Here is a 112,261-nt window from a genome sequence, read left to right as displayed (position 1 = left end):
TTCCTCAGTGCGCAGACTGGTGCTGCGCAAAGCGCAGAGTGTACGCACAAACACGAGCGCAGAGGGGTTGCTTTTGGGTGCGCTGAGCTGTGCGTTAATAGTCAAGTCATTCAACCAGCCGCGGTTTGGGGGAGCGTGTGGCCATGGCTACACAGTCATTTGCTTTGCTTTATTTACGCGTGCTATTTGCTGTCAGGTCGCAGGAGTGACGTCGGCCGCGGCTCGCAAATGTGTCCATAAAAAGCACCCGAGCTTGCCTAAAGGCTGCGCTCTTTACACATGGTGCTCATGTTGACAGGAGGACCAAGACTATTCTAGGGGAAGGTGATACTCAAAAGAATCAACACAAGCACGTGGTGGACATTTTGTGTGTGTGTGTGTGTGTGTGTGTGTGTGTGTGTGTGTGTGTGTGTGTGTGTGTGTGTGTGTGTGTGTGTGTGTGTGTGTGTGTGTGTGTGTGTGTGTGTGTGTGTGTGCTTGTGTGGTTGTTTTCTGGGATGTGTGTTTGTGTTGGGGGGGGTTACTCTCAAACTCCAGGAACTTAAATAGTAAATATGTTTGTATTTACTTAATTAAAGACGAAAGACAAGTTTTATCAGCCCGTAGGAAGTCAGGTCATTTCGGAGAACCTTTGTTAAATTAATGTTCGTCCAAAAACTCGAGGAGCATTTCACGTTTATCTCTCTTGTTGATTTTCTCATGCAGGTTTGAACCTAATCACCAAAATATCAAGTAAAACTATAAGAGGCATGGCCACTTGGCGCCACATCCACCAAACTTTCCCATAGTATGATTGGCCGCGTCGCTCGAGCATTTGTAGAACACGAGATGCTCCAGAAAAGGACGCTGCGGCGCTTTGTGACTGTAACGCGGTGTTGTTGCGCTCCAACATTCACGTGTGCTCATGCAGCTCCACCGCGAGTTTCTCTTCCCTCCTCCGGAACTGGCTTACAGCCTCGGGTTGGAGCCGCTGGACATGCCTGAGAGTCTCTGCTCGGACCGAGTTCAGCCTGCAACCAGAATGGAGCTTTCCGTCCAATGGGGCATTTCCGAGGCAGTTGCTCTGCAATAGGGCAATATTCAGCAAGTGAGCGCGCAGGGTATTTGCATGCGTGGGCTGATTAGTGGGTTGGGAAGACTCTCTCTCTCTCTCTCTCTCTCTCTCTCTCTCTCTCTCTCTCTCTCTCTCTCTCTCTCTCTCTCTCTCTCTCTCTCTCTCTCTCTCTCTCTCTCTCTCAGTGGCTCGGCCCCGTTTCCCGCTTTGGCTGTGTGGTGCAGGGGGAAGTGTTTATATGGGGGATGATGACAGAGGTCGGGTCGCGCTAATGGGCCAGTGAAGAGCGGTGGAGGGAGGCGAGATGAGGAGAGGAGAGGCGAGGCGAGGCGCACACAGCAGACCAGGAACACATACATTAATACACTTGTTCCATCACCAATCAGCATAGGTGTGCTCATTCTCTCTCTCCCCCCCACCTCCTTCTACCATTGCTTTCTCCCCCTCCTCCCACCTCCTCCCCCCCCCTCTCTCTCTTTCTCTTCCCCACTCTCTCTCTTCCCGACTCTCTCATTCGCTCTCTCACACGCCAGCGCACATCCTCGCCAAACTCCGTGCGTCCTGACATCTGAGTTCACTGTCAATCTCTGTCTCCTTCGCAGGGATATCCCCTCCGTCTCCGCCGAGAACCACTGGAAACTAATTTTTCCTCATCTAAAACTTCCTGAGAGAGACTGATTCTGGCCGGCTTTTTTTTTTTCTTCTTCTCCTTTTTTTCTGTGGCGTGGAGAACTGGGCTGTAGCCTGTAGTTTAAGAAGGACTTTGACACCGAAGCAGGATGCCCCAAAAAGGTGAGATTCACACTGAAGTTTGTCCGCGCGCTTCAATGAATAATGTATTGCTTGGAACATGGAATGAAAATTATTTATTATTATTATTATTATTATTATTATTATTATTATTATTATTATTATTATTATTATTATTATTATTATTATTATTATTATTATTATTATTATTATTATTATTATTATTATTATTATTATTGTTGCTGAGTGAGGGGCATGGGTGAGGTTATGGGTGTCTGATCGTTTGGACTGTGCAGCCTGTCTTCTGACTGGACTCTCCCTAAAAAGTGCGAACAGCCTCTGGCGTCTTTGGCGGTTTTATCTGCTCGGTTTTGTTGTTGTGTTTAGGGCCTACGGATAGCTTACCGCTTATTTATGACAGCGAGGAGTAAAAAGTCACGTTGGGCCAGGACAGTGATCGTCGTGGAGAATGGGGCGCAATGACCCGTTGAGGAAAGGTGTCAGATTGATGCATGCAGGCGAGTCACCCAAGCGCCTTCTTTAAAAAAAAAAAGAAAAGAAAAGAAAAAGAAAGACGAGAGAAAAGCTCAATAAAGCATTAGCAGGAGGAGAGAGAGGCCAGTTTTAGCGTGTTTGTTTGTGTGCCACGGACAATGCAACTTTCCTTCTTGTTTCTGAACTGTTTAGGTCTCCCTTTAACGACAGTCACATAAAAACCCCTTTTACATTTTAGCAGCCAGGTCGTAAAATGTTTTAAAACAGTGGCCTCGGCTGACTCACCACACTACAACAGTAAAATACCTTTCTAATGTGTGAGCTATTTCATAAAATATTTAAACAAACTGCTGGTGCTGCCTTGTGATAGTTTTTAACACGTCATTTTTTCCTCAATACAGATGTCTAGTTATTTTAATTGAACAAATATATATAGAATTCAAATTGTATTTTCTGTGTCCTCTTTTTGCACAATTCAAAAAATAAATATGAAATTATAATAATTACAAAATGGCTGAATTTCATATCTCCAAAAAAGCTACTTGGATATGAATCACTCAGTGTTATTCTAAAATGTGAGATAATTAAAAACTAAATTAAGCCTGTGCATATTTCTTCTTTTAGCCTAAAACGTGCACAAACCGGGAGCACTGTAGCCAAGGCCTACACCAATTACTGCAAGTGAATGTTTGTGAGCGCAGGATGCAGCATGTTGAATCAAGACATTGTTGTTCCGGATTACTAAAGGAAAAGAAATGCAGATTAGATCGCAGTTAACCTCAGGAACAACAACGTTTGAGCTTTCGACCTTAAATAAATGATTAACCACTTGAACCACACGGAGCTACAAAACCACACTGACTGGATTTTATATATTTTTTTAAATCCAAACATGCTGACATTAGACCAAAAAAATGTAAATGAATAAAATGTGAAGTTTATATTCAGGTGAGCTGTTGATTTTGTTTTTTTGTCTATTTTAATTGAGATTTTTATTTTTTTTACGTTGATATATTTTCTTGGTAAATGAGCTCAGACTATTGGAGGTGGTGTGGAGGAATCCGAATGTGATTAATGACCGCAGCCTGTTTGTTAAAACGTGCAAGAAAGCTGCAATCTAAAAGTGATGGTGGCCCTCTATCTCACAAACTAACCTGGTACTAAAACACAGCCATGCAGGCCATTTTACTCTGCACACAACAACACAAGTTTTTTAAGCACGGAGGGAGAAAATGAAAACTTCAGACTTCTCCCTCTCTGGCCCCCTTTTTATCTGTTCCCCCATTCAACAGCTTCTTTAATGCATTTGTCTTTTCCAATTGAGCGCCCCACTGCGCTGTTGTGTTTTTAAACCCGCTTTACAACCCTCACCAGCAGCACAAAATAACCACCAAATATTTATAACATATTTATAACAAGAAATTACTTTTTTTTTTTTTTTTTTTACATTTAGGTTGTTTTTGTTTAACTCCAAACGAAACAAAGCAGGGGGGGGGGGGGGAACTAAACAAAACCCACATTCACACACTCGCGGCACTGGGGTCACGGTCGTGTGTGTGTGTGTGTGTGTGTGTGTGTGTGTGTGTGTGTGTGTGTGTGTGTGTGTGTGTGTGTGTGTGTGTGTGTGTGTGTGTGTGTGTGTGTGTGTGTGTGTGTGTGTGTGTGTGTGAATGGTCCCAGAGGGGGTGGATGCATGCCTCCGGGTCTTTGTATTAAACTGAACTTGTTGGTGTGTTCAGTGGGAGAGCTGCGTGTTTCCAGTCGTGGAGGCCGAGTTTTCATCCCGAGTGTGTGGACTCAGAGGGAATGGGCGGGGGAGGGGGGGGGGGGGGGGGGGGGTGGTATTGTTGGGGTCCAGCAGGCTTTGCACACCAGCTTCGTACCCCCCTCCTGGTCTGGACTTTTGCAGAGCAGTGAGGCGAGCTAGACAACGTGTGTCAACTGTACAGTTTCCCCCACGAGCGCAGGAAGATCCAGTTTAGGAGAGATATAGAGGCGTCTTGCTGGGGTGATGAGGACTGATTTCTTTACACGTGCTTAAAAAAACAACAACAACAAAAAAAAACAACATAGGAAACTTCAGGAGTAAAAAGCCTTGAAAGGAACGCTGCTGTAAAAGAGTTATAGGCCAGGCAGTTAGTTTGAATTTATTTTGACAGGTTCGAAGTAGGCCTAAGAGAGATGTTCAAGTCATGAACGTGAATGTTGTCCCGCGTCAATTTTAATTAGTTTGGTTGGCAGCAACATTTAGGTTAATTGTAAATGTAGGCCAACACAAAAAAAAAAAAAAAAAAGTGAAGCTGCAGTAGGTTTGAGTGCATCAGTATAGCTGTGGCTGTGCTAATGTGTTGTTTTGCTTTGTCCTATAGGGAGACATTAAGTAGTGAAAACGGCAGATGATTGACTAAATTGTTATAGAGTGGACAGTCAACTCTGTTTCCAGGCAAGTTTAATTAAAATCCATACATATACTGAGGATGTTCACGTTTTATTTTTATGCATCTTTTATGTCCGAAAAAAATAAAAAAATAAAATCGAACGAGATGAGAAACTTAATCTATTTTACAAACATGTTTGCAATATTTTTTAAACTTAAAATAAAGCAAATTAAAAAAAATATGTTTACAGTAGATTTATGACTTGATGCTAACCACTTTTTGTTATTTCCTTGTGACGCTTAGAATACCACAACCAAGCCACGTGGGAGTCTGGCGTAGCCTCAATGATGCAGAACAGTAAGTTGTTTTTATTTCTATGTGTGCAATTCATCTGGAAACTTTTGATGACAACCGCAAGCTCCTATGTGGTTGCATGGAAACACCCACTGACACTTTCCTCCACCGCTTATTATAGCACAATTACTTAAATCATGTTTAAGAAACACTTTAGATGCAAAAGGAGGAAGAAAAAAAATGAGATATATATATATGTGCAGGCATTAATTTGCATGACTTTGAGGTGCAGGGCTGAAATATTCAGAAGTTATTTGATGGTTGTTTCATTGCTGTTAATTTATTTATTTATTTATCTTGCTATGATAGATTGGCGAGTTATTATTGAACAAGTTAATCACACGTCGTCCTTCTCCTGAGAGGGGGAGAGAGAATAGGGGAGAATAGAGGGGGTTGGGTTGAGAGGGAGATTTTTTGTTTCTGCTTGAGTTGGTATTAAATAATTGCACAGCCGTCTGCATTAGCGTTAGAGCTGGCTGCCAGGCTGCATACAAGATTAGCTGCGTAGAGAAGAGCCCTGCATGAAACATGAGGAATAGCAATAATGTCTTATGTAGATTAGTCCATATTCTTCACGGACAGACAGCATGAACTAGAAAGAAAATGCTCATATTGTAACCGCAGGCCTTCCTGTTCGGTGCAGCCTGAGCTCAGAGAGGAGGATAAATATTAACGACCACATTGTCGTGGGTGCCAATCAAGTAAATAAATAAATAAATTGATAAATAAATTGATAAATAAAAAGGGTGGATGAAGTTGCTTTTACAGGCCTGTGTGTTTTTATAAGTGGCCCATGAGTTGAATATCTGTCTTCTTCTTGGTGTGTGTCAAAACAAAGAAGGATAAACATGAAACATTTTCTCTCTTGCTGCTGGACAAGAGGTGTATGACATCTGTGATGAAGGTGTGTGGAATAATTTTATTACATTATTCTCCATATACCTTGATGACGTGTCTGTGCTGTAATCTGTGCGCATTAGTCCAAATATTTTTGAATCCACGTGACAGCTGGATTGTTGGATGTGCAGAGGTGTGATTCATGAAGAAAAACACAGATGATTATAAACTGGTGGCACTGCAGTTCTTTTTTTTTTTTTTTTTTTTTTTTTAACAGGCCTCAACGTTGTGCAGGATTTTTTTTTTTTTTTTTTTTTTTTATGCTTGCCAGTTGTCCATTATATAGATGATAGGGTCTTATCAAGGCTGTGTACAATACCCAGTGCTCCTGCTTTGCTGCGGATTGATGTTAATGGGATGCTCCCCTGGCTTGGCGTGTGATGTCTGGTGCGAATTGTCGAGGAGATATCATTGGGCCCTGGTGCGAATTGTCGAGGAGATATCATTGGGCCCGGCCCTTTGGGTTGTCTAAAGGTCGCGACGGCCTCGCTGGCTTTTGTGCTAATAACTCCTGGGTGTATATGGTGGGGAGCGTCCAAATTGACACCATATGTTTTCCTATTAGCCGACTTGCAATAGAATACAAGGCGCATAATCAGCGCCAGCGGGCGAGATCGACTCCGGGTACTTGAGGGAATTGTGCCATGATTAAGACTTAACCTTAGGAGGGTTTGATTTTTATGAGCTGTCGTTATCTGACGGTTTTATCGATCCGGAGGATTTATTTGATAGGTATAAATCAGAGTTGATGGAGCAGCTCCGGAGAACCCGCGGAGCAGGCCATGCTTAATGTGAGTTGGCCAATTTCATCGTAAGAAGTCTATTAATTCCACTTAATCCTGGAATTACCAAAGAGCAGGAGGGATGATAATGGATTTACTATCAATCAGATCCACGCTGGAAGATTATTACACGCAGCGGCCAAAAAGGGGAGATATGTTACGTGAAACAGGTTTAAACAAGTCCCCCTTTTTTTTGTAATTTATATAAAATAAAGTATGTACTTGAGTGCTGTGGCACATCTCGGAGTAGACGCCCACCGATTCCACACAACAGGACTGCAGTGGCTGTGAGCATTTGTTGTCAAATACAAACAAGGGGGGGAAAAACTGCATGTCACTTTTAATATGTTAAGAATCCAGGCGCGCCCTCGTTTGTGTGACCGCGCGTAGCCCCTGGCCACCTTAAAACGAAGTCTCCCTCGGAGGGTAAACGAGTAGCGTCCAATTTTGTCTGAGTGATATCCAAATGCAGACAGAAAGGGTCGTTTTATCATGCTACTATTTGTCGTGACGATGCGATTTTCAAAAGCAGAGCGGTGTCATAAAGTGACATGCCTGCCACAAGTGCTCCAACTGATCTTTTCAATTAGCCTCCCATGCATGATCCGAGGCGACTTCCGCCTATTTCCAGAAATTAAGCTCAAACTTGACGTGCAGCTAGCTTTATTTTAAAGACAAATGTCAGGCAGGCTCATCATATTTTCCCCCTCTTCTATATTTGGAGCTTATTTATTGCTAAGGAGCCTCTGCTCCCGGAGTCAATGTACCGGGCGGCAGCGCAGGGGAAGGGAGCGGAGACACAGAGAGCAGCGAAGGCACTCCGGGGAGTCAGCTTTCCCATTTGGCTTCAGGTTTGCGCCTTTATTTTACGCTTTAGAGGGAATGCCATTGAGCAATTTAGAGATAATTTTTGGCAAAAAGCAATCATTTTTAGACAACAACCGCTTCTCGAAATTGCTACTTTGGCGCTAACGTCTTATTGCTTTCTGTCTTACTCGTGCGTAATTATCGAGTGTTTTTTGGAGGACAACTACAGAGCGTTTGACGATTTAAGCGACTCTTTCCAAACGAGCGGTGGTTTCGAATGAAAGTTAATTTCTCCCTTTATTTCAGTATGTCGTTTTCTCTGACTGTCGCAGTTGTCGGTTATTTGTCGGACGACTGTGGGTCTTGTTGACGCGCAGCAGGATAACGGTGCAGCTGTTTTAATACCGAAGTTTGACCGAAGGCTGGTCGAGTTATTTCTGGGCAGACTGGGCTGTTACTTTATTATAGAAAAATAACATAATGCGATGTTTTTAGTTTGTTTTATGTGCCGCTGTCGTATTTTTATTTTTATTTTTTTAATGTTTTGCATGCTTTTTAATTTTCTGCCTTCAGAATGAAGGTTTACCAGGCGCTATTTACAAATGTATTTCACCTTAACGCTGTGGTTGAAGACTCGTTATTTCCACATTATGGCAGTCAATTTTGAGGTCAAGTTCTCCCCTTCTGCAAACTGTCTGGCTGTATTTTTTACTTCGATTATTCTGAGTTTCCTAACCAGTTCCTCACATCATTACATTTAATAGAAGTACTATTATTATTTTTTTTCTTTCTTCATAAATTAGCCTGGAGTTGTGATGTAATATGATGACTCCCACACTTTTGTCTCCATCTAGGTCACAGTGGCGTAAACCAGCTTGGTGGTGTGTTTGTTAATGGTAGACCGCTGCCGGATTCCACCAGGCAGAAAATAGTTGAACTTGCTCACAGTGGTGCTCGACCCTGCGACATCTCGAGGATACTGCAGGTGACAATTACACTCCTTTCCGAACACAAATCAGCTTGACGAAAACTTTTTTTTTGTTCGGTGGATTCGAACTACCACTTAATTACGAAAATTTTTTAGCGATATACAGCTGACAGGACTTTTTGAATTTTTACATAAAATCAGTGTTTTTGTAACATTAGATTTAATGCAGTGAGCGTGAGGTTTATTATTCCTTTAGTGGAATTTTAATATGGGCACAACAAGGAGATATTGCCTGATATTATTAAAAAAACAAAAAAAACTAAATGCCTAATATACCATTCAAGGCATATTTTTTGTGTTTGTAGACCCATGATGAAGTCCAAGTGCTGGACAGTGAAAAGGTGATAATTATTTGAGCCATATTAGAATTTCCGGTACTAGTCGTAAATAATGTATGTGAATTGTGTCTTTTGTTTTCCATCCAGGTATCCAACGGCTGTGTGAGCAAGATCCTGGGTAGATACTATGAAACTGGCTCCATAAGACCGAGAGCAATTGGCGGCAGCAAGCCCCGGGTCGCCACTCCAGAGGTGGTCGCGAAAATCGCGCAGTACAAGCGGGAGTGTCCGTCTATCTTTGCTTGGGAGATCCGTGACAGACTTCTGTCGGAGGGAGTCTGCACCAACGACAATATACCCAGTGTAAGTGGTATTGACTGTAAGCTGTGTGCATGATTTAATTTGCCACATGAAGTCACTTTTTTTCACATGCAGTGGAGGAAAAGGAGATGGGCACCCAACCATCCAGTCTTATTAAATACACTGCGTTTCAAAGTGCGCTGCGCGCATTGCTGCACATGTGATCACCCAAACATACACTCAATTAGAAGCGGCTCGTTGTCCATTTGTGCGCTTTGCAGGACGCGTTTCCCCGTGCAGATTTATTATGATTATACTGTGCATGCCTCTGTGTGGTGCCGCGAACCCGGCGCCCATCCACATCTTTGGTCCCCACAGGTAGAGACACACTGCGACGCGTAATCCAATCGTAATCCTCATTTTTTTTTATCATATGCAATTTGTCATTCAGGTGTCATCAATAAACAGAGTCCTCCGCAACCTGGCTAGTGAAAAGCAACAGATGGGCGCAGATGGCATGTATGACAAGCTGAGAATGCTCAACGGTCAGACAGGAACTTGGGGGACCCGGCCCGGCTGGTACCCCGGAACATCAGTGCCAGGGCAGCCCAACCAAGGTGAGCCTCATTATCACACCGTGGCAATAAAGACACCTTGACGCATGCACGGCTGTGAGGTTCTATCAAGGAAGGAAACAACTGGACGGTCAATAAAAAGCATTTCAATGTATTTAAGGGTTCAAATTAACTCTGCAGAGGTCGCCATAGATAGTCACGTATGAATATGAATGGATTTATAGCTTACTATTCCAGTGGTTCCGGTCCACGGCTCTGTCTGCAGGAAGGTATTGTAATGGCATGCTTTTGATGCCCTGAACAAGACCCCCAATTAAGACTAGTCGATTAGAGGAAGCCGTAGGCCATACATGCAGTCTGAATGCCTCCACTGTCCCAGACGTGGATGTGCGTGACAGCGGCTCGTCCTTTCAGCAGAGGTGTCCATCCAACAGTCTGCTTTTTCCTCCCTCCTGATGGGGAAGAGGCAGAGCTGGGGAGCTGTGCAGTGCGGGGATATTAGTACAAAGGAATGTTTTCCTTCACACGCAATGATTGGTTATGGGAACGGTCCGCGGTACGTGTAATTGCTCATTAGAGGAGGCTTTGTCTCACATTATGGCAACATGCAGCAGTGAGGAGATGGTAAGGCTGCTGTGGAAATGTTCCACTTCAGAGGATTTCCTGTCGGCCTGTTGCAGGCCCAACACTGAGTCAGGTTTTCTTAGAAAGGTCACTTTATTACGTTTGCTTCGCTTCTGAAACACAGCATTGTCTCATTTGCCGGAATTTAGTGCATCCAAGAAACAATCATTTGCAATTGATGAGCCTTCGACATTCATGGAGCTACTTTCAAGTAGAAAAACAACAATTTTATTTTAAGTATTTTAAGTATTACAACTTTGAAACAATGAATTATTATTATCATTATTACCATTATTATTATTATTATTATTATTATTATTATTATTATTATTATTATTATTATTATTATTATTATTATTAATAATAATAATAATAACAATAATTACATCCTAATTATTATTAACATAATTATATATTTGAAAGTGCACAGGGTGAAATTATCATTATAAATATTATATACTAGTATTATATATAAAGTGATGTCTAACAACAACAACAACAATAATTATAAAATAAAATAAAAAAACACCAACAACAACATTAATAATAATAATAATAATAATAATAATAATAATAATAATAATAACAATAATAATAATAATAATAGGTTGTTTAAGTGAGTGGATGTGTTTCCACGTGGGTGTTGTCTTGCTGGAAGGAGAATATGTTTTCCAGCAGTCGGCCGGGTAAACAGATATAATGGCTACATGGAGAGTGACAGGGCCCCAAAAGAAGACAACTCTATCCAAAGAGGAACGAATAAAAACTCCGCACCGATTGCGTCTTTCATCTCTTTCTCTTTCTCAGTTGCTGGCTATATGGCTCTAAATCCCGTCTATAGGATTTAGTCTCTCACTTTCTCTTTCAGTTTTAAGCGGTTTCTCAAGAGTGTTTTGATCCAGTCTCAGTAGCTGAAAGGTGCCGCAATTGGTTCGGTATCTCTTTTTTGCCGCTTTTCCGCCTCACTGGCTGAGACATCGTGATACCAAAGAATGAGTTTATTTCCCAGCGCTTTTATAAAGAAAACAAATCCCATCCTAGCGTCAGTGGGTCTGGCAGACGGATAATAGCTGCACATTCACTCCTTTTTATGGATTATCCAGAGTGAAGAAACAAATAGGGTGGATACAAACTATTGGCCTATAGAAGAATACTTTGTCTATTATGCAGCAAGGGAAATTGTCAAGAAACGTGTCGCCTCAGGTTTCCATCACCAACATTCGCATATAGAGAAATGTGTTTCCAGGCACACAGGAAGCAATGGAATTTAGTTTGGGGAAAAACCTGCAACTTCAATGCACAAGATTGAAACTTTAGGAAAACTCACACACACGTTAACATATAAACTTATTCAGGCAGGCTGCATATTATGCATTTTAAAGGTTACAGGAAAAAAAAGAGTCACTCGCGTGTTTGCAAGGCTGCACCTGCTTCAACTTTACAGCAAGCAGCGAAAGGCCTGCTGAAGATAAACACAATCTGCATAGGAAAAGCTGGAGTTACACTTCACGAGTTTGACCCGTGGAGTCTGACAGGCATCACGGAGATATTACATAAACCTCCCTCGATCAACGCACCCGCTGCTTAATTTCGCATTAACTTCTCGGTGTGATAATGATGTCCAACAACAAGACAGACATTAGTCGATAAGCCTCGCCCTGCAACTGAAGGGGCCTTTGGGCCCACCGCGGACAAACAGGAGCGGTGAATAGATTGGCCTTATTTTGGTTGTTCAGGGGGTTGCATGCTCTCTCCTCACTCATTTGTTTCCAATTGAAGACAGAAATCCTGACTGGCGTGTAGCTGGCCGGGGGACGTGATTAATGATGGTAGTGGATAAGGGTTAACACACTGGACTCAAAGCTCTGTTGACTGGGATCCTCGTGCGCACAATGCCAAAGTACTATAGCCTGTGCGCCTCCAGAGAGAGAGGATCCTTTTGTCATCTCCTCCAATACCCCCCCTCCCATATATTACACCCACCACCGAGGGCTCACTGCTCGTCCCTGGCTGTGTCCATAGTTTAATGGTTTCCCTTACTCCTGAAGGCATTGTATCATTCTGAAAAGCGTCTTCTTCTATTCAAAAGTTGGTGGTCACCTCAATGGCTATACCAACGCCCATATGGGAACGACTATTGAGGCACGGCTCTGTCCTAAAAAAAAAGAGGGGGCTACAGAGTTTGGAGTTTTAATACATTTCATAGGCCCTGAAAAGAGGCTCGCCACATCTTGTCACATTTCTCTTAACCTTTTGAGAACACACGCCATTGTTGAGACACGATAAGTCCGCGGAACCTTTTCCCTCCACCAGACTGTTTTTCCCACAATATTTTACAAGCACCTTAACCGCGTGGCCTTTTTTTTTTTTTCCCCTTTTTTTTGTAATATTGTTTCTTGTGACGCTGGCTGTCGCATTTCATCTGGTAACATTAGGAAGAAATTACCACGATTCCTCTGATTTTCAATTAAATTAACCATGATGGGGGTTTTAATTAATGATGTCGCAGCGAGGTCTGTACAATTAGCTGTAGGCTGATACAACAGGCGGCCCCGGTAATTAATTATTCAATTAGCTTAAGTGAAAGTATATTTCCATTGAATACATTTTTTTTTCTTTTAATTTGCAGATGGCTGCCAACAACCGGACGGCGCGGGAGAAAACACAAACTCCATCAGCTCAAACGGGGAGGATTCAGAGGAGACGCAGATGCGGCTGCAGCTGAAGAGGAAACTACAGAGAAATCGCACGTCCTTCACACAGGAGCAAATCGAGGCACTCGAAAAAGGTCAAACTATTAACGAGACATTTAAAAAAAAACAACAACAATTAATCCACCTTTAATTAATTGGCAGGAAGTGGATTTACAATGTGAGGTGCAATGCATTTGTAATGGTTTCTGAATAGGTTTTATTCATTAGTGGCAAGAAGACCTGAATGATGGGGTTCACACCAAATAGCTTTTTAAAATAAATGTATCAACCACAATCTATTGTGATGCTTATTATTGACACTTTTGTTTACTTTATTTCTCCCATTCACAGAATTTGAAAGAACTCATTATCCAGATGTTTTTGCGCGAGAAAGACTAGCAGCTAAAATCGACCTCCCCGAGGCGAGAATACAAGTGAGTGATCTCCATTTTGTCACGTGGGCAAAAACAAACAACAGCAACAAAAACAAAAAAGCAATCAAAAGTGATGACAAACGCACAATTAAAAAAATAATGCCGATAACCCGGTGTTTGCAGGTATGGTTCTCAAACAGAAGAGCAAAGTGGAGGCGAGAGGAGAAGCTGCGGAACCAGCGCAGGCAGGCCAACAACTCCTCCAGTCACATTCCCATCAGCAGCAGCTTCAGCACCAGCGTCTACCAGGCCATCCCACAGCCCGCCACGCCGGGTAGGTCCCTCACTGCTGGGGCTCAACGCAGATGTCCCCCCCCCCCCCTCCCCGAAAAAAAAAAATCTATCGCATTTTTATGTTAAATTGCACGTTGCACGCAATCTCCTGCGCACTTGTTACACCGCTCATGCAATTAGTTTATTACTGTGATGATATTCTCAACAACTCACATTCAGTGGGTTTAAGTCTTACTGATCCCATAACAAATATCATTAACCAGCATTAAGCAACAGCCTGCGGATTTATATGAAAAAAAAAAGGGGTGGGGGGGTGGGGGGGGGGGTTGGTGAGGCCTCAGTGGCGGTGCGCTCTGGTTCACATGAAGAAGCGCCGGTGCTTTCTTTTTGATGGATGGTTGAGCAAAACTTCTCAGCTGACTATCTGCGTAATTACCGAATCAGGCAGGCACGAGGGCACACCGGCAGTGCTCGAGCTCATGCTCACAAGTCAATCACCTGAGACACACAAACACACACACTGTACGATATCTGTCCGGGCTTATCAGCCTGTCAAATAAGGCGTCACTTCACGCAGGCACTATTTAACGCTAATGAGACGATCTCTCATGCTGGAGGAGTGTGTGTGTGTGCGTGTGCGTGTGTCTTTTCTGTGGTTTCAATGTCTTTCCCCCCTCTTTTGCACCCACAGTGTCTTTCACCTCGGGGTCAATGCTGGGTAGACCGGACTCTGCACTCACAAACACCTACAGTGCGCTGCCCCCCATGCCCAGCTTCACCATGGCAAATAATCTACCTATGCAAGTAAGTAAAAGAATACTTTCAATGAAAAATAGTAATTTTAAATTGTATTTTGTGATAACTGATGTGAATGTAAGAGTTTCAGTAAGTATAATATGACTTTTGTTAAAAAAAAAAAAAAAAAAAAAAAAAGTGTCCTTGTATTCACAAAAAAAAAAAAAAATCATAATTAAATTTTTTGATGTGGTCTAATGGCTTTCGGACAGTAAAAGAACTGAAGTGATATTAGATTTTTAAAAAAACCTAAGTGACAGCATTACAGTGTACCCAGCTGACAACTATGGTTGGCTAAGCTAATGTAATATTTTCTCCTTATCTATAGCCCAGCCAGACCTCCTCTTATTCCTGCATGCTGCCTACCAGTCCGCCTGTGAATGGGCGGAGCTACGAAACATACACGCCCCCTCATATGCAGGCACATATGAACAGCCAATCAATGACCACTTCTGGTACCACCTCAACAGGTAGGCAGAAAGTTCATTGTTTACCAACATGCTTGGGAATAAGTAACAATCTCAAACAGTGCACTCTCTGAAAGATCTGCCACCTCTCCTGTAATTAAGGGGTACTGCATAGCCATCTTCTGATTCATGACCTGTCGCTCCAACTTTTCCTTTCCTCTCGCCGTTCATTTGAGAAACTCCATGGTTTTTAAATGTCTGAGAATCGATATCTCCACATCCCATATCATTTTCTCTCTGCAGTTGCATGCACAAAGCTCATTTTCATTGCCACTCCAGGCCATCATGTCAATCCCCCGACTCCAGCCCATAGTTTAGTTCCGCCCCATTAGGATGCTGTTACTGAGAGCCATATATACTGGTTATAGTCATGAAGAGTTAATCATGCATAACCACATTTCCTCTGCGCTAAATTGCTAATTAATTTGATTCATTTGCTGTTGTACTCTCTCTGTTTAAATGCCATTGCCAAAGCCTCAATTTATCGCGCTTGCCAGCATTTTACTGAGCAACAATGTGCAGAGCATTGTGACTCATTGCAACCCCTTGCTCGTCCACCTATTTGCCAGTGTTTAAAGCACAATGCTCTGTGCTATGACGCTAACCAGTGTTTAGTTGTCACACTAACAGTGCATGGTGCATCTGCTTATTTAATTTAGCATGTCAGACTTGTGGAGCGTGTTTTGGCGTTTTGTTTTGCCTTTTCACCCACGTTCTTCCCCATTTTCTTTGTTTGTGCAGGACTCATCTCTCCTGGAGTGTCTGTCCCTGTCCAAGTCCCAGGGAGCGAGCCTGACATGTCTCAGTACTGGTCAAGACTACAGTAGGGAGAAGAGCTACTTCACCCTGTAACCACCCACTCCACCATCGCCCTCTGGCAGTGCTCCTCACACATACACGGCACAGGAGAGTAGAGAAGGCGAGAGATGGTTGAGAAGAGGCAACAGACAGGAGAGGAGGAAGGAGAGAGAGAGAGAGAGAGAGAAAAAGAGACACACTCTGGGAGAGCCTTGGGACGTCTGGGCTGTGTTTTTCCAGTGGGACAGTGTGCTGTTATGTAGCTCTAGGCACGTTCAAACGAGGACTTGGAAGAAAGAACAACGATGGAAAGACCGAAAAAAAAAAAAAAAAATGGACCTCTGTAAAGTGCCCGGTGTTAAATTTTTATGGAACAAAAACTTATCTGTTTTTTTTTTTTTTTTTCTATCTCCAACTTCAGTCATTGTTTCCTTTTTTCTCTGGCGTGTTTGTAAATGGCCATTTGTATGTTAATATGAAAATCCAAGATCAAGTACTGATAGATGGACTGCTAGAAAACCATGTTGGTCTTGCGTTTGTTTGAGAGGAGAACCTGAGAGATTCTGCCATGACTATCTTTTTAATCTGCTTATATCGAGACTTTCTACCAGCCTTTGCATGGTCACTGGACGCTGTTGCATATCATTAAAGACAAAAAAAGCTGGAGGGAAGACTCTTACTGTGTCAAAAAAGAAAAAAAAAATATTTATTGGTCCTATTTCTTAAGAATGGATATTGAGCAGAGGATACTCGAGCTCGATCCACCCACTGAGGCCGTGGCCTTGGCTCCTCTGACATGAGCCTGCTTGTGCTAACTTATTAGACACGGATGACTATCAACTGCTCCAAGTGTGCAAAGACAGTGCGACATGCGACACAACTTGGAGCTCTTGCTTTGGTGGTTGGATTGACTCTGGATTACCGCAGAGAACATTAAATGTGGAAAACAGGTGTGAAAGAGAACCTGTAGTCTGTAAATGGTAGACTGCGTCTTCGATATAATCCAGTTTGTTTATGTCAAAATGTAAAGTACTTGTCTTCCCGAGAAATCTTCCAGAAAGATTTCTTCAATAAAAGTTGATTTCATTTAATATCCCTGAGAATATTCTATAAATGTTCCATGCATCATGAAATACATTTCTTTAGGGTCAGGTACAATTTGTCTCTTAGGTATAGTTGTATTATAGTGTCCTATGGTCAAAAAATGTGCAACTAGAAATATTTAATTCCTATAATTATGATTAAACATTGCTTGACAGAGTTTTAAACTTAAGTGTTTGGCAGTTGTTTACAAGTACATATCAGATTTAATCATTGTTGATTGTAAAACAGACCAAAGCCTTTGTATTTCATCTAGTACACAATGTTTTTTTTAAGATATTAGTCTTGTGTTGCAAAATTTTGTAAACACGGTTCTGTTCAATTACATTGGCTTCGAGTTCGGAAGACTGCAGTCGAGCCCCGCAGTCCTTATTTATAATTGAAGACCATGGGAGGGTTTTTCTAGCATCATCTGTCATGCTCTTTTGAGTTTTTGCATTTTTATTTCAGTGTGTACGTAGAACATGGACACGTACTTGGTTTACGTCTGCTTCTGAGATAAAACGTCGACACGCTGTCTCTTAAATATTTCAATTTAATTTTATTTAAAATGGAGCTTTCTAAATGTATTTTGTGAAAACTATAAAACATTTTGTACAGTAAAATTGTGTCTTAAAGAAAGACTTCTTGCCTGGTCAATGCTGTGTCAGTGCGCACGAAGCAAGTAGAAACAACACAAAACGCATTATTGCTGAAAATCCAAATAACTGTAATGTTAACAAGTTACAGTTAAATACAACAAAGCCTGAGATACATATAACAACATGTCTAATTCCCACTGAACAAAGGTGTCCAATATAACAGGCCTGCCTTGATGTATGCGGTCGAACACAGACCACACAGCACAACACCACAAACACAATGGGAAAGGTCAAGCAATTCACCACCAAGGCTCTTGTTTTAGTAGAGTTACGATGGTATGGAAAAAAAACAAAAAAAAAAAACAGAACCAATGAAGAGGAGGAGAGAGAAAAGAATTAAAAAAAAGTCATGGAATAAAGCAGTCAGTGCCTAGAGCGAGGCAGAGGAGCGATTGTGTGGCAGAGTGAGTTATTTTGCTTCACTTGCTGCCTCAGCAGGAGGGGGGGGGGGGGGGATTTGTGTGTGTGTGTGTGTGTGTGCGTGTGGACTTGAAGGGGTATGTAGACCGAGTGAGAGACCATCTAAAAGGAAACGCTGTCCAGGAGAGAGCGAGGTGAGGTAACATTCACACTGCATGCAACGGCATGAGACATCATCCCAAATGAATTAATTGAATTTACACATATCGCTCAGTGTTTAATAGTCCAATCAGAAGTTTGAGGATTGGAGGTTAATCAGATTTTTTTTCTTTTCTTTTTTTTAACCGGAGCTAATGCAATTTCTCTACTCATTTAATCCAGTTTATCACACAAATGGAGGAACACTGTTTCTGGAGGGGGAGACAGACGAGATGATTGCGCCGAGACAGAGGAGGAACATTAATAATTGCAGAGAGCGAATGAGAGAGTGATTCAAAATGCAAGAAAGGCTGCAATTAGTGGAGGTCTAAATAATACACAGCTTTGAGATAAAATGGTTTAAATGTAATTCTCACTCAGAACACAGTCAGGCAACACAAGTTGCTTTTAAAGTTACTGAGAGCTTTTGTACTAGGTGACATCCTTTTAATAGTTTGATTAACCAGCAATTCTGACCTTGAGTAATTTTAAATGTGGATTTTTACAGCACTTTACAAAAGATGACACTCTCATTTTCTGTATCTGTGTGTTCTTTTCACACTGTGATGGAAGAGCTATATTAGTCATTGTGTTATTCTTTTGAGTTTCAATTTGTATTTGAGGTGTGTGATGACCTTTATTACATCATCTGCACTGCAGACATAAAAATCAGGAGGCACTATTTTAAACTCAAACACAGAGGTTTTCCGTTGGTTGTAAAAAATTATTCTTGCGATAACAAAACCTTTAAAATATCACGTTTAACCAGTGCAGCTACGGCTTTAGTTAAAAATCAATAGGTCATAAGCAGCAGCTGCCAGAGACACAATTACACAAGCAGGTTCCCCCCATAGCTGTGTGTGATGTTCTTTCAAGACGTAGGTCCTGCAAAATAAGTCACAAATCCAGAGTGATTTGTTACGGCACCTTACTTCAATGAGTAAAATAGAAAAAAAAAATGTTTTCAACAACTTTAGGCATTTAAGCTGGAAGATTAAAATGAGGTGATACGTTACTGTACTCTTTCCATGGTAGATGGAAATGGTAATTTTGTCCCATTGCTGAATACGTTTGTATAATTGCATTCAGAGGTTTATAATAATTTATGACATTTTAATGACTCCAAAGTTACAAACACTGTTATACTTGCCCTCAAATCGAAAGAAAACAATTTTTTTTAGATACATTATCAACATTAGAAGTTTTGAACCTGGCTTTTCGTGCACTCATTTTCTAAATCAACTTGTGTGGAAATGTGACAACCCTTCCATTTGTGACGTATATAATAGAAACCAGCATTATAAAACTTAGCTAATTTTGAACTTATCGGGACAAAGAGAGAAATGCCGCAGTGTGGTTAAAAACTTAGGATTGAAAAGTAAAAACAAAGAGACACGCCAGAAAAGATGAAAATAAACACATGCCAAAACAATTGGGCTCTATTTTAATGGACCTTAAAACTGTACCCTGAATATGTCAGCTGTTCAAAAACAATACCTCGGAGAAGTGTTTTTATCATGGCAACACAAGCTTTCACTCACCTGTATATCTCTGGCCCTCTCATAAACTTGACATTAGGAGCGCTCCATTCACGTATGAAGCTGTCAGGTAACACTACCTTCTCCGAAAATCTGTTGCAGGCGGTTACCAATCCTGCCAGTTTTTACTGGGGAAATTATTCAAATTGGCATCAGCAGCAGACTGAGGAAAACAAAAATGAAACATTTAATTTTTCATGTATTTTTTTTTTTTTTTTTATGTTTCTCGATGTCACCATTTGACCTAATTTGTTCTTTTGGGCTTGTCATGGCAAAGCAGCTCATCCAGCAAACATGCCTGATGAGGTGTGAAGCCTGCACCCAAGCCCAGCTCTCCTACCCTCTGCCCACATTCCCGCTCTGCGCTGCTTACTGGAGGTAGACGTCGCTCACCGGCACAGTCTCAGGGTCAGATGGAAGCATCCCTATTCCAACATGAAACCAGTCAGGCAGACCAGAGGTCAGTCATTCATGACACACTTGCGCAGTCGCAAGCAGTCAGCTTTCGCCTCAGAGTTTTTTTTTTGTGGTGCAGCAAAGTCAAAACGAAAGAAAGAGCGTGTGTCGGGTTCATCATGTTTATCATTTTTGTTTTAATTCAATTTCATAAATGGACAAGTCATTATTCTACAAATGATGTTTGATCTTTGAGTAATAACACTGTGAGCGGCAAAAAAAGAAAAGCAAAAGTGGCTTACTTTGTAAAGTAAGCCGGGAGCTGAGTTAAATTATTTAATGTTTGCCGAGCTGGAGCCTGTAAAGACTAAAAATATTTCATGATTACACTTTACTTGTAAACAAAATCCCCAGAGAGAGAGAACAACACACAGTGTATCAACCTTAAATAATTCTCCTTCTTGAATTTTAATTGGATGAAACACGAGACACTTTGCCACTCACGGGCCTTCCTATAACATTTCTCAAAACCATAGGGTTTGAAATTCAGAGCAACTTACAGGGAGAAAAGAAAGCCGAGAGCTAAAGACATACGTAAAATACACTTGGAACAAGCCACTGTCTGCCATCAGACTTGGGGAAAGAGTGAAGAGTATGCTCATATAAAAAAAGGTCTAAGATGCATAATGAAATATGTCGGTTAAGGGAACGGCTATTGTTGAACGTTTAGATCTTCCCCCCTGGTTGAGCCAGTTGGCAGGTGGTAATGGCTGGCAGGGTTATCGCGGTTGACGTGACGTGGGCGAGGGAACAACCTGGTCGCCGCAGTGAAGAGGACAACGCTGTGGCGTTCCAGGTGTTGGTTGCCCATGGCGACTGTGTGGGAGCTCTAGAAGTCCAGGTGTTTGTTGCCGGAAGTGCCGGAGCCACAGGCTGCGGCCGTGGTGGCGGCGGCTCCTGCCAGCTCGCCCCTACTCACCCGACTCACGGTCTCAGACAAGTCTGGAGGCAAGTGCAGTCGCTACAGAAAACAGAAGAGGGGAGGAGGGGGCAGAATGTTAGATCACTCATATGGAGCAAAACGCAAGCACTACTGGATCAACATACAGTAGATGGTACACTTCGGTGATGCTTATTCACAGAGAGCCATGTTGGGTTGAAATTGCATTAGATGCTTCAGCACTCCCCTCAGCACTGGCAGCAGCACGGAGTAAACCTGCTAGCGTGCTGCTAAATGCTTCAGAGAGCTTTAGGTCTGTTACAACTCACAGGGAATTTATGTGTGTGTCTGTGTGTTTGGTGAGGTCGGACTGTTTTGGAGAGTAATATATAGCATAGTAAATGACACATTTATGAGGTACAAGACGATTGTGTCTTCAGGCAGTCTGAGGGAAAAAACAAAACAAAACAGGTAAACGTTGTTTGCGCTTGTGTTGACTACTTCACTGTAACACGGATGATTATGTCGGGCTAATACCAGAGTCAATCAAGTCTTTTAGCTGTTTTGCAGTAAAGCTTATCTGTGGAGCAGCCCTGTGCCAAACTCAAAGCACAAAGGCTCTAAGAGGTTAATGAGGGCCACTTATGTAAACCCCCCCCTAACACCAACATACTAACTACTAGAAAGCTTAAGAGGGGCTACACCGCTTTGCGCTCTCCAGAACCGGCTTGAAAGGCCGCCAATGGCCCTCCATGAAATGGTCTTGAAGAGCTTACGAGAGCGTGAGAGGAGGTGAAGTATCTCAGGAGTCAAGTGTGCCACCGACAATGGTGTTGAGTAGCACGTTGCTCGAGTGTCTATCGAGGAAGTTGAATGTGAATACTGCCATTCTGGGTACAAGGGAAGGTAAATCCTGTAATTTGCCAATGAAAGAATCTGCTGTGACATCTGAAACCCGCTGGTCACAGCCTGCAGTCCCAGCCCAGCCCAGCCCAGCCCAGCCCAGCCATCTAAACCCCCCCCGCCACCACATCCTTACCCCCTCCAGACATCCAGCTTTAGAGAAGACCTTCCATTCCCACAGATACTTATCTTTTTCCTAATGACTAGGTGTTTGGGTACAGGGTTTAACAGCATCATTATTGAGAGATAATTCAAGACTACGCAATGCTCTTCACCCCTCTGGGGAAGACCACTTACACCCTTTTCTTAAATCTGCTTTCTGAGAAGCATTGAAACACCTCAGTCTGTTTTTAAATCACTGATGCCCATGTCAGATATAAAGTCCTGCGTTCCTGCTCCCATGGCAGAAAGATCGCGGGCATATCATGGTCACGTGGTCTTTAAAAAAATAAAATAAATAAATAAATGTTTTAATGTTTAACACCTTGCTTTTGTGCTTGTTGGCAAGAAGCCATTTGTGCCACTGTGAAAGATATTGACAGAATACTCACAATACAACAAGAAAATGCTGATATGCACTCAGATAATACATTTGGTCAACTTTTCCGTTTGTTTAACTCTCCCTCTAACTCCTAGTTCACAGACAAACATCTATCCAAACTTGTACAACGGCCTTGCGGGTGCCTCCAGAAGCTCTGCTCTGCTTCCGCCTCTGCCAAACCTCACCTGTGTAACCTTTCGTGTCTTCAGCTCACTCAAGTGTGATTGAAAAAGAAAAACAATGCATTGATCAAGCCTGGACTCAGTCCTGCTTAGCGCACTGCAGCGGAAACATGGCAGAGAGAGGCGTAGAAGAAAAATCAATCACATATACATCATCCTCAGTGGGTGAGTAAAAAAAAAAAAAGACATCACACCGTTGTCTGCCTGTCACGCACCCACGGGCCTGGCTACACCGTGTCTGTTTGGCTCTGGGCTCTGTGAACCTGCTGAGCATGTGCAGAGCGAAGGTCAAAGCAATCCAGAAGTGCAGCTCAGCTCCTCTAACCTTTGAGTTCAGGGGCAGATGAGAACAATCAATGGTAACATCAAAGTTGGGAGGGAGGAGCAGACAAAACCAATCGATCGGTTTGACACACACAGGGAAAAGACAGCCCAGTAACAGCAACCATTGCACACATCACTGACAGCCAATATTTAGAGCTTATAACTGCTACTGGTTAGCACCGCCACAATGACTTCTCTTATTTTCAGTTCCACAACAAAAACCAAACTTCTTGTTATTCTTCAATGAACGAGGACAACTGTAGCCTAAGATGTGAACACGTTTACCCTTGTTTTAGAAATGTAAACCAATTATAATGTAACTGACGTTAGCATGGGCGCCACACCTGCAGTGCTGCCACGATCACTTGCATTGACACGAAATAAATGGAGTTCAGTGCAGGACTCAGACAGTCAGGGAAGCTCTGTCTGCTTCCCTACGACCTGCACACTCTATGATGTAAACAAGGACATCCGGAAAACCCTCAGAGGCATAGTGGGGTGTATGTGTGTGTGAAGTCTTTCTTTGCTGCCTGGCAACCTTCGTGAGGGTGTAGAGGGAGGAAAAAAAAAAAACACACAAGAAGGGGGAAGTGGTGGGATGGGGGTCTTGGATGGGAGTGGACGGCGGGAAAATAGACCATTGGCTACAGTGCAGTGGTGGAGGGGCCGATGTGAAAATGGATGTGTGCCACAATGTTAGCGCGATTGAGTGTGTGTGTGTGTGTGTGTGTGTGTGTGTGTGTGTGTGTGTGTGTGTGTGTGTTTGTGTGTGTGATGTCAGTGTTCCTTCCCTGGTGGCGGGCAGGGGTAAAGGTTTGTGGTTCAGCGCCGCTCCACAGCCAAAGGGGCTGGGGCCATGCTGGCAACAGGGTGAGGGGTGACAAAGCTCCAAACGAGCGCTAAGCACTTGAAATGAGCCCTCGGGGCCGGCCCACAGACTAGCTTTGCCTAAGAGGGTTACTAATATCACCCCACAATGGACAATTCCATTCAGCTTACCGAGAACCCCAAAGACCCGCTTCTTAAAGAATACGGCGTTTCATGCTGCTCGGTGGTTTACAATCTCTACACTTTGTTTCCAGATATGACATTATGGGTCAGCGGAGCAATCAAATCACGGTTTCGAGTGTTTCATTTTCAGTGCGCTGCAGTTCAATGCAACTGTGAGTTAAGAACCGGCGCATACAGAACATACATACACTCTCACAAAGCAGCTCCTTCAAAGGCATTCCACTGGTGGTAACGGCTTGCTAATGACTGGAGTATTAGGTGCTAATTTAACGAGTCATTTCTTCCATAGAGTTTTAGCCACACTTTCAAAAGGCCTGTGTCACTGTACTGCTTAGGACTATGGGAAACCCAACACCTTGTTGGAACACATGACGACTGGTCTGGCTCCTTCAATCAGATTAGCTGATGATGGAAAATGGTCATGGAAGTGACACGATATTTACCATAAACACCTGCTTAACGCAATCATTGTACTAATTTAGTCAGCGTTTGATAAGCACTGCTGAGTAAGTGTAACGGGAGAAAATAAATATTGCATCACTAAGCTGAAGTCATAATCAGAGAAAAAAAAAAAAAGGAGGGCGACATGCTGTTACTGATGCTGAAGAAATTCCAGTTATTGGACTCTGCCAAAGTCAAGCATTTACAGATAGGGGTCATATTAAGGTGATACAGTTTGCCAATTTCATTTTCCTGTGTGTCACGGCTGCAGCGCAGCCACTGTAAACTAATGTTTGAATCTGCCCATGACACTGGGTCAATGTCCTCCATTTCCAGTCCCATTTCTACAACCAGCCAAGGGTCAAAATGGCAGCAGAAAGTTTCTCGGCTGACACTAGCAGATAAATCCCAGACTTTACTGGTCTGCTCAGACACTAAACCAAGCTAAATCAGCTTCCAGTGGCATAATCCCTCGCACCTCTAAAGTTACACCGCATTGTGTGGGAAATCATTTGCTGCACCTATAGGAACTAGTATTGACTCCAGCATGCCAAAAACCCACACAATGAGGTGATGTGCTTTTTCTATTCGAGCAGCAAACTATCATCACATTTACTCTGGCAATTTCAGAGAATACTTCCGCTACCCAGCCAGAAAGAAAAAATGCAGAAACAACTCGGCATAAATCCCATCACTTCGGTAATTTAAGCCCACCTGCACCTAACAAAAGCAAAGAAGAAGGGCTACCTTCCTCTTCTTTCTCGGTAACAATGAGTGTAAGATGATCGCTGGCCTTGCCCTACGAATAACCTGTTGACGAGAGAAGTCTTTCAAATTCAGCTTTAGTTGGGTTTTTTTTTTTTTGGGGGGGGGGTGTTAAAAAAGTATTCTCTGGTTACTTGAGCAAATCTGAAAATACTTTTACTTTTTATTGGCATTCTGGACAATTTTCAAGAAGGCTTTTCATTGGCATTTAAAGTTAATAAAAAAAAAGTGGATTACACTGGAATTGTTACATATTCTCGATTAATATCTTCCTGCTCTATTACATTTTACTTCAATGAATGTTTTATGTATTCTTTTTTTTTTAAAATTGAAAAAGCAGGTCAAAAGGAGAATTGGGGAGGAAAAGAAAGAAACATACAAAATAAACAGGAGCTCTTCTCGAGTTTCTTTTTGGTAATTGGGTGATGGTCACCTGCTCACATGTCACCTGCTGCCTGATCCAGGATAATCTGAGAGGCAGGCATACAGACAGTCAGGCGGACTGACAGATAGACAGATACAGACACAGGCTCCTCATCTCTTCTGCTTCATAGCCTAATGCATCTGACAGAGTAGGCAGCAGGCAGGCAGAAGGATGAGTAAGCATTTTGAATGTAATTATATTCCCAAACACTGGAAGAATGGTAAGGGACTAATAATGGACTGAATTTCATTAAAAGATGAGCATGTCCAAACAGGAAATTGATTAGCTGGCAATATTTCAAGGTTTGTAATACCTAATGGAATGTTTATTCCTGCTCTCTTGAACAGCTAGCTCTTCACTTACCCTTCACGCTCCACAGACTGATAAAAAGCAGCATTTGATAGTTTCTGTCATGTTGCTAAACATGACATGCATGGGAATCAGTTCGCTCTGTGGTACTTCTGAATAACCAAATGGACAAACAAGGGCCAAAGTGCAACTGTTCTATAACACAACAACTTGACTTGTTATCTCCGTCATCATCGTCTCCAACTGAACCCTCCTCTGGGGTCCTTGGCTCGGGCCTGTCAAAAGCTTTGACAAGAGAGGCAGCGTGGGGCCATTTTGTCTCTTTTCAGTTCAGTTTTGTTTCTCTTTGGAGGGCAGTGTTGGTACGGGCCGTGGGCGTTGCAGGGTGAGGGCACGTTGACCTTTGTGGTGGTGGATAGTAAAAACGGGGGTGGGGGTGGGGGGGGTTTAGTTGGTGTTATGGACTTGGGCACAGCCAGGGAGTGCTGGTTTTGCCCCTGGAGTGACATGGTGCCTGGGGAAAAAGGGAGAGGGATAGAGGGCGTAGAGTACAAACATATCTAAGTGCTGCCTTCACTACTAATAGGCCCATAGCAAAGAGTGCGGCTGCATGGGTTATGACAGCATATCTGGGGGACCTCTTATGCCCTCCACCCCTCAAACACACACATTTCACCCCTCAAACTGTGAGTCTGATATATATCTCCTCAGGTTAAAACACGATCGAGAGGTTTGGTGGGACTATGCTTTCTTACACTATAGAGATGCCCTGCTATAATTATTACAGGAAAACATTCAAAATATTTTTGGGAATAATTAAAAAAGCAAACAATTAAACACAGTTAAAGAGTTAATGCTGAGCAATTGTCTTCAGGTCAAATACTGTGTCTTTTCATATTTTGAGCTTAATTATCAACTTTCAGGAGACTTTCAGAGTTTTTACAAACAACAAATATAGAACTGGGTGGGAGAGTATGATACATTCATTGACTTAGACATTATGACACATTAAACATTTGGACAAAATCTTAAATCGGGAGCACTGATACAATTTGTTTTCTGCGACCTTGATATGAATATGGGCCATTCAACTTAGTTTAGCTTGAAGAACTAGTAGAACTAAAGCAAAGGCTAAAAATTCATCCTGCTATCACCTCCAAATCCTATTAAGATTCACACTCTAATAAATAGCAGAACCTCCATTTGTGTTTTTGTGCAAAGTTAAATGTCAAACAGTTCAATACAAAGAAGAAATCAAAGAAATTTAATTCTTCTTACATCTCTGCACTAACTGACTCATTGGTGGGATTTCAGTGACCACAAAAAAAAAAAATTATTAAAAGCCTTAGCATTGCCAAAGATATTTTCTCATGTATAATTAACATACTTTTCAGTATGGCACTCAGTCTACAAGTGCGTACAACCATGTACAAAAACAGACAGACGCACACTGCCACTTTCATATGCATGTGTCACACAGGGGTATTTACAACATGAGGGCACAAAGCAGGCTGGTACATCGAGCGTTTTCCGAACTCCTCCACCACAAAGTCCTATATTTCCCCCGTTATTTGTGCTGTGATAAGAGTTCACACAGTGCACAGGCATAACGTTTGGCAAAGCGCAAGGTCGTCTGGAGGTTACTGTGTCAGCCTGGGTAAGTGGCTGACCCTCTGGGAGGGCTGGATTTGTTGGGTTTGGGTGGGAGGGGATACTCAGACAGGATGCTTGCAAAAGACCAGAGGTGAGTGAGCAAAGGATCTTCTTCCTGATCCAAAACAGTTTCATCTAAGATGTCTCCTGTGTTGTGCACAATCATTTCAACATTGTCTCTGAAGGTTTTTGAAACTCTTTCAGATTTACCACCATCCTGTATGGATGGAGACCTGCCTGACACAGCACTCCGGCTTTGGAAATATGTTCCAATAAAACTTAAGAAGAAAGAACAGGAGAAAACATCCTTTACAGGAAAGGAGATAAATCGAATATTATACTATGCATAGCAATCACTGGTCAGTTCCTCGAACTGGGAATTACCTCAACAAGATTATGGCTTTACCTGTTCCTAATCTTCAGGAAGCAAGTATGCAATTACAAGTTTGAGAGTCAGCAAAAATAAAAAGGGAGGAGAGTCAAGAGTGAGCAAGACACAGAGGGGTGGGGGTTACGGTGAAGCAAGTTGATAATAAAGAAAATATATAATCTGAGTGGGATTTCAGCCACATGACAGAGTGAGGGTCGAAAGAAGCCTGTGACACATTAAAATTGATATGTATACCCATTCACCTTAATATGCTGCTTATGTTTGTGACAGTTTTGATATCTTTGTGACTATACATAAGCCTGAGAGTGCATGTGTACGCTGGTGCACATCCGTGTCTGTTAGTCTGCCTGGATGAATAAAGGGGGGTGGGTGTAATCCATCACTGGTTGATAGTCCTCACAAAAAAGAAGCCCTTTTTGCTGAGAGGACAGCCCTTGTGTGGACAAAGACCACCATACTGGGAACTTCATAGGACCCAGCTGAAAAGGTGTTGCCCAGAGTAACCCCATTCACATTAACAGGCATGCTGGCCAAAGCCAGTCATTACTGCTGACTTGGACCAGCCGGGCCACACATAGACCAGCCTAGAGCCCCTAAGGCCATTCACTCCACATCAGCCCACAGGCAAACGGCCTGAACTCTGCCACTAGGGAGCATCGGGAATTGTTACCATTCTATTGGACTGTCTGTCTTGAGAGCTTCAATATATGCAGGCTTTCAGTAAATTTATAAAAAGCATAAATTACAGTTTAAACGCTCAAAAGTTGAGTTTTTGCCTTTTCATTTGATCCTGGTAATATTTTATCAAAAATAAAGAGACAGTTCATAGTTTAAATTTGTCAAGCATTTGTCAGAGAAAGGGGCAATTTAAGATTTTGACCTTTTGAAATGTGAAAAGAATTTACTGCTATAGATTGTTTTTTTTTTAATCCAATCTGTATATCGACGTTGAAGTGGAAAAAAAATGTAAACATAGCTGCGACAATTACACTCAAATAAACAGCAATCAGTCAAGGAGCAACCATCAGTCGAAGCAGAACATGCTGGTTTAAATTACTACATTCAAATTTCTTCATTTACACCACTCACTTACTTTTCTGAAATACTTTTGGATCAAATATTGTCCTCGGTTATATAATCCACAATAAATTGCTCCAGTTAAAAGACAATTTGATCATTCGTGAAGCAAATGAGATGTTTTTATGAATTAGGAGAACTGCATTTTATGTCAGGCTGAGCTTAGATATTATTCATGTATTCGTTGCATTAATTCAACATCTGACAGCTTTGGTCATTTCGTTCTGAAATGAGTGTCTCAGTTATACAGCGGGATGTGATGAAAGGGATGCCGATGTACTCTTAGTGGATTTATACTCGGAAAGGTGGTAGTTGAAAAATGTAATACAAAGACGGGAATACTGCGATTCGAAATGTATTTTCTACTTTGATTCAAACTTTTAGCTTCACAAACTAAAACAAACTGCATAAAAGAGAGCACCAGAACATGAAAGAAACATGTGAACTATGAACCATCTTGCATTAAAATCTCAAATACGACATGCTTGATTTAAATCACAAATTACGTTCTGCATAGCTACTTATTATACATTATGCAGTGGACTGCTTGGCACACAAACACAATTCAGCTGCCCCAACATCTACTCCCCCTCCTCTCCACTTACCCTCAATCCTCACTCCACCTCCACCTCTGCGCTCCTCTCTAGTACCCTCCCTGTGGGCAGGTGGTTGTGTAAATTTAGCCACAGCTAGGTGAGGTGCTTCCTGGGTAGACTGTTGGCAAAGCCACCTTTAGGGTGTTCAAGATGTCAGACGGAATGAGACATCACCTCGGCTACCCTGTCAGAAAATTCACCACCTTCCATTTTCCCCGCAACCCTTAGGTCCTCAAAGCACCGTGGGTGAGGGGGGAATTCTTGTTTTGTGTTTTATCATTTAGCCTGAAACACCAAACCCAGAGCGCTGGCTGAGTGTTAATTGTGAAGCATTACTGAAGCTATTAAAACAGTGAGCTGGGGCCTGAGGAGAACACAAGCTAAAGTAGAAAATCAGGGAGACAGTGCTAAATGCATGTTGTTCCCTCACTGCAAACGACTCCTATAAGAGGCTGTAGAAATACAGAAAATATTATTCATAATATTACAACAACAACAACAACAACATGTTTTTGTAAATGAGAAGAAATGCTGTCAATCAAATAGAATTATGAAAGGTCATTATTTTCAAATGGTCACAAGATATTACAGAACCTCTTTCACTAAAGCTTTGATTGGCATTACAATATGGTAGACAGTATAACAGTGTTTAGCTTTATTTTGAAGCTTTAACTTATTTCATTCATCCACTTGAAGGAGCATTTCTATACATTTATCCATTTATGCTCGACCAACCAAGCCACAGCAGCCTCGGGGATATGTACGAATAATCATGATACTAGCCAATGCAGACACCGTTCAAGAACTGTGGTAAAATTGTACCAAGCAAAAGCAAAGGAAAACTTTACTAGAGTTATAAGTGATTTTGATACCGAATACTGATGTTGCTACAACATTAACATACTGCATTAATATACATTTGTAACTAAAAATTAAGATTTTTTGGACAATTGGTCAAGTTAGTGTGAAAACAAACTTTTGTGTTGAATGTGCTGTGCCTAAATTTACAGACAATTACAGATCAAGTAATGCAGTAGTTGTACTGTTTTGTTTTAACATAATCATCAAAAGAAATGAAGATAGATCTCAACCTTTACAAGACTATGTCTAAAACTTTGCTGAAATGTTCTCTTCTTGCCGAGGCTTTGATTTCATTGTGGAGTTTTGGGGCACTTGAAAGGAAAGTACTTTCAAAGAAAGTGAAAGCTTATCTGTGGTTAGGGTGGTTAGCTTTATTTGTCAGAAACCTTTGATCAAGAAACCACAAAAGCTTGTTAAAACTAATGAGTAAGAGTATAAGTTTGAGCCATGTAATTAGTGTGCAATTATATTCTACGAAGTTTAGAAGAAAAAAAAATAGATGGACTAAGTGCGGGGATGGATACAGAGCGCTGTTGAGTTGAAAAGAATAACAGAAACTGGAAAGCGGTCCAAATGTGACTATCAGCTTCTTCATTCTCCTGATGCCGAGTTAGGCGTTTTGCTGGGAAATGGGCGGCCTGCCAGATTGGGGCCAAGTCAGAGTTGTCAGGGGATTACAGTTCTGCCTTGCTCACTGCAGGGGGTGCGGAGTGGGCCTCAATTACCCTGGAGCGGCGTGTTTGATTTGGCCCGGCACTTTTGGGGACAGACCAAAAGCTGAATAATGCACCATTAGCAACTCAAAATCCTGCCCTAAAATGAGTCCACTTATGCATCACATACAGTAATTGTGTGTCTATCAAAGGCTGGCAGGTCCACACCAATTACCCTGATAACAACAAAACAATCTATGCATAATATTATCTCCTGAACACCTGTGGGCGCCCGCAAACATCCAAGCTTTTCAGATAGAAAACTTCGACCACTCATTCAAAGTGGGTCACTGAAATTCTGGTGAAATGAAGTGTCAGCGTTTGAAAGACCAAAACATATCAATGCCATTGCATTATGTGGAGAAATGTCTGATGGTAGCCTGGTTTATGTTTGTATTTAGAAATGGGGCGAGACGGCGGACAGAAGAGGAGAGAGCAAATGAAGAGAGACAGAGTGAGAGAGTAAGAGTGCAAGTGAGAGAGAGGGAGATCCCCCTACTCTGGCTGCAGTCAGAGCTGTGCAATTGAATTTCACAGGATATGAGGCAGCAAATGGCATGTAAAGGCTGAAGCGTCAGACAGTTCCTGCCACACGGGCCAGACAGATAAGGGAGGTGTAAGTGAAATCATTAGGTAACTCTGCAGGACATCAGGGGCAGTCTGAGGTTGGCAGGGGGCTACGAGAGCCAAAGGTCCTCCTCGAGCTCCATTGAACACCCACTCAGCCTGATATACATGCACTTACAAACACACAGGGAAAATCACTTATACAAACACAAGCTGCAAGACAAACAAGGACTCAAGACAGAGACAGGCAAACAACCAAGCACTGTTTTGTTCACTCTCTAGACCCACAAGCACATGCACACACGGATATGCACTCATGCACACATACACACACACACACACACACACACACACACACACACACACACACACACACACACACACACACACACACACACACACACACACACACACACACACACACACACACACACACACACACACACACACACACACACACACACACACACACACCACTTCAAACTGCAGACGCCTCATTGAGGTATCAGCCCCAGTGATTGTGTTTGTCCACCTGGGTATGAAAGAGCCATTCTGGCTTGTGTGGCGGAGACAGCAGTGTGGTACAGCTCAAGCCGGAGCCCAGCTAGGCTACGTCTGTCTCAGGCTCTCAGGGAGGGGAGCAGCCAAGTGTGGATGCACCTCATTACCTCACTCATCCACACACCAATTACCCCTAAATAAATACACCCAGCCCACAGGCAGCAACAATGACATCCAGCCTGAAAGAGAAGAAAGGACGCCGTTCAGAAAGCATTTGCACGCACAGAAAAGTGCTGTTGGATAATGATGAAAAAAAGTACAGAGAAAAGAAGCAAAGAGAAGAACATGCAGGGGGCTCAGAGTCTTTTAAAGAGCTCAAAGACGAGACAGAGAAAGAGAAAGAATGAAACAAACACAGAGCAAGCAGAGTGAAGTGATTCAGAAAATGATAATTTCTTGCTAAATTTCACCCAACACATCCGCAAATGATTGTTGTGGTGGGGGGAGGGGCAAAGTTTAATTGTTTTAATGCATGCAGCCATGAGATAGCTCTGCAGTGGACTAAAATGGTGATCGCTGTAGAGCTGACACATATTTGCATGTAAGACGGACAGCTTGGGGATAATGGTAACTGTGGTGTGTCCGATACCCCCCCCCCCAAAAAAAAAAAAACCCAGGCTAAAAAGGGATCCAACCGCCAGCCAAAAAAGCTTGATCCCCAGAAAGTTTGACGAAATATGGCAAGTGGCATGAAATGTGACAAGAAACACTTGTGCCCTCAATATGAGAAAACAGTTTAAGCCGTTAACAGCGAAAAAGTCACCGTTGGTGGAGTGAGAGGGTGAGCGAGGGATGCAGAGAAGGTGTGTGGCAGGGAGGAGAAGACAGATGTGTTTTCAGGGAAGGGAGGTACCAACAAAGATAGTAAGCCAAGAGTTCCTTCATGCCCCCGCTCTCTCCTCCACCCACCTCTCCCACCTCCTTCCATGTGGGATCTTTCTGCATGAGTGACTCTGTCATACCTGGGGGACAAAATGGTCTCTCTCTCCCTCGCTCTCTTTCTCCGTTTGTCCCTTTGTCTCTCTCTGCCCCAGTTGATTCTTACCTCTCCTCCTGTATGCCGATGTGGTGATTATGGTGAACAAAGCCTGGTTTGCTGTATTATAAAAGAGCCTAAAAAATTCATGAATAGAAGAGTATGAAAAGACATGTTTAGAATATAAGAAACAGACTAAAATCATTGGAGTCCCAAAATGGCAAATATTAAAATTTAAGACCGAGAGAAACGTGGGTTTAATGAATCACTTCAGTGTTAACCAAAGGGCAAAACATTGATTTGACTTCCTATTCTATAACTTAAACAATCAGATGATGGGCGGAACTGTGAGGAAACCCCCGGCAGGCTCCTCTCCAATCACCAGAAGGTAAGTGCTCGTCCCAAACTTGCAAATAACCCACATGAACAGACCCGGGTGGTTCACCTGACCAGAGGCAGATTCCTGGTTAACAAGAACAACAACTGGGAACGTGTCAGTTTTCCACACGGTCGGTTTGGTGTAATGAACAAAAGATGATGGATGGAGTGGAAGTGAAAGGAGCAGGTTTATTAGGATTCCTTCCTGATGGAAAGCTAATTGAGGGAGGACAAGCTGCACAGGTCTGGTGCCACAGGTGGGTGCGGTACCATTGACATGCTGTGGCAGCATAGTCAGAATTCCTGATGTACAACTCAACTCTCAGCCTCAAGATTATCGCATGAGAACCCAAGACTCTACTGGCCTCAAATCAAATTGTTTTTTTTTTTTTTTTTTCATTCTCACCTGTGACAGGGCACGGAAGACTCCTTCAAACCAACAGCATTGTGAAAAATGTTGTAACGTGAGAACACTGTCAAGGTGTTGTTACCGGGGTCTGGTGTGACCACCTTTTGCACCCAAAACAGCATCAATTCGTCTGCTTAAACCTAAAAACACTTTTGCAGGAAGGGTGTCTCAAACACATTTCAGGACTAACCACAGATCTTCTGTGGCTTTAATAGGTGAAATTCAGTTGAGATCACGGCCGTGACATACCAGTACCTCCAGGAATTGTAGTTCATCTTTATATGCAAAGACAGTATATGACATTCACTACATACTGAGGTGATTGTATTCTGCTGCAGAGCAAATCTGAAAACAATCTGATGTTTTCTTATTGGTATTGTGCGATAGAATTAAGATTTTTTTTGTTTGTTTCCAAAACACTTTTGAGCACAAATCTGCATCTAGATTCACTTTTATAGCATGACGCGGTCTATGGAGTCCTGTAGGCTTCACAGAAGTGCTTTAAACACATCGCATTGTCCGGAAGCTTCTGTTTTCTGTTTTGACTAGATGCCCATTTGTAGCTTCACACACGTGAACATACTTTCGTGTATCAACACTTCCTCAAATAGCGTGAGAAAAACTGTGGGAATGAAACTTCCAAATGCTGAAGCTCTTTATTGGAAAGGTTTGCATGACCATTGAGATTTCACACACTACCTGGGCTTGAGAGGAATGTACAGAAGATATGCAAGATCCTCAAGGACACACCCAGAAATACTTCATGATCAGTACAGATCATAAACATACAAACAAAAAGAAATCATCCTGCTTTTGTTTCGATTCATCAAAACATGTCTAGTGGGCAGGATTTAACATGTTACGTCAGTTCTATTTTGCAAAACAAGTTATGATTGCACTTATTTTGGTTTATGTAATGTTTTTAGTGCTGTTAAAAAGTAACACGTTAATTAATTAATTTAAAATGTTTAACTCATTAAAAAAACCGAATTATGCAATTTACGCAGTTTTGTTTACTTTAATTTTTTTTGAACTCCCTTGGTACAGCATCCTGACTACAGAGCAGAAGAATAGCGAGCAATGATGCGATAATATTAAGCCAGAAAGTTTAACGTTAAAAAGTTACCTGACGTCTGTTGGGGAACGTGAAAGCAAACATCATTTACATACTGTGTAAAGCTAAATTTAAGGTCCACAGAAGTAATTCTGCACACCAAAAGAGCAGGTTGCCATGTTGACTGACCACTCGCTCAACAAACTGCTAAAACTGGAGGATATTATTAATTTCTCCTCCCCCTCTTTTCCTCCTGTATGTGGCCCTCCCACCACCTGTGTGTGTGTGTGTGTGTGTGTGTGTGTGTGTGTGTGTGTGTGTGTGTGTGTGTGTGTGTGTGTGTGTGTGTGTGTGTGTGCGTGTGTGTATTTCAGTATATTATTGCAACTTTGTGGTCACAACTTTGTTTCCAGATATATTCAAATTCTCAATGAGTTTGAACTTCACTTAACACCTAAATCTGGGTTTTGTTAATATTATTTGTCAGAGGATAAAAGAAAGATGTTTATTCAATTAATTATTCATTGATTTATTTGCTAAACTTGAAAAGAAACAGCATTCACTCAAAGCTAAAAGGAAGTTATAAAAACAGTCTTTTAATTTAAATATAGTTTATGTGTTAAGTCTACATGAATTCCATGATTTGCCATGAATAAATATTCCCTACAAGCTTTAGTCTTAAGTAAAAAAAAAAAGGTGATAAATTGCGATTAATTCCAGAAAATTGTGCGATTAGTAATTTTTTTAATTGATTGATGGCACTAATTATTTTACTTTGACTGTCCAAAACCAAATAGATTTGAGAATAATAGCATCTTTTTAGAAAAATCAATTACTGCCAAAACTAATATTAATATGGATTAATTAATCATGATTAATTTAATTAACAATTTTAACACATTTGCCCAATCTGCTGTGCAGAAATCCCTAAACGGTCTCTGCCAATGCATTTTGGGCAGTTTGTCCAAGTAGACTTGCCGTTTGCGAATGCCGCTGCACATGTGCAGCGGCATGAACATGAACTATTAAAAGTGTTTAATAAACACTTTAAGTGCATACATATTCCCTTATTTCATCAGTTTGCTCATGCAAAATGAAATGCAAATAATATAAATTAAAAATTAATGATATTTAATCATGATTAATTGAGATTATTCCACAGCAACCCTGTGATTAATCTGAAAAAAATGTTGTAATCATTTGACAGCACAACAATTTACTGAATTCACTGTGTATTTAATTCAGTGTTTAGATTGCAACTCCTTTAGCAAGAAAAACAAAACAAGGAAAACTATTTCTCTTCATGTGTTTGCAAAATTCCTACTGCATGCATGTTGTGCAAATGACCTTATATCGGTAAATCTACAAATCCTGATAGTAGCAAACTTTAAACTATGTTTGACACTTAAAACGGATGAGTCAAACCAAAAAGTGCTTATCAGTGTGGTAAATCCTTCCAGTATTAACTGTCAATCAATTACTAACCAATGGTGTCATGAAAAATATAATCGGTATCCTCATAAAAAAAAAAAAAAACCCTTCCTGTTATATCTTGAATAGAATTTAAAAAGCTCCAGCTTTCCTCTCATGTGGAACAAGCTTCCAGTGTCAGCTAGGGAAGCTGGCACGGTCTCAGCTTTGAAAAGTTAGGCTTGAAACTTTTTCATTTGATAAAGTTTAGTTATTAGGGCTGGTTCTGGGCTGTTGTATTTCACACTATATAAATAAAGTTGAATTGAATTGAGGTAATTACTCATGTAAATTATATTTTGCTTGCTCCTGTACGAGAACACCAGGTGTCATATTTTGCTATTATTCTTTGGCACATGGTGATCACTTCAACAACATGACCTGTTCAGACATGTATTAGTAAAGCTTGTTGTGTGAAAATAGGCTTAGTATCCTGCCTGAGGTCCTATGTGTCAGCATTCGTATAAATCAAACATCGTACAAGTTCAAGACTGAGTTATGTGAACTATCTCTAGGGTTATCTCCATTATAAACAATGTCACTTGTTTTTCTATTTCCTCAAAATAGTCTGTTTTGAAGCAATAAAGAAAAGCACAATTGTTATTCAGAAAGTTGAAGTACGGCCCCATTAAAAAAAAAAGGTTAAAACAAACAGATGCAAAGATATGCAAATTTCTCGAACCCATATTTCATTCACGACTGAATATAGTCAACATATGAAAAATAAACCAACAACACAATTAAAAAAAGTTGTGACAGCAGCAGCAAAACAAGGAAATTGTAACTCGTAATATGATTATGACTGGCAACAAGTTAAGACCTTAATATGGCATAACATGAGCAGGGTAGAGTGTATTTTAGGTAAAGGGGGGGGGGGGAATCACTAATAAAGAAAAAAGTCTAAAATGTTCAAAAAAATGGCAAGACTTCATCATTTATAGTACATAACAGTTAAGTGACTGGTAACGTCTGGGGAAATCTTTCCAAGCTTGAGATATGGTTGAAGGTAGATCCTGAATGCTCACAACATTGTTTGCTCTTAAGTGTCAAACACATGCATTAACAACAGGCATGAGTTGGAAACAAATACGTAGGCTCAGGAACACTTTGAGATATAAATGATCTGTGTGTGGCTTTTGTCACTAACGAAACCTCAATCAAGGTATGGGAAGGATCTACTCCCATTTGTGAAGAATAAAACAATCTTCTTCCTAAACTCCAGCTGCTCAGCTTGCTTTCCACACCGTAGCAAACTTCAACTTAAGTTGGGAAGGATGGCACTGTCTCCACTTTGTCGAGACACGTTGCTGCCAGCTAATTACAAATTAGGTCATATTTTCAGTTAAAAATGTCTCACATTTATGATCTTAACATCCTGTCATGATGTCAACGTTCCTTTTGAATAAAATTGAGAGTGTGTGAGATTTACAAATCATTGCCTCTTGTTGTTATTTATGCTGAAATCATTACAAAACCGTGTAATGGAAATAGCGTTAAATTCAACAATAGACATTACTGTAGGTAAATCTGTACCGTTCCTTTGTAAACTCATATTGTGTTACGATCTTTGAATTGGCGGAACAAAAATGACACATCTCTGTTATAGTGTCCATATATATGTTGGCAAACACACTTACTTCATCTGCCAAATCCCTAAATTAACACCTTTTTGGTGAGAAAGCTCAATTTGGAACACATCACACCAACACCACAGCTGGCATTCAAGGGTAAAATTAATTACTTCAGATACATGTGCTTCCTCTCAAAGTGGCAGACTTATTTGCATTGAAGAACATTCAGCAGAAGTAATCGATGCACACACAAAATACGGCCACCCAATGACCCCGGCCCCGTCTCAAAGTCCCCCCCCCCCCATCCCCAAAGCCCTGACGGCTCAGCCATGCATGGAGGAACAAACACAGGTAGCGAGAGCAAATCAGACTGCAACAAAACACCGAAACATGAATGGGAAGCATTACAATGACGGGCTGGATGCAGGACAATGGACCCGCCATTAAACAAACGGCAAATCCCAAGATAGGCTGCGGGAGTATGATACAGATTACGGGCACCTAGTCCCAGCTTGGGGAACAGGGGAGAAGTAGAAAAAAGGACACAATATTGCAATGTGACAGCTGACGTCTTCATATAAATGTATGAATTTACATTCCAATTAGAGGAAATTTACATCTTAATCACGACGAGCAGTGTGTCGGTCCCTCGGTTAGTGTGTTGCTACGGTAATGAGGTGGGATGCTGCTGTGCTCTCTCATCCAGACAGTGATCTGTCAGCAGACGACACCTCCCCGTTATGAGAGAGCTGCACCCTTAAATGCAACCGCCGCCACAATCCGGCAATATTCGTTGAAATCTGTCTTAAATACCAACAAGGTGTGGGGCTGCCACCCGAGAATAATGTGCCAAATATGGAGTTTGAAAAACATCAAACATATCTTAAATACAGTGCACTGAACCAGGAGTGTCTTTAACTGTCACTCAAGTGACAAGCTTTCAGCATTCGGTGGTATTCCATTTCTAATTTCCATACTAATAATGGGTATATTATCTTTAATGGTTTGACTTTGTTTATGGCATTTGAAATGAACGGTGAAAGCTGTCGGTGGAAGTACTCAAACAGATCATGGCATCAGATCACATGCTGCTGTGCTACTAACTAAGGCAAGGAAAGTGGAAGAAAATTGTGAAACCACCGTCGATATCTTGGTCATCATTTATATCAGGAGAGTCAAATATGTAGCCTGTGGGTCGAAACCAGCCCAGCCACTACTGCTACTAGTGTGCCCACAAGGTGTGCACTTCTTTAATAGTAGAGGTCAGTGAAACCTAACTACTACAAAACTTTGCGGGCAAATTAATAAAAAAAAAAAAAAAACTGTGAAAAAGGCTGCAGAATTAGTATGACTCGAACCATTTTGGAAGGTGGGATTATCAGATGATACTTTTTTCAGATTGTTCACCATATATTTGATAAGAAAAAGCAATAAAAAAAACATTTTGTTAATATATTTTTCGGGATTCTTATATTTTTGAGAGTTTGTGTTGTCATTTCACCAGCCCCGCAGAAAGAAAGCTCACAGGGCATCATCCAGTATGGGTAAATGAAGAAACAAGAGTAAAACATAGCAATGGGAATAACATGAAACCCTTTTGAAAGCACAACATCTTGTTGGAATTCTTTCTCGCAAACACAGATTGGTTTTTAAATTTTAGAATAAAAACCAAAAAGACAAATCCGAGGCCTGATCATACTCCTCGTAAAAATCCAGGAACATTTATGGAAGAAGAAGAAGAAGAAGAAGAAGAAGAAGAAGAAGAAGAAGAAGAAGAAGAAGAAGAAGAAGAAGAAGAAGAAGAAGAAGAAGAAGAAGAAGAAGAAGAAGAAGAAGAAGAAGAAGAAGAAGAAGAAGAAGAAGAAGAAGAAGAAGAAGAAGAAGAAGAAGAAGAAGAAGAAGATGATGATGATTTGGAATCCAATTTAGGAGACATTCATTGAAAACTTTGGCATTCAAAACTTTCTTGAAATAACTTAAAATCCGGCAATATCATTCACTTAGTCAGGGTTGCTGATTGCTGACAATGCACTGATTGCTGACAATGCAATGAGGAGGGGCAGATTAACTACCAGCAAGTATGAGGGCACATAAATCAGGTTAACGTAGTCCTTTGCCATCTTCACGCTTGACTTTAATACAGGGATGTGTGAACAAAAAATTGGAGGGAAATGAGGCATGGCTTCTTTATCACCTGCCTCGTAGCCAATCAGACTCCTTCTGCCAGAGACACTGCTCTAATGGCCGATATCTACGGTAGCAGCCTATTACTGGATACTGCCTGTAATTAAGACAAGTCAGATTACACCAGGCCAGTGCATCCCGTCTGATATGTAAGCTGCCATTAAGACCTGAAGTGGCGATACACTTTCAAACCATAGTGAGAGAAGACAGAAAGCTCATGTGGTAGTGGGGGAAAAAAAAACCCAGAGAAATGTTGCGTGTCCAGGCTAAGTGCTAAATGTGTCCCCAAACATTATATGGGGTGATATGTGGGGAGTGGCTGGGATTCCACTTTAGCCTGCAGGGTGTTTAGAGAGGATGCCAGGAAGCTGCACACAACCTCTTTGGCACTTATCTCACATATTCCAACATTGCAGACTGATTCCCACAGCAATACTGCTTGCCCTGTGCACTTCTGTAAGCCATCCAAACTCGATTGCCAGTCCCTTTTTTGTTGGTTGAGGTGGCAAGTTTGGTTTCACAGTGAGCTTGAATGATAACCGTGATTGTAACATCTTAAAGCAAGCATGAGCGCATAAGGTGCCAAGCTGACTTTGTGTCTGGAATCATATGTCGTGGTGACTATTAAACTGGAACTGGGATCCCGCGAGCAGAAAGTGATGCTCCTAAAGAGCTGACTATGACTGTAAAAAGGTGACTGAAGGGAGAGAGCCTCCAACGAGGAAACAGTGAGAAAGAGAAAAGGAGAGAGAAGGAGGGACAGAGAGTGAGTTTGAGATGGGAAAGCACTTTTTTCTGTACAAATTGACCTTGCTAACACTCTGCCTGCTCTAATATTTACTGCGACACATGCTTTTGAACACTGCTCTTCACTCGTCTAAGCACGCAATATATACACTCCTCATTTTTAAATGAATGCGTCTGTTCAGGAGTGAATTGACTGCACTAAAAATAAAAATAAATCTAATTTTGCATTGTGTTACCTTTGCCTTCTCGTCAGTTTTTTTTTTTTTAATGCTGTCCGAGTGTTTTAAAAATGCACAACACACAACCAAATTAGGGTTGTCAACCTATTCAAATGAGCCGAGCTCGATGTTTGTCCTTCCTTAATGTTGAGCAAAGTTCATTCATAAGTTAAAAAAAAATAAACAGTAAGGCATGTCGGTACCGGCATCTGCACACAATGCATACAAGACACAAGCACATGCACGCTCGCACACTTTCACGGTGGGTGATGAAGCAAGCGTACATGCGGTCCCCGTTCAAACATTCTGTGTAAGTGAGCGTACAACATCAGGCCATCAGATCACTTCCCTTCACCAAACATGAAGCCTTTAATAGATGTGAAACTCCAGGCCCTGGATATTTTCACACCACTGAGTCGCAACTCACACAGAAGAACAGAACAGGAGGTAAAGGATGACAGTGCAAAAATAAATAAAACAACAGGAGAGATTCCACTGAGGACAGATATATGTATTTAAGATGAAGGGATCGGGTAGAATTGCGTCACATAAGATTTAATGTTTTGCACAGAAGTCTTTCAAAGCCTCACAGAAAATACACTTGTCTGAGAAAGAAAAAAAAAGAAAAAAAAAAGATTCATAAGAATCCTCAGACTAACATATGGAGTAACCTTTGTGGCCTTCCGGGACTTGGGGGTGGTGGTAGGGTTACGCGGGGGGGTATAACGCTCCGAGGTCTGTAGGCACGCTAGGGAGAGGTGAGCTGTCACCCCCCATTACGATCATTGCCTGAGCTCAGAAAGGGGGAGGGGGAGGATGAGAGTAGGCAAAAAAAAAAAAAAAAAAAAAAACTGGTTCCTCTCTAACCGCCATCTAGCGCCATCCCCGGGCCTCAGAACCCCGAGTCTCCCAATGCCTCTTGGGAAACACTTGCACGCAAGTCCTCCCCGTCCCTAGCTGGCAGTGGGGCATAATGTGCATGGGGGTAAAAGGAGGGGTTTCTGTGTGTTTGGCTGAGCTGTGTAAGCAGAATGTATGGATTTTGTGTAACAAAAGGACAACTGTGCACATTTTTTATTTTTTTTTGCCACAGATTGAGTGCATGGAAAGTCAGCAGGACAAAGTTAAAGAAGGAAGAGGTGAAGATTATTCTGAAGCTACTTTTGTTGTGAATGAATATCAAAACAAGTGGAATGAGACGAAAAAATATTTTTAAGTATTTTAGGAGTTGGTGTTTATAAATAAAAGTGGAAGAAAGTGAACAATGAAAAAGCAGCAATGTTGTTTTGCTGTAAATCTGTATAGAGCTATAATCACTATGACAATTTGGGCAAAGCAAAAAATAAAACAAGAAAAAAACCCCCAAAATGCTGTAATTTTTCATACATAATATGGAGCAATATTATGTGCCAACAGATAAGAAGCCTGCCTCAGATTTGACCTTTTGCTGCCTTTTGTGTACGTTTGGGTGAGCGCTGCTTAACCGCATTCTGTTCCCCAGATCCCACTCCTAACACCCCTGTCACTCATCATCACTCATCATTGTTTGGGACAAAAGGAAAGTTTGGTTAAGCCACACACTGGAGTATTCTCCCACCCACTGCTCCCTCCGCCTCCACCTTCACACATATACGCATGTGTGTGCTAGATAGCGCGCACACACACACTCACGACACGCACGGACGCACGCGCTGCGAAAACCACAAAGCAAAGTGCTGTATTTTTGCTACATGACCACATGGCCGCTGACTCCCACATGCTCCTGAGTTCATGAAGGCGTAGCAAACTTTCCATTGAGGCACCGTCACCTGGTCTGACTTTGCTTTTGAAGTGAAGGCTCGTCCTTCCAAGAGCCCTTGAGACTCATCCACTGCATATAATTAAAGCCTATTCAGAGCTCTATATGTCCTAACTATCCTCCATCATCTGGTAGGGTCTTTCATTGGCCACCTGTGAACTCTGAAGGACACGGACACTTGCCCTCATAAAATTCATGAACACCACTACATTCAGCGGCTATCGAGTTTCCTTCAATGGCCAGCGACACGTTAAACAAGTCTGTGTTGACTGTCGGGTGAATCCTTTTTGAATACAACCATATTCACAGTTGCAAGGGTTAAGTAGCTCCCATGATTAGCTAAAACAAATGTCTTTATGGTGTGCTCATAGTTGACGAGAATGAAAAAGAATCCAGACACCCAATTTGTTTTAACCATTGAGGGATTGTTGACAGAGAAAGTGTTTAGAAAAAGACAACGGGTCCAACCTCATCTGGTATTTCGAGGATTACTTTTTGTAATGCAAACCAAGAAGTCCAGTGCTTAACAATGATTGTCTACAGATCCGAAAAGGCTTTTTAATGACAGTAGTTTAGTAGGAGAGGTGGTAGTTTGATGTGAACAGAAAAGCAATTTGAGGATCACCAACATAGACCGAGAAACTAAGAAACCAACTTTCTTCTTGTGAATCTACCTTTTTCAGCGAGTTTATTTTGATGCTGTTGTGCCTTTGAATGACACAGAGGCATGATGAACGGGTCAATATGTTCACCTCTTTTAGAATAATTTGCTGGCATCGGAGGTACTAACTGAAGGTCAACAGTGTTGAGAAAGTGGCTCTCTGAACAGGTGAGCCAGTAAAACAATACTGCAGACACACAGGATCATGAATTACACTGTGCATCATTGTGTTATCTCTATTGCGGGCTCTTTAAAACATAAACTGTACAGTCTTAGCTTATGTAAATAAATTTTTAAAAAGGCTGTCAAATAGAGGATGACTTGTTGCAGTGCTATTACACAAGGTAGATTCTGTCTGTGATCGTGCTCTCGGAGTTGCGGGTCAGTAAAAGTACTCGTACGGTCAGCACCGATTCTTTAAGAATTCTGTTTAGTGTACCAAAATATAATTTTGTCATTTTCTTTTTACATTCAAATGAATGTACAAAACAGAAAAAAAGCATGTCTCAAGAGACTGTACATAGTGACAGGTAGATCTAGACATTTACCTTTTCAATCCAAACAGGGTATATCCTAATATGTATTTAAAGGAAAGCAAATATCTATTCAACTGCACTCTTCAATAAATGAGAGCACAAATGCAGAATAGTTGCTAAACCACAGCAGAGGAAGGCTAAATCGTCACAAACTTGTTTTTTAAATTAACGTGAAAAGCATCTGATTTCATAAATTCTGATGTCTCTTAACATTTATTCACATTATAAAAGCCTAGAATACATAGACTGAACGAGCACAGGGGGAACACACACACACACACACACACACACACACACACACACACACACACACACACACACACACACACACACACACACACACACACACACACACACACACACACACACACACACACACACACACACACACACACACACACACACACACACCTCTTTCTGACCCCCCCAGGACACTGAGCGGTGAGAGTGTGGGAAAGTTATTTTTAGGACCCACGCAGAGAGCCTTCCTGAGTTTGATGCTCCTGCGCCGGATCAACATTCCACCTTTGAACCACACCGACCATGGAGCTGTTTGTGCTCATGACGGCAATTTTAACTTTCTGGCTGGACCAACAGCGGTGAGGATGCTGTGTCATTTAAAATGAGACAGTCACTCGGTTTTGCCACTATTTTGTGAAGCCTCAGTGATGATACTGATGATGTTTCTGAACACGTTTAGAATGGGGATATTAAATATTGTGTATCATATGTGGATCCCTGAGGGCTGACAGTCTGTACTTTAAATGATCAAAACATAATATGAATAATTGCAAATTCTAAGAAAAAACATTTTGTGCACTCTAATTTAGAGAGTTTCTAAGATTTCAAATGTCACAGAAATTGAGCACTTTTGCAACCAAGTTAAACTATCTATTTACACAATACAGACTAAAACACAAAATGATTTAAGTTTGTTGACTACAAGGATTTTTGAGGAGATTTATACTGACCTCATTTGCAACTCTCACAAACTGTTTTCAGGGATGCACACAAAGGGCATGGACCCAAGGCGAGATTAGACACTATTTCATAAAACAAATGAAACAACAATAAAATGAGGATGAACGAGATATAGCGGAGACCCAGTTTATAAGCACCAGGGGGCCTATGGTTAGCCAGTCACTGCCATTATGCTAATAGGAAACCTTTTACGAACACACACTTACACATACCCTATAGTACCACAAGACCCCGCGAATGTAGGGTGGCGTTTGTGTTGTAGCCCCTTTTCCTATCTCTAATGGGAGCTGAAGACAACTGGGGCTACTTTAATCAGGTCTGAGTCCAATGTGGCCAGTCTAGTCTGATGGGGGCTGAGTGGTGCATGGACCATGTTAAAGGTTCACTGCTCACTGATGAAACAGCTTCACTTCCAGGCCGAGTTCAGGCAGACCCGACTCTTACTCAGTCTGGCAGGAGGAACACATATGCCTTGTTTTGTTTTTCTTTAATATTGTCTCTTTGAAAGAAGTGTTTCGGCATTTTGTTGATATAGTATAGAGGGCAGCACATTTGGCTGTCCCAGATATTCTCTTCCTGAGCTTTGACTTGGCTACAGTAAACACTTCAGCTGTGGCTTTTTCTCCCAAGGCATTTGGCAATAATGAAGAAAAAAATAAAACGCTCATTTGGACTGTTTCAGCAAGTGTCCTTTGAGATTTCTGAACTATGACCTTGTTAGCACAAGCACATTTTCTATATCCAGGTTACAGTGACTTGTCACAATATCTACGACTATGGAGGGGGCCACATTCACAATTACACCCACAACATTTCTGTGGTTCCTTATGTCATTTATCGAGTGCGCTTGGTTTCCTGAATGAATACAAATACCTGCCACAACAAAGCTGAAGCACTTTGACAATTTGAAGGTAATAAAACAACTGCTTCAAAATAATATTAATAATAATGAAAAATAAAGAGTGAAAAAACAGGCACAGATTTGCAGTCACAAACGCCCAGCACAGACAGAGAACTTACGAGATGGGGCCTTTTCAAACACACATGCACATTTGCAGAATAGATAAAATCCCTGTTAAATAATAGATGCAAATCTGATGTATGTTGTGAATATTGTTCAGCTGAGGGCTACGATCGCGTGCTACTGACTGGCCTGTGCTGAGTTCTCGCTCTCTTTTTCATACACGCACAAACCATAAGCACACCTCATTCCCAAATGCGACAGAGGTTGGTGAACACCAGGGGAGGACGTATAAATGATTCAACTGGAATATTATTTCGATGGTCCATTCCCATCTAACTGTGATTCCCAAGGCAGATTTAAGAATCACAAACCGGTATACAGAGGACAAAAAGATTTTGTGACCTGCCACTAAAAGGACACCCAGTAAGATCAATGATTGAATTTAGTTTGATCTCAGTCGGTAAATGGTTAGTACCACAGGGTGTTGAAAGTAAATATTGAAAGACTTGCTTTATTCTATATGAGTTCTTTTACAAATGGGCAAATTTGAGACATTTACCACCAAGCAATATGTGAGACACGAGGAAAGCAGTTATACGATCAGGCAACGGATACAAACATACATATAAACAAATACAAAGACGAGCCCTGGGGATTTGTCTCTGTCATTCTGCATTCTGCAATTCTTTCTTTCCCTCTCTTTTTATTTCTCTCTCAATAAGACGGTTTGGTGCCTCTGAGGAAAAGCCCTCATTTTAATTAGACCTGACCTGAGAATCACTTAACTGCTTCTCTCCGCTTATGCCTTCCCCCTCCTCTCCAAGCCTTCGCTCTGCTCCTCACATAGGTCCATTAACACCCTTCCCTCGGCACCCACAGGCTTCAACGGGGGGTAGACACAGGCGTTGTCTTAAAGACGTTTTGAGGACATGCCAAGAAACATTAACCTACTCCATACACCTCCCTCGGACTCTTTCAGTTTGACTTCCTGTTCCCCTTAAGTCTCCCTCTACTCAGCACTATCATGTTCATTTCCTTCACTGCTCTCTCCTTACTAAGCCTTACTCATCTAGAAACTCTCTCAGCTGGCCGACGCTACGCTCAGGTGGCGTTGGGCCTTGGACATCTCAAGTTGTTTTTGCTGGATTGAGTTTATGTCAAACTTACCAAAACATGCACCCATTGTTCAACATAACAATTCAGTTCAGTCTTGATTTAACACCAGGTTGTGATTAACATGAGATGACTATGGCTGTCTTTGAAGCATTTGTGTTTGAGTATTCAGACAAAAATCTAGGGGACTGTGTTTGAGGAACATGTTGTTAAAGAATGCAATGAAAAAGAAGAGCCATATAAAAAGAAAAAGGTAATTATTTCACAACAGTTCAAACTACCATAAGGAAAACGGAACCTATTTCTTTTTGAGATTGAAGAATAAATGTGAACAAGCCTTAAAGCGCCACTTTCATGAAGTCTGGCTAGCATCTTGGTACCGTTGAAGCTATGGGCGCCCTATTTCCTGAATGATGCTTTGTGTATGTTCCAGTTCAGTCTTCATCAGCACACCCACAGTCTCATTATTACTAGAGGCCAGTAACTTTAATAAAACTCCTTTACTTGATTGAATCTGAGTCTCTTTTGGATTTCAACTTCAACTTCCGTTGATAACATCTTTCTTGGAGAACTTTACTCGAATATACTACAGAGAGAGAGAGAGAGAGAAAAATGGGGTTCTTAAAAATCAGATGTTTTCTGCTTATAGTCTCCGTAGCCACAGTGACATGGCTTGTCAGTAAAACAGACACCTCCCAATAGGCTCTCTAACAGACAACTAATTTGACACAAATCCCTGTCTTATACTGTATTTGACACTGTGACCTGCCCTGGCAGCCCAATACCCCACAGGCACATCGCCTGTCAGTTTAAAGGGTCAAAGAAAGGTAAAGAGAATATAATTGCGTACCATCTGCATTCTTCAGCGCTCCATCCTCAAAGCATCTTGTGTTGTGCAACTAGTGACAGAAGCCTGTGCGAACTGAACATGACTGACTGAGAATTCTCAAACGCGTTGCATGCTTGGAAAAGTTTCGATGACCTATGACGTGCGCGTTTCTCAAAAAGTGTTTGCGTGTGCTGTTGCAGGAACGTCAATATAGTTATGTGTGGGAACAAGCGACGGTATATGCCTATGAGTGTGTGTTAATCCTGGCTAAACACCTTAACACTCCCCTACCTGCTCAGACAAGGCCATGGGTTAATTCTAGCTTCAGGCATCATAGCTAATGAGTGTTCATCAACCGCAGCTTGAACTCCCAGAAAAAGTCAAGTGTTACTATGGTAACCTTAACACAGAATTAGCACAATATTGAAAGAAGTGAACATGGTATGTGAAATGGAATGCGAGTACTTCAACCTATAAGATGAGATAAAACAATAATAAGCACTACAACACACAAAAACTTGTACTTTGTTTGCTGGCACACAATTTCTGCATTTCCTGAGTGATAAACAATAGGTGTGACTTAAGAAATTAGTCACCACTGCAAGTGCAGCTATGATGACATGTCGCTGCCTGACCCATCTGGTGAAGACCAAGCGTTGTCAATCATCTGTCATTCACCACCACAAAGTAATCCTGATAGATGATTCAACAATTTTCAAATATCCCAAAAAAGCCAACGTTAAAGAAGAGCACAGCAGCAGGATGTGTGGATGAAGACTGAAGCAGTAGTGCGGTTGCTGCATTTCGTGGCCCCAGGCGGTGACGCCTTATGGCTGGAGTAAATGAGGTGATTAGCAGGAATGGTGTGGGCTGTCACATGTCAGACACTGGGCTTAGAATCCAATCACCATTGCATGTGTCAATCAGCAGCCCACCGAGGCAGCTGACCAACAGGTCAAACACTGTACACAATAAACCACATAGACAGAGCACAACAGTAGTCCTGCATGCGACCTCATGGACATCAGTGTCTTCGCAACACAAGCTCTGGAGCAAGCATGTGCTCATACCTTCGTGACACTTCCATCTTGGGTGATACGCGTGTTAATGACGGCCAATGACTGTGCCAGCACATGAACATAATAGGGCATTACTATGACTAATGTGCGTTTTAGTTGATTTGATGCATGACTGATGATGTGATCCAAAGTTCTCTGGGAAACTCCCTGACACACAAACATGTGTCATGGCTAAGGATTGTGATTGACATTTCATATTAAGTAGTTGCCTGTGCCAACAATTACAGTCATTTTAGCCTCTTAAAAATGTGGCTATCCTTCTCCTCGAGGCCCGTGTTCAAAAGGCCAATGTTAGAGTATGACTTCAACTGAAGAGAAAAAAACCCCAATAAAGCTCTTTAAACAAGAAGGCAGACAAAGCTTGGCCTGAACAATGTACTGCTGGAATATATGACATGGTATCCAGGCCCCACAGAGCTACAGGGATTCTGTCGGCATCTCTCTCCCTGGCCTGCCCATTACACGGACCAATTAAAAGACCACTGAGGATAACCACCTTGACTTTTACAGACCTTATAAATCTATAGTGGGGTGGCCTATTTGCTGGGTCAGAGAAAGGAGAGGGAGAAGGCTGATGCAGACAGGAGAATGGCTTAGAAGGATGGTGAAGGCAGGCCCAAAAAAAAATGAAAGGATTGACAGTGGGATGCGGGGAAGTTTGGGGGTAGGGTGGGCATTCCTCTCCTCCCCTTCACCTCCTGCCTGAGACAATAGAACTCACTGAGAGCCAAGGACCAGAGGCTGTGATAAGGTAATGATAATGTAATGAGGACCAATCATGAGCCTGAGCTAAGAGGAGGGCCCCTTAATTTGTCTCCGGAGTGGTAGTTCAGTGACAGATTGATTGCCCTGGGTGAGAGTGATGATGTGGCGCATGTAAAATGGATGAAACTCTGATGGAAAAATAAAGATGTCAAACAATAAATCAAAATGAATGAAGAAACACAAACAGCACCATATTAATTATGTGCTAAATATATATGCATTTGTGTATTTATGCAGATACTGCACCAATGAGTCTCTTGGGATATGTGGGTATCACAATGATATTTGACCACAGCTATTGTAGTTCATGCAACTGTATTATCTGCCTCATTTCTGTATATCAAGAGAACTAGGCTTAGTTTATTTTTTTCATAATTCATGCAAGACATGTCCATGGATCAGGATCAAATAAAGCGACAAATTCATTTTTCACACATTAAAACAAAGTTTAACTATACCTTTTTTGATTTCCCATGAGTGTTTCCTCATTACATATTTATAAGGATAGACTTTTCTTACCGAATTGCACACTTGATGGTACACTGTAGTAGACATGGCAGCAACAGTAATCAATAACCACTTTTGTTTTTACCACCCAATACCAGCGAAAAGTAAGCACAGGTTGGTGAAACATTCCTTTTATGAAAGACTTTCCAATCTCTGTTTATGAGCAAAAGTAAGACAAGAAATAATACTGCACACAAACCCCCCCCCCAAACAAAAGTAAATTTGCGTGCTTTGGTTAATGATCAAAAAGTAGCTCATGAAACAAACAAAATAGAAATTAAATTGGGGTGTCAAAGAAAATAAAAAAATGTCACGGAGAGACAGTAAAACAGTAAAAATGTCTTAATCAGAATAAAACCACTGAAATCTCAAATCTGCTGGGTTTTCAACAAACCTCAATGCTGAACTGTTTTCTCTTGAGCTTAAAAGCCAGGTCCTTGTGGTCAGGGAGCTGGTTTGCCAGACAGTTCAGGTGAGGTACCTGGTGTACGTGTAACAGGCCTGTGAAGGACATAGAGAGCAGATTAAATACTGGAAGTGTTTAACAGTGAAGAAAAACTACAACCAAAAACAATGAAAACATTCCCGTCCTGCCCACACAGAGCGTCTATTACATTACACTGTGCCAATAAGAAAACCACTTTCTACTAAAGCAACCAGGTAATGTTGGACTAACTGATATATTATTCACTGATATTATTATTAATTTTGGCAGTTTAATTGACTTTGTTTCAGATGGATATATTATGACAACAGTCATCTAACAAATAAACAACAAAATCTCTCCTAAAGATGTCACCCTATTTCTAACCATAACATGTGCCATTGTTTTTACAGTGATGACAATTATTCAAGGCTTTGTTAAATGACGGAAACATAAAGCCAGTGGAACGAGTACTATTTCTGTGGTTCTATTTTTGCTTGGTTTCTAGTTTTCTTGCTTATATTCACATTTATCAATGTTTTCATTTTGCGACTTAAAATGAAAGCCTTATGCATAAAATTGCCTTGCTTCTCAAATAGTTGTCTATTTTATTTGTTTCTTAGCTGACCATTAGGTGCTTTTATGAGATGTTCAAACTTTCTATTCAAAAATGAAATAGACATATCAAAATGCATTAGAGTTGCAAGATTACTGATGCGATAAGATGGTCTAACAGTCGAGATCAGCAATTGAATAAACTAATAAATAAATAATATTTCACATGTTTTGCATGCTTTCTGCAAATTCCAAGCAGCTGTGGTTGTTACTGACAGTTCAGTGCCGTGATAGCAAAAGTGGAAATTGCAGTTTGTGGTTCATTATAAAACTGGCACACAAAAAGAGGATATATTTTCTGACAGTTAGGCACGAAACATGAAACCTGATGAGAAGTATTACTGTACATGTGATTGCCTTCTTTGTCACCATTACTCCTCTCTTCTTATTTTTTTAACTATGGGCTGAAGCATGGGTGAAAATAAATGTCCAACTATTACAGCGACACATTGGAGCAAAAAGATCCAAAACAGATCAACTAGGAATTTCTACAAAAAGACAAGAACATTTTAACGACTGAAAACAAAACTTTTCCTTCCTCATTTATTTTTGCCTCAGATACATTTTCGTAAACCACCGATACATGTGGTAGAGCCGACGGAGTATACGTAAGTGTTTGAAAGAAAAAGAGATATCGAGGGAGTAATGGAGAAAGGAAGACAGACAGAGAAAGTGGGGGATGGTGGGTTCTCTCCTCTGTGCACTTGGGTGATTTCCCCTTGCCTGATTTGCAGTGACAGGCTTCCCAGCATGCTTTGAGCAGCCCTGAACTGCTGCCGCAAACACGCATGCACGCGCATCCGCACACACTCTCTCTCACATTCGTACCAGATGCGTTTGCACTCATGAACACACATCAAAACAATCATACACATAAATCTATTTCATAACCCAACAATATTTCATATGGCTGGTTAAACCAGGCTGATATTTTTTTGAACAAGCCATTCAAAGAATATTAACGGCAAATTCAAGAGAAGATTTTGTGATACACGAGGATTTAAAAAAAAATGATGCGCTACAACACTCCTTTGTTGACAGTGTTTAAAAGCCACCTGGCTTCACCATGCAGAGGAATGTGATCACTATGGGATGCTCTATCTAAATAAAACATGCTGTTGGATGAAACCAAATTCTTCCATAGAATGTTTTCAATCTCTTTCCTTCATCTGTCACAACCGGGGCTGTCTCACCCGAGGAGGGGAGGGGGTAAGAGAGGAAAAGCGCAAGAGTGAGTCGCAGAGTTGGAGAGGCACTGCTAAAAATACCCCACTCGCTTAAACTGACCTTTATCCATGGAAAGTGTGATAGAGTGATAGAAAAGAAGGAAGTGAGCGGGAGAAAGCGCATATGATAAAACTGTAGAAGAAAAGTGATGGTGAAGAACAGGAGAGCAGAGACAAACTGTGTTGCTCTCCCCTCCTCCCACTTTCTTCCGTTTCCTTCTCCCTGACCGTCCCTTACCGGTGTCCTCTCCTCCATTCTGAAAGCCTTGCCCTCCATTTATTAGTAGAGCATGCTGGCCACGGAGACATTGAGCGAGGGATGGAGAGATAGAGGCAGAGAGGAAGAGAGAGTGATGGTGAGAATATCGATTCCCCAGTGTTGGTCTGCTCTGCTCCAGAGCCTCAGGGGTATGGGACAGGGGATGGAGAGTGGGCGAGGCGAGAGGGAGAGAGGCTCTGCTGGAGGGGGGGGGAGGAAGGGAGGGATGGAGGGGATGAGGGTGCGAGGGAGAGGGGGTACAGCGTGGCAGCTGAATCCCCCCCGGCCTGTCTACTGAGGAGCACGTCTGATTGAGCAGCAACACACTAACGCGCACTGACAGCCTGGCCTGCAAGGGGGCTGCCCTGCCTCCATCCACAGCCCAGACCCAGCCTTAATGCACTGCCTGTGTGTGTATTTGATGGAAAAGAAGCAGAAAGATAAGCGAGAGTGTGTGTTCTTACCATGGTAGTCTTTGTAGAGAGGGTTTGTTTCTCTCTCAGAGCCTTTGAATGATTCCAAGGCTATGGCATTGTCACATAGCCTGGTTATACTGCCCATTAGAGCCCTGTCCTGTAGAATTGAGTGGGATCAAGAATGCGAGAGAGCGAGAGAGCGAGAGAGAGAGAGAGAGAGAGAGAGAGAGAGAGAGAGAGAGAGAGAGAGAGAGAGAGAGAGAGAACATGAGCAGGTAATTAAAAGCCTCCTGACGGGCAATCAGTGTTGCAATTAAATTAGGTCATCATTTCCTGTGGCCAGGTCATTTTTGTCCATGGCTTATGTGAGTGGGATGAAGTATACAGGGGGCAAACAGTGTGAGGGGTTACACAGGTGGTGCTGGGGCCAACTGCTGGACATGCACTGGATACTCATCATTCAGCCATAAAAATATCAATCACTTCGCGACATTCCATGTATGTACTTTCACCAATCTGGCATTCTTCACAAAAAGGACTTGACTTGGTGCACAACCTCAAACTAGCACACATCAGGAAGAGGATGGAGGAGTGGGAAAAGTGACATAGGCTTGATGTGGATAGCTCCCCCTACTGGTTAGGTCAGTGTGTTGACAACAAAGTGGGCAAATTATTGGTGAATATAGTGGATAGAGAGAATGAGGGAGAAATACACAAAAGAGTGGAAGGAAAGGGTAAAAGGAGTGGAGGGGATGGAGAGAGGGACGTTGGGACAGAGGGAGAGAGGGGAGTCTTGCATTATTAATCACCCTGCCTACTGAATCATTCACATCCTTCTCTCTGTGTTGGCTGCCACCGCCTAATGCAGTTTTCATGCCTTCATGTCTTTTCCCTACTCTTTCTTCTTCCTTTTCATTTTTGTCCTACTTTTAAAGTATGCAGCATCTAACTAGTCCGTACCACCAGCACTTACAGGGTATCTGAGGTCACTTTTGTGCGGCAATTAAAGCCCGTGTAACAGTTTGGAGACACGACAAATTATTCAAAACATTAATGGTTCAGTATGACCCATAGCGTCTGTCTGCAGGAGGGAGATAGCCAACTAAAACTTTATCAGGGCTTGTCAGTCTAGGTCATAATGACTTTTCTATGCATACTTAAATACAAATATGAGGATCCTTGGCAAAGAATCAGAAGTTTCAAAGTCAGAGGAATCTAAAGTGTCCACACCAGTACAGTGGCTGCACTGCACAATGAGGTCAATAAGACATGTACGTGCTCAACAGCTCCATGGCTTCAACTTCAGAGCTGATCAGAGGAATGCTCATCTTAAATGCATACTCTTTTTTTTTTTTTTTTTAGCTTTTACTTGTTATTTCAAATTATAAAAAAAGTTTTAGCTGATGACTGGTGACTGACAGCTACTGCAAATGTTTGTTTAACATTTGTCCATAAATAGTAGGTATTGCACATAAATACTTCATACGAATTTAATACATTAGTCAAAGGCACCGATTGAGAAATATCATGATTTGCAGCTCACATGATGTGACATATTTTGACATTAAAACAAATTTCCAATTGTTAATGGTGAACCTAGAAAATGGTGTTGGTAAAAAAAATGTCATGACCATAAGTCAGTATATATCGACGATAGGCTATAAACAAATTGGCCATACCCTAATAACCACTGACAGTTAAAGTGAAATGCAGATTTTCTTAAAAATCGTTGAAATATATTAAGCAAGAATATGTTGTCTACTAAGCCTATGTGGTAGAAGTGAAAATAGGCAACATTAAGAATTTAAGGAAGGAGGATAAGCACCTAATTGTAATGGCCAGAAAATTGGGTCAGAGCAGTTCCAAAACGAATGCTCAGATGAGGGGTTCCTGGTCAGCAGTGGTCAGTATCTTTGAAAAAAAAAAAAAAAAAGGCAGTTCATGGATGGAAAAAGACCTAAGGATCACTGTTGCACATGGGCTTGTCTGATCTGATACAACCGACAAGCTACTGTAACTCAAATCATATATATATATTGGTCAAAATGTTGGTTTATGTGTTATACACTCATAATTTATTCTGAGACCGAACTGAGGGGGGAATGCAAGCATTTTGGGGAATACTGTATTGTGTGTGAGTGTGTGTGTGCGTGTGTGTGTGTGTGTGTGTGTGTGTGTGTGTGTGTGTGTGTGTGTGTGTGTGTGTGTGTGTGTGTGTGTGTGTGTGTGTGTGTTGGGTGTGGTTTTTGGAGTTGGGGCGATGGAGGAGAACCAGGCTAAGACAAGCCTAATTAATGTTTCAGATGGACTGTGGCACTGGGCTGCTGTGATGAGGCTTTCAGTGAGTTGCTCAGCTTCCCAAGCTGCTCAATAATGAATTGAGTATTGTAGACTCGTAGCAGAGGGCTAGCTGGCCAAGACAGTCCTGGCCAGCTAGCCCTCTGCTACTTGTCTAGACGGTCTTCAAATGGCCACACTCTTTTGGTAAGTAATCTAATTACCTGAAGAGTGGAACTACAAGAAAGATGTTCCGGTCTTATCCTGGTGTATAAAAATGGAAACATGTCGCTGCCATGAAGTTAAAGTGAGCACATTTTACACAGAAGTAAGCCAGGCTGATCAATGAGAATATTTCCTGAACACAACAACATCAAGTACCGTAAGACTCACTCAATGTTAAACTGATGATAAGGTCATAACGTATCAGCCTCTAATTACCTCCATGTTGGCTTACTCACCAAACACCTGATTCAGTCCAAAATTTCCCCCTCTCTTCTTCATTCCCAGCTCATTCACTTCTCTCCCCGGGGTAGAAAAGGGGGAGGGGACAGATTAAGGGTTTGGAGGCCTGGCCAGAGTGGGACAGAGGGACCGCTCCCACCACAGCTGACATCTGCTAGTTAGCCACTCTACCTTTTTTCAGTAGGCCAAGGCCGCTGTGCACTGAGCATATAGGCCTGGAGCCAGACTATGTTGTGACAACACAGCTGTTGTGTAAGTTAAGCAGTGACCTATATCTTTGTGTGAAAGGATTGCAAATAAATGAACGTGCGTACTCTTGTACTATAAGGAAAGAGGACACTTGAAAGTGTGGGCAGATTCCAACATTTTGGTAGAATGTCTCAGATGGCTTCTCTGGTGAGTGTGCTTCTATGGACCGTCTGGGGGAGGGCTGTGGTTTGCCATATGCCTCAGCAGATGACTCCACCTTCACACTGAGAGGCCAGACTGGACACAGACGCATCCATGAAGACACCCCCCACAACTCCCACTCCCCCTTTCGCAAGACACACACACACACACACCCACAAACGCAGCAAGAGATACACATAACTGCAAAGGAGCCATATTTATAAGACAATATATGTGTGCATAAGGCACGCACTCTGCATAGAGCTTAAAGTAATTGGAGCCAAAACAAACAAACAAAGGTTTAAAGGACTTTGAATGGAGTGTGCGCTTGACTGGCTCTGCTGGGGGAAGTGGTGTGTCGAGGAAGAGGCCCCTCACAGGCCTGAGTCATACGAGGGTGACACCAAACTGGAGGGTCATGAGGAGGCCCACAGGACAAAAGATGCTACATTTAATGTTTGTGAGGAAGAAAAACAAACAAATAAATATGGACTAAAGACCGATTTAAACACGCATGTACTAACTGGCTGTTCCCTGTAAATTATTCACTGCGAGTTTAAGTATTTAGCTGCAATTTTATGTCATCAAACAGTACCTAAATTCACCTTAATGTGAATCAAGTTGTTTTTACGTGTGAAACACTTTCTTACCTGAATAAGATGAGAAGGTACAGTGACTACTGCAACGGACAGTGATGACCGTAGCAAGGCACGCAGTCCATAGAGAAAGGTAGTCAGGGCATGACGATACCTTGGGTTGTCATGGCAAGTCAGGTCATCACCCCATAGCGCTGACCCAAGAGAGTGAAGCCCAACACGCAGGATGTTTCGTGACTTTGGCTATAAGGACAAGTGAGAATGAGAGTTGAGAAATATGAGAAATGTGAAAAAAGTCAATGCAAACTTTCACTGATGCACACACAGGCAGAGACACGCGCTACACGTGTATACATACACACAAATGCAAAAAAGGTTCGAAGACGTGCTTTTAAACATGATCTGATGACCGCGTGCAAATCATTTCAGAAAGGTGCTGCTCCCTTGGATTTTATTCACAAAGTTTGGGAGAGAGCGAGCGCACAGTCTGCTCACCAGCACAGACGACAGAAACACGGTGCCCAAACGTGACTGGACACAACTGCCCAATCACAGAAGCCATCTGACACACGCACAATGGACCTGTCAGACAGGCTTCCAATATGGCCGCCACCCAGAAACCCCAGCACATTCTTGGCACCGCAGCGATGCTCTGCAGCCAAGGGGGCCTGGGTAAGGGTGGAGTGCGTTCCCTTGAAACACCCCCACCCACCATCACCATACCACCCCAACCCCATCACAAGAGATCAACGGTAACCCACTCTCATGAGAACAGAGGAAAAAGTGGCCAAACAGGAGTGGGGTATATATCACTGAAACTGAGAGAATGGAGGAGCCTGTCCAAACTGTGAGAGGTTTTTAGCCTTTAGTTCAATTGCCTTTTATTTGAGGTTTTCTTCGGGGTGGTTCCTGATTACTGAGGTGAGAGCCAAGAGTGATTAACAAAGCCTGAGCCTAAAATCTGCTCACTTTTTGCCTTTTTCCCCCCCTCCAGCCTCCTCTCTCTGTTATCCCTCCCCCTCCATTATCTCAGCCATCCAAAATTCCCTCCGCCCCACTCCCCATCGTTTCCTCTCCCAACAGTATGACCTAAGATTGGTTTGGATCTGGATCAGAATAGCAGGGAGCTAAGAAAAATAAACCCCATTGTTTTGGTGAGTTTAACTTGATTTGCTCATACCTTCCAATAGGCTCTCCACCTGACCTTCCTAATCATGTTCTTTTATGTTATTCAACCTACATGTTCCATCACAATAGTTTAAAATAACACAAGTCCTCTGTACATTAGTGTATCAGTCGCTTTTAGATGTGCCTTTTCTTTTCATGCACATGTTTTTGGAGGCCACCGAATTAGAAATCTATTTCTATGACTGCAGCCCAGGAGGAGGGAGATCGTGGCAACATGACTGTTGCTGTGGCAACATCAGGAAGAGAGGCCAAACTTTACTCCTATAGTTTAGCCTATAGAAAAAAAAAAAAAATCTGGGAAAAGTGCCAGCGGGGTCCAACCAAGGACCATAGGCCAGCCATATAGACTACAACAAGCCTGGGACCACAAACCCTAATCAGCTAGAGTCTATGGAGACTCTCAGTCCTGCTGCCACCCCTGTCCCACTCCTCTCACAAAGACATAAAAACTATGCTCAGGGGATTAATCCTTCTTCTAATCTGCTATTTACATCACACAGTAGATATTAAATCTGCATGTTAACAGTCCACAAAGGCAGATTAACAAATCAACGCACACTATGATCCATCCATACTGGGCATTTTTGTGCCAGTGCCCATGTCGCTCTGTGCTGGTCTGCATTCCTGGACTGTGCCAACAGCATGTCAGGCGGCCACACTGCTTTAATGATGTCAGCAGTTAATCTGGTGTGTGAGTGACAGCACTTGGGGATGGAAAGTGGGGGGGGTGAGGGAGGTAAATCCTCCCTGGGACTGACGGGGGAGTGGGGGGGAGAGGTGGCTCCAGGTGACGAGCAGAGGGGTCATTGAATGTAGGTGAATAAGGTACACACACATGCACAAGATCACAAACCACATTCTGATGCTCTTGTGAATGAGTTCCATTAAGGTAGCACAGCGTTTGAAGTTTGAGCAGGTTTTAAGCATGTATGCTATGTTCACACAGGACCTGGCCCTGTGGAGAACATAAATAGGCCTGCAAAACGAGACAGACGGGGCCACGGATGTTTCTGGCATTCTGCAGAGGATTGCCGATTATTAAAAAGATGTATGTCAAAGGTAAGACACACACAGCTGGGACGTGCAGGTGAGGCCAACCCACGCAGGTTAGAAAGAGACATAACAGACTGGAGTGGTGGTTGGAATGTGACAGCAAACGCTTGAGGTCACAGATGCAGACCGAGCAGTTCCTCTTTTTTTAATCTCAAAGGATCCTCCAATACATATTACATGTGAAATTGATTTATATAGGTAGATCACAATGTGTGACTAAATCTAGACACTTATTTGCATTGCTTATGGTATTCTGCAGTATCAGCTGGTCAAACTTTCTATTAAAAAATGATAAATTATGAATGCATGTGTTTACTTCCTGAGAAAACATATCTGTTGTGTTTTTGGAATGTTCCTGTCAAAAAAAGATAAAGTAACTTGGGAATAGTTATGCAGATTTCACTTTAATTGATTAAATGAATGTGTTTGGTTCTCATGACAAAAAGCTAAATAACATTCTGCCACGTTCGGTCATTTTAACTTGTACGTTTGAGCTCAATTGATAAAATTAAACGAAGTGGACTATTTTTGTGGAGAGTTTTTTTAATTAGTGTTGTATCTGCCCCCAAAACGTGGAGAAATATTTTTTAACCAATGTTTCAATCACTGTTTCAAATATTACACATTTCTGTGATGCAGTGTCATTACTGTATATCACACACATCTATTACCTTTGCTGCTGTGTTTTGATGGTTTACGTTCTCCATCACTTCTTATTTATGTATTTAACGATCTTCTTTGATTTCTGCTGGGTTTTAAATGTTTATCGTTTTATAACACTGTTCTTATTAATGCTATTGGCAATATATAAAAATATACATTACTCAAATTTCTGAAAATATAATGCCTTTAAATAATGTGTTTCTTTCGTAAGAGACCCGACAACAACTGGAAACTACGTAACAATATGTGGCCAGCAGCCACTTTATTATAAAAGTTGCTACAATCTAATTTGATATAATATAAAAGATGAGCTATAAATACCATCATTGAAGAAAAAGACCATATTGTTCAAATTAATTGAAGAGATATGAGTTAAATATGATGTTATATTAAAGGTGTTATCTTGGCGACCACATTAACAAATATGAGATGGTAAAAATTGTGAAAGCACCCTTAAATAAGAGAGACATTACCCACCACAACCTGAACAATGAACATCAAAAAGAATCAGAACCTTTCTGAGAACGCTAACTAAAACTGAATAGTTATGAGCTTTATAGAAGCATAACTCATATAAGATCTATTGTATTTGATCACATTAGATTTTACAAGTTTACCTGATGAAGTGAGGAGCAGTGAATTTATATTTCATTTTATTTATTCAAATGGGACAGTGCTCACAAATGAAAACAAAACTGTAAATGAGCCAGAATTAATCTGAATAGGCTCATATTTATCTGCTGTCCCCAGCCGTTTTTAAAACATAATTTAAGCATCAAAAAAACACTGTGAATTCAGAACAAAAACAAAATAAAAATCCCAGAGGAATCTTTCAGTTCTTACCATGGGGGCCACTACATCAAAGCCCTCCCTGTGTATGACCTCTTCAAGAGACTTCAGCAATGCAGAGTAGGACTCAAGCATGGGACTGGAGAGAGCACAGGACAGAGGATAAAATGGACACAGTGAAGCAAACAAACCCAAATACTGAGAACAAAAGTAGTTTGAACTGTCATTGAGACCATTATGATACATGTGGGCCAAGTCTATCACCAAAGTGGCTTAATCCTATATGACTGCAGCATGTTCCTCCTGACTGTGCTTTTTTGGAGCCACTGAGGCAGACAGATGATCCATATCAAGAGATCCAATTAATTTATTTGGTTGATTAAATTACAACGTGACTGGTTCTTTGTCAGCTCCCTGGGGATGTGATTGTGCAGAGACAGACAGACAGACAGATGAGACGCACATATGCACAAACATACACAAAACAACAATGATAAGTAAGAAGAGACTTAATGGGCTGAGATCTGAAATTAACAGAGAACAGCATTTTGGTGTTTAATCAGGGGAAAGTTGTGCACCACTGACAAAGGCCAAGCAGTAGCATCAGAGGAACGTCAAGCAGTAGTCAAGAGGTTGACAACTGCTGAGCTCTTCATGTGCCCCCATGATGGCCAATGGGAATGTTAACCCCATCTTTTTACACAGGACCCTCCACTTAAAAACGCCCCACCATTGTAATGACCACTCTGTAGTGACTCACAGTGGGCTGCTATGTCACTTGTCAATTTGACCTGCAGGCTACAAAAGCTGATACACATGGATTGGTCACACACCAATAGCCCGGCATAAAGAACGGTAATACATACTTGTGTTGATTACATTCGGCCAAGTATATCTATGTACTCTATTTCAGTTATTGAGCACAACAATCGTGCCTCCTGACCCTGCTGTGGCTAATGATAGTGCTGGTTTGGTGAAAGAGGGACACCTACCCTCCATGGCCACTCTGCCCATGCCCCAGTGCTGAAGTAGGGGGCAGGGGTGGTGTGACACGCAGTTGAGCGGGAGCCTGCCTCTGGTTGGCAGCCATTGTGCGGGACCGCATTGTGCCTGAGCTACCCCTACTGAGCACTCTTCATTCAGGTAACAAAAATGTCTAGGTGCTTAGCTATAGGGGCTAGTGCGTCAGCTAATTAGGATCATGCACAGGGAAGCTTCTTTATCTCAGCATTTCTCTTTCAGTCATTGAAGAAAGGAGGAAAGAAGGGGGATGCTTGGTCTTAAACAACAGGATCTGTATCACCTAGAGAGCAATTTGTGCCAATTATGCCTTCAAGTGAAATGGAGCAATTTAACAGCTAGGGTATCAACATGGGGCTGTGGACACGTGCAAGGGGGAGTAGCCTGCTTCGGAGTTGGTGTGGTACATGTGCGAATGCAATCCTCTGTGTGTGTGTGTGTGTGTGTGTGTGTGTGTGTGTGTGTGTGTGTGTGTGTGTGTGTGTGTGTGTGTGTGTTTCAGTCAGTGCTGGGGCGGGACTCGGGGCACAATGGTGCAGTGCAGGTGTAGTTCCCCGCTGTCAGAATTTCTATAAGATCTATAACCCATTCAAGACTCTCAACACCACTATGTCACTCTGACTCGCTGCCTCACTAAACTGCAAGCATCATTGAAGAAGGTTTCCTATTTTAAATTGTTTCAATTGGTTACTAGTGAACAGACATTTAGCACAATGCTAAGTAAACTGAATGTCCATGGCATTTAATGTTTGTAAAAAGGTGCTCTGTTAAACAGTCTGTTTGCGGACATAAAGGAAGAGGGATACTATAAAGCCTCCTCCACATCCTCTGTGCTCCAGATTGCTGTATTTACCCAGTGTGTGTGAGAGTGCCTTCGTGTGCCCTTGTGTGCTCAGCAGCACTCTTTTGAGTAAAGAGCCTTCATGACCTCTGAACCCTAAGTACACTCAACGCAGGAGAAATCAAACAGACGCTGAGCAAACAAGACCCTTATTTGAATAGACATGCACAACCTTTCCAGAAGGCTGAATGACTTAGGCCAATGTCAAGCTACTTAGAACAGAGGATGAACCAGATTTGTATGAGATGCTCGCACAAATGCGCTGAGTGTTTCAGTGTTCAAAAGATTTCCAAAATATGTTTTTGGCTGGGTATTTCATGTGAATGTCAAACAGTGAGCAGCTTGGAACATCAATACTGTTTTGTGTCGTTGTCATTGCTGGGATCAACTATTGAAACAAAAATTTATTAATTAATGTGAGACGCAATGATTTTTTGGCAGTTAAGCAAAATCAAAACATTCTATTACAAAGAACGAACGGTCTGATGAACTAATTAAAAGAAATTTAATTGAAAGCAATTCTGATGATCATATTATGGAAACAGCCCTTTTCATGTAAAATTATCATTTCCTGCTTTTGACATTTTCAACTTATTGTTGATTTGGGTCTTTGAAAAAAAAACCTCAATGAGGGGAATTTTATTATTTTGCGATCTTTTATAAACAAAACAATTACAGTAGAAATTGTTGAGAGATAACTTTGTAATAAATTGCTTTCACTAAAAGGAAGAAAATGCTCAATGACTTCTGGGCGACACATTTATGGCATAAGTTTTGGTCTGATACAGTATTTGCTCTATAAATAATGTCAGTTTGTCTGTGTCTTTGGTTTAGCTGTATTCTGTGAACATTGCCATGTTTGCTTACCTGTGTTCTGCAGATTGTGTCTTATTTATATAACTGTGTTTTGTGGATGATGTCGGGCTCCTGTGCCTGTGCTCTGCAGATGGTGTCTCATTGGTTTCCGTGCATTCTGTGGATGATGTCTTGTCGTTTTACCTGTGTGTGTTTGATGACTGGGTGGGATGGTCTGGAAGGTAGAAACGGTGGCACTTGGCTGCCTGGCGAATTTCTGGCTCCATCGTCTTGGAAACGTCATAATAATGCCCAAACCGAGAAGACGACGCGAGGGCACTCTGAAAAGGTCAACAAATGAAGTCTATTGTAAAGATTATTCCAAATAAGTCAATTAAAGAAACATCTTAAAATACACCTAACACTATTGCATGGTTTCATCTATTCAAAACACGTGGTGTCCATCAACTTATTTCATATGAGAATATACAGCAAATAGTTTATAGGACAACTAAACTTTATTTGTCTTTGTAATATGTTAAATGAGTGTGCTTTGGGAAGCTATGGTAAGGCAATTGCATTGTTTATGGGTCATTCCTCAACATTCGTGCTGCAGAGAAGTTAAATAACCACTACGTCTACGCTCTTAATCATTTCTTCACATAAATGTCCACTTCTGGCTGTGAATGCGAACGTGTCAGGGACGCAGGGGAAGGCGGATGTTTTCCTGCAGCTGAAAGAGAGAGTTTTAGCTCTTCTCTCTCAGGGAAACCAGGGATTCCATTGTTAGAGGGGCCCTTAATCTACTTCTAATCTGGATTAGGGCCCCCGGTGTGTCCCTCTCCTGGCTGGACGAGGGGGTCAGCAGGGCAGGGGGGGTCAGAGGCTCATCTTCTCTTTGTGAACCGGGCAACCCGCTTAGCGTTCCATCCCCGCCCTGACGGCCTCACCTTTGATCTGATGTCTTCATCGAGAGAGCGACACAGTGGGCTCTGCCAGGAGAGGTGTGTGTAAGGGGAAAGTAAGCGCTGACTCTGGGGGCGAATTTGTGATGCAAATCCTCTGGTGGGGCTTACTAGTGGTTTGTAAAGACGATTTTACAGGGGAAGGGGGAGAGGTGAGGAAAGGACACAGATATAAAGAAGTTTCCAGGGAGGAGAGAAAGAAAGAGAGGATCCCCTGGGATACACTGTGCTGTTAATCCACATAGCGATATGGATTATAGACCGACGGGGGTAGACTGCAGAGAAGTAGAAGGGGAGGGTCACCTCTCCTCAAAGCGGAAGAAAGAGTGTAGGGCTGCCGACCCTCGCAGGGGGAAAGGCAGGGATTTGGGGGAAGACAGAGGCGCAGGTCTGGGTCATAGGGTTGATCGAGCAGACATGTCAATGCTCAGGCTGCAAAGTACTCTTGTTTCCCAGGCTAAGCAGGGGTGCAGGCGTGTGTGTGTGTGTGTGTGTGTGTGTGTGTGTGTGTGTGTCTGTGTCTGTGTGTGTGTACGTGTGTCTGTGTGTGTACATGTGAGTTGGGGACCACTGAAAAGCCTACCTATTTCCAGCTAAGTGTGAGTAATCTGGTCCAACTCTGAAAAGAGAGGCTGAGGCCTCATTCACTCCACAAAGGAGTTTAGAAGCTGATGGATTTAGTGGTCGAGACAATTGCCAAACTACTAAGACCAGAGGGCCAGTGCTGTCCATTCTCATGCCACCATTAACAGTGACACAAGTTGAACTTTTCATAAAGTAATCTTTATCTTAATGTATATCAGGGGAAAAGGGCCAAAATACCTGCAATGATAGGCACGATAAATATATAGCTCCATCGGAATACCTGAACTTTAGGGAGGTTTTGATAGCGCCAAGCAATTTTCATGGCATCCAAACTGTCCTGAGGTTCACAAGGCAGTCTGGGCTGTTCCACCATCTTTGGGATAGCGACATCATCCAAGATAGGAGACGGGAGTTCCTGTATGACAAAGTAATACAATGAACTTCAACAATGAAAATATACTGTTTGTACCTAATGTCTGCAATAAGGAGTTTCACTGTTATTATCCAAGCAAATACAGCTACAGTGCTGCAAGACAATCACATTTAATTTATCCATGTGACTTTTCATAATCATTCTAAAATGTAATTGAAACTAAAACATAGCTTTAGCTTGATAACTGAGTTATATATAAATGTATCTGTGTATTTTTTAAATAAATAAATACATTTCAATGGAAGTAAAATGTGTACATGACCAGCATACTGTTTTATAAACGTATACAACCATGCAGACAAAATGAGAGAGTATAGAAATATTGTGGATTCAAAACACATTAAGAAAAAATAATATTTTGTTAATCTAAATTATGTAAAGAGTTATTTAATTAACAATGTGATCACAACCCGTCAAACATTTTTTCCCCCATTACATTGGCTGCCCCTCTTGAGTTAATTTATTTGTTTGTGTTAATATACTGGATAAAGTGTGACATGGCATGTGAAGATTAGCATACTGCAAATGTAGCTGTGAAAACATTAAATGACGTGATATATCCCCACTGGGAGTCCTTCTCCTAATAAGTCTTTGATATGTAAAGAGAGGGTGAGGCTATGACCCCTCCCACTATCAATCAGTGCAAGAGAGGCCCTCCTCCTGTATGCTGGGTGGCAGTCAGCTTCTGGGGCTACAGCCCTCTTCACAAAGTGATGCGACAGTAAACATTTCAACAATGCCACACCCATGCCACCCTCGACCTCTCCGATACCCCCTCTGACCCTCACACATGTTGAAGAAAGCTGTCTCCCAGCACTGTATGAGAGTAAATGTGACAAAACATGACTTCTAAAGGCAGTTTCCTGTCTGTTTTGACAACTACAATACTTTTTTGTTGGGGAAAACTCAAAAAATGTATTTCCACCGCATAGGATGTTTGAGTAGATATACTAACACCACCTTAGCTTCGTTTGTAAGAGGTTTGTCAGGAGTTGTAGCTTAAAAAAGAAAACATTTACTGTATGCAAAATCTCTTCCTCAGTCTCTTAATCTTATACAATAAATAGCAGGATTCCTCTTACCTGTAAAATGTCCTCAGGGTTGTCTTGAGCCGATGCCACAAAAAGTTTGTGCTGACACACCACTCCTTCTGCCAGGAAGTACTTTAAGATCATGCGAGAGTAGCTATCATACCGGTCTTCCTCTGAGAAGGAAACAAACAAAAATAAAAACAAACAAACAATGATCTGAGGTTGACTGCCCAATGCCACATTCTGTATGTGAAAAATGTAACAAAAAGATTTAGCAATGAAGATTGGTTTTATGGACCTTAATTCTTTCATGATTTATTGCCTCCTTCACTATTCACTATACAGACAAACACAACAACAGTGCATGACCACATCACAGCTGCCAACTATAATTGATATAAGGACCCCATTCTGGGTACCTTTTGTAGGAAACAGTAGAGGTGGTAACTGACAAGGCACAGATAAATAGGTGTTGCAGTGTGATTTGTCAATCAAAGTGGAGATGACATCCTCCGCTCCCTTGTTTGGGTACTAACAGTATCCCTGTCCACTTCGACCTATCACATACCCGAGTAGCAGGGGAGGTGAGCATGAGACACCTGCCTTAAGCATTTACCTGACCCCTCCCACTGAATGGAAAAGTACCTCGGCTGTCAAGACGACTGACGAGAACAGGCAGAAATAAGATAAGATGGTATTTGCCTTCAAAATGCTTCCTGACATCTGGTTCACTTGAATCTTTCTGCTTTATGATTGCACTTTGACGGCATTGGCATTCTTTCACTAGTATGTTTCCAGTGCCATTCACATGAGATCATCATTTTACAAAATAAGTTACGTTCATAGGGTAAATCCGTTTTGAGGGATGACATTACAGACTTATCCAGTGGCGTCCCAAGCATTGAATAAAGTCTGACAAATACTTCTGCTCCCAAAGGATCCTTTCTCGTTGAACACAAGACAGCAGCCACCTGACTTTACATCCCAAAATGCACAATAATAATAATAATAAAAAAAAAAGACTGCGTCATCATCACCATGAAACCCAACTGAGCAGGGCACATAACTCTGCCCAGCATGCCGCTGCTGCTTCCTGTCACATTCACCATTTTGTAAAGATTTCATAGGCCCCTCTTCACAATGACAAACAGTGGGTACAAGGACAAAGGCAGCGGTGACAGTTTAAGGTAATGGGCATGCAGATGACAGCTTGGGAATGACATCCTGACGTGTCATCCTCCAACATCCGGAGAATTCAGCCTCCCACGTTCCCTGTCTACCTCCTCACCTACGGACTTAGGATGGCCCAGGAAATTCCTTGGCTCTTCAATTTGTTGTCGGTGGGGCTCCCTGTTCTCTTATTGATGGGTTTCTAGGTCAGCAGGCCTTTGTGGCTTTCAGCAGGCCCCACAAAGACTCCCAGATGGGCCCTCTCAAGATGGGGCCTATTGTGGTTGTGTTTCTATGGGAGCCTTACAAATGGAACCTCCAGGAGTCATTAGGCGGTTGAGGCGGGGGGTATGAGGAGGGGGCGGGAGGTGGCGGGGTATAGGAGCAACGGGGGGGGTCATATCTTTGAGGTAGATCAGTCACTCTGGACAGTCAGGGGATGATTTTATTCTTCCGCTTGTTTGTTTTTTTTTTTTGCTTATTCTGACTAAGGGAAAGGTCTTTGATTTATTTGCCTTCAAACATGATAGTAGGATAATCCTGAATCATATCTGCTCAAGCTGAAAGGGGAGGAGACAAAATATCTAGGTCAGAATGTTTGTCTCTTGTATCTCTTTGGTCTATGAAATATCATTTCTTAAAAAGACAAATGAACACAGACCTTTAATAAGAAAGATATATTCCAATAAATATTAAAAAAAATCTTACTGCCACTGCTGCACCACCTCAAACAAGGACTACATTTCTATGAGTTAATTAGTTAGTCAACCAATTCTGCTATTCTCATACTGTGTTCACTACTGACCGCTTTCATCTATGAAAGTTCACATTGAGGAAATTGTTGTTTGACATAATTCTCCTTCAGAAAATAAACACTAGAGTTTTAAACCAGACCTGTCATTTGAGAACAGATGACATGTGCTCATCTCTGTTCTGTGACTAATAGCTTTGAGAAAGTACATTTGAAAGTCACAAGTTCACCCCCATACAGCTATTACTGCAAAGGCATTTTACCGCATTTTGCATCGCATATAAAATAAAGCATGTCTTCAGTTGTAGTTCTTTTTTATGTTGACCTGCAGCTGAGATTATTCCTTGATAATTGAGCTGAATGGAACACAACACTTGTGTTTTATACCGCGATTGCCCATCCTTAGTGCAGATACACTTTTTTTGACTCATTCTGTCAATTCTCCTAAGCATCATAATACACGTTACTGTGCATATGCATTTAAAAATGATTGAACATTATTAAAAAGTGCCTGGTTGTGTCAGTTATTTCTAAAACTCATAAATATGTCGAGCGTTTATAAAATGTTGACTGTGACAATTATGGTCTCGAGTTGAGAAAATATAAGACAATCACCTAATCTTCGGAAATACAAAAATTTGAGATACTTTATTTTTTTATTGTTACGATAAGAGATAAGTGTAAATCATAAACAATGAAACAAAAAATGTATTGAAATATTAAAATTTGTGTGTAAATAATCTAAACCATATGGGCATGTTTGAGCTAAATTATGTATTTTTTTATGTCACTTGATGTCATGAATGTGGTCTTCATTACTGTGCAACACTTCAGTCCCATTTTACCAGACTGAGATTTAAGATTAAATAAATGGATAAAATGAATACTATCTTTGCAGGTAAAACTTTTTTTATACTGTGAAATTGAAATCACACACATTTAAAAGAAGTGCTGGGAAGCTTTTTCTCCCTTCTCCCACAAAAAAGCTGGAGAGATGAGAAATCTTCAGACAGCAGCCATACTGGACTGATCCCCCCCCCCCCCCCCCCCTCTGGATGACAAATCTGGACGGACAGCTCAAGACACTTCAAAGGCAGACAACGACCAGTCTGATAATTTTATGTCTGTCTCACAAACAGGCCATCACGGCTAAAGGGGCCGACTGTAGGAGACGACTGCCTGAAACAAACACAAACAAACACACTCCAAACTCACCCCACCCCTCTCCAACGCATCCACCCTCCCGCACAACAACACAGACACACACACAGCAGTGTGCGCTCACACACACACACACACACACACACACACACACACACACACACACACACACACACACACACACACACACACACACACACACACACACACACACACACACACACACACACACACACACACCACTCTTTCAGAGACAAACACAAGAGAGCGCACACACACGCATTTCACCTTTACTGTGTCTCTCATTACCAGATGAAACCAACCGTACATTGATTCACAAAATGGAAGGGAAGAACGCATTAGTGTGTAATCACTGACTCCTGCATCGATTGGGGGGATGAATTAAAGGGCAAAGCAATATCATCAGTTGGTATAGGCCTTGGCTACACACAAATTACAGCTTCAAGGGGAAACATGACTACCTTAACCTTACTGTCCACCAGTGCATATAGCCTAGCCTATGATGAATGATAATAATAATAATAATACAGTGGGAGACATTTACGTCGCTAGGAAATCTACTTGCTTTGAATGTAATTCAGAAAACTTCTACAACACATCTGCAGACGGGAATGTTAATTAAGGATCACTGTGAAAGTGTGAACACCTGGGATTCTAACTGGAGACCTCCGGGTCATTAGTGTATTTCTGTTCTGTTCAACAGTGACATACTAACCACAAAATGGCTGAGAACAGAGAGACTATTGCTGGAGTACGCTGCCATGCTATTTATCTCAATTTCAGTCCTGCATAAATATATACATGAAGTGAATTAAAGCGACTATACGTTGTAGTATAATATTGCAGTACCATATTGCATGACATTTGACTTCTTCAACAAGTTTTTAATAATCCTTGGGGTTTAATGCTTCCTGAAAAGGCAGCTTATCCAGCCCTTCAAGGGCCTGAAGAATGTATTGAAAAATAAAATGTGTACCAATGTACTGACAACAACTACACAAGGATATGTTAAAAACTGCAGTTCATGACAGGAGTCATTTGACTTGAAGGATGTGCCCAAAACAAAACATAAGTTCGACCCTGCCTTTGACTCGGTGTTGGCCAAGATAAGATTCAGCTCCAGGGAATGTTAGTCAGGATAAAGGGGATAAAGAAGATGTATGTTTTTGTCTGTAGTGAGTATGTGCATCTTCCGCTGCATGCAGAATATCTTTTTAAAGAAAATTCCAAAAGTAAAAGTGGTAAAAGTCATTCTGATCTTATGCTTATGTACTTATGCACTTTATATATATATCAGACAAAACCATACGAAGACACTTTCTCGAACCTGAAGCAGATTGTGTAATTTGCCAATTGCTTTTTAACTTCACATTCTTTATAATTCATTGATTCCTACATATTTAACTTACAGTGTCCTCCACACTGTGGAACTTTGGGGAAAGTTATGTACATTTACAACAAAGACCACTTGTTTAATGTGTTTGTTTAATTTGAAAATGAGAATCTAAAACAAATGAGGGATGAGATAATAGAACAATAATAAACCAACAGGAACATCTCCAAAGAGAATGCACATCATAAAACGGATGGTTTAACACAAACACAAAGGTTTTAAACTATTATGTTCGGTGATGGGATTAATATGATAATCACAGCATTTACTGTAAAATGCTAATTCAAATAAAGACAATTCAAATACTTCAAGTAAGATTAGTGGGGTATGTTTGGAAAGCTTCTCTAAACAAAGCTAGAAATAGAAGTGCAAAAGATTTTTGAAGAAGTCCGACATGAATGAATCTGATGATGCGCCTGATGGGAACCCTGAAAGATCAAATTGAAATATTTGAAATCAAGGACTCACCTATGAGAAGAACTGTTCCAACCGCTAACCCACCACCTGAATGTAAAAAACAAACAAACAAACAAAAAGATCAGTTACTCATACAGCATAATAACACTTGCGCAAAGTCAAACATGTGGACTACAATTTACTGTGGTGACCTCAAAATTAAGTAGTAAAAAGATGACATACTTTCCTTGCAATATCACCTTAGCAAAGAAAGCTACTTAAATGGCTTCTTGGAGCAATGTGTTAGTATAACGAAAGTTGCAATATTCTTATAAAAGCATCGAGAACCAGTGGTGATTGAAATGTCAGTCTTAGCAGTGTAGTGTACTGTATAAAAACATGTTTCCTTATTGCCCTGGCATAGGATAATTTGACTTGTCAGATGCAGATGGCGAGAAAAGTATCTCAGCTGTAGTAACACAAATAAATTTGCTGATACCGATAGATTTTTTTTTACAAACCTAATACAAGTATTTTCGTTTGTGTGATTGCAGATGCAAAGTACTGATTTGAGTATGTATTAATGCCATCATCATACCGTACTTAGAATTAGTTCTAAAATTAACAAAATTAACAAGTGCATAATTTGCAGTAATCTTTACTTTTCACATGACATCTCAACAGTTGATATTGCCGCAACACCATCCCTTCCCCTGTATCATATATGGGCTGCATGGTAGCGCGATGCTCTTGCCACACAGCAAGAAGGTCAGGGTTCAAATACCATCCTGGCTTTTCTGTGTGAAGTTTGCATGCTCTCCCTACGTGTGCAAGGGTTTCAACCCACTGGCAAAAAGAAATGCATGTGAGGACAACTGGTGACTGCGTTTGCCCTGTGATGGACTGGCAACCTGTCCAGGTGTAACCTGCTGTTGTTCTTAGTTTGCTGCTATTGGCTCCAGCAGCCCGCAACCCTCATAAGGAAATAAGCAGTATAGAAAGAAGATGGATAGGTGGATGTATACTACACCAATGATTGAGGTGCAATAACCTCCCAAAACATCTATTATGTTTTTTCCTTGCATGTCAGCACATTGTCTATGTCATTCATACTTTATAAATCAAAGAAACAGTGTTTTGTTTGTTTGGAGCAATAACAATGAATACCTGTCTTATTCTGTATGCAGAAATAGGGACGCAGACCTTCTGATTAAAGTTTGTACACTTGCTTTATTTTAGCCACTTAATGACATGTGATTCTGTAACTTCTTATTCTTCTTTTGGTTTATTCATGGTATGATTTTAAACCACAATTTGTTTGACTTCATCCATCCTATCTCGCTTTATCCAGACCTGGGTCACAAGGGCTGGAGCCTCGAATAACATGCACATGTTTGAACGCAGAAACACGGTATTAAATAAAACATCTATAGATCGCTTGTGCGATTTTCATTTCAAAGAATCTCAATAATAGAAACGGACCATTACACCCCGGTAGAGAAAGCAAGCAGTTCCCCACCTTGAGCACAATTATGTGGAATCAAAAACACAGATGTGGTAGGTTCTGATATTGACAGTCATCAATGTAATTACACGAAAGGAATCGCAGCAATAATTTCAAACAGAAAAGCAATCGCACAACACAGTTCATCCTATCCAGTCAGAAACATTGAGGCTGAGTTAGCCGTGCAGCTTAGCACTTCAGTTACCGAGCAAATAGTCGAGCGACGTGACACCGGTCGACACTAACAGCTGTCCATTTTGCACCGAGGGTCTCGTGCCGGGTATTGAGATTAACCTGCTCCTTGTTTTCTTCTGGAAACTCGTATTATTGACTGGTGGACGCACTGCTGGGTGTTTACCCACACTGTCCACGGGAGCCGCCATGCTGCTTGTACCGCTGTGACACTGGGTAATGTTTTGTCGCGTATTAGCCAATGAGAGGCGAGCTTGTTGGATCTGAACCAATGAGAAACGCCGATGTTTCGAGGTGTCTCCAGGAAGTTGTCAAAGGGAAGTTGAATTTGTTATTGTGAGTGCATGGTCAGAGTGGTGAGTCCACACGGTGGTGAGTAACTTTACATTCCGCCGATTATTTGCTGCTCTTTAAATAAGGACCATTGAGTTTAATCAAAAACGTGCACGGATGTAGATTTCATTCAACAGACAGTGTTTTGCTCCTCAACGGTGCCGCCTGTTCTGCTTTTCTGACCTTGTTCGTTCATTCGGGAGTCAGGATAATGCTTTACCACACCAACCTTATTCAACTCGAGATCACTTTTCATTTCAGAGGAAAAGCAACGATCTAACATCCATTTTATCTTTATTTCACAATTTATTTTAAAATGTAGAAATACAGAAATCAATCTATGATCCAGGCTGTATTGTTTCTTGTCAAACACACATTGACAGCTGACATGTAAATTCATAGGAGAGTACTGAGACGTATATATAAATATAGCAAATATAGCAATTGTTATTTATATTGAAACATTCAAAACTGAAGCTTCAAATCCTCGGAAGCACACCACACCACAGTACAAGACAAGTCAACCCCTTCGAGGTGTGTCACAGTCAGTGTGATGGTTGTGCCTGCAGCCCAACTATTAAAGCATCATTCAGATGGGTTCTATGATTTGCTCTTATTTGTTTTTATGTGTGAAAACGCCACCTCGCAGAGATATGTGGAGCCAAAATAAGATTTGACCTTAACAACACAGGAGGAGAGAAGGGGAAACCTTTCTCTGATTACAACACCCTAAAAGTGTCATTAGCCCTTGCTTATTCACAATTGTTGTCAAAAAAAAAAGAGTCACAATTTGACTCTTTGATAGTTTTCAGTCCAAACTCATTGTTCGATTGTATTCTATTTTAGTCTTGTCTATTGTAGTGAAACATGGTTTTCACTGTAAGTCTAATAAACTTTGAATCATTTTAACTTTGTTGGTTGTTATACATTGTATTAGGGATGTTGAGGCCACAAAAACATCAACATGTGACAGCAGCCTGTAAATGTGTGACAAGTGAGGAGACCAACTGCAAGAGATTTCAAAGAGGAATGTGTGACTGCTCATTGTGACTGATGTAGCTTCCCCCGTAACAGGCTGGATCTGATTCACATGTGGCATTTTGTTTGGTGATGTTCACAGTTTTTTGGGGTCTTTTTTGGGGGGGGGGCGGGGCTGGTCATGTAGTATATTCCAGTCCAGATATATGCCTGTATTTTAAGCAGTGTTGCCTGAGGTCCTCAAGTTCTTCAGCATCCAATATTGACCTTTGGCATTGATGTTTGCGCACAGATTTCTCCAGCGTTTCTGAGTCATTTGATGGATTTATGTACTGTAAAGGGTGGTGTGTCTTTTTCAACATTGTATGTATGTATATACAGTTTTATTATTGTCTATGTCTCAAATTGTTGCTACCATCCAAATTAGGTAATATTTTCTAATGAAATATAGTACTAAATTATTGCATCCATCATCCACCACCACCAAGAGAATGAACTGACAGACAGAATTTAAAGAATGAACAGGCCAGGGACAGCTAATGTAGAGCAGTTTAGACGTAAAACTCCAGTTTGAACTTGGACTGAGAGATGGTGGACACAGGATGTTAGACTTGGAGCAGTCTGGCAGAACTGGTAGAGGAAATTGTCAGAGAAAATATGCACATGGAGATGGTTGTTTGTAAGAGTGGATAGGACAAAATGGAGATGGAGGATCCTTTTGTTGTGAACCATAAAGGGGACCTGTTGTTTATATTATTTTGTTGTTGATGCTGTTGCTTTTTGGCCTTGGCCGTCTTAGTTTTTTTTCTCTCTCTCCAAGAATAATCAGCATTGGATGACTTAAATGGATACTTCATTCATTCTGAGACAAAACATGCAATTATAATGACACAGATGCATCACTTGAAGAGTACCATGAGAAGCCAGGGCAGATATAGAGTCTGTATGTATAGTTGCACGTCTGTGCAATATGTGCTTTTAAGAATACTGGCAAGTATAACAATCTTTGAATAATCTTTTCTTAAGGTACATTTTCATCTTTTCAATTTTTTCATATAACATTGAGCTAATTTAAATTAAAATACAGTCTAGTTTAACCCTCAAATGTGTAGCATAGAATATGAGTGAGTACATTGGAACTACCTAAGAGTAATTTGACATATAACAGTAGTTCATGCACTACCTTCTGGGAGGATTTGTACTTTTATGTACTGCACCATTCCACACACATGTGTGATATGTTTTTAAAAAAAAGACAGGTCATCTCTATTCAGTTATTATATTTTCACTATACTCTTACTGTACATGCTTGTTCTGTCATATTGGACAAGCTGTTGTTATGTAGAAACCCTGCTTATTTTTTTTTTTACAGCATAGTGGCCATAATAATGCTGATTTACTGATGAGAGATTAGTGTTAAGCTCAAGACAACTGTAAAAAGATGTGTGTGGGAGAGTAAGGCCAGAGGCGGCACAAGATCGCAGGATGCTGTGATGCTCTGAAGGAAGCAATTGCCCAACTGCTCACTTTACAAATGCTCTCAGCAGAGATGGTCCTGCTGTTTTGACAGGCCTGTTGAGATTTATAAGTGCTGACAGGAGACCAAGGGAATATATCATGACTGACAACACTGGGCATTGTGGAAACCCTATATGGGACAAATAAGATGTGCAAGCTGACCTGCATCTCAAAAGATAGGAGCCAGCTTTAACAACGCAGCTTGCACTCTGTAAATACATGACTTTCTCCACATTCAGTCACCTAATTGCCAACTCTCCAAAATTCCACGTAAACTCTTGGGTTCCATTGCACTTTTAAGCATGTTGTAGTGTGTCCAGAGCAGGATTGTTAAAGAATAACACCAATTTCCCCCTTTTCAAAGTATCATCTACCAAGGAGGTGTTTTGCTGAGGTTGTTTTTCTATCAGTCTCTGTATCTGATTGAGCTAAATAATGGCAGCAGTCATAACATGTCACAGTTTTCCTGGTCAGACTGTTTTGGTTTCTTCAGTCTAATTTTGACAACCATGTCAGGTTCAAGAAGGGGTTGACATTTTGCATCCGGAGGATACAAGATTATCATCAAAATGCACCGTATTTGTTTTGTTAACGCTAAACAAAAACTAATATTCTATGGTCACAAGAACAATATGCATGTTGCAGGTTTTGTCTGCAGATAATTTGGTCTAAAAAAATTTGACTTTTTCCATTTCTTCAACATATATTTTGAAATGGTTTGATTGTGGTTTCCCGACACCCACCGCCCCATATACAACGACAGTGAGCCATATTTAACTCCCTGAGGGAGGCACATGCACCCTTAAAGAAAACAGCTGAGAGGTCTTGTCATTTGCAAGAGCAAGGCTTCGCCATGAGCTGGGCTGTGCATAACCCAAACTCCTTTGTAAATCTAATACGACATCAGATAAGATCTCTCAGCACCCGGCCAGCTTGTCACAATCACTGGTGGTCAATACAATAAGGCTTAGTGACTGATATTCCATTCAGTGTAATTGACTGGGGTCGCTGTCAACCTGCACTTCCTTTCAATTCATAGCAGTTGTATTCATATCACTTGCCTATTATTTGCTCTGGGTGACCCATTGAATGTAGGTTTAAATCCTCAGCTCCTCAAATAGTAACCTCGCTCAGCTGTTTCACGGCTGTGTTGCCGTTGGCAACAATGAAAAGAGCAATATGGAGATCAGTCCCTTCATTTAAGTCTGTGGCTGAAGACAGGCCTTGGAGAGTTTGAGGCTGGACTTAGTAGTCTGTGACTGGGACTTTTACATCTGTCACTTTCCATCCGGCCAGGTGTCTGTGTTTAAATCAGCAGGATTATCTCTGATTGCACTGATAGTTGAAACAGACCCCCCCACAGTATCTAAATCGCCACCCTTTTCATAGCTCACATTAAGATCAAACCAAGCTCTGCGCAACAGGACCAATCCCCAACCCTCCCCTGCCTTCTGCTGCCCAGAGGAAGACATCAGAGGTGGGATTCGTCCCCACTCTGGTGTGCCTGCTCCTCCATACTCCCTTCCATCTGGGATCCTCAGGGAGAAGAGGAATATCTGACAAGGGGCTCGTAAGCCTCTTAGCCCCCCTGTTGCCCAGTTCTCTCTCAGCCCATGTTTTCCTAATTTAGTTGTGTAAGAAGTCCACTGCAAGGCCCTTGTGTGCTGTTTGGATTGAAATTCTCTTTGTGGTTCTAATAGACTGGTCATGTATATCAATTACCACGAGTCAGCCGTGGCAAGGTCAAACCTCCTGAGACCCATGGCAGTAATTCTTTTCTGAATATTTCCACATGGCTTCAATAATGTGTATTTAATTAGATGTCAATTTTGATTTGCTACTACTGGCTTTAATTTGTGTGTGCTTTTTGTACATTAGCAGATTTAAACTAATATTATTATGAAATTCTAACTGAATGCAAGAAGGTTTATCAGGGTATTCAAGTAAAAATATAAAGTTTTTCCAGTCGATTAATATTTTATTCAATTAATGACCTTTATAATCATCACCTTTACAAGCCTATGTAAATGTCATGTATATTGTTTTATTGGCCATCTTGATTATAGGTTTGTAAAATGTCAAAGCATTTTCATAGTTTGAATTCTGAAGCAATGTCACATCTTCCAATCTGATTGCAATGAAACTGTTGACAGACATGACATTTTTAAAATGTATTTATTTATTTATATTTTTTACTGTTTTCAACTGCTTACTAAAATTACTTTCACCATCAAGTAAATTTATTGAAAAGTTCCATTCGTATTTATTATCAAAAAGTTTCTCCCGTTTATAGAGTTGTAATTTTTTTTTTTTTGGCCCAAGTGAACAAAGCACCCTCTGTAAGAGGATCACAGAGTTAAATACACAATCAAATGTTTTCATTGACATCTATTCATTAGGGATCCCCCTCTTTTTCCCCTCACTGTAGTGCTGTGCTGTGACAACAGGAGGGATGTGGCCACAGATGGTTCTGCTGGGAGCGCTGCGATGACTTCTCATTGTTTTCCCATGAACATGTTTGGCGTGTAATCCTGGATTAACGGGGAGACTTTGTGTTAATTTACAGCTGTAATACAGCATTCAATTAATGTTGGTATCTCCCAGCACAACCAGCTGCAGCTGGTATTGTGGACAATTGTGGACGATAGTGTGCGTTGCGTGACTCTTTGCCCGGGGGTATTAGAGGTAATAAAGATCCAATCAGAGGTCTCTGAGGATGTCCAGCCCATTCTGAATCCCAGAGGAGTTTCTCCAGCTCGCGTATATACTTTCTATAAAACACATAGGTAATGCTATTGTCTGTCAACATTCACACACCATCACACCACATGCACACACACACTATCAATGACAGAGGGTGCCTCAGAAAACCAGGCGGCTGCATATGGACTCTCTTGATATCAGTCACTGGCCGTGTGATCTTGTTATGCAAAGTCCCTTAATCCCTACCTATGATGAATGCATGCTGGAATGGAGGGGGGGGGGGGGGGGGGGGGTGATGAAACAGAGATATGAGGGCAGCTGTACAGGAGGCTGTCCACTGTGCTTTGCGAAAAAGTGCTAACAAAGATTCCTGGTCCCCAGTGTAGCAGAAGGAGGAGCACATGAAAGATCATGTCTGAGGGTGCATTACACTACGACGGTGTCAGAAATGCTGGTGGAGTTGGTCGAGAGCAAGAGAAATAGAAAGGAACTTGTTGCCTTAGTGCAGACCTGAGATTCACATTAACCTTTAGACCACTTGCTTCCCAACAGAGGAATTATAGGGCCAGACGTGTTATTGCGCCAGCTGGGGTAAGCCTGAGTTTATAGTTCCTGTGGTACAGAACAAGAGACCGGAGCAGCCTGCTACTGGAATGGGGCATTTCATTCGGGCCCTGCACTGACTTTATGTATGTTCCCCTTCACCTGTTCAAGTTCTGTAATTTTCAGGAGCGCTGGAAACTAGAGGGTGGCCTGGGGTGATCTGGGAACAGAGGGAGCAAGCAGAGTGGCAGCACACAAGGAGGTGAAAGCAGAGAGTTGGTCTTTTCTGGATCAGAAAGAATGGCGAATGGGCCAAAGAGACAAACCATGAAAGAATAGATAGAGGGTTTAATAGGTGAAGTGTAGTTGGACTGAATGAGGGAACATTGTGTGTGTGTGCGAGAGAGTGAGAGAGACGACTAGAGGGGGGTAATGGGATTAGGGGTAACACCTTTGGCAGAGCTCGGAGAGCCACCTGACACCCAGTCTGTTGGGAACCTGGGGAGAAAGGGGATGGAGGTGGTGGGGCAAGGGGAGAAATTGGGGGTCTAATCCTTGTCCATCTTTGGGAAGTCATTCCCAGAGCTCTGAGGATTTGGGGCTTTGGTTTCCGCTCTGCTTGCTTTGGTTAATAATACCCTGGGAGGGAGAGAAGACATGGAGAGAGAAAGAGACAGAAGGAATAAGGGAGATGGAGGAAAATATTTCTTTACCCTGTGGTGGACTGGCAGGAGAGCAGCCTCAGCTAAAAGAAAATGTTTGAAGTGCAGCCTAACATCTAAGCCAAGCCGTATCTATTGTAATACACTTGTTGTTTGTGTATATGCAGGTGTGTGCGTGTGTGCACTCTGCTTGACAGTGTGTAAATACCGGCTTACGTTCCCCTGTTCATCCCACAGGTTGCAGCTTGAGTAAAAGTCAATAACCTGAGTGTGGATGGGATGTTTGCTGAGAGGACACATGGACAGTCCTTGTTTGTGTTCATGTGGCAGTGTTTGCAGTGTTCGCTGGGCAGTTCGTTGTGTGGGTGCTTGGGGTGTCTTTGTGTTTCTATGGTGCTGACATAAGTTGATAACCCCACATGATTGCGGTTTTAGTTGAGATGACACAGTGTCAGGGACTCTCCGCGGACAGCGTGGAGCTGCTTGGTTGGACGTGTCACAGCTTCTGTGTTTGTCCATCACCTGGGTGCGAGGTGTTGATTGGTGCGTGCTACTCGGGGTCAAAGTTCAGGCCAGTTTTGTGGTGTGAACTGGCTGCTCAGCCTCTGACAATGAAACACCAGGGATTGTGGCATGTTAGGAGGAGGCCAACTGTAACAGCCTTGTCCACACCTATAAGGATTCAACCACAAACATTTTTTTCTTTATAGAACTTATAAAGAACATAAACTCGCCATAAATGGATCACATATTCGCAGTGACAAAATTGTACTATAATCTGTGTTTTTTTGTTCACTTCTGTAGGTGGAGATGTTTCGCAACATGTTGTGGAAGACCTTGGGTTTTCTGGGCTACACAGTCCAGTATGGATGCATTGCACATTGCGCCTTCGAGTACATTGGGGAAATTGTGGTGGTCTGTATTGTGCATAAACAATTATTTATTTATTTTTTTCCCCAGATTTTTCCCAAATGAGACCTATTCTCCTAAGATAAACATGCTCTTTTTGTCATTCTCTTTCAGTGCTCTGGTCCATCCATGGAGCCTACTATTGTCAACCATGATGTTGTCTTCTCTGAACGGATGAGTCGTCATCTTTGTAAAATACAGAAGTAAGTTCCAATCTGCTGAGTCATGTGCAATGAGTAAAATTCAGGCCCTACAGTTATTCTATGGAATCTTGATCATCTCACTCTACGTTCATGATTCATTCATGATATTATTTGGGTGGGGGTTTTTTTATATTTTATTTGAGATAGTCTTATTTTAGACACCTGTCAAAAATGAAGTGCTCATGTTTTCTTTGCAGGGGTGATATAGTAATTGCACGGAATCAATTTGACCCCAATATGAACATTTGTAAAAGAGTAATTGGACTGGAGGGAGACAAGATCTGCACAAGTTCCCCATCAGACTTCTTCAAAACTCACACATATGTAAGTATAACAATATCATCTATCATTTATTGAAATTTTATTGATTTTTCATAATATATTTGTTGAAGGGGAATTCTTTTCCCGCCACCTTTTTTCTCCATCCTCTGACAACTCGCTTTACCAAGTAAGGTTTCTAGCAGTGGTTTTACTGTTGTGATTCAAACTCCCACAGCTCAATGTGTCTCTTTAAAATGACAAAAAAAGGTTGAGAAAAAAGATCATACATTGAAAAGGAGAATGAATGAATGAAGAATGTGTTTACAACAAAACACTTGATAGTTTGTTTCACCCCAAAATGACAAACGGGATTTCCATGCATAATGCAAACTGTCTCTCAGCTTTTCCTTTGTGCGCACACCAATGTCTATACACTATCATTGTTGTTTACATTTTAGACCACACACTTCCATTTTGTGTCATTGGTCAAAATATCAGTTTTTGACAACACCTATATTTCCTCAGAACAGTGATAAAACCCGAGAGTGAACAGGGGTTCTGCTGCCGAAACCACTGTCATTGCTTTTCTATTACTGCTCTACCCAACACCCACAGCTCAGGCCTGCAATCTCTCTGAAGCCTGTTAGAGTTAGTGCCAGCCGAATGGACAGACTGATGGGTGGGAGGAGGGGGGTGTGTGTGTGTGTGTGTGTGTGTGTGTGTGTGTGTGTGTGTGTGTGTGTGTGTGTGTGTGTGTGTGTGTGTGTGTGTGTGTGTGTGTGTGTGTGTGTGTGTGTGTGTGTGTGTGTGTGTGTGTGTGTGTGTGTGTGTGTGTGTGTGTGTGTGTGTGTGTGTGTGTGTGTGTACTTATACCCACAAACCAAAGGTTGTGTTTATGTTGCATGTTTTTGAATTTATTCTGTATTTTATAGACTATGAGCAGACTGGTGAATGAGTTCAGCGAGGTATAGCACGAGGCCAAGCCTATAAGTGGCATTCCTCAAATACAAAAGGAAATAAATAGGCTTCCTCTTCTACAAGCATCACCTCCAACATACAGAGGAGTGAACTTGTAAGAGGTGGCATTGTAATTTCTAGCTGCAGAATGTTTTGACAGACGTCTCAGATCAGATCATCTTTTAACTTACCACTAGGTGGAGAACTCCTATATTTACATATGGGTGAAGTTTGCGGGTTGGATGACACCAAAATACTTCTTTTCACTCCCATACGAACAACTTTCATTTAATTTTAGCTGAATACTTATTAGACTGCTCAGGAGATGTATCTTTAATTGTCTGATAATGAGTGCTTGATGTCCATTTGTACAAACAAATACCTTTACATCTCAATCTGACTTACTCGAGGATTGTTAGGAACCATTCTTTTGGCTACTCCCCTCAATAGTAAATGGTGTTTCATTGTGTTTTTATTAAATTAAAAGTTTATTTTACTGCCTATACCATCAGACTAATGCTGTCTTTCTTGAGCACAATTAGAGATGCCAAAAGCATTCACATTCTCTACTTAAACAAAATTAGTCAATAAGTGTTGGGGAAAATGTGCAGTAATAGAAGTGATTTTTTTTTGGAGACATCTTCAATGTGATATACAGAGTAACTTATTTTTTTTTTGCTGCTACTGTTTTTCTATGCAACATTAACTCTATGCTCAATGAACAGTATGCTTTATCTCCACATTTGATTCTGTGGTGTTACATCTCTCACCAAAGTCCTTGAAACGAAGGTTAAAGTTGTAATGAGCCAGTTTTAAACTTGCAGGAGTAATAAGTTCAGATACAAGTCAAAGGCAAAAATGTCATCATAAATATGAATATTTGAGTAAGGTTAAGATACATAGAAAAATGTACTTCTCCACTTTGAATCTACTTTCTGCATAGTTTAGGAGTGCATTTATAGGAATTTTTGACCGTTTTACCAGAAAGGCATCTGTGAAGGCTGGCACTGATGTGGGGAGGAGAAGGCCTGGCTTGCAGTCTCCACTCTAAGGTGTTCTATTGCATTGAGGTCAGGATTCTGTGCCAGTGAGATTATTCAACACCACAACTTGCTCATCCATGTCTTTATGGACTTTGCTTTGTGCACTGGTGTGCAGCCATGTTGGAACAAGAAGGTGCCATCTCCAAACTGTTCCCACAAAGTTGAAATTGTTCAAAATGTCTTGGCGTACTGAAGCTTTCAGAGTTCCATTCATCAGAACTCAGGGGCTGAGCCCAACTTCCAAGAAACAACCCCACGTCATAATACCCCCTCTACCAAATTTGGTTAAAATGCAGACGGACAAGTACTATTCTCCTGGCGACCGCAAAATCAAACTCGTCCATCAGATTGCTAGACAGAGGAGTGTGATTTTTTTTTGGCATTTTTAGCTATAGATAATCCACGACCACAAGTATTCTGCACATTAACTTGATGTGAAACGTAATAAATATGTTAGAGCTCCAAGGACCAAATTCACTGTGTAACAGCTTTTTTTTAAGAACATTTTGAGGACTCCTTGACAGTTGTTTTTAACTATTATTCCTCTTGGAATAAATAATGTGTTTTTGTGAATAATATGTCGCTGTGGGACATTGTGTGGATCTGTAAAGGTGAATTTTCGAAGGTGGTGTCATCTTTTAGTTTTTATTTTTGTTCACGCAGACGGGCTGCTCCTCTCCACCCTCAGAGATTCAACAACAGACTAATTGCCCTGTCACCTTTTAGGAATCAGTTCTGTGTCTGCGTTACTATGTCAAAACAATGACACTTGATCCCTAATATTATAGCAGAGTGAGCAAAAGAAAGAAACGAGACATGGGAGAGATGAAATGTCTTCATACATCCTGTTCTCTGCAGTAAAGATAGACAGAGCAACATGGTTGAAGATGAACCAATTATTCCTGTATTAAGCATTAACATGGATTTCCACCCCAATCATTTTAACATAATGAGCACTGTAATTGTGAAAGTGTTTAACAGCGCACCTCCACAGTGAAGAGCGCTCCAGTTTCTGCTCTCCTCGACACGTCTCTTGACAGGTAAACAATGCCTGGCGTCCGACCAACCAGTAACCACAGGACAGGTGCAGGCTTCACCATCCATCAAATCACAGTCACCAACAGAGTAGATCAAAGTGGTGCCACACCTCAACACTACAACTCTGTGTTGGGCAACCTCGATCTTTGGAAATGTATGCGCTTGTAAATGACACGTGAATGGTGGTTTCAACTGCTCCTCTGTCAAAATTTGACATGTCTCTCTTGGTATGTGCCAAACTGATTACTTAACTTACTCATCACGCTTCTCAGTCTGTATATTACATAAATTACAACCTATGATTAGCCAATTTTTTTGGTTTACTATTTACTAGAACTTGAACTTACGATAGTCACATGTGATTTATTGTCTGTTTTCTTCAGACTTTGGTCTGGGATAAACCACTTTCTTTTCTTGGCCATACACCTGTGACTTGTAAGGTGATATGCATAAGCTTTCATGTTCATGTTCAGCTGCAGCTCAGCAGGTCAAGTTTCAGACCGCTTTACTTTCTCCCTGTTTCTGAAATCCTGTCTGCTTGATCCTTTAATTTTTCTTCTTTTTTTTTTTTTTTTTTTACACCTTGGCTTGAGTTTCTAAATGAAGTCTTCTCCTTTATGGGACTCGAGGCAAAATACTGTTTGATATGAACATGAGCGATCTGGAAGAATGCACTCTCTCCATAACAGAATCAAAAGGGTCCGACTTGCTTGTTGAAATACTGCACCTTGTTATTTAACTAGTTTTATGTTTGTTGTGCTTTCATCATATTTTGCTTATGAGAAGAATTGTGGGGTTCTAGTGTGGCAGATGACAAATGGTGGTGTTTCTTTTTCTTGTGCTTGGGAGCCAGCATATGTTACCATGTTAATGAGGTGTAATGGTGAGAATCCAGCATGCTGACATATGGTTCTCAGATGACTCCTTTAATGATATTCATTTGTGTCGTTGTTATTCAGCGAGTTGTTTACCTCATGTTAGGTCAACGTGTCACTGGCTTGTGATTATGTCACATCATCTGTCTCAATTATCAAATATGGAATGAAATGCAGCATCCCACAGTCGGACTGAAGGCTCCAATCAGAGAGAACTGGGCGACAGGGAATGAGGAATACGAGCGGAGAAATACAAGATGTGACGTCATCCCAATGTAGATTATATTTCTCTTCCTTCACGTTATTCGCTTTTCTCCAGAGGACTTTTGCTGTTAAAAAGTTAGGCAACACAAAAATAGACCCGTGGATTGTGATGCCCATTATGACAATATAATGTGTTGTTGATCCTGTCTGCACATATAGGGGGGACAGCGCACTTAATTAGGGCCTTGACAAGCCTACTCTCCTAAAGTGATGAGATTAATCATAATTGGTGTCACTGTGAATTAGAGCCCGCTTGGATGACCACCCCACTGGCAGGTCGGACCGCGGTGGAGACCCTTGGACACTGCTGCTAGCCGCAGTGTAGCCCTCATTCTCTCTCTTTCTCTCTCGCTCTCCCTCTCTCGCTCTCTCTGCCCAGCTATCTCAGGCCCCTCTCTGGTTTTGCCCTCACTGGGTAAGAGGGGTGCAGATCTCGGCCAACAGCCTAATGACCCTGTTTGAAGTTCTCTCAAATCCTCACTCCCCCCCCGACCCTGCCCGTTACCCATGACCCCTCTCCTAAGACGGTGCGGGGTTAAAGAGGGACAGGCAGGTCGGCGTTAAGATGAGGAAGGAGGGAGAGAAGGCTAAAGCGGGGTGGGGGTGTGTGTGTGTGTGTGTTGGGGGGGGGGGGGGGGGGGGGTTGTAAGTGGGTGGGGTAAAGGTAGATTCTCACTCCAAACTCAAGTCACTTTTTCAGATTAAAGTTAAGCAGGTTCTCTTATGCAAGACTTTTTGATTCCTTTACTTTGTAGGAAATGATGGTGTTTGCCCTCTTTCTGCCTGTGCCTATATTGTAGGTTCCAAAAGGCCATGTATGGCTCGAAGGGGATAACCTAAGGAACTCCTCTGACTCAAGGACCTATGGCCCAATTCCCTATGCTCTCATCCGCGGGCGTGTTTGCTTGAAGGTAATGGGGAAGCTCTTCCGTACATTCTCACTTGTGTGGATATATATATATATATATATATATATATATATATATATATATATATATATATATATATATATATATATATATATATATATATATATATATATATATATATATATATATATATATATATATATTTTGGAAAATGGGTTATATTTTAAATCAAGAAGTTAGTTTTACTTACCTCTTTCATAGAATCTTCCTCATGTTGAGTATTAAGCTCCGAACTGAGCTGTAAAGGTTTTGTGAAAGCTATTTCATAAATAAAAATAATGGGCCAATATGGCTTTTTTTAAGCCCAATTTGGGGATGTGAGTCAGTTGGAAGTTCAAAGCAAGTGTTTCTGATTGACCAAAGCTTGGATAACATATTGTCTAGCTTCCCATTCTGCTATGTTGTCATGTCACTGGATGTCATAGCAGCCACGACCCTGGAAACAGGTCAGCCAACCTTCTGTCTTTCTGATTGGACAGAGGCACTCTACTGGAGGCCCTATTACGACAGATGATGAAATAACACAACCTTTTATGAATCCGTTTGCATCTTTAAGAGTCATATTAGCATATGTCCCAAAATCTAAAGTTAGGGTTTGAACATAAATGGTACAGGCATTTTCATTCTTTGTTGTTGTTGTTGTTGTTGTTGTTAGTTTTCATGTTTTTTAAACCGTTGTTACTGTATATCCTTTATCATTTGCAGCTCTGGCCACCACATGATTTTGGGACCCTGAGTGAAAGCCCAACCAAACGCATCATTGATACTCAGGGTAACTCTGACTCAGATTAACTCATTTGATTTGACTGGATGCAGTTTTGTTTGTGATGACTTTTAAATAAAAATGATATTTATTCAAATATTCTCGGTGTGTTCTATGAAAGTTTGACACTGAATATAAAGTTTTCTTTTCTTATTTTTTCTTTTCTTCATACATCCTTCATTAATTGTGCTGTTTTATAACTGTCAGGCACTTGTCATCTGGGACTGACAGTGTGTTCATTGTAGCTGTGCAGCACTGTAGGAACAGCATTGCGTGAGGAGTGAGCAAAGCTGTGTCTCTGCGGAACTGCCAATGGCAGAATAGACAATGATGAGATGCACACAGTTTTTTATGCTGGGGCTTGCATTCATTCAGTAAAAGATTTTGCAATTTTGCTGAAAATCACAACTTGATTTCACCTCAAGATTGTTTTTAAACTTAAATCCTGATATACATACAAATGAAAAAAAAAAATTGGTTTGAATTTACGATGAACAATCTCGGAACTGTTTCGCGTCATTGCCTTAAAAAGATTTTATATGTTTTTTGTTTACACTTTTTTGGTATTATGGTAAAACAAAGGCTATGCTAGTGTTTAATATTTAATGAGGCTGCCACAGCAATTGAAAAAAATGTTAACATTTCCCATTTAATCATACAATATTAATATGCACTTAGTAAGGCTCACACTCACTCTGTGTGTGTGTGTGTGTGTGTGTGTGTGTGTGTGTGTGTGTGTGTGTGTGTGTGTGTGTGTGTGTGTGTGTGTGTGTGTGTGTGTGTGTGTGTGTGTGTGTGTGTGTGTGTGTGTGTGTGTGTGTGTGTGTGTGTGTGTGTGTGTGTGTGTGTGTGTGTGTGTGTGTGTGTGTGTGTGTGTGTGTGAGAGAGAGACATGCACAAGACGGTATTATTGTCAGCTTTGTGCAGGAGCCAAACATGTAAATATGGTGTCTGTTATTGGCATAAAGTGAAAAAGCAACACGGCAGTGCAGGATGACAAAAGCACTGTGCAGTCCCGAAGAGAATATTGGCTGCACCTCTTTGTTTAACTTTAAAAGTACTTTCTATCAAAATTGAACTGATGATGTATTATTTGAAATATGACCTGCAGCTGGCAGTCAAATAAAGTTCAAGCACAGGCGTGCCACCTAAATTGTGTTTTTGTCACTGAAGCCTCGGGCGGTCCCCCGAACAGAAATTTGTTTAGAGTGGACCAAGCTGGTTGTTATCATGTTTTTTGTAAAGTGGCTGACTCCCCCCAAAAAAAGAACACTGTTCTTCAGTACCTTTGTAAGATGGGCTGATCCAGCTCAAACCTTCCTGGACACAGGGACACACAGCACATTCACATACTCGGATATGGATGCTCAGCTGGTCATCCTCTGAGGCAGAGAGGGACTCTACTCCTTTGAATTCCCCAGGGGAAGTGAGTTCCAGGCAGCCGTGGGTCCCTGTCCAGCTGCTTCCTCTGTCTGGAAGGGACCAGAGGGTCAGAGACGAGGCTCTCTGTGACACTGAATTATCTGCGTGAGTGTTATTGTGCCTGCTGGGAGGGACACTCAAGATTGTGTGTGTGTATGGGTACTTGTGCATATGAGAAGAAAAAAAAATATTCATGCAGGGCTTTGCTTGGAGCACATCTTTGTTTCTCAAGGTTTTATATTCATCTGTTGTGTGTCAACATGGTGCCACTGTTAAGTTGAAATGCTGACACGAGTAATCTTAGCATGCCCCTTTAAAGCCAGTGCCCCATAGAGGGAGCTATGGCAATTTGCTAATGCAACTCAGCCCTGGTGGATAAAAAGCTGGGTTTGATTTGAGTAATGTTAACAAGGTTAAAGCCGAAGTTCATAGATTCACACCACCCCAGGTAAAACTTGAACAAGTGTGTCTGTCACTCTTTCCCCAGGGGAGGTCAGTTTGCCCTTAAGATAAATTTGACACCATTAAAATCTGGTCATTTAAAATTCCTAATATAGCTCTGTAATTTGCGCTGCGCATATTACATGAGGGACACAGATACACAAACAACACAGGACATTGTTTTCATTAACGTACTTTGAGTTGTACCAGAGTTTAAAAGAGATGACTGGGCAAAGATGTATATCATTATCATGCTGAGTGGACACAAAGCCGGGAGTGAGGCAGGAAGAGATAGAGATCGGAAGAAACGGACAACAGACAGCTGTGCTGAGCTATGCAGCAGTGCAGAGTCAGGCTGTGGACTGTCAGCAGAGCTGAAATGTGTCTGCACCCTCTGTAAGGTAAATAGAGGTAGAGGAAGTGCATTGTCTTGATCTTACAACACTTTGTTCAAGGGCTCCATCTGAAATGCATTGAATATTTGTGGGAATAGATCAGTTATTTAAAAATTTTCTTCCATCTGAGACATTGCTGTGACAAAGTATTTTAAAATTGCCTTTCACCTGCATCCTTCCAGATCATTTGATCTGTATTCTTGAGTTGGCAGAAGTTTTCATGCTGGACTTACTGATGCAACCTGAGCAGTAATGGTTTAAGGGTCTTTCTCAGAGACGCTTTAATGCCACATCATGGAAATCCAATTGAGAAAGGGCATATAAATAAAGAGATAATATAGAATTACACTGTGGCTTCAAGACTGTTTTTTTCTTAGGCTTCTTTTTTTATGTGCCTCCTGCTATGTTGTGAACCTCAGACTTAAAACAAAAGAGCCTGGCCTTCAAGGTCAAGTAAAGCTTCACTTTCTTCCAAAAAAAAAAAAAGTTGCAATAAAGATGGAAATACAAAAAAGGTAGTTGTAGCATGAAGTGCCTTGTATCTACAGTCTAATGCATTTGTCAATGTAACAAATATTCTTATACTTTTAGTGGTAAAACAGACACTTGTGACATGTAGTGTCTGCCGTGAGTTTTCTGACTTTATCACAATGCCTTTTTTGGACCATTAAATACTTTTCCAACACATGAGCAGCCCCCAAAGCAATTTACACTGTTAATCACATTCACCCTTTGACACACCAATAGAGGCGGCTGCCATGCAAGGCGCTCAATCAATCCATCGGGAGCAGTTTGAGGTTCACTATCTTGCTCAAGGACAATTCAACATGTGAACGGGTGGAAATGGTTAGCCTGTACCTTTCCGATTGAGAGATGACCACTCAACCAGCCGAGGCACCTCCGTCATTTAGCAATCTTGATCGCAAACGGAGACGGCGATTAACCAGGCACCTGTATTACCTTCAGAGCAACTCACCTGCTGAGTTTTGCCCACTGCAGTTGAATTGTAGTTACCAAAGTCATGGATGTGAAGCAGGCTCTCAATATACACACAATTTATGACTATTTCTTTGCTAACGCAGGTGTCCATATTATGCTGTTTTTGTCAGCTTTTTCTGGGGCGACAACATTTTTGACTTTGACTGATTGAGCCTGAAAGCCTTTCTTATGCAATTCATTTGGTATACCAATCCTGGGATGCCAGCCATAAGATTTTTCACTTTTCCTGATCCTTGACATAACATTCCCTAATATATCATAATTAACCCGTCGATCTCAATTGCTTAATATGTATTCATAGATTTCAATTACACTGTTAAACTGCAGTTTATGCTTCTTTTAATCAATTTTTTTTCTGTCCAGCTAGCGTGCACTTTCACAGAATGTAATCTGATACATTAGCAAGAAATTGTTAGTGCAAAAAAGTTCAAATTTCCTTGACAAATAGAATTTGTAAAAAAAAAATCTTCTGAAGAGCAATGTTTTCTCCTCCTTCTGGAACTGTTAACACAAAAGGAGGGAGGAAAAATACCTGGAGGGGGCAGGAATGAAGGGAACTGGAGTGGAGAATATTGAATATGGAACAGAGACAAGAAGACAGGCAGAATCTACTTGCATGATTCCTCAGTTCATTTCAGGTTAATTGAATCTTTTAAAAGTGCAAAGACACGTGAAAGAGGAGAGCGGGAGGAATGGGTAAAGAGAGTAAGAGAGCCGCCCTTCACTGGTAATGGCTTGGTTTGTTTGTTTTCATATCCATGGTAGAGAACATGACCCAAAAGTAAACTTGGGTCAGACACTGCAGCATTACCCTGACAGCCAAATGTCTCTCTTCGTGCTGCCTGCAGACAGAAATACCGCCAGCAGTAGGTCACAAATGAAAACCTACGCGGCCTTAATCACACTAAACTTTTGCTCATCAGACACTTAAAACTCAGTAGAAGTCCTATCAATCAGGCTGCTGCATGAATCCAGTCACACTTCAGTGCTCCTCCTGCTATCTTTGCATACCTCTGTTCTGTTGACACATCCTGTTTTCTCCCTTCACTTTTTCTTTGCAGCCTCTCCACTCTCTCATCCACTTGTGTTGCTGTAAGCTGATGAGGGAATTGCTTCTTTCATTGATGGATCCTTTCATTCTTTCCTTTTAATCAAGCATCTTAGTACTTCTTAATTAAGACATCAGAGTCGTGTTTGATCACTGTTGCTTCAGTGTGCGTTACAGAGAGCGAGGAGGGAGGAAGACAGTGTGTAAGAGCATGAACAAGTGGGCATACTCTACCAGACCTTACTCTGTGTGTGAAGATGACTGAACAGCTTCAATTGGGGCAGATACACCTCCTCCAACTCTGTTTTGCTGGCCCTTGAGGCTTGTGGTGTGTACATCTCTCAAGCCAACAGGCGTCAACCTCCAGAGATCCATACTAGACAGATGGTATTGGAGGCTGGGTAGGATGGCTATCGAGCTCCCTACTGTCAGTTTGTTGTGGTGATCACACACACACCACGCTGTCAATACTCACAGTCCACTAATCAAAGAGTGAAAGAGAAAAAAAAACAACACAAAGACAATTGAGATGGGAGAACGTAACTTTTGCTGGGTTCCATTAAAAGAGTAAAACTATGAACTTCCAAACATTAAACGTGACACCTGTACAGTTATACAGTGTAAATGAAGTCGGCAGGAGTGTGCAAAGTAAAGGGTTTCGCCAGAACGTTGGCCTACCTTTGGCCTTAGTGTTTCCCCCCCCTGAAGGCAGTGAACAGTACGAGTGCTTCTTGCCTCTAATGGGGCGGGTGGGTGGGATTCTGCGTGTGCACGTGGTGTGGGGCCTGTGCTGTATATACAGCACACTCGCTGAGGGTCCAAATGGAAAGCCATGGGACCTCTATCCTGAGGCAAAGACTGATGCAGAGAGGGGGAGGGTGGGGTGGTGACAACAGCCCGAGTCTGACAGCCCTGACCTATATCCCCCTTTTGCTTTATCGTGAGAGGGAAAACGTGATTGAAAGACACACACTCGATGTTTGGAGCTCTCCAAGGAAACTGGGTAGTGTTGAGGAAGAAGTTTGTGTGTATGCTTCACATCTTTCATCTTCTGACCTGAAAAATTAAGATTAGCTAGACTATAAGAGTTGATCCTCGTGATTTGTGCCATTACCACATAGGAATAGCATGGCTACATCATAGAGACACAGTAAAGAGTGTATGTTCATTTTTCACCTTGATGGTCCGTCACATCAGTGAGGTAATATGTGCTTGTTAATATGTGTTTACTCACACTTTACTACAATTCAAATTAAAATCATAGTTCATAACAGTTTGCCCACATTTAAAATTAATACTTTTTTGGACATCAATTTTGACCTAAAAAACTTTGGCTATATATGTATTTGTTAACAGCACACATTTCCATGGTGTAATTTTTTTAATATACTTTGCTGTTTGCCTGATAAATGTCCCAACTCCGAATGCAGATATTTCCTCAAGGTTATCTTAATCAGGCATGCGACTGACAGTGATAGTAAACACAACTGAAAGGCAACTAACAATTTGAGTGGCTATTCCAAAAGACTATTTGGTCCTTTTTGTTCCCTATTCAACAAGAGTATTTTTACTTTTGGGCTGCAAGGTGGAGTGGTGAGCATTCTTGCTGAAACTGAGAATATCCCCAATTTGACACGGGCTTGGAGCCTTTCTGTGTAGCATTTGTATGCTCTTAGTGTGCACCAATGTACATTTTCTCTGGCGACTCTGATTTCCTCCCATAGTTCAAAAACATGTACTTGAGGTTGATTCATCGACTCTAAATTCCCCTCAGGTGTGTGTTGTCATCTACCTTCCAGGATTACAATTGCAACAATCAGTAGGGTAAAACTAACCTGTCTCATGACAGTCTAGCCCCAGGTCACGTTCCCTTTGACCATTGAACGCTGGGAAAGCCTCCAGCCCTCATGACCCTGAGTTGGATAAAGCAGTAGAGATGATGGACGGATCGACTATGACCTGTAGTTGATTACATTTCAAGCAATGTTAATGTAACAGTATATAAGTACAATACTCCTTCCTCTGAGCATAAAATACATTCTGGTTATGTGTGTCTATCTAAGAGTTTTTAGTTAGACCATTGAACCCCACACCGAGAAAAACCAGACCAGATCATCCCAAGACCGAGACTTTCTGAGGCAGAGATGGAGTCAAGACCAAGAAAAGACCATCCCCAAAACAAGACAAGACCAAGACTTCAAGGAGCCAAGATTGAATCAAGACCAAGACCACGAAATTGTTGTTTCAAGACCAGTCTTGAAGGTCACTGATGTAGTCCCCATGGGTTTTCCTGGATCCTGTCATGTGAGTTGTAAAGGAAAATGTGTAAAACCAAAATAAACAGACATAAACAACGACTAATCCAGACAATAACAGACACAACTTTCACAACAGAAATCCAATTGTAAAACCAACTCTCTGACACTTGCTGCCTATGTTGAGTTCAGTCTGTTTTTCCCCCTCAATCATTCTCTCCGCCTTCCCCATTTTCTCTCCAGAAACTGAAGGCGCTCATCTCTGGATTGAAGCTTCTAGTCTTCCTTTCTCTTGACAGGCAGCCCATTTGCCCCTAAGGAAGAAGAGAGCATAAGCAAAGAAAAGAATGGGACAAAGGATAAGAGAAAGAAAAAGGAGTCAGGGTGGTAAACAACTTAGATCCTTAGACCGGGGCATAGGCCCGAGTGGGGATTGAGATGGCTGGCATAGTGAAGCAGAGCATTGCGTGCGTGTGTGTTTGTGTTCCTCTTCGGTCAATGTAGTTCAAAAGCTGAACCGTGTCCAAGCCTTGGTAATGATGCAGTCGGCCACAACAGACTACAATAACCAACAGTCTATTGCTGGCCAATTACTGTCCGCCACAATTATATTTCCAATTCAGAGGTAACAAGGGAAAGTGGCCCAACTCAACTAATCATTTCAAGCAATTACTTTTAAAACTAATTACAATGTCAGGTTCTTGCTGTGCGTGCCTGAGCTCGGGGAGGTTTTTGTTTGTGTTTTTGTTGCTGTTTTCACTTTGTCAAATGGATGGACTTGAAAGGAGAGAGCAGAAGGAGGGGGCGATATCAGCAACAGTGCAAGCCAAACATCAACCGCAGCAATGGATTGAGAAACTTGGTCATTATGGGAGTTCTGTGGGTTCGGGGGGAATCCATTGTCAAGGAGAAAATGCTGTGTTCATCCTGCTGATGCCAGGCACTTTGCTAGACTGGTAAAATGAGTTCTTGGTGCTTTCAGCTGAAATGCTGCGAGAGAGCAAACAGATGATAAAAGAGAATTGTAGGGTCTCGCCTAATTCTGCAAAATTAAATGAAAATATTTAATTTGATTTCTGTACTGCAAGAAATATATATCTTTACTGAAAGTCCAGCTTTATTTACCATAAGTTTTGAAATCTTGTTTAGTACTACTAATCCAAGTCACAAATGAATAATTCATTTTAGATATCATTTTCAATCATTTTAAAAGTTCAAACTAATGAAGTCTTTCAAATGAGTAGTGGTTTAAGGCAATAGGGGGTCTCTTGCACTGTAAATGAGGTTACAGATATATATATGTATATATATATATATATGTGTATATATATATATATATATGTATATGTATATATATATATATATGTTAAAATTCAGTCTGATGATTTATTGTGGTAACATGAAAAGTCTGAGTTTTTAATGGGGCTTTGCCTTCCTCTTTTGCTTGATGGGAAATATACTTCTTTCAATTAATTTGAGAAAATGCAATTGCAAAAAAAATTAGTTATTGCATTTTATTGTATCTGTACATATCATTGTCTTCAGTTTATTTGTTGTGCATCTGTTACATATGTAACACATGTCATAAGGTGTTAAAAAGTGTGATTTTGCATTGTGACGCTGTTTACTGTTCTTATTTCTTTTCTTCTTTTTTTTTACACTCATTTTGACCCCCCCCCCCCATCTATAATTATTCATGCATTGGATTTTTCTGTAAAAGAGCCTTGAGATGACCATGTTGTTTTTCGCACTAAATAAATAAAACGAAACTAAACTACAGACATCCACAAAAAAGAAACAAACATGTCTTCACATATCGAACAAGTCAAAGTCAATACCACTTGGACACATATAAAGACAAACCCACATATACACATTGTATTGATTGTTTCTGAACATGTCACTTCTTCATTGACCTAAGTTGTCTTTTGCATGAACTAAGAGCGTCGGCAAGTCTTTTATGTAACTCTGAACAAATGAGCCATGCCATGTCCTAAACGGAAAGGAATGAAAAGATGTAACAGACGTACTACAACAGACTGAAGGAGAATTTGCAAAAGCTCCACCTTATGATATAGTACTGCTGTGGGGGTGCACATTGGAGTGTGTATGCACCAATGTTTCTAATCGGAAAATCTGCAAGATGGGCTGTGTTATATATTTTATGAGTCTTGGGGGTTTCTTTTTATACCATACCATTCTTAGACACGCAAATACCTGATATACATACAGCTGGTTAACACACACACATGCACACACAGTGGCTTCTAAATGTAAAAGGCTTGCTTTAAAAGAAGCGGATGGTCCACCTCAGTAAGACGCAATAATGCACGCAAGTCTTTTGACACGCTATTTAATGTAGAAACTTGCAGCTTTAAACATGTATTTGTCTTATGTAGGATTTCAGCATGCAATTATATTATTGTTGATTAATCTGTTGATGGAGCCATTAATTTCTTGTCTATAACTTAGAAAATGCAAGCAGATTTTTCCCAAAGATCATTAAACACCCTTATTTTCATTCAAACTAGTGATCTGCAAGAATGTCATTGTGCAATATACACATACCTTTCTTGGGAGCAATCTTTTAGGGGAAAGGGGGTCCACCAATAGATCACTATGAAGATATTCAGCAGCGTAATCCAGGTAATTTTATGCTTTAGCTTTATCCATGCAATTATTTGAATATACAAATGTATAATTTTCTCAAAATTATTGGAACAAAAGCCACCAGATTTTATTGTCATAATGTTTCCTGAAATAACTATTTTCTATGTGATAGTTGTTTTCTTTTGTTCCCTCAAAGACACGAGCTAATTATACTTTTTTCTACTGACTGCAAAAATATGTTTAGTACCCAAAAAGTGACCGTACATTGGACCGTACATTTATTTTGAAAAGACAAAAATCCTAGAGATTTGCATTATTCAGTGTAGCCTTTGGGTTATGGCTGTTCACACACACGCACGCACGCACGCGCACGCACGCACACACACACACACACACACACACACACACACACACACACACACACACACACACACACACACACACACACACACACACACACACACACACAAACACATACAAATGCCTCTAGAACTTGTCATAACAGACCATCCCTGATGGAGTGATGTCTCATTAATATACGGCTTGCAGCAACAGTATGGCGTTACCTCTCCCACTTTTACAGCACCATGATGACAGTTCTGATTTGATCAACAAGCCCAGTGGATGTGAAGCAAGTCAGCGAGTTTCTGTATGGTTTAGTTCTGTTTAACACTGTGGAGAGGGTAACCTCATATTGATGTATCATTTGAAATATGTTCAAGGGCCTAATTACTTGATTTTCTTCTGTAAATATTGGTATTATACTGTATCGGAACTGTAGCTGAATGGAGAATGGAAGCCACAATATTCTCAGTAGGATAGTCATGTTGGAGAAAACATAAGAATTGAGATTCTCATGAAAGTTATGATTTTATACTGTGACAGTGCTGAACTGATAAAATAACATAGATGGAGTTTTCAACATTTAGTTTAAAAAAACTAAACAAAAAAAACCATAATATATTGACATAATATACATATGTCAGTTTATAACAGATATTCTTCAGGGTCAAAGTATGTGCACACAATTTCAGCAGGACCAGGCTCCACCCCCATATTTACCAATGATAAGCTTTGATTGGCTCCAAACTCCTGATACCATAAGTTTGATAGAAAATGGACAGGGTATGAACACGATAAATAATCTTAAATAAAATCCAATTACCTGTCCAATATTCCATTAAAATCAGACACAGATTCACTTTAGGTTGATTGTTACTCTCTCTCCAACATGTTTCCGCTGATAACACAGTTCAGTTCATCCATGTGGAAATACATATTGTTCCTCAAGAGCACAATGCGTCCGCACTAAGTTAACATAAAACAAAAACTATGTTAATTACATAGCAGAAGAATACAAGCATAAGAAACTAGTTATACATTGTACTTGCAAAAAATATATATAGACTTGTACAATCGAATGGATGAAAATCCTCACACTTGAATCTGTTTCTGTAAAAACAGGGAAAAACTCACTTTTAGTTGAATACTAAATTTTAGCAGCTTTCTAGAGTTTACTTGCATCTTCACATGAGCACTTATAGCATTTAATTTCTATTTGTTTTTACAATGTTAGAATGGTAATAACAGTTGTTAGAATAGAAAGGCATGTTTTTCCTCATGAAATCTTACTTTGTATTTCTCTATTAATGGATGAATGATTGAAATCTAAAGTTCCAAATTAAGCAAATGGAGAAGGAAAACACACGTTATTCCCATACTAATTAGTTTCATGCCATTGCACAATCATGTAATTATCATTGTGATGATTACTAATTAGGTAAAAAGAGATACTCAATTGTTAGTTGTTGTTTGTTATCTGTTGCGCAGAGGAAAGAGATGGAGGAAGAAATACTTGGACTAAACACTATGTGATGTTTGTTTCCTCCTTTTGTGGCGCTTGTTGTCTGCGCTGATGTGCAATTAGCTGACCCATTAAAGTGCCACAGTAGTCACAATTACGCATCTGTAATTGATGTTTGTCTTCGGTTCCTCCCGACCAGCCCTTGTCAGAACATCATGCTCATTATGTTCACCATGAGGATCTTCATGCTGGGGGTTTGATCCAGAGTTTTCTGAGACAGGCATACTGTGATGGAGGGAACTGAGATGGGAGAAAGGGAGAGGGAGGAGGGCCAGTGGGGACCAAAAGTGGAAGAAGAGGAGAGGTTGTTTGATTGACAGTTGTCTGGCCCGGTGCCTGCTGAGGTTGTTCCCCCCGCCGACTGCCATTATCAGCAGAAGGACTTCCCCATCGCCTTGGCAAAGACCGTGTCACCCCTCTCCCCTGGAGGATGCTATCCCATTTGGGAGGAGATGAATAGGGTTCCCCTCACCCCGTATGAGGTCTCTGTGGACAGAATCTTTACAGAGGGAGCACAGTGGAGTAAACAGACTTTATGTCAACACCAGCATCTCCACGTAGAAAGACTCTGGTTCTAGACAAAGTTAAGATTTACAATGACCCATTTGATGAGCTTGCATGTGATATTTTCTATATAACAATGTTATTTTCATCTAAATTCAGATTTCTTATATATATCTGAATATATATATATATATATATATATATATATATATATATATATATATATTACTTTGCATGGCTTCTCACTGAGTGGCCTTATAACAATACTATATTTAGTTCACAAACAGGAAATGCTGCAGTCATCCCTTATCACATGGTTGGGCTAAAAGACTTTGACATGTCAATATCAATCTAAAGGAGGGTGTGGGTGTGCAGCACCGTGCAGTCTCAGACCTGTTCTGTATTCATTTGTGTACCGAGTTCTGAATCACTGAGGTATGAATTTAACATCTTTTTAAAAATGCAGAGCATTAGTCATTCACTTATGGTAATTAAAAACTATCTGAGTGATTTTGACATGTAACTGATGGAACAGCTTGTCGTGACATTTGTCCCCACTTTAGCATTTGAAGCTGCGTGTCTGAGAGTATTTGAGGTGCACAGTTAATTTCTAAAGGAATGCAGACAGCTCACAGACAACACACAGACAGCTGCACTGTTGGCTGATTGGCATGTTCAATGCACTGTGTATAATACAAGTAAATCCTTCACTTAGGCAGGTGTGTGTGTGTGTGTGTGTGTGTGTGTGTGTGTGTGTGTGTGTGTGTGTGTGTGTGTGTGTGTGTGTGTGTGTGTGTGTGTGTGTGTGTGTGTGTGTGTGTGTGTGTGTGTGTGTGTGTGTGTGTGTTAGAGAGAAAGAGAAAACGCCAGGAGATGCTGAAAGAAAGAAACTGTGTGCAGGTGTCATGGACAGGTTTATTAGATTTTGTTCTTTTGACAACATCCCTGCAGCTGTGGGTGTGGAGAGCCTCTTGACTTGCTCCTAAAATTTACATATGTTGTCCTTTTTGACTCTCAGCTCGGCCCTGAACGGCCCACCAGGAGAGAAAATCGGATGCAGGCCACATGAAATCACTGACAGCTATAGTAATGTCACACGTATGATTTTCCCCCAGTAAAGAACCATCTGGGTAAATGCTTGTACTTTTATCAGCACCATTGTACCTATAATGTGCTTAGTGAGTGTGATAAATACACAGAGCAGTTTCCCTGGTGAGAAACTATATGCATCTATTGTACACCTTCTGTATACCTTAACACCTGAACCCACTTCACCAACACTGTCATGCCAGCTGTCAGTGTAGCTTTCAGCCCAACACGTGCCTCCCGGATCAAGCAGATAGTCTTCGTCCTTCACCATCTCACACACACACACACACACACACACACACACACACACACACACACACACACACACACACACACACACACACACACACACACACACACACACACACACACACACACACACACACACACACACACACACACACACACACACACACACACACACACACACACACACACCACTTCCTCACTCAATTTAACCCTGGTGTGTTGTGTGTGATGGGGCCCATGGTTAGACTCCTTGCGGGTGTTAATGGCCAATGGAGCAGATATCGTAATGAGTGATCAATCTAGTTGCTTGCCGTCACAGCAACACATTAGCCATTCATACAAATTCAGTCCACTCGCCCAAGCAGAAGATCTAGATGCATATTTAACGTTTATCTTTTACAGATCTCGTTTATACAGACCTGTCCCTGAAGCAAAGTCTTAGAAAAGGTGGCAAAGTCCATGTGAAGCCAGATCCTGCATGACAGAATCAAACAGAATCTGTTCCCAAGGAAGTGATGTTATTCTTGTTAACGAAGGAGCTGAAAGCCTGTTTGAATAATGAGAGGACGATTCTGAGTTGTTGAAGTATTTTAGAATTAACACACACCCAAATATGCAAGCTAATGAGACCACACAAAACGTGTGGTGTGATTAAGTAAAAGTTCATGCATATAATGTTGAGATAGAAAATGCAGCAACCTTGGGAGATCCAGAAAGAGAGAGAGGTATGGTTGCTGAGAGTGTCTGCTTTTAAGTACCTCAATCATGCACCTGTCACTCTGCTTCTTCATGTAGACATCAGTGTTTACCAAAATGAGGGCTGACAGAAGACATCAGTGCTGGTTTGTGTGCAAACAGCTTATGCTGACAGCCTCATGGAGACAACCTTATCTTTCACACTAATGCCTTTTCCAAAATTCCAATGAGAACCAATTTAATATATTTCATATATTTAAAACAGGCGAACCTTGTCAGAAAGGTGTTTTGTTTTGGGGGTTTTTTGTGCAAGATTGTCAATAGCATGCATTGTGCTTGAGGGACAAAATCTTGTCAAACCCCTACTAGATCTTAGTTGTGGGCTAATTGTCAAAATTAGTATCTCAGCAAGTTAAAATAACTCTGAATGCATTTGCTATGAAACCCACAAAAAGCTCAACAATTGCAGCGTCATGCATCCCAAGTCACCCGAATGAAGGCTGAAAGCAGGTTTCAGGCAAGGCTGGTTCCAATTCAACTGTGATAAATGGGCAGATAAGACAATCAGTGCACACTGTGACACCGTGCAGTGTTAGCTGTCAGGCTAGCACACTGTTGGGGACCTCAAGACTTCAGGTGCACCCATGATCCTGCAGGCGGGAAAGGAAGAAAATACACAAGGAGGTGTCTTGTAGCTTGTGTGTATAAATACCGAAACTAAGTGTTAAAATGTGACTATTAGTAAGAGCTCAATTTCATTCTCTGACTTACAGTCAGCCATGTGTATGCTGGTGAGGCCCGCAAACATGGAAAATGACCTTTTTGAAGAATTGTGTGTTAAGGACTTGTTATCAATTGATGCAGGAAATCCCAAGACAAGAGGGAAACGAAGTTGAGAACTTGTAGCTGTGTGAATTGGTGAGTTGGTCTAATGTCTAAATACCATTTGCCAGTTACTGATTAATGTAAATGGTGTGCTTGGCTGACTGGAGAGTGGATGACTCTTGTTTGAGGAGTTTCTGTCTTTTTGTGCATAGAAAAGATAATGTGTACATGTGGAGACAATGCAGTGTTTCCAAAGGGCGTCAGGTCACAGCAGGGGAGAGCCTACACTGCACTTCTCTCATCTCCTGGATACAATGGTGAGTCATTTATTGTGTGTTGCTCACTTGTACGAATCATGAGGTTGTTGTTGCTTCTTTGTCTCGCTCATATTCTCGGGACACGAAAAGCTCCCAGCAGCCCTAAAATGAAATATTTGACTCCATACAGTAGAATATAATGGAGGGCACACGCATACGGACATCATCAAAGTACTTGACCATGTTGATGCCGAGGTTATGATGATTACCTCTGTTATCACCTTCATAATATGTACTGCAACTTCTTCCTGCTGTTGATGAAAATAAAAAAAAAATTCTCATTCAATTGTTATCATTAGACAGTGTATATTAAAATATGGTTTCTTGATAATGAGAACTTTATGGGTGTTACAATACAATTTTCTCAACAAATGGCACCAATATATTAGGCTTTTGCAGCATCAAATGTGTGCAGTTTGGCCCCGTGGTAAATTCTGGAACATTTTATGCAGAACAGAAAAAAAAAAAAAATACATCGAGGAGTGCAAGTCAGATGATCATCGTTCAGCAGGAGTCATTATTTTCTACTGTGAATGAGGACTTTTGAGCTTTTTGTGGAGTTCTGATAGCTGGAGCACAGAAAGGGGAGAATAGAGACGTGGACATGACAATACTGCCACCTAGAGGCGTGAGGAGAAATGGATGTTTCTCTAACCTCCATCCGTTACAGCTGACAAAGTCCAGGGGTAAATACATAGAACAGCTTCCATTTCACTGCGGTGATGCTGTTTCTCCATCACCACAATACGATGTTCTGTGTGTGTGTGTGTGTGTGTGTGTGTGTGTGTGTGTGTGTGTGTGTGTGTGTGTGTGTGTGTGTGTGTGTGTGTGTGTGTGTGTGTGTGTGTGTGTGTGTGTGTGTGTGTGTGTGCGTGTGTGCGTGCGTGTGTGCGTGCGTGTGTGTGTGTGTGTGTGTGTGTGTGTGTGTGTGCCTGCACACTGTGTGAACCAGCATGTGCTGCATGTCTGCTGTGTGTATAAAAAGCAAAGAAGAGGCAGCACTATGGCTACATCAGGTGTGTGATCCACTTAATCTCATCTCCATTTAATCCCATCTGTCCAGCAGAAGTAACCGGGCACATATTAACCTTCTCTCTTTTGCTGTCAAAGAGTCAGAAATACAGGACGTGACAATAAAGAAGAGATGAACCAGGGCAAGAGAGAGGGCTCACCTGTGATCCAGAACTGCCCTGTTCAGGTGGGACCTGTTTTGACCTGTTGCCACTGGGACCCTAATGTAGGAGGTGAGGGGGGAGTGGCCATCTGGTGTGTGTTTGTGAGTGTATTTATGTGCTTTTGTTTTACGTGCCAAGTTACATTAAGAGGCTAATTCTCAGCTGTCACCATAAATTATGTGAAAACATTATATTGAAACTACAACGTTACTGTCTAATTACATCAATCATAATAAGCATATCACCTTAGAAAAATTTTTAAATTTGATAAATTCATTACATACACATGCATTTGATGGAAAATAAAAGCTTTCAAGTGAGTGCTATATCAGTGAGGTCACACTGAAGGAAAAAAAGGATAGTATACAAAAATAAGATTATTGGATTTGCTCCTTCATCATTTATTATTTGACTAAGCCCTGCTTGATACTTTATCACAACAAATATTGATAACCATGTATGTAATAAAACATGCAGATTGAATTTGATTGGTGAGGTTCCCCCGTAAAACAAATCATCGAATATTTTATCAATTAAAAATGCAGCTTTGGTTTTGAGACTGAGCCGCTATGTCACAAAAATTTTTTAAAAAACACAACATTCCTGAAATCATCCGACATTGACAATAATCTTCTATTTTTTACAATCAAAGGTCAGTGGTATGTACAATTGTAACAATAATAGTCAAAACAAAATCGTACACACTGATCTCAACAATAACATACACTGCCTGAGACAGGGAATGACCTTTGCTGGGTTTTATTTTTTATTTCTTTGCTTTTACAAAAAGAGCTGGTTGTCGGACAAACCACATTCATGCATGTTAACATAAGCACATTCACACACAGACATATACACTTACCTCTCGAGAGTATTTGAAAAATCTAATTGGGTTCTAAATTGGTTGGAGGCCTGGGGGGCTTGTTTGACTGTGTGGCTTGTTGGTCTCTTGTTTCTTTCTCTCTAAGGTCATTTAGAAAGTGCTTGTTTCGGGATGAATGATTAGTAGAGATGTCCAGGGGCTTCCAACTCATCTAAAGCTTCCTGGAAAGGAAGCATGGACCTGCTACAGTGACGGGGTTGAACAGCAGAGGCTCCGGGGCTTTCGCATCCAATATCATGTTAAAGTTGTGGATCAGTGTAATGGAGGCCTTTGTGTTTTGTGTGAAATTACAAGACGTATCAAGGTTTGGGGAATTTCTCAAGTGGAGGTATTCCAGCTGGGTTATATTTTCTGACTCTGACCCTTTAATTTGAGGAGACAACATGTTACCACATTTAAATGACAGCGCTGAACACGCATCTTCATGCACGCGCACAGACAAGCATTCAATGTAACAAAGTCCTCTGTTGAACCTGACATCCAATTTAACAAACACCAGTTTAAAGTCCTGTTGACAAGAAGCAGGAAGCGAGAAGGGAAAGAGGATATGACATGAGGAGAAATCGGCTCCTTCTGTTCCTTGTCACTCCAGATTATTGAAGACTTACCCAACATGCACCTGGGGGAATCAGTGTCTGTCCACCCGAGTCTCTCTGTCTCATGTTGCTTTCAAAACACACACACACACACACACACACACACACACACACACACACACACACACACACACACACACACACACACACACACACACACACACACACACACACACACACACACTCATTCATCCTCTTTTCTTTCTCCTTCCTTTCTTCTTCAGCAAATGTGTGCCTACTGTAAACTCTCATTTGCATTAGTTTTCATTTATTTCCTTTTTTTATTTTTTATTTTTTAAACCCCAGTAACTCAAAGCTACTTGGACTCCTATGGGCCTAGTGTGGGCATGTATGTCAGCCTGTGTATGTTTATATATATATGAACATGTGTGAGCAGATGTTTGCTTGAGGCAGTCTCGCATGTCCATCCCTGGTAGCTCAATAAAAATGTGGGACAAACTTGAAATCACAAAGGAACTTTGCATTAAGATGTATTCAGTGTATGTACAGTGTAACAAATAGGCCTGCCATCACTTTATCTCCATCAAATCATACTGCTCACATTTTTTGGCCGACTATTCATTACCTGACAATTTATTATAATGTGCATTATTTCTTCGTGTTCAAAGAGGAGGAAAAATACATCTGTTAATAGAGAAAATCCTTTGACAATGTCCCTGCAGAATAGACTTCTGCTTTCCATCTGATATTAATAGGTCTTAGAAACACAGCTATAGTTATTACAGTTATTTATACATTTTACTTCACAAAGCCAGCATACCCCAGTGAGCACCAAATATATTTTGTCAAACTCTTTAATGGTAATTTAATGAACCGTGACCTTTAGATGACAATTAATGCCAGATGTATTTCCACAATGTTCATTTATTACTGGCTAATTTTACTTCTCCTGCATTTCCCCCTGCACAGATATTCATGCAAGTCTTGTTTAAATGAGCTCTTCATCATTAGTTAGCCTCACCAGGACAATGACTACGCTGTCCACTTCATAGGATTGTGTTTAAAAATCCAGCTATCAATTATTAATGAATATGTTTGTATAAAACAGCGGCTGATACATTAGCTGCCCTTTCATCATGGCTGATTTTGATGAAGATGACTTGAATAGGTGTATTCATTATTGTGATACAAACAGTTTAAAACAGAACTTTGAGTGTGTGTCACAGCCCTGTGAACCTTGTTAAAGGTCACCTTGATGGTTGTTTTATTGATCCAGAATTAATCAGACTCATGAAGTGCTTCTATTTCATAAGCCTTATCATAAGTCTGGAAGTTTTCCTTTTTTTTTGTCAGATCAAGAGAGACAGCCATCACAAGATCTCAGAAATATCTAGTTTCCTCTTATTCCCTCTTCTCCCCCAACCCTTCTCACTATGTTTCCAGTCTATCATACATCCCCCCCTTACTGGGATCAGTGGGGCCATCACGCGCACACCTTTGATGTCTCCCAGAGTTAAGCTGGTTTTGAAGTCAGATTAGTGAATTGTAAACACCCTTTTAGACCTTCTGACTCTCTCTGCAGAACGAGGGATGGAGCAAGAGAGAGGGAGAGAAAGAGTTGTGGGATTAACCCATACACCACAGCTCAAAGGTTAGCCGACCTAAAACCACGCTCCACATTGGCGAGTGCAAAAAAACATAAATTGAGGTGCTCAACTCATTTATCGTCTGCTCTGTCTTAACATTTTTCATTTTGGGGGATGCTGAAGGGGCTGGGTTGAAGCAGACAGTAGAGATGTATGGGAGCAAGAGTGCCCTCTCCACTCACACGTACACACACTTGGACTTGCATACACACACATGTGTACACACGTGTACGGAGAGAGGGCAGTGTTTTTCAGACGAGAAGCCCGTCTGTCTCTTTCACATTCCATTAGTTCCTGGAGCTACATCAGAGGGCAGAGAGAGCACACAGACATTCCTGCAAGACGCAGATGTCAGGATCAAAAGTCAGACTGACTCCTGTACGCAGCAGGGGAGAAAGACAGAGAGGAAGAAAAGTGAGGGAGAGAGCAAAGGAAAAGAAAGAATTTATGCTGTGTATGGCGAGAGAGTGGAAGCTGCTTCTGTTGGACTACTCTGTGAATTAAAACCCAGAAATAATTATTCCCTCCTTTGATGAAATCCTTCAGTTTACTGCAAAGGCCACATCTGCCACTGTATGTTTGAATCTACACCTGTAATGCTTTGTGTATTTACTGCTCTCAGGGCTATTGTTGCTATTGTTACTTACTGCTCTCTCGCTGCCAGGCTGATGGGAAACCATGCACCATGCTGCCTACATCTTGTGCCTTGTTTCAGTTATTAAAAGGCACGGGACCAGATGGTGTGTGTGTGTGTGTGTGTGTGTGTGTGTGTGTGTGTGTGTGTGTGTGTGTGTGTGTGTGTGTGTGTGTGTGTGTGTGTGTGTGTGTGTGTGTGTGTGTGTGTGTGTGTGTGTCTGTCTCCAGGTCCTCACTTTGGCTCCAGGCTCTTCCAGAACTGGCACAAACCCAACTGGGTCATCCATGCAAAGACTTTCTCTCTTCTCCCTCACCAAGAGCGCATCTGTGTAGGCCTTTACATGGGGAATGCACGCGCGCGCACGTGTGTGTGTGTGTGTGTGTGTGTGTGTGTGTGTGTGTGTGTGTGTGTGTGTGTGTGTGTGTGTGTGTGTGTGTGTGTGTGTGTGTGTTACTGTACATGTTACGGACAGGACGGGGGATGCTGGACAAAGCTCCACTGCTAATCAGCAAAACATAAATTCTGTTCTGCATATGTCCATCTGTCCTCATGGGTCTTTCTGTCACTCTCTTCTCTCTGTTTATCTTTCCATCTCATTTGTTTTTGTTCTTCTAATCTTCTCTTTTCTCTCATCTCCAGCCAGCAGAGCAGCCAGGTGAACATTCAGTCAAGTGATGAAGGGAATGATTTTTTTTCCTCCAATTTTCACAATTGAACTGGAGGAGAATGGGGAGAGACGGGAGGAAACAACAACAAAAAGACACAGAGGGACTGAAAATGGTGTGGGAGGGCAAAATGGAGTCAAGGTGGGTAACAGTGAGATGTGGACATATGTGCAGGGACACTGAAGTAAATGGCACAGGATGTGAGGGTAAACACTTTCAGCATCGCTGAGAAAAAGATAGGAAGACAGAAGGAGTTAAGAAGAGCCAAGGGCCTAGTAGAGCTGTCAGGACGGGAAAAGAAGCTGTGAGACTACAGACTGTCAGGAAACATTGTGTCCTCCCAAGAACAACCAGAACTTGTCTCAACTCACATCGAGGTGATGATTTTATGGATAAACCTTAAAGTAGACATGTTATCCTTTGATGCAAAATCCCACCACAAGCATTTACCTGACTGCTAAATTAAGCAGGTTTATAATGAGACATTGGAGGTAAGATTTCATTGTCATGCTTTGATGCATTGTGCCTTGTTATCGTACTACATGCATTTATGACATGAAAATTGAAATGTTTCAATGAAGAATCCTGTCCTTTTTGTCATGTTTCCTCTCACTTTTCTATCTGGTAAAAGACTAGTAAAACAAAAACAATAGACACACAAAAACCCATGTTATTTCATATATGAGGGATCCCCACTCCTTCCTGCCATCCCACCTGTCTTTTTTCTAATCTCTCTTCACCACCTGCCTCTCAGCCTTCAGAGGCAAAGTGCATTGATTACAATAGTTCTGGATCAATACAGAGTCACTGTTCAATCCAGAGCAATCACAGACACCAGCTAATGAGAAGAAAAGTACACAGAGAGGAGGAACAGATAAACTAGTTAAAACTGTGCTCCATTGTTTGCTTTTTTTTCTTTTGTCGTAGCTGGGATGTGTTATGGATTTCTCTCTTCAGATCCACAGACGTTCAGAGATCTAGTTTTTCTCGATCAATACAGCATCAACCTTTTTGTATTTACTGTAACAAGACTGCGCCAATCTCATTTTCCTTTCATCAGACTCCCTTCATACCAAGTCTTCCAGTCTGTCTCTCTCCTCAACCATCCCATTGTCTATCAGGGGCTCTCCTTTTTTTTTTGGGCTCCCTCTTTCTCTCTCTCACACTTTGCTGTTTAATGATGGTAATTTTCCACCCAGGTCCGAGTGTGAGCTGATGTGGTGAGGCTCTTGGTTCCCCGCTGTTCCTGATGAGGCATGATGGGAAATTACCCAGAGCTCTCCGTTGTCAGATTGTAACTCACTGTTTGGTTGTAATAAGCAGGCAAACCCCTGCATGTGTGTTCACACACACACAAGCACGCAGACACCTCTGATTGTGTGCATTAATTACACTGTGTGAGATCACCACAGTGACCACAGCTGTGTGGACCACGCCTTGCTTTCCGGGTCAGTTGGGTCATCAGCTCCTTGTAACAGCTACAGTACTGTCCCTGTCAGGAACAACAGCACATAATGAGAGTTCTCCACACTGTGATCGCTGCTCAGATACCACTGAACCACTCTCCTCCATCCATCCATCACTTCCTTTCTTTCACTGTCCCCTCTCTGTCCTGTCGCTCCCCCTCAACATTTCCAGGTTGTTGGCACTGTTGTGTGTGTGAGTGGCTGCCTGCGGTTTATTGACTGACGGGAGGGAGGAACAGGGCTCACTGCGGCTCACTGGGGCACCACCGCTGGGTGAGTGGATGGTGGTGGTAGAGTGTGGAGGGAGGGGGGTGCTGTTCCTGTCACTGTGGTGTGTCACCTCCGCAGCAGCGCTGTCACCAACAAATGGAGCTTTAGTGGAACCCTATAAAGAGAGTCCTGCTGAGGTGGTGTTTGAATCAGCTTGCGACCGGTGGGGGACTGCAGGTTCTGTTTGATCAACATCAGTGGATGTTGGGAGGTTGTCCACTGTCAGCTTAACTACAGATGACCATCCACAGTCAACATATGGCGTGGGTATCTATCAGAAATGGCTGTAGCCATCTTGAAAGCATTATTTCAGAGGATATCTTGTGAGACTAGAATTTGAAAATTATTTTCAGAACAGCCTGCATATAACATGAATCTGTTTCATAAAACATACTGTCTTGTGATTAAACAGTATTTTATCTGAGAATATTCAAATATTTTGGGATCTTGATGTCTAACTGCTGGATACAAGACGCCTCCTCATGTTGAAGTGGACCTCTATAAATATCTGCTGCAGCTCGATGTTGTTAAATGCTGGATAATACATTTGGCCTCCAAGCTGGTGTGCATTGTGCTCTGTTCCCAATTATTGTTGGAAACAGAAAAGCTCAGGCTGCACTGTTGTGTGGTGGTTTCGCTCTCTTGCCTCACAGTGAGACAATATCTGGCTTGAGTATGGGCTTGGGGCCTTTCTGTGCAGAGATGTGCCTTGTTTTTCTTATGTGTGCGTGTATTTTCTTCGGGTCCTTCAGGTTCTTTTAAGTGGTGACTCAAAATGTATAGTCTACTTATAGTGTGAATGTGAAGATCGTCTCGCTGTCTTTTCCCTTTAACGGACTGTCAACTTGTCCAGGGTCTATCCTCCTGCCCATAGACAGTCGGGATTAACAACATAATGCAACCCTATAAAAATAAGGTGATGCAGAAGATGGATGGACGGTTTGAACAAATAAGACAAACCATTTGACAATTGAAAAACCTTGCTTGAAGACAAAAATCATTTTACAAAAATAATTTATTATATGGCTTTTAAACAACCTAAGTTTTGACTCGAGATAAATGTGAAAGGTAATTCTGCTTGGATAAAACAGCACTGCTTTGAGGTTTAAAAGCCATTTCTCAGACTGCTTTGCTGTTGTTTAAGTAGTTTGCCTTTGTTTTTCATCACTCTTGATTATATGAATTAACAATCCATATACTGTATCTTCAAATGTGTTGTCTATGACAAATAATAGTGACAGCAAAGAATTTTGATTACATCAAGTGCTTTAGATAAATGTCAAGTTCAAGGATAGGAGCAGCACATTTAATTCCAACATATGAAGTTTAAAATATGAATGAATAGATATTTAAAAAAAACCAAGATGTTTATTTTAGTCAAGCATGACTGTTAAACTCCTAAATTGGTACAGTATGTCTTTGTAACTACAACTACTGTTGTTGAACTTCCAGTTGAAGTAGAAATCATTCTTCTCACAAACTATAAAAGTTTCATTACTTTTTAATTATCTATGTTTAAAGTGTAATTCTCAGCAGAAAACAGCAAAGCAAATTACACAATTTAAATTGTGCTTGAGCATGTCCAAAACTACTAAGTGGAATACTCCTAAAAGTACGATTTATTGATGACAATCATGTAACCTCATTGATTTTCTTCATGATGATAAAATAGCAGATGGAGCAAAGGAGAATTATGGTAAGTATGTTAAATGTGTGAACTGTGCAACAACACATTCAATTAAAACATCATCTTTCAAATATGTGAATAAAATGAATTCAGATGACATGAAAGTACATTGATCTCCATATCATATCGTTGATTTTATCAGTGATTATATCATATCGGGGGCATAGTAATTACATTTCTCCCTGCAGCACCGGCTGAAATGCCCTGCACCTCCTTGCATCGCTGTGGAGATATCCTCCTTAAAGAAGCTCCAGCTAATGGACAACACTCAGCATTACTACAGTCATTGTGCCGCTGGCTGAATGTAGGCAAAATGGAAAGGCCCAACTAAACTGGTGTGACGGAAAACAGGCAACGATGGGGCAACATCACTCCAACACACACACACACACACACACACACACACACACACACACACACACACACACACACACACACACACACACACACACACACACACACACACACACACACACACACACACACACACACACACACACACACACACACACACACACTCAACCCAGGGGCCAGGAGCTGACAGTAAATAAAACCAGAGTCCCTCCTTAATTAGCTCTCTAGCCTCGGGGTGAAAACATAGAGAAAGTGTGTCAGTCTCTCTCTGTGTTGGACACTAAGCTGCCACCCAGTCCCTCTGACCAGGGAAGATGCAATAGCAGTGCACTACACCAATTTGAGAGCAGATGTAAGTACATGGGTTTCATTTACTCAGTACGAGTACGAGGTAAGACTTTAAAAGCCTTTGTTATATCCTTATGTCGATGAGATTCCCTAACTGGCACCCAATACAAAGACTCCTCTGAAAACAAGCCCAATCTGTACGGCACAATACAAACCGATAGTGAGACTAGTACTCTAATTAAAAGCAGAATAAAAGGCTGGTTAAATATAGGCCATGAATATGAGGAGATCTTTGAATTCACTGAGGAGAAAATTTAGAGAGCTGATTAAATTGAACAATTATGATGTATTTGCCTTTTGCATCTCAGTAATATCCCTGTCACAAATCTTCATTATTATCTAAAAGCAAATAATTTCTAATCAGCAGCTGGCCAGCAGTTAGTGACCTCCCCATCCATCTTTTTAACTGAGGCTGAATCCATGGAAATAATGAGTTGTATGTCTGCTTAACTGAAAAAACACCAACATGTAAAAATGGAGAAAGCGTTTTTTATTTTTTTTTTATTTTTAATATGTATACATATTTTTTACAATTAGTGTAGACTGGGAGAGACTCGAAAGGCAGACAATCAGCTGATCAAATGAAACGGCGACAGTGGTGCACTACTGACACCTGCTGGTAAATGGATGCCACGAAAGGACAAGATTTACAATTTTTTTTTTTTAAACGGAGTGATGAGTGAATTATATGCTTTCCAAATTTGCAAGGCCTTTTAAAGTCTTCATCATTAAAGTGATCGTTACTGGCGCATTTATACTTTCTTCATATTTGCTTCATTTATGAATGGCAGATTATTGCCACAGATTACGTGATTGGATATTTGT

General features: G+C 41.4%; 3 protein-coding genes across 3 annotated transcripts; 2 read left to right on the top strand and 1 right to left on the bottom strand.

The window, feature by feature from the left end:
- Positions 1 to 1,833: 1,833 nt before the first annotated feature.
- Positions 1,834 to 15,732, top strand: pax6b (paired box 6b; the record flags this gene model as incomplete). Its single annotated transcript, XM_080495545.1, has 12 exons — positions 1,834 to 1,846; positions 4,981 to 5,034; positions 8,372 to 8,502; positions 8,811 to 8,846; positions 8,931 to 9,146; positions 9,535 to 9,700; positions 12,912 to 13,070; positions 13,327 to 13,409; positions 13,533 to 13,683; positions 14,335 to 14,447; positions 14,767 to 14,908; positions 15,647 to 15,732. 12 exons carry the CDS (start codon positions 1,834 to 1,836, stop codon positions 15,730 to 15,732), a joined length of 1,350 nt encoding a protein of 449 aa, XP_080351671.1.
- Positions 15,733 to 20,187: 4,455 nt separating this feature from the next.
- Positions 20,188 to 73,246, bottom strand: elp4 (elongator acetyltransferase complex subunit 4; the record flags this gene model as incomplete). The annotated part of the gene is made up of 10 exons (XM_080495533.1): positions 20,188 to 20,958; positions 50,831 to 50,937; positions 53,425 to 53,533; positions 57,159 to 57,347; positions 60,852 to 60,936; positions 63,658 to 63,794; positions 65,284 to 65,418; positions 66,519 to 66,640; positions 71,432 to 71,467; positions 73,069 to 73,246. The coding sequence occupies 10 exons, from the start codon at positions 73,244 to 73,246 to the stop codon at positions 20,827 to 20,829; spliced, it is 1,230 nt and encodes a 409-aa protein (XP_080351659.1). The 3' UTR covers positions 20,188 to 20,826.
- Positions 73,247 to 73,381: 135 nt separating this feature from the next.
- immp1l (inner mitochondrial membrane peptidase subunit 1) lies at positions 73,382 to 87,063 on the top strand (the record flags this gene model as incomplete). Its single annotated transcript, XM_080494625.1, has 6 exons — positions 73,382 to 73,427; positions 80,597 to 80,707; positions 80,816 to 80,904; positions 81,102 to 81,228; positions 86,143 to 86,253; positions 86,977 to 87,063. Exons 2-6 carry the CDS (start codon positions 80,603 to 80,605, stop codon positions 87,061 to 87,063), a joined length of 519 nt encoding a protein of 172 aa, XP_080350751.1. The 5' UTR covers positions 73,382 to 73,427; positions 80,597 to 80,602.
- Between the last annotated feature and the right edge of the window lie 25,198 nt (positions 87,064 to 112,261).

Source organism: Blennius ocellaris (genome assembly GCF_963422515.1).
Source record: "Blennius ocellaris genome assembly, chromosome: 1".
Lineage (NCBI taxonomy): Eukaryota > Metazoa > Chordata > Actinopteri > Blenniiformes > Blenniidae > Blennius > Blennius ocellaris.
Note: the sequence above shows the minus strand (reverse complement) of the source record. Positions and strands in the feature narration are given on the sequence as shown.